This window comes from Oncorhynchus tshawytscha, linkage group LG19 (assembly GCF_018296145.1).
Source record: "Oncorhynchus tshawytscha isolate Ot180627B linkage group LG19, Otsh_v2.0, whole genome shotgun sequence".
Classification (NCBI taxonomy): domain Eukaryota; kingdom Metazoa; phylum Chordata; class Actinopteri; order Salmoniformes; family Salmonidae; genus Oncorhynchus; species Oncorhynchus tshawytscha.
The window spans coordinates 18,045,224-18,189,402 of record NC_056447.1 but is presented as its reverse complement, the minus strand read 5'-3'; the positions used below and the strand labels follow the sequence as shown (position 1 = coordinate 18,189,402).

The following is a 144,179-nucleotide window of genomic DNA, read 5'->3' as shown; positions in this document are numbered from 1 at the left end:
CCGTTTTTTTCGATTGTTAAACGACAGTGGGCACAACTGGAGTCACATGTGCAAAACTCTAACTACAGTCTGCACTACCAACAGTCACCTGAGCTAAACAGTTCACATCACCTGCAAAACTCATTCCAAGCAACACAACTCTTAACACATGGCTCAAAACACGCTCAGTGCAGCCAAACACTATGCACAACCCTCACTGAGATAACACACACTGTCACTCAGAACACACTGAGAGTAAAAACACTAGCATCAAACACCAATACAGAAAATACAAACTTTTCATCTTTACAGTTTGAACAATTTCAGTGACTTCATACAAAGTAATATTTTCTTCAAAGAAAAGAGTGACATTCTTTCACATGATTTATTAAAATTTTTAGAACATAACAATTCTTTAAGGTAAATGAAAATTAGCAGTTTGCTTCAATAGTCTGTAGTAATTTATGGAATTACAGTAATGAGAAAAAAGGTAGAAACTAAAAGTACATACTGTAATTCGAACAAATAATTGAGGGGCTAATCCTGCCTCTCTCTAGCATCAGGCCACAGGTTTTCTTCAACATCACATCTAATGTTTTCTCTTGCCATGCACCTGGGGAAGAACCTTCTGGAGTGCCTTATCCATCCCTGGCAGTCCTCTGGACTCGTGTCCTCACATCCGGCACGCATGGCTTCCAAAAGAGACATTTGGTCATGTGGGTGGTGACCAAACACTTTCCACCTCCAGGCAGAGAAAACTCCTCTATTGGGTTGAGGAAGGGTGAATATGCAGGCAGGTACAAAACCATAAATCTGTGATGTGCTGCAAACCAATCTGTGACAGCTGCAGAGTGGTGAAAAGCAACGTTATCGCAAACTATGACAAAAACTTGGGGGTTTCTTACTGGCTCCCCCTGTTCTGCTGGCACTAGCTGAGCATAGAGCTGTTCTAGGAAAGCTATAAGCCTTTCTGTGTTGTATGGGCCAATGAGTGGTGTGTTGAGAAGCAAACCATCATTGGCCATTGCAGCACACATGGTGATATTTCCCCCCCTTTGGCCTGGAACCTCCACAGTGGCCCTTTGACCTATAACATTCCTTCCTCTGCGCCGTGTTTTGGCAAGGTTAAATCCAGCTTCATCGATAAATACAAATGAATGTGGTCTTTCCAGTAGTTCCACCTCCATTACTCTCTGAAAAACAGTAAGTGCACAGTTTTACTGTAGAAGTGCTAGTGTTTTTTTTTACTGTAAATATTTTGTATAGCTGTGTACGTAACCTCAGACGTCTTACATATTGGTATCTTTGCTCTTTTACCCGTTCACTGTTTCTCTCGAACGGTACAGTGTATAACTGTTTCATTGTAACTTGGTGTTTCTTTAGGACTCGAGCAATAGTTGTTGTGCTGACAGAATTAACATTTTCAAATATATCATTATCAGCCAGCACTCTATCTTGAATCTCCCGCAGTTTTATTGCATTGTTGACAACAACCATGTCAACAATAGCATTTTCCTGCGCATCTGAAAATATTTTTCCTCTTCCCCCTGTTGGGGGCAGCCTTTGGGTCCTGTTGTAAAAATATATTTTACAGTCAAACTTACTGTAATATATATCTGTGTAACAGTAAGTGCACATTATATTCTATAATTGCAATACAAAATAGATTCCTGTAATGTTTTCATTTACTGTAAGGATGTAACTCTCACCTGTTTGCATGATGGAAAATTCGCATTACAGATGCCACTGTGGATCTTTGCAGATTGGGTTGCACCCTCAACCCTGCCTCTCTCAATGAGAGACCATGGTTCACGACATGGTCTATAAGTGTAGACCTTATTTCATCTGAAATAACAGCTCTTTGTCTTCTTTGTCTTCCTCCACGCATCCGCCCTCTCCCTGCCACCCTTCTCCCTCCACAAACCCATCTTCCTTGTTCCATTTCCAAAATGAGTCTTTCTGAGCTCTACCTATAAATACTGTAATATGTGTGTGTGTTCACTAACAAGTCTAAAACAAGACACCTGCTTAGCCTTTCAGCTGAAATTGCAATCAGCAGTGTTTGAAAGGCACAAGGCTGAAATCTATTCCGTTTTGAATGTGTGGTTCACAGTTTTGACAGCAGTGTGTTAGCATTTGAACAAAGTGCTGTAAATCCACAGTGTTGTGCAGGTTGTGGTTAAAGTCATGGGATAAGTGTGTAGAGTTTTGAAAACTGTGTTCAAGCAATGAAAAACGAACTAAAGTTTGGTCCACATGAACTGCTGCTGTGCAGACTGTAGTTAGAGTTTTGCACATGTGACTCCAGTTGTGTCCACTGTCGTTTAGCAATCGAAAAAAACTGTAACTTAACTGATGTCTTGATGTTGGTTCAATATATCCACAGAATGTTCCTGCCTCATGATGACATCTATTTTGTGAAGTGCACCAGTCCCTCCTGCAGCAAAATACCCCACACATGATGCTGCCACCACCCGTGCTTCATGGTTGGGATCGTGTTCTTCGGTTTGCAAGCCTCCCCTTTTCCCACCAAACATAACGATGGTCATTATGGCCAAACAGTTATATTTTTGTTTCATCAGACCAGAGGACATTTCTCCAAAAAGTATGATCTTTGTCCCCATGTGTAGTTGCAAACCGTAGTCTGGCTTTTTATGGCGGTTTGGAGCAGTGGCTTCTTCCTTGCTGAGCGGCCTTTCAGGTTATGTCGATATAGGACTCGTTTTACTGTGGATAGAGATATTTTTGTACCCGTTTCCTCCAGCATCTTCACAAGGTCCTTTGCTGTTGTTCTGGGATTGATTTGCACTTTTCGCACCAAAGTACGTTCATCGCTAGGAGACCGAAAGCGTCTCCTTCCTGAATGGTATGACAGCTGCGTGGTTCCATGGTTATAAAATACTTGCGTACTATTGTTTGTACAGATGAACGTGGTACCTTCAGCCATTTGGAAATTGCTCCCAAGAATGAACCAGACTTGTGGAGGTCTACAATTTTTTTTCTGAGGTCTTGGCTGATTTCTTTTGATTTTCCCATGATTTCAAGCAAAGAGGCACTGAGTTTGAAGGTATGTCTTGAAATACATCCACAGGTACACCTCAAATTGACTAAAACAATATCAATTAGCCTATCAGAAGCTTCTAAAGACATGAGAACATTTTCTGGAATTTTCCAAGCTGTTTATTAAAGGCACATTCAACTTAGTGTATGTAAACTTCTGCATGGACCTCACTTTGTTTCTGTATGGACCTCACTTTGTTTCTGTATGGACCTCACTTTGTTTCTGTATGGACCTCACTTTGTTTCTGTATGGACCTCACTTTGTTTCTGTATGGACCTCACTTTGTTTCTGTATGGACCTCGCTTTGTTTCTGTATGGACCTCGCTTTGTTTCTGTATGGACCTCACTTTGTTTCTGTATGGACCTCACTTTGTTTCTGTATGGACCTCGCTTTGTTTCTGTATGGACCTCACTTTGTTTCTGCATGGACCTCACTTTGTTTCTGTATGGACCTCACTTTGTTTCTGTATGGACCTCGCTTTGTGCACTGGGGCATTGTCATGCTGAAACAGCAAAATCTGCACCTTTAGAACTAGGATTTCAAACTATTATTAAACAAGTAGCCATGTAATTGTGATAATGATCAAAAATATTCTAAGAATAGCGTAATTAACAAATAAATTGCTGTGCATAGATCTCCCCCAAAGCAAGAATAGTTGAACATTGTATATAAACTTGTCTAGTTAGTTACAAATATTGTACAATCCAGGTGTGCAAAGATCTTAGAGACTTACCCAGAAAGACTCACAGCTGTAATGACTGCCAAAGGTGATTCTGACATGTATTGACTCACGGGTGTGAATACGTATGTAAATGAGATTTACAAAATGTTTTAAAAACTTTGTCATTATAGGGTATTGTGTGTAGATGGGTGAGAAAATACATTACCATTCAAAAGTTTGGGGTTACTTAGAAATGTCCTTTTTTTAAAGAAAAGCAATTTTTTTTGTCCATTAAAATAACATAAAATTGATCAGAAATACAGCGTAGACATTGTTAATGTTGTAAATGACTATTGTAGCTGGAAACGGCAGATTTTTTTGTGGAATATCTACGTAGAGTCTCATTATCAGCAACCATCACTCCTGTGTTCCAGACTATCACAGTGCAGGTGCATATATACGGAGACTTGATTACACACAGGTGGATTGTATTTATCAACATTAGTCATTTAGGTCAACATTGGATCATTCAGAGATCCTCACTGAACTTCTGGAGAGAGTTTGCTGCACTGAAAGTAAAGGGGCTGAATAATTTTGCACGCCCAATTTTTCAGTTTTTGATTTGTTAAAAAAGTTTGAAATATCCAATAAATGTCGTTCCACTTCATGATTGTGTCCCACTTGTTGATTCTTCACAAAAAAATACAGTTTTATATCTTTATGTTTGAAGCCTGAAATGTGGCAAAAGGTCGCAAAGTTCAAGGGGGCCGAATACTTTCGCAAGGCACTGTATCCTGGATGGCAGGAAGCTTCGCCCCAGGGATGTATTGGGCCATTCGCACTACCCTCTGTAGCGCCTTATGGTCAGATGCCGATCAGTTGCCATACCAGGCGGTGATGCAACCGGTCAGGATGCTCTCGATTGTGCAGCTGTAGAACCTTTTGAGGATCTGGGGACCCATGCCAAATCTTTTCAGTCTCCTGGGGGGAAAAGGTTTTGTCATGCCCTCTTCACAACTGTCTTGGTATGTTTGGACCATGATAGTTCATGGTGATGTGGACACCAAGGAATTTGAAACTCTCGACCCGCCCCACTACAGCCCCATCGACGTTAATGGGGGCCTGTTTGGCCCACCTTTTCCTGTAAGTCCATGATCAGCTCCTTTGCCTTACTCACATTGAGGGACAGGTTGTTGTCCTGGCACCACACTGCCAGTTCTCTGACCTCCTCCCTATAGGCCGTCTCATCGTTGTCGGTGATCAGGCCTACCACTGTTGTGTCGTCAGAAAACTTAATGATGGTCAGCCATTTCTTGTTCTGAGAAATGAAGGCTATTCCATGTGAGAAATTGCCAAGAATCTGAAGATCTCGTAGTTCCTCTGTCCAGTGTCTGTGTTATTTTGCCCATCTTAATATTTTATTTTTATTAGCCAGTGTGAGATATGGCTTTTTCTTTCCTACTCTGCTTAGAAGGCCAGCATCCATGAATCACCTCTTCACTGTTGACGTTGAGACTGATGTTTTGAGGATACTATTTAATGAAGCTGCCAGTTGAGGACTTGTGAGGCGTCTGTTTCTCAAACTAGACACTCTAATGTACTTGTCCTCTTGCTCATTTGTGCCCCCAAGGCCTCCCACTCCTCTTTCTATTCGGATTAGAGCCAGTTTGCGCTGGTCTGTGAAGGGAGAAGTACACAGTGTTGTACGAGATCTTCAGTTTCTTGGCAATGTCACACATGGAATAGCCTCCATTTCTCAGAACAAGAATAGACTGACGAGTTTCAGAAGAAAGTTGTTTATTTCTGACCATTTGAGCCTGTCATCGAACTCACAAATGCTGATGCTCCAGATACTCAACTAGTCTAAGGCCAGTTTTATTGCTTCTTTAATAAGCATAACAGATTTCAGCTGTGCTAACAGAATTGCAAAATAGTTTTCCAATGATCAATTAGCCTTTTAAAATTATACACTTGGATTAGCTAACACATTGGAATACAGGAGTGATGGTTGCTGATAATGGGACTCTGTACGCCTATGTAAATATTCCATTAAAAAATCTGTTGTTTCCAGCTACAATAGTCATTTACAACATTAACAATGTCTACGCTGTATTTCTGATCAATTTCATGTTATTTCAATGGACTAAAAATGTGCTTTTCGTTCAAAAACAAGGACATTTCTAGGTGACCCCAAACTTTTGAATGGTAGTGTATATATAATCAATTTTGAATTCATTCTGAAAAATGGGATTTGATTGATTGAAGGTGCTGTTTTGCATCATGTTTTAGTGTAGTTTATTAGGATCCCCATTAGCTATTGCACATGATGCAGCTACTCTTCCTGGTGTACCACATGATGATACTGTATACAGTGTGTGTGTGTGTGTGTGTGTGTGTGTGTGTGTGTGTGTGTGTGTGTGTGTGTGTGTGTGTGTGTGTGTGTGTGTGTGTGTGTGTGTGTGTGTGTGTGTGTGTGTGTGTGTGTGTGTGTGTGTGTGTGTAATGGGTGACGTGTTGTAACCGTAACCAGTAGAGGTGCGTGGGTAAAATCGTCTGAGGAAGCCAAGCCAGTAAAACAGCCACACTACAACCTCTGTTGTGATAATTGCTTTGTTTGCTCTGTAACCCAATCGTTCCTACTCCACCGTGACATACAATAAGGCCGTGACAACAAAAAGTCAACCGTCACACAGTGGAAGAATAAATTAAAATAGACGTATGTTTCATCACAAAATCAGAGAGCATCATCTGTCCGGTGAACTCCACAAAGCAAATATTCAGTTATATCACCTGCAACATGATCAAGCAAGTTAATGTTTTCCACAGTTTACGAAATAACTACTGACTTAGAACCACAGAGTTACAGCAAGTCAACACAAAGACAACAGAAGCACTGCCTCCACTATTCCAGCACCATTTCAACTTAAACAGTTACACATCATCAAATCAACAAGCCTATATATGCTTAGTTTCACAAAAACAATTTAGTCCAATCAATGTTGCTAAATGTCATGTGGTTGTCCATGATACTGATTTCTGTGTGTGTTTCTGTGTGGCCATAGATATGATATGCACTACAAATACGTAACTCATGTGAACATAATCCATTTCTAAATGTTCTTAACTGTCTTAATGAATTATCACATTAACTACAATCACATGAATATCACCACATTTCTCCCTTTCAAACCAATCGGTGTATTGTGTTATGTGGCATATGACTTGGCTAGATTGAAGAGTCGTCCCTGTCCCAAATGCTCTAATCCCTGCTCCTGTCCCCTAAACTTTTGAAAGTAGAATAAACATGTCAGCCACCTCAGTGTGTGTGTGTGTGTGCGTGTGTGTGTGTGTGTGTGTGTGTGTGTGTGTGTGTGTGTGTGTGTGAGTGAGTGAGTGAGTGAGTGAGTGAGTGAGTGAGTGTGTGTGAGTAAATTGGACAGTAACATCCCAAATTCATACAACCAAAAGGCCTAGGCTACATAAAAGAACAGCCTGGTCTCATAGACTAGACGTGACATAGTTATCCGGGATACTCAAATTTGTATGACACTGTATGTTACATTTGGTATGGTTACATAAAACACCATGGTTACTTAAGGCAAAAATTAAAGTAGGGTGGTTGGTCGGGGTGGATGGATGGATGGATGAATTGGTGTGCATATAATGCCTAGCAATGTCTAGCAACCAAAAGGTTTTGAGTTACATCACGGACAACTTTAGCAGTTTAGCTAATTAGCAACTTTTTAACTACTTAATACATTTTAGCTACTTTGCAACTACTTAGCATGTTTTCTAACCCTTCCGCTAACCTCAACCATTTTAGCTAACCCTTCCCCTAACCATAACACTTTTAGCTAACCCTTCCCCTAACCCTAATCTTAACCGTTTAACCTAACTCATAAAACTTAACCCTAACCTTAACCGTAACACCTATCCTAGCTAAAGTTAGTCAGCTAGCTAACATTAGCCACCTCGCCAGAATTTGTAACATATCATACATTTTTTACATTTGTAACATATTGTTAATTTAGCAAATTCATAACATATTGTACATTTTGCAAATTCGTAACATATAATACGAATTATAATTTGTAACATCCAGAAATGAATACATACCATACTAAATGGAGTCTCGGATTTACCTTCAGAATAATAAAACATTTACTGAGACTATGTTGCAGCTAAAAATAAATGCTAAAAAGCAACGAATCAGATGCAACAGATCCAAACGTTGATTAAACACTGCAGCAATAATGAACTAAAGTTGAAAACCAATAGAACATGAGAAAAGTAAACTACTGGTTTTAATGGCACATGGAAGTCTTTAGAAAATAATTGCCATGGATATTGTCAGATGCCTTAGGCTACTTTGAAGCAAGGTAAAATATGCCTCATAATATGTAGTAAAATATTCAGGTTTCAAACAATGAAGTATCTACAGTACATATTTTCTAAATGCATACAGCCTCCAGCTCAAGTGGTGTGTGACGCATTGATGAAGCCTGTCTTCCGTTGCTTATACATTTGAATGGCGAATAGGAAGTGAGCCTCAATTACCAGTTGAGAAATAAAAATAGTAGCTCTTTTTAATCGTGGCCCAAATTTTTTTTTTTTAACACACAATTGAATTTAGAATTGTTGTGCAATGATTGGGTTTATAAAAGCGCTGTCTGATAGATTTTCCACTCAAAGATTCTATCTGTACGCTGTGCATGTGTGATAAAATACGTTTGAAGGGCGCAAGAGAGGATGTGTGGTGTGCATCCGGAGTGGATGCAGTGCAAAGATTTGGAGATGTGTAGAAACCTCCTTTGGGTGCTCTGTGTGTTCTGTGCTACTTTGCAGGATGGGGGCATGCTTCAAGAAGTTCCATGTTATATCATAGGCAAAATGCAAATGCTAAAGTAACAGTGTGAAGTATTCATTTGTCCTACAAAACTTTAGGGGAAACTGTGTACTTTTTTAAATAGTCTCTGAACAGTTGTTGTGTTTTGGATCTCCTCTTGTTGTCAAAGTAGGCTACTATTTCTCCACTTTGTCAGGCCTAGTCTGTACTAAATTTTAATGAGAGGTTATCTACATTTTGAAATAGTCTCTGAATAGTTCTTTGCAATTTTACATTGTTACATAAGTAAGAATGTTTGTCAGTCCAGTAACTTACTTTGCGTGGGTTTTGAAATACTTTCTGAATATTGTCCTAAATAATATGTATGAGTGTAATATATTATACTTGGTACATTTTGAGTGAGCAATTTAGCCAAATTTACTCAATTTTAAATACCCAAGGGTTTTTTGCTGTGTTGAGTGTTACTAGTTTTTTGATAGTGTCTTGACAAAATGACTGTTATTCCTATTGACATTAATGTGGTGTCATATTAAAGAAGAGGTTCTGCTCTTTAAAACTAAGCTAACTTGTAATTGTCATTCGAAAAAAAATTGCTACATCTGTTTATTTTAAATGTGTGCAACAATGTGCTTTATCTTGAAAATTCTCAGTAACCTACAACAGCAATTCTACTGGGGTGTAAAGGGTTAATTGTATATTAAAATATGTAATGTGAAAAACTATTGAAGAGCAATTTAAACCTGGGGTAAACAAACATAACATGATATTTACTTTCACGGGTGGCAAAAAATACCTTCCTGGAAGACATGTCCCAACAGGCCACACCTACTGAAAATAACCAGTAAATTACATAAAAAAACCCATGTTAGTGTAATCCAAAGGTGTGGCCTACCGGGGACGTAGCTTTCAGTTAATTATTTTTGGCCACCCATGAGTGTCACGTTCTGACCATCGTTCGTATGTGTTTTCCTTGTTTTAGTGTTGGTCAGGACGTGAGCTGGGTGGGCATTCTACGTTGTGTGTCTGGTTTGTCTATTTCCATGTTTGGTCTGATATGGTTCTCAATCAGAGGCAGGTGTTAGTCATTGTCTCTGATTGGGAACCATATTTAGGTAGCCTGTTTTGTGTTGGGTTTTGTGGGTGATTGTTCCTGTTTCTGTGTTTGCACCAGATAGGACTGTTTAGGTTTTCACTTTTCTTGTTTTGTTTAGTCTGTTCATGTATAGTCGTCTTTCTAAATTAAACATGAATAACCACCACGCTGCATTTTGGTCCGCCTCTCTTTCACCACAGGAAAACCCTTACAATGAGGGCAAATGTCATTCATTTTTGTCAAGTTAATTGTTGTACAACACTAATTTTATTTTACTACACATTACATATTTTTTTTCTATAAAATTAATAACATTATTATTTAAATATAACAAAGTGCTAAATATCCCAACATTGGGATATGAATAGGCACTTAAGGAACTCATACTTTTGTCTTAGCCTTATTAAGCTTCGGAAGTGTCAGTGCTCAACCTTAACTGGAGTAACATTTACTCACTTGTGGTCAAAAAGCCATGCCCCTACTAAGCCACGCCTACCATCTTCTGAGCTGACAATGACCCAGCATCAACAACCTCAATAACCCAGCATCAACAACCACACTTAAAGAAAACATAGGGTTGTTTGTGACCCAACTGGCTGTGTCAAAATAACTCAATGTGTGTTCTATCCAATACTTACCTCGATTGGGTTGTTTGTAACCCAGCATTTTTTTTGAGTGTACAATAGAAGACTGCAAAGGACAAACAGTTTTTAGACATTTTTGCAAAGGTTTTAAAAAAGACTCAAAATGGAGCTCACGTGCATCCTGCTTCCATTGATCATCCGTGTTTCTACAACTTGATTGGAGTCCATCTGTGGTAAATGAAATTGATTGGATATGACTTGGAAAGGCACACACCTGTCTAGGGTCCCAAAGTTGGCAGTACATGTCAGAGCAAAAACCAAGCCGGGAGGTTGAAGTAATTGTCCGTAGAGCTCTGAGACAGCATTGTGTAGAGGCACAGATCTGGGGAAGGGTACCATAACATTTCTGCAGCATTGAAGGTTCCCAGGAACACAGTGGCCTCAATCATTCTTACATGGAAGAAGTTTGGAACCACCAAGACTGTTCCTAGAGCTGGCCGCCCGGCCAAACTGAGCAGTCCGGGGCGAAGGACCTTGGTCAGGGAGGTGACCAAGAACTCGATGGTCACTATGACAGAGCTCTATAGTTCCTCTGTGGAGATGGGAGAAACTTCCAGGAGGACAACCATCTCTGCAGCACTCCACTAATCAGGACTTTATGGTAGAGTGTCCAGACTGAAGCCACCTCTCAGTAAAAGACACATGACAGCATGCTTGGAGTTTGCCAAAATGGAGGTAAATACCCTCAGACTATGAGAAACAAGATTCTCTGGACTGATGAAACCAAGATTGAACTCCTTTGGCCTGAATGCCAAGCGACACGTCTGGAGGAAACCTGGGACCATCCCTACAGTGAAGCATGGGGGTGGCAGCTTCATGCTGCGGGGATGTTCTTCAGTGGCAGGGACTGGGAGACTAGTCAGGATCAAGGCAAAGATGAACAGTCAAAGTACACAGAGATCCTTGATGAAAACCTGGTCCAGAGTGCTCAGGAACCAGGACTGGGGAGAAGGTTCACCTTCCAACAGGACAACAACCCTAAGCACACAGCCAAGACAACGCAGGAGTGGCTTTGAGACAAGTCCCTGAATGTCCTTGAGTAGCCCAGCCAGAGGCCGGACTTGAATCCAATTGAACATCTCTGGAGAGACCTAAAAATAGCTGTGCAGTGACGTTCCCCATCCAACCTGACAGAGCTTGAGATGATCTGCAGAGAAGACTGGGAATAACTCCCCAAATACAGGTGTATCAAGCTTGTAGCGTCATACCCAAGAATACTCGAGGCTGTAATCGCTGCCAAAGGTGCTTCAACAAAGTACTGAGTAAAGGGTTTGAATACTTATGTAAATGTGATAGTTCTGTTTTTAATTTTTAAGAACTGTTTTTTTTAATCCATTTTAAGAATAATGCTGTAACATAACAAAATGTGGAAAAAGTCAAGGGACTGTATCCATTCAACACCAAGACGGTATAGTCTAAGTAAAGACAAACGTGTATAATTTTCTAAAACCTCCCACACATTCCTGACTAACCCCCCTTACGGTCTTCTTCTGTGAGCGTGTTGCAATAACCTCAGTGGTGACCCCTTTGCTTAAATCAAATCAGAGATCAAAAATGCAGAAGAACAAAATGGTGGTACTGTACAAGTGTTTTGAACGAGGAGGAGGAGGATGATAACGTAAAATAATATCCCGAAGGCCATTGCTGTGTGTGGCACGCAGTGTCATGACAGACAAGTAACTTTACTTCACTATTCCACGGTCTCTCTTCCCTCTGTGAATTGTGTAACCTTTTTAGGAAAGGAGGAAGGGGGTTTCTCACTTGCTTATTTTTAGTCTGATAAGAAAAGAGCTTTCCCAATGAGAGAAGGAAAGAAAGAGAGGAGAAAGGATCTGAGGTGAGTTTGGCAGCTTTCCATAGAAACCATTAAAGGTCCAGTGTGTGTGTAGGACGTGGTGCACTCCTCTCCTCCCTTTCCCAGGTTACTACTTTAGTTACGTCCCAAATGGCACCCTACCCCCTATATAGCGCACTACATTTGACCAGAGCCCATAAAAGCTCTGGTCAAAAGTAATACACTCTATAAGGAATAGGAAATAAGACCTGTGCATTATGCCGTGACTGCCTTCCACTTGAAATTTTAAAACATATCACATGCCCCTGGCTCCCCTCCCGCGGTATAACACTCCTGGTCCACTACTGGCTCCATCTGACCCCAATGACTGGGTCATCATCATCATCATCATCATCATACTGGACATTGACATGTTAATGTGATAATAAGTGCAGTGGAGTGTGACCAGGTTTTTCAACTTGCACAGTAGTACATATAGTAGTACATATTCCTCATGGGGCTGAAAGCAAGGATGAATGAAAGCAATGAAGACAATGATATACTGGCTGAAGAGGAAACCACAGAAAAGTACACAATGGTACCATGACCTTAATAAGAAAAGGGTTGTGACTTAATCGAGAGGCTGAGAGTGAGTCGGGAACATTCTGGAGCATTATCAGTGACGCTGGTTGGGGTGCATATGATGGGGAAGGTGATGCTTATTCTATGAGTAGTGCTCTTGTTAGCATGTGTCGTCATGCTAACTCAGCCACCCAGTCGGCCGGTGGTCGCTGTGGGCTGAAGTGCGACAGGGTGATTAGCTGCAGTAGGAGCTAATACTCCCATTACTCTGTTGTCTTGCAGCCCAGAGGTGTAATGAAACATGGCCCAGAGGCCAGAATCCTTAGAAACACTCAACTCTCTTAGATTATGGAACCCAGATTCCCTCGTATTCACTCTGGCCTCCAATGTTTCCATGGTGACTGTAGTAATACCACTGGTGTATTTGTTGCAAATCAACACAAGGGTTTCAAGTAACTGGGCTATGAAAGCAACATGAATGTGAAATAGAGAGACTGTGTAAACATCAGATATGGTTTTATAACTTTTGCAACTACAGATTTATTCTAAAAGGCTACGCCAAGCCTTTGTGTTTTGTGTATTGCTATAATTTCCATCCACCTCTGTAACGGTTTTCTAGTGGTGATGAAGGAGAGTCGGACCAAACTGCAGCGTGTCGATTGCGATCCATATTTATTAAACAAAACGTAAACACGACTAAACACTAAACACGACTAAACACTAAACACTACAAAACAAATAACGTAATGAAAACCGAAAACAGCCTATCTAGTGCAAACTAACAGAGAGTACAAGACACTAAGGACAATCACCCACGACAAACTCAAAGAATATGGCTGCCTAAATATGGTTCCCAATCAGAGACAACGATAAGCACCTGCCTCTGATTGAGAACCACTCCAGACAGCCATAGACCTTGCTAGACAACCCACTAAGCTACAATCCCAATACCACCACCAAAACCCCAAGACAAACACACCACAATTACAAAAACCCCATGCCACACCCTGGCCTGACCAAATACATAAAGATAAACACAAAATACTTTGACCAGGGCGTGACAGAACCCCCCCCCTAAGGTGCGGACTCCCGAACGCACCTCAAAACAATAGGGAGGGTCCGGGTGGGCGTCTGTCCATGGTGGCGGCTCCGGCGCGGGACGTGGACCCCACTCCTTTAATGTCTTAGTCCCCTCTCCCTTCGTCCCTGGATAGTCCACCCTCGCCGCCGACCATGGCCTAGTAGTCCCCACCCAGAACCCCACTGGACTGAGGAGCAGATCGGGACTGAAGGACAGCTCGGGACCGAGGCAGCTCGGGAGTGAGAGAAAGCTCAGGAGTGAGAGGAAGCTCAGGAGTGAGAGGAAGCTCAGGAGTGAGAGGAAGCTCAGGAGTGAGAGGAAGCTCAGGAGTGAGAGGAAGCTCAGGAGTGAGAGGAAGCTCAGGAGTGAGAGGAAGCTCAGGCAGGTAGATAGATCTACCAGCTCCTGGCTGGCTGGTGGTTTCAGCAGATCCTGGCTGACTGGCAGATCCTGGCTGACTGGCAGATCCTGGCTGACTGGCAGATCTGGAAGAGTCTGGTTGACTGGCAGATCTGGAAGAGTCTGGTTGACTGGCAGATCTGGAAGAGTCTGGTTGACTGGCAGATCTGGAAGAGTCTGGTTGACTGGCAGATCTGGAAGAGTCTGGTTGACTGGCAGATCTGGAAGAGTCTGGTTGACTGGCAGATCTAGAAGAGTCTGGTTGACTGGCAGATCTGGAAGAGTCTGGCTGACTGGCAGATCTGGAAGAGTCTGGCTGACTGGCAGATCTGGAAGAGTCTGGCTGACTGGCAGATCTGGCGGCGCTGGGCAGACTGGCGGCGCTGGGCAGACTGGCGGCGCTGGGCAGACTAGCGGCGCTGGGCAGACTGGCGATGCTGGGCAGACTGGCGGCGCTGGGCAGACTGGCGGCGCTGGGCAGACTGGCGGCGCTGGGCAGACTGGCGGCGCTGGGCAGACTGGCGGTGCTGGGCAGAGACGACGCTGGGCAGACTGACGACGCTGGGCAGACTGGCGATGCTGGGCAGACTGGCGATGCTGGGCAGACTGTCGGCGCTGGGCAGACTGGCGACGCTGGGCAGACTGGGGGCACTGGCGGCGCTGGGCAGACTGGCGGCACTAGCTGCTCCATATAGGCTGACAGCTCTGGCGGCTTCTTACAGACTGACCGCTCTGGCGGCTCCGTGCTGACTGGCAGCTCCTTGCAGACTGGCAGCTCCTTACAGACTGACAGCTCCGTGCAGACTGACAGCTCCGTGCAGACTGACAGCTCCTTGCAGACTGGCAGCTCCATGCAGACTGGCTGCTCCATGCAGACTGGCAGCTCCATGCAGACTGGCTGCTCTATGCAGACTGACAGCTCTGGCTGCTTCATGCAGACTGACATCTCTGGCTGCTCCATGTAGACTGGCTGCTTCATGCAGACTGGCAGCTCGGGCTGCTTCATGTAGACTGACAGCTCTGGCTGCTCCATGCGGACTGACAGCTCTGGCTGCTCCATGTAGACTGACTGCTTCATGCAGACTGGCAGCTCGGGCTGCTTCATGTAGACTGACAGCTCTGACTGCTCCATGCAGACTGACAGCTCTGGCTGCTTCATGCAGACTGGCAGCTCTGGCTGCTCCATGTAGACTGGCTGCTTCATGCAGACTGGCAGCTTGGGCTGCTTCATGTAGACTGACAGCTCTGGCTGCTCCTGCAGACTGGCAGCTCCATGCAGACTGGCAGCTCTGGCTGCTCCATGCAGACTGACAGCTCTGGCTGCTTCATGCAGACTGGCAGCTCTGGCTGCTCCATGCAGACTGGCAGCTCTGGCTGCTCCATGCAGACTGGCAGCTCTGGCTGCTCCATGCAGACTGGCTGCTTCATGCAGACTGGCAGCTCTGGCTGCTCCATGCAGACTGACAGCTCTGGCTGCTCCATGCAGACTGACAGCTCTGGCTGCTCCTTGCAGACTGGCAGCTCTGGCTGCTCCATGCAGACTGACAGCTCTGGCTGCTCCATGCAGACTGACATCTCTGGCTGCTCCTTGCAGACTGGCAGCTCGGGCTGCTTCATGTAGACTGACAGCTCTGACTGCTCCATGCAGACTGACAGCTCTGGCTGCTTCATGCAAACTGACATCTCTGGCTGCTCCATGTAGACTGGCTGCTTCATGCAGACTGGCAGCTTGGGCTGCTTCATGTAGACTGACAGCTCTGGCTGCTCCTTGCAGACTGGCAGCTCCATGCAGACTGGCAGCTCTGGCTGCTCCATGCAGACTGACAGCTCTGGCTGCTTCATGCAGACTGGCAGCTCTGGCTGCTCCATGCAGACTGGCAGCTCTGGCTGCTCCATGCAGACTGGCAGCTCTGGCTGCTCCATGCAGACTGGCTGCTTCATGCAGACTGGCAGCTCTGGCTGCTCCATGCAGACTGACAGCTCTGGCTGCTCCATGCAGACTGACAGCTCTGGCTGCTCCTTGCAGACTGGCAGCTCTGGCTGCTCCATGCAGACTGACAGCTCTGGCTGCTCCATGCAGACTGACATCTCTGGCTGCTCCATGCAGACTGACAGCTCTGGCTGCTCCATGCAGACTGACAGCTCTGGCTGCTCCATGCAGACTGACAGCTCTGGCTGCTCTATGCGGACTGACAGCTCTGGCTGCTCCATGCAGGCTGGCAGCTCTGGCTTCTCCATGCAGGCTGGCAGCTCTGGCTGCGCTGAACAGGCGGGAGACTCCGGCAGCGTAGGAGAGGAGAAAGGCTCTGGCTGCGCTAAACAGGCGGGAGGCTCCGGCAGCGCTGTAGAGGAGGAAGGCTCTGGCTGCGCTGAACAGGCGGGAGGATCCGGCAGCGCTGTAGAGGAGAAAGGCTCTGGCTGCGCTAAACAGGCGGGAGACTCCAGCAGCGCAGGAGAGGAGAAAAGCGCTGGCTGCGCTGAACAGGCGAGGCACACTGAAGGCCTGGTGCGTGGTGCTGGAACTGGTGGTACTGGATCGAGGACACGCACAGGAAGCCTGGAGCGGGGAGCTGCTACCGGAGGACTGGAGTGTGGAGGTGGCACAGGATGGGCTAGACCGTGAAGGCGTACTGGAGATCTTGAGAGCAGTGTTGGCACAGGATGTGCAAGGCTAGGGATGTGCACAGGAGGCCTGGTGCGTGAGGCTGGCACCAACTTCACCAGCCGACTAACACGCACCTCAGGACGAGTATGGAGCGCTAACCCAGGTGCCATCAAATCCCCAACACGTTCCGTCGGGCGAATTCCATGCAAAAAGCACCAACACAGCAACTCCCTCATTTCTCTCTCCTCCAATTTCCCCATTAACTCCTTCACAGTCTCTGGTTCTGGTCTCCTCCTTGGCTCCTCACGATAAACAGGGAGAGTTGGCTCAGGTCTGACTCCTGACTCTGCCACACTCTCCCTGAGCCCCCCAAGAAATTTTTGGGGCTTCCATCCGCTACGCCGTGCTGCCTCCTCATATCTGCGCCTCTCAGCTTTCGCCGCCTCCAGTTCTTCCTTGGGGCGGCGATATTCTCCAGGCTGAGCCCAGGGTCCTTTACCGTCCAGTTCTTCCTCCCATGTCCATTTCTCCAGGTGGTGCAGCCTCTCCCACTGCAGCTGCTGCTGCTCCTGCTGCTGCTGCCTCTGTTGCCTCTCCTGTGGTTCCTGCCTGTTAACACGCTGCTTGGTCCGTTGGTGGTGGGTGATTCTGTAACGGTTTTCTAGTGGTGATGAAGGAGAGTCGGACCAAACTGCAGCGTGTCGATTGCGATCCATATTTATTAAACAAAACGTAAACACGACTAAACACTAAACACGACTAAACACTAAACACTACAAAACAAATAACGTAATGAAAACCGAAAACAGCCTATCTAGTGCAAACTAACAGAGAGTACAAGTAAGACACTAAGGACAATCACCCACGACAAACTCAAAGAATATGGCTGCCTAAATATGGTTCCCAATCAGAGACAACGATAAGCACCTGCCTCTGATTGAGAACCACTCCAGACAGCCATAGACCTTGCTAGACAACCCACTAAGCTACAATCCCAATACCACCACCAAAACCCCAAGACAAACACACCACAATTACAAAAACCCCATGCCACACCCTGGCCTGACCAAATACATAAAGATAAACACAAAATACTTTGACCAGGGCGTGACAACCTCATACTTTAAATTTGTACGTAATATTAATTTAGCACAATAGAAGCTACTAAGATATTGGATCAGATGGGTGAGTGCCGTAGAAAGCAGGCTCTACGCCAAGAAATTATAACTAATCCCTCTACGCTCACTGAATACGAAGTAAAGTGTGTGTGAGTGTGTGTGTGCGCGCGCGTGTGTTTTGCCAGTTCAACATAACCCCTCTTCGCCTTTGACCAGCCTTACATCAAAAAGAGTCACAATGGCTAGTTTAACATTACAAGAGAGCGCTGAAGGAGCATGAACCACCTGGCACTAGTGGAACAACATAGCCAGTGTTTCTCAATACCAACAACATTTATAACTTAAACCTGCTTCAATGGACATTGACACTAATACAATCAAGCAAATACTGAGGTGGGTTAACAGGTTCATAGTGTCTTTAAGTATTAATTGTTGATAAAGTTTAAAATCAGATTCCAAAAACATAATAAAACCCACATTTTAGGTCGGCCAACTTATATCTACTTACTAACTGAGTTGTTTATGCATCGTGGATTTATTTATTGCTTACTTTACAGCTGTTAGTACTTTTATTGCGGCTGCAAATATGCTTTGACCTCAAATTGGGTATTATGCATAAATATCTTTCCTCTTTTTCTATGTGCTCCCAGTGACAAACCGTAAAAAGTATTCTCAAAACAAGGCTGTTTTTCTAATTAAATGTTGGCTGAAGGTGAAGTCCTCACTGAACTGAACTCCCGTCCTCTGACTCTCCTCCACCCCGTCCGTCCGGAGAACCAACCACCAAAATAAAAACTCCGCAGCCATGAACAAACACACACAGTCAGGCCGCGACAAAGCCTTCCCATGCAAGGGTGGATGACAGCCTCCAATATCCCCACGGAAACCACAGAGAGATGAATTAACCCACACACATCTCTTAGCGGAGGGAGAGGAAGGAAAGGGAGGACCGAGCCAGACTAGGCCCAGGATGGTGTGTTACTCACGGCATGCCACGCCAAGTTCACAGGTCACGACTGGACTGGGCCGTGGCTCACCAGATTCTCCAGTCCCTATATCTACTGGAATTCATGTGTATCAATCTACTCAACACGTTTAGTTGTACTGCTTCACATAAAGTCTTAACAGGCTCATAAAGGATTTATAAGCAGCCCTTGATTACATAATTTTGAAGAGGAGAGGAGAGAGGAGAGAGTAGTCCTTAAATCAAACTGTTAGTCTAAAATAAATACTAGAACGCTTGATAGATCCTTCAATTAACGTTTTTTTCCCTTCAGTTTTTCAGTACGTGAGTCTGAGAAACGCTGTGGTTAGTAAAAGGACTTTCCGACATGCCAGTTTAACACTCCTTTCACTGTCTTTTGTTCTCTATTGGGTTTCTCTATCTATTCAACTATACCATTTTGTTCCGGAAATAAACTCGCAGTCACAGAAAGCTCCTGATGGATATTTTCTGAGGAAACCACTAACACTTGAACTGTCTGCCAAGAGCAAAGCATTTGCTCATTTGCTAATCACATATCCAAAACAAAATACAAAGAACATGTTAAGCTCATGGAATCGACCACAAGCATGACACAAACATTAATTCCCAAAACATCGTAAAAATGAGCCTCAGCAAAGGCAAACACAAATAAAATGTCGTGCGAGTCTTTTCTTCCCCCTGCTGCTGGGAGCTATCAAGGCAGAAAACCACCGCTCGCAGAATGAACTCAACAGTAAAAACATCCTGAGGGCCTGCCAAGGGAAAACACCAACACTAAATACAGGGACACCTCACTGTCACATCTGGCTTGCTGGCCCAACCCAGACCAACCGATCAACACACAGTCAGTCTCTGGTTCATTTGGCTGCAGACACTGTCAACACCTGTTTCAGTAATATCATCACTATTTGAAGCCTTGTTTGAATAAAAAAATAGTCTTGACTTCTGCGCACACACCACACACACACACAAACCATGTATCTCATTAACCGTGCCACTTAGTGTACACTTAACTGTCCAAAACCTTTTAGATGTCTCCATTTATCACAGTCTCCCAGTCAGACGGCCAAGGATTCATCTGTGCAGGTAGACATAGGAAGCAGCCTCGACCGGCCCTGCTGGTGCCCCCACCCCATCTCTCTGATGCCTGACACTTCAAATGGAGCCATTGTTCACACACACACACACACACACACACACACACACACACACACACACACACACACACACACACACACACACACACACACACACACACACACACACACACACACACACACACACACACACACACACACACACACACACACAGCGCCAGTCGGTCCAACCCAGCAGCACCCTCCTTAGGGCCCCAGAGCCCCTCCAAAATACCCATCCCTCAGAGGGAGCGAGAGCTCAAACAGTTCCCCTGCCAACCAGGTCATGCCACAGTGACAAGGAAGCACAATAGATGATCAGCCAATGAAGGGAGAAGGGCCCATCTATCCCAATCGCCCCTACTGTAGTAGACAGCGATTCCTCCAGGTTGTTGAGTGACTTTCCCTCCCTGAGACATGTGCCTGACCTGACTGGCTAAGAGGCATGGGGGGAGGTGGGGGAGGTTGGGGGGAGATGGGGTAGGAGGTGCTCAGGGGACGTGATGAGAGAGAAAGCTAGCGCGGCTGCAGGTGAATCTCCCAATCAGGGAGATTTGACATGCTTCACTGTCAACAGTCAGACCAGGCCAGTAACTCATAGGGGTACCATACTCATTCACAGGTACTGTACGGTGATGGATATATACTGTTTAGTGCTCATGTATAGGGGAGGTGGTTGGGTGAACTATAGACTCGCATGATGAGCAACAGTCTCTGAGGCCTGAAGATGTTAGCGCCCAGAAGATGTGTTAGCGCCCAGATCTAATGCCTAGGCTTTAACTCAGTGGGATAATGCGATAGTGAGCCGCACAGACAATCTGAGTTTGATACCCGGTTTGGTCACACTCACACCTTCTCTGATTAGCATAACAAAGCTCTAGTTGCCGTTGGAATTTGCTAGATGGGAAAGTATCATGAAAAGCCACTGCTGATTACTTTGGGTGTCTAATCCTTTCTCAGTGCCATTGGGTGGTCTATTTGCATAAGCCAAATGCCCCTCTCAAGGAATTACAAGCCTTAGCTGGTAGCCCCTTTTTAGGGTTTCATGTCGATACGTCCATCTTGTCAGATTAACTGAGGCTCAGAGTGAGAGCGTTTAAGCAGTAGAACAGGCCAATGCTAAAATGGATTAGAGGTGAAACATGGCCCAACTCAACACAGTTATCTCCCGGGGTAACGGACATTTTCAACAGACTCACCAACAGTGCAAAACTCTTTACTCCTTAGCACACCCTATAACTAAAGATTGCGTGCACTCTGTACGGAATAGGATACCATTTTCGGAAGCAGCCAATAACATTGTACTTTACCTCAGCCCCTGATTCCTCCTCCTCTCCTAACCACACAGCTCCCCTGTGCTACCTTCTCTCCCCCTGTGTGGCAGGCAGGCTGGCCTGCATGTGCACCGTTCAGACAATGAGCCTAGAGCCAAGGTTTGAGCCGTGCAGTGAGTCATGGTTTCACCCAGAGCAAAGCAGAGCAGAGCATGGCATGCTGCTACAGCTGGATGTAAAACAGACCCGTTGCTTCCTGCTGAGTCAAACCCACAGCTCTCATTAAGTCATTATGCAGTAATTAGCCTGTGTGTTATATAGTTGATAGGTAGAGCAGGAGGAGGAGGAGGAGGAGGAGGAGGAAAGAGATACTTCAGCACACTGCAGGACACACACCCTGGTCACAGATCGCAACTGCATGGGTCTGGTTGTTTTGTGATTCAATTTAATGTCAACACTTAGGCAACTTATGGCCATGTTCTGTAGCTGATTTTGTTACTCATGTTTGTTTTAAGAGTGGACTGTGAAATGCAGGTGTCTTATACACTGCCTAGGTGAGTTTGTGGTTAGCTTGTGGTCCAGGCCAGGCTCTGCGAGTACATCCCGGTCACTGTCTCTGACAAGGACACGCTGGGCGCATCCGTAACCTAGCAACAGAGCGGAGGGCTCATAAATCTGAGTGGAGAGGGAAAAAGAAACAGAGCCGTCCGGGCCGAGAGAGTGAGAGACAGGGCGCTGAGAGTTAGAGGGCTTCTCAAACAAACTGCTCCTCTCCACTCTACAGGGCAAACACTGCAGCCATTCTCTGCATGCAGAACAAACAGCAATTAAACAGTGTGCCAGGCCTGCGGAGCATGGAGAGGAGCGGCTTGCAGTGCAGAAAGAGACATGCCGAGAGAGGGGGTCCTTACTGACGCACATATGTCCCTTTGTCCCTTCCCTGTACCCCTGCTCTGTCCTGCCTCACTGCCCCTACCCCACAGCCAGGGGCCGACACATTCCAACACTGGGCTTCTGTCAAACTGTAGTGTTGGTTTCTACTATGGCCAAGGAGTGGTGTTGGGGCTGGAGATAGGGTTATTGCTGAGGTTAGGGTAAGGGTTATGGCTAGGTTTAGGGTTGAGCCGCGGTGTGGACATGAAGCTAACATGCTGACAAGACCGACGCACTAGCTTGCCGTTTAGCTAGCTATTTTGTCCTGGTATATAAACATGGGTTTACCTGAAACGCACAAGGTCCTCTACTCCAACAATTAATCCTCAGATAAAAGGGTCAACTGAGTTTTTTCCACTAATCTCACCTCCTTCAGGCTTCTTCTTCTTTGGAATTTACATGGCAGTTGGCAACCAACTTTAAGGTGCATTACCAACACTAACTGGACTGGAGTGTGGACGTCAGTTTATCTTTCAATCACTCACATGGGTATAAGCTCCTAAAAACCATTGAGGGGATGGGAGGCACTTGCAGTGAGTCAAGCTTCGCAAATAGAAACAAGTTCTATTTTAATGCCTGGCTACGCAGACGCTCGTTGACTCGCACGAGCAGTTTGGATGCAATGATTGAATAACATGGATGTTTTCCAAAGCAAGAGCATGTAATGCGAGCGGTGTGGTCAGCATGTAAGGGTTAGGATTATGACTAGGGTTAGGGTTGAATGTGTGGACATGAAGCTAGAGCTAGGTCATATTGTAATGAATCCCCAAGGTTGATCCGATGCCTTCCAGCTGTGCGGAGACCGCTGCTGGACAGCAGCCCCCGGGGGTCTGGGCACAACCAGCCCAGGACTTAGGGATAGGTATTTGGTTGCAGCCAGGGTGGTTCAGCCCATGTTACGCTTGGTCCACCTGCCACCAGTACCCATCCGCACCTATTTGGTTATGAGGTACTATGGTAGAGTGAAGATGTAGGTTACCGTTGAGGTGTAGGTTCTGTCCGTTGGTCAGGGTTAGGACAAGGGTACAGTTAGGGTAAGGGTAGGGTTAGGTTAGGGTTGAGCTAGCCTCGTTGAGAACCAGGCTTTCCTATTACTGGAAAAGGGTTGGGGACTCGGTGCAAATCAAATCAATCAAATGCCTTGCTCGGGCGGGGTTTAACATGCAGCTCCAATCAAACACTTCAAATCAATGAAATGCCTTGTTTGGGTAGCTTAGCATGCAGCACTCCTTAAATGGGCATGTGGGGGAGGGTTCTTGAAATGTAACATCAAATAAAAATGTAGCCGCAGGAATTACAAAATTCTCCAAAAGTATTTCCAAAAGTATTTATGGCTATGCGAGACTAGGGTTCAGCCAAGTTGTGGACATGAAGCTAGGGTTAGGGTCATGGCTAGGTTTAGGGTTGAGCCAAGGTGTGGACATGAAGCTAGGGTTAGGGTCATGGCTAGGTTTAGGGTTGAGCCAAGGTGTGGACATGAAGGTAGGGTTAGGGTCATGGCTAGGTTTAGGGTTGAGCCAAGGTGTGGACATGAAGCTAGGGTTAGGGTCATGGCTAGGTTTAGGGTTGAGCCAAGGTGTGGACATGAAGCTAGGGTTAGGGTCATGGCTAGGTTTAGGGTTGAGCCAAGGTGTAGACATGAAGGTAGGGTTAGGGTCATGGCTAGGTTTAGGGTTGAGCCAAGGTGTGGACATGAAGCTAGGGTTAGGGCTGGGGCTGAGGGCTGGGGCGGCATGCAGCAAAGGCCTGGCTGGAATGAGGGGCCGTGGCCTGGAGGGCTGTTTGTCACCAGTCTGCTACCGTTTCTCCCAGTGAGTGGTGATGGTAGAGGTCCGCGGGGCATGGAGCAGACCCAGCACACCCAGCCAAGGCACCAGCTGCTCCCAACACATGAGGAGCTGATGGCAGGTACAGCAGGTGCTCTGCCCTAAAACCACAACCATTGCTTTTATCAGCCGTTAAATGAATGACATCATGATGGGCTGGTTCAGGAATAACTTCAGTTTAATAAATGATTTAATTGAAACGCTAATCCCGATGGAGAGCCAAGGGGCAAGGCGAGGAAAGGAAAAGAGAAAGAGAGAAAAACAACTTTGATTAAGTAGAGCCCAGCTATTGATCTCAGATCAAAGGTGGAATGTTAATTTCACGCAGGGGGATTTTTTTTTTACCCCAAGGCTACTGTACCTCAGAATACCTTGTTTTAATTCAACTTCCAAAAGATATCACTGCATACAGGATAGTGGTGTAAGACGAAATTGCTTAATGTTAATGTCCCAGTCTTTTGAAAATGGTAGCAAAAATGCCTTAAAAGGTATGGTGTGACTATGATTCATCTATGTATCATCAGTTATTATGAATCGTGTGATTCATATTGGCATCATTCTAAAGAAGACAACAGAGATATATATGCAACAATGTCCCTCCCCTGTCTTCCACACAATCACAGTAATAATCACATACATCACGGAACGACCACAGATTACAGGCCACTTCTCTGGTAATGACTAGTGCCCCAAACCAGGGCAAAACCAAGCAATTTCCGCTATGACGAGTTACCATTCCAAAAGTATCGGGTTCTGCATGGATTCAGGATTCCCCCCCTTTTTTCTCTCTTGTTTATATATACCTTTCTTACACTCGCTTGTGAATCTTCAGATAAGAGAACAGCCATTACTTTGTGTGCTACTGTGTTCATGTCCTATCGCCGTGGTAACACAGCACCCAGCCTTCCTCCTCACCGGCTGTGAGTCCCACACCTCACTGAACTACTGCGGAACACTCAGGAACACAGGCTGAACTAGCTGACCTCACACTGACAGATACGTATTGCAGGAAACACGAGGAATGATACTCCATGCCCAACATTTCCAAATAAACTACACAGCAAATTCTCCAGTGTTAAATCAACACTGACAGTGTTCAATTTAACACTGATCCAGTGTCTATATGGATACACACTTTTCAGTGTCAAATTAACACACTGCTTAGTGTACAGCCTTATTTGCATATTTCCCAAAGTGCCCTGCCTTTCTGGTGAATTGTAGAGTTACCACCCATGACTGAATCTGTTAGTAATAGAGACATGGTTGTTGCAGTATTTGTCTAACCAAGTTGGAATTTAATGAATACGTTATCTTTCAAATTAAGTTCTTTAACACAGCAAGCCCTTATTTTGAGGGTGTAGTTTTAACTAATATAGTGTTCTGAAAACATATTTAGCTTTAAATCAGTATCCAAATAAATTGGATGTGGTGATCACGTTATAAGGAAAACCAAAGTTCCAAATGCTGGGCCTACTATAGTGTATAAGAGGTCATACAATACGTTTTGTAGTGATTCCTATGTTGTTGATGTAAAGAATATTTGTTGATCCGTGGTGTGTAATAAAGAGCAACCGATGCTGCACTTGACACATTTATGAAATTGCTTTTCCCCAGTTACGAATAAGCATGCACCCATTAAGAAAATGACTGTAAAAATCTGACTGATGAGGAATTAAAAATGTGTATGGCTCACATGGATGAGGCAAAAGGAATGGCAAATAGTCTGGATGCACAACCGATTGGTAAACATACTACAAATTCAGAAATCATGTGACTAAACTGAATAAAAAGAATAAGAAGCTACACTATGAAACAAAGATAAATGACATAAAAAAAAATTGAGCAAAAAGCTTTTGAGCATCTTAAATGAAATTCTGGGCAAAAAGGCAAACTCTGCCCCAAAATTAATTGAACCCAATGGCTCATTCATCACAAAAACAACTGTCTAGATTTTTTCATTGGCAAAATTAGGCATGACAGCAAAAAAACGCTGATGCTACACATCCAAGTACTGTATATCTGATCAAATTATGAGAGACAAGCGTTGCAATTTTTAATTCCATAAAGTGAGTGTGGAAGAGGTGGAAAAAAGTGTTGTCTATCAACACTGACAAGTGACCGGGGTCTGACAACGTGGATGGAAAATTACTGAGGATAATAGCGGAAATTATTGAGACTACTATTTGCTATATGTTCAATTTAAGCCTACTAGAAAGTGTGTGCCCTCAGGCCTGGAGGGAAGCAAAAGTCATTCTACTACCTAAGAATAGTAAAGCCCACTTTATTGGCTCAAATAGCTGACCAATCAGCCTGTTACCAACCCTTAGTAAACTTTTGGAAAAATTGTGTTTGGCCAGATACAATGCTATTTTACAGTAAATAAATTGACAACAGACTTTCAGCACGCTTATAGGGAAGGACATTCATAAAGCACAGCACTTACACAAATGACTGATGATTGGCTGAGACAAATTGATGTTAAAAAATATTGTGGGAGCTGTTTTGTTAGACTTCAGTGCGGCTTTTGACATTATCAATCATAGTCTGCTGCTGGAAAAACATATAGGTTATGGCTTTACACCCCATGCTATATTGTGGATAAAGAGTTCTAACAGTTCTAACAAGAACACAGGGGGTGTTCTTTAACGGAAGCTTCTCCAAGATAATCCAGGTAGCATCAGGAATTCCTCAGGGCAGCTGTCTTGGCCCATTACTTGACGACATGCCAGTAAACGAGTAAAGCCATGTATGTGGATGACTCCACACTATACACGTCAGCTGCTACAGCGACTGAAATGACTGCAACACTTAACAAAGAGCTACAGTTAGTTTCAGAATGGGTAGCAAGGAATAAGTTAGTCCTAAATATTGCAAAAACTAAAGCATTGTATTTGGGACAAATCATTCACTGAACCTTAAACCTCAACTAAATCGTGTAATGAATAATGTGAAAATTGAGAAAGTTGAGGTGACTGCTTGGAGTAACCCTGGATTGTAAACTGTCATGGTCAAAACATAACGTACAACAGAAGCTAAGATGTGGAGAAGTCTGTCCATAGTAAAGTGCTCTGCGTTCTTCATAACAACAATATCAACAAGGCAGGTCCTACAGGCTCTAGTTTTGTCGCACCTTGACTACTGTTCAGTAATGTGGTCAGATGCCAGAAAGAGGGACTTAGGAAAATTGCAATTGGCTCAGAACAGGGCAGCACGACTGGCCCTTGGATGTGAACAGAAAGCTAACATTAATAATATGCATGTCAATCTATCTAAACAAAGAACAACCATTGCAGTAATGGGTGCAATGTGTCCAAGTAACAGATTGGATTAGTTTAGAAGAATGTATGTTATGTATATTTCAGTAACATAACATTAATTAATCAAGCAATGTACATGCAACAACATGGTTATTGAGACAAACATTTATAAAATCCACCTGTAATAGAGCATGCTGGAAAACATGATAATAATGGGCATGGTTTCGGTTAAAAACTGGTTATTACGGTGTTTCCCAAAATCTGTCCTCGGGACCCCAAGGGGTGCACGTTTTGGTTTTTGCCCTTACACTACACAGCTGATTCAAATGATCAAAGCTGGATGATTAGTTGATTATTTGGATCAGCTGTGTAGTGCTAAGGCAAAAACCAAAATGTGCACACCTCGAGGTCCTGAGGACTGAGTTTGGGTAACCCTGGGAACCAGCACTTGGGTCCACAGAGGGCAGAGTGTCTGCAGGTTTTAGTTTTCTTCCTTTTAATTAAGACCTAGACAACCAGGTGAGGTAGGTTCCTTACCAATTAGTGCCCTTAATTCATCCATCAAGTACAAGGGTGGAGCAAAAACTTGCAGACACTCAGCCCTTCGTAGAAATGATACACTGAAAAATCAGCACTAGGTAACACTGGCCAATTTGCTGAATATATAGAACACTTTGAGAGTGCCTAATTCACACAAGATCTGTTGTGTTAGATGCAGGTGATGTTCCTGGGCTAAAAGTACAGTTGAAGTTGGAGGTTTACATACACTTAGGTTGGAGTCATTAAAACTCGTTTTTCAACCACTCCACAAATTTCTTGTTGACAAACTATAGTTTTGGCAAGTTGGTTAGGACATCTATTTTGTGCATGACACAAGTCATTTTTCCAACAATTGTTTACAGACAGATTATTTCACTTGTAATTCACTGTATCACAATTCCAGTGGGTCAGAAGATTACATACACTAAGTTGACTGTGCCTTTAAAAAGCTTGGAAAATTCCAGAAAAGGATGTCATGGCTTTAGCAGCTTCTGATAGGCTAACTGACAACCTTTGTGTCAATTGGAGGTGTACCTGTGGATGTATTTCAAGGCTTACCTTCAACCTCAGTGCCTCTTTGCTTGACATCATGGGAAAAGAAATCAGCCAAGCCTCCACAAGTCTGGTTCATACTTGGGAGCAATTTCCAAACGCCTGAAGGTATCACGTTCATCTGTACAAACAATAGTACGCAAGTATAAACAACATGGTACCACGGAGCCGTCATCCCGCTCAGGAAGGAGACACGTTCTGTCTCCTAGAGATGAACGTACTTTAGTGCAAAAAGTGCAAATCAATCCCAGAACAACAGCAAAGGACCTTGTGAAGATGCTGGTGCAAACAACTACAAAGTATCTACCGTAATTTCCTGACATTTTTTGCCGCTACTTTTTTCCCACGCTTTGAACCTCGCGGTTTATACAATGACGAGGCTAATTTATGGATTTTTCCTGCTTTCACAAGATTCATGCCGCCAAAAAACTGAGCACCGTCACATAATGTGACTTAAATCGAGCGCGCTCAAACTTCCCATTATTCTGATTACGGTAGTCATTTTGTCACCCTCATCATGGCAAAGACACAGAGAAATGCATATGATGCAGCTTTCAAGTTGAATGCGATCGATCTGGCTGTTGGAAAAGGAAATAGAGCTGCTGACAGCGTGGAGCATTGTCAAAAAATCCACTATCATCAACGGGTTTCGAAAGGCTGGACTGCTGCGTGTTGAAGAGGGCAGCGATCCAACATCGGGTGAAGCAATTCTGAGGCTATTCAACTCTGACACCGAAGGAGATGACTTCAATGGTTTCAGTGCACAGGAGGAGGAAGATAGTGACCAATAACTTTCTTGGTAGGCTAGGTAGGTATTTTTTGTTATTTTTGTTACAAGCCGTGTTTCGTTAAAGCCTATTTATTTTTTGTTACAAGCCGTGTTTCGTTTAAAAACCTATTTATTTTTGTTACAAGCCGTGTTTCATTTAAAGGCTGTGTAAAGTTCATTTGTTTCAATGTACCGGTAGGCACCTGCGGCTTATAGACATGTGCGGCTTATTTATGTACAAAATACATTTTTTTTTTAAAATTCAGTTGGTGCGGTTTATATTCAGGTGCGCTTAATAGTCCAGAAATTACGGTATATCCAGAGTAAAACGAGTCCTATATCGACAAAGCTGAAAGGCCGCTCAGCAAGGAAGAAGCCACTTCTCCAAAACCTTCATAAAAAAGCCAGACTACCGTTTGCAACTGCACATGGGGACAAATATCTCGAGTGCGTGTGTTTACTCTGGTAGCTATGGTGGTGTGAGATTTTTGCAACTGCACATGGGGACAGATCGTACTTTTTGGAGAAATGTCCTCTGGTCTGAAGAAACAAAAATAGAACGTTTAGACCATAGTGACCAACGTTATGTTTGGAGGAAAAAGGGGCATGCTTGCATGCTGAAGAACACCATCCCAAACGTGAAGCACAGGGGTGGCAGCATCATGTTGTGGGGGTGCTTTGCTGCAGGAGGGACTGGTGCACTTCACAAAATAGATGGCTCATGAGGGAGGAAAATTATCTGGATATATTGAAGGAACATCTCAACATCAGTTAAAACTTGGTCGCAAATGGGTCTTCCAAATGAACAATGACCCCAAGCATACTTCCAAAATGGCTTATGGACAACAAATTAAAGGTATTGGAGTGGCCATCACAAAGCCCTGACCTCAATCCTATAGAACATTTGTGGGCAGAACTGAAAAGGTGTGTGCGAGCAAGGATGCCTACAAACCTGACTCAGTTACACCAGCTCTGTCAGAAGCAATAGGCCAAAATTCACCCAACTTATTGTGGGAAGCTTGTGGAAGGCTACAAAAAACATTTGACTCAAGTTAAACAATTTAAAGCAATGCTTCCAAATACTAATTGAGTGTATGTAAATGTCTGACCCACTGGGAATGTGATGAAATAAATAAAAGATGAAATAAATCATTCTCTCTACTATTATTCTGACATTTCACATTCTTAAAATAAAGTGGTGATCCTAACTGACCTAAGACAGGGAATTTTTACTAGGATTAAACATCAGGAATTGTGAGAAACTGAGTTTAAATGTATTTGGCTAATGTGTAAGGAAACTTCAGACTTCAACTGTATATATTTTGACAAACCTCTCTTTTTTTTCTCGCTATCCCCCATTTTTTGGATTGTCCCTCCACACACATAACCACACCTACACCACTGCACTAAGGAAAACCACAGCGAGAAACCTTTTCTGAGGGCACAAAACTACCAGTGCGAAAGAATTAGGTACTTTTACATATGCAAATGAAATGCAGCACTTAATAAAAGCGAGATAGCCGGGATACACAGAGCCAGGTTGTGTCAGGAAAACTCACAAACTAACCCCATTCCCCTGACATCTTTTTTTTCTTCCCCAAAATGTGCAAAAGAGGGTAGAGAGGAGGAAAGAGAGAACAGAGCGAGCGGGCCACTATGGACAGACGTGGGGGGTCAGAAGTATATTCTCTCCCCGATCTGAGTGAAGAGGAAGAAAGGAGGAAGAAAAAGAAAGGAAAGAAGTGTTAATATAGAGATTAGATTCCTGACATTCTGCAGGTCACCTAGAGCTGATCTCTCCTCCCTGTGACGAAGACATGACGGAGTCACCATCCGCCCTTATCACTGCACAGGGGTCCTGCCAAGAGGTATAGCCGTGAGGCTGCTGATGAAATACAGGAGCTAGCGTTGTCTCTTTACTTTCTGACAAAGCTTGTGTCTATGTTCTGTGTGAAACCACATGCAAAACATGCGTTAGGAAGTAACCTGGATAGTACTGGTAGTGCTTCTTTCTTTTTTGAAATTTAAATGTAGGTGATGTGTTAAGATAAGCACTTCCTATCTAATATTTTTTCCAAAGTGGTGATTTACAGCACAATACCAAATTAACACTTTTTATTTTAAGCTATGCTATAGATTCTAAGAGGGACAAATGGGTCCACTGTTTATATGAATGTATAAATTAGATTTAATTGTATGATGGGGTTTTAAGACGTGTGTGTCCTTTTTATTGGGTGGTTCATAAAATCAGAGACAGAAAAGGGTGCCGGGTGGGTTAACTGATAAATTAATATGGTAACACCAAACTTCAAAAGCATCTAGGACCATGTATCTTTTATTGCATGATCTTGGATTTCACAACTTATACACTGAGCTATGTGTCAACACAAGCTAAAGTGCTTTGTATAGGACTGCGGAAAATGCATAGGGAATTAGAGTGGCATTTGTAAGACCCATTCATGGAGGGTACACCAGTGTAAAGTGAAGGTGGATGGGCTGGCTGTGGCCACGTGAGCCAGAAACGACACTGACATCTAGTGTTTAATTGAGCCACGCAAAAATCAGCTTATCAAGTCACTAAGAACTAAAGGGGGTGAAAAAAGCGGAGAAAAAAAAGGCCAAAATGTATATCAGCAACGTTTATCAATAAAAAGGAAGATCTACGAAGGATCAGTAGTTACTGTATCTGTTGCAGTCGTTGGAGATGCTATGTGTGATTACATCTTCTGTCACTGACAATAATTCCACCTCTAGAATAATCAAAACAAACAAAACTGATGTCCAGACATCATGTTAAAGTAGTGTGGAGGTGAGTGAGACGGTGTTAAAGTCCTTTCTGCTGCTGCCGCCGCTCCCCAAACCACACACAGCACTCAGGCTCTAATCCCAGATTCTCTTCAGGGTAGGAGAAAACAGGGAGATAATTAGGCGTGTAAATTCCAGCAATCCGCTCAACGGGCTGGTGTTGAGAGGTGTGAACGCCTCGCTCTCGTAATGTTGAGAGAGAAAGAGAGAGTGAGAGAGAGAGCGCGAGCGCGAGCGAGAGACACACACACAATAGGCTTTAACTGCGTGTACCGACAGAGAGAGGGGGGACATGGTGATATTTTTAGACATACACCCATCCCCACCCTCCCCTGAAACTGTTGAATCACCTATGGCACACCATGCTCCATCATGCCTGGGCATATCACAGGTTAGCAGCTAAACCCAATCGTTGAGCAAGAAGAGAAAAATCTGATTGGATGGGAGAAGATAATTAACCACACAACGAGGCAACGGATAAGTAGACCTTCAGTCAAGTCGTGGTAAACGTTGCCGATGTTGGCTCAGGCATGAATTACCTTTAAAGGTCAAGTGCAGTGTGCTTGTCATCAATAAGCCTTTGATTGAATCCCTGACCTTACCCTCTCCACTGGGAATTCACTATACCGGCTTTACTGGCAGACGTTCTAATGCTTGCCTGTTGTGCTTCCTGCCTGCGAGTGCGTGTGTTTACTCTGGTAGCCATGGTGGTGTGAGATCTGGAGAGTAATGAGCCAAGACTGGCCTGTACGTCTACCTTACTGACGAATGCAACTCATGTTGGGTAATGTTGACTTCTTTTGGACCTATAGGTACAGCACACCGCTGGGGCACGCCTCCCACTGGGGAAAAAAAACTGGTTGAATCAACGTTGTTTCCATGTCATTTCAACAACAACAAAAAATCTATGCGTTGACATTGAATCAACGTAGGAAACTGATTGGATTTACAAAAAGTCATCAACGTAGGGAATGTAGTCTTTTTTTCACCCAACATTTAACCTACATCCAATGACATTGTGCCTTTTTTGTTGATTTCACTTTTGAATTCACGTTAGTTGACATCCCAACCAAATGTAAATAAAAATAGATGTTGAAATGACTACTGTGTCCAGTGGGTTATTCCTTCAAGAACTGGCACATCTGACTAAGTTAAATGCGGTGGTGAAATGTCAAGTAGTTCACATCTGCATCTGGAGAAATTGAAGGTAGGTGGTGAAAGGAAGAACACAATTTATTGAACACAGCTCATGTCTGTCTGGGGCTGGGCAGATGAGAAAACGATCACTTGGACTATTTTAGCATCTGGGTACCGACCTTGCATCCGATTCAGCTGGTTTAGTCTGGGGCTGACTAACAAACCTAAGAGGAGTAGTTGTGCAGCTCTGCTCTCGGCAGGCTGGCCTGGCTGTCCTTCAGCAGGGACAGATTGGAGTAGCAGGGTAGCAGGGGAGGGGATCTGATTCCTGTTACATCATACTCTCCTGCCTGCCTGCCTGCCTGCCTGTGGACCACACCAAATGACACTGACTGGCTGGCTGCACCACCAGACTTATCTGTCTGTGGTCTCGGATGACATTAGTCTGGACCAACAGCCATGAGTCACACTTTCTGTTTACCCTGACACAGCCCCATCCCTGAGGCTGGAGGCTGAGAGGGAGGTGGTTGAGAGCGAGGTGGTTGAGAGCGAGGTGGGAGTAGGCTGGGGCAGGAAGGCTTGGCTTCACTTCCCATCACATCCCATCCCATCCCTTCCTCTCCTCTCCCCTTTCCTCCCAACGGCTGGGTTGGGGTTGGCACACACTGCCTACCAGGAATGTGCTCTGCCCGCACCTCAGCGACGCGTAACACCTTTCCTGTGGTATGAGGCTGAATCCTCCCACAATGGGCTGCCATGCAGGCTATAAGAGTAAATATACATTCCTACAGTACACACTCACTACAGTCTTTATAAAAAAGGGTTCCAAAATGGTTATTCGGCTGTCCCCATATTATACCTTAATTAAAAGGAGAACCATTTTTGGTTCCAGGTAAAACCCTTTATGGTTCCAGGTAGAACTATTTTGGGTTCCATGTAGAACCCTCTGTGGAAAGAGTTCTACATGGAACCGAAAGGGTTCTACCTGGAACCAAAAAGGGTTCTTCAAAGGGTTCTCCTATGGGGACAGGCGAAGAACCGTTTTAGGTTCTAGATACTTTTTTTCTGAGAGGAGAGGACAGGAGGTTTACCCAAATGGTCTGGGTTGCCCAAAATCTGTTAGGGGAGTGGAGGAGACTCTGCAACATTCAAACTACATACAAGCTTTGGCAAAATCACAACTTTAAAAAAATAGTTACAATGACTGGTAGCGTAGAAGTTAGAGTGTAATTTAGGTATCAAATAACTTTCGATAACTTTCCTGCTTTTCCCCAACCCATCACTGCTACCCCCTTTCCACGACTACCTTCCCACTACACCACACACCCCCACCCCAACAGCTTAGCAAAACGCTCATGTGACCACTATGAGGCAAGTTCAAAATTTACCAATGATAACAACATCATCAACTGGTCAGGAAGACCCCTTAGAGGGACACAAACTGAAATTAGTGTCTCATCCCTGGTGAAAAGACACCCTGGCACCGTGCCCCAGCTCTGCTCCGTAATCTAAACCAGCAGCTAGAGCTCTTGTTCTCTCTCTCGTGAGAATGGGAGTGCTTGGACCGTCTGCCATGGCCCCCACCGCTGTGTTAGTTAGATCCTCATCTTTATCTGCCAAGCAACTGTTGGTTTTCTCTTTCCTCAGTGCAGAGAAAGACCGTATTTTAGCAGTTCCTCCTCTTACATCACTGTTTACACCGTTTTTTTTTTTGCACACAGAGGTAATCAGAGAGGGACAAGCTAACTACAGTAACATGACAGGGATACATGCCTAGTTGCATCCCAAATAGCACCTATTCCCTATATAATGCTCTACTTTTGATCGGGGCCTGTATGGTTCTGGTCAAAAGTAGAGTACTATATAGGGTGTCTTTGATATGCACCCATGGCCAATCAAGACAACAAGACAGCATTGATTAGGAAAGTGGGAAAAAAAATAGTTATAGTCATGCTGGGAGATGATGCCACACTTCCAGTGGAGCAGGACTAATTAGGAATGCAAATAAACACAATTAAAGCAAAAGCTGGCATGAGAGAGAGAGGGATGTGCAACTACTCTGTCCTTCTGTAATCTTCTGGGGTCTGGACTTGGCACATCGGAGTATGTTAAATATACCATTGTGAGAAAGACTGAAATATGCAAACGCTTGCCACCGCCACAGTGATGTTTTTCCACCAACTGACACACACACACACACACACACACACACACACACACACACACACACACACTGCACTTTTACAGATATCAGATAAATCATGATTATACTATACATACAGTACAACTATGTGATTGCCTATCAGATTGCCCAGCTAGGACATTTTGTTCCTTCGAGGTTTTGGAATCGTATGTTTTTGGTATCACATTGGTTGTAGGAATGAAGCCATATGTTTCCTGACTGGTAGAACTGAACGTTTTTTAAACATTCTGAGAACAGAAGTGAAAATGTTGCTTGTTCCGAAACATGTATATTTGGGTTGCAGGGAGAACCCAAATATACATGTTTTCGGAACAAGCAACATTCTCACTTCTGTTCTCAGAATGTTTAAAAAACGTTCAGTTTTACCAGTTCTGAGAACACTCCACTCTGGTTCCTTGAAAGTTTTCTTGGGAGGTTTAATTAACGCTCTGAGAACTGAAATTATAGGTTATTTGGAGGTTTTTGAATAACTTCCTTAAAACACTGAATGTTTCAATAAGGCTTTTAGTAACACTGCTAGCTTATTTTGGGTTAACTGTTTTGAACTCAAATCATTCAAAGACATGTATTTTTTATTGTGACACAGCATCAATGAGATTCAAACTTAATATTTTCTGTTAGCTATTGTCATGACTTTGACCTGGGGGTAGGTTTATGACAGTCATATATACCTCTTCCCCCCTTTTTCCTCTCTCTACCCTACTCGTTTTACATTTGCAAACACCTTGGTTAACATAGAGATTCTGGGAACATCAGAAGGTGGGGGGAAATTAGCTATATTCTGGTAATCCGACCAATTGAACATACAGTGCCTTGCGAAAGTATTCGGCCCCCTTGAACTTTGCGACCTTTTGCCACATTTCAGGCTTCAAACATAAAGATATAAAACTGTATTTTTTTGTGAAGAATCAACAACAAGTGGGACACAATCATGAAGTGGAACGACATTTATTGGATATTTCAAACTTTTTTAACAAATCAAAAACTGAAAAATTGGGCGTGCAAAATTATTCAGCCCCCTTAAGTTAATACTTTGTAGCGCCACCTTTTGCTGCGATTACAGCTGTAAGTCGCTTGGGGTATGTCTCTATCAGTTTTGCACATCGAGAGACTGACATTTTTTCCCATTCCTCCTTGCAAAACAGCTCGAGCTCAGTGAGGTTGGATGGAGAGCATTTGTGAACAGCAGTTTTCAGTTCTTTCCACAGATTCTTGATTGGATTCAGGTCTGGACTTTGACTTGGCCATTCTAACACCTGGATATGTTTATTTTTGAACCATTCCATTGTAGATTTTGCTTTATGTTTTGGATCATTGTCTTGTTGGAAGACAAATCTCCGTCCCAGTCTCAGGTCTTTTGCAGACTCCATCAGGTTTTCTTCCAGAATGGTCCTGTATTTGGCTCCATCCATCTTCCCATCAATTTTAACCATCTTCCCTGTCCCTGCTGAAGAAAAGCAGGCCCAAACCATGATGCTGCCACCACCATGTTTGACAGTGGGGATGGTGCGTTCAGGGTGATGGGCTGTGTTGCTTTTACGCCAAACATAACATTTTGCATTGTTGCCAAAAAGTTCAATTTTGGTTTCATCTGACCAGAGCACCTTCTTCCACATGTTTGGTGTGTCTCCCAGGTGGCCTGTGGCAAACTTTAAACAACACTTTTTATGGATATCTTTAAGAAATGGCTTTCTTCTTGCCACTCTTCCATAAAGGCCAGATTTGTGCAATATACGACTGATTGTTGTCCTATGGACAGAGTCTCCCACCTCAGCTGTAGATCTCTGCAGTTCATCCAGAGTGATCATGGGCCTCTTGGCTGCATCTCTGATCAGTCTTCTCCTTGTATGAGCTGAAAGTTTAGAGGGACGGCCAGGTCTTGGTAGATTTGCAGTGGTCTGATACTCCTTCCATTTCAATATTATCGCTTGCACAGTGCTCCTTGGGATGTTTAAAGCTTGGGAAATCTTTTTGTATCCAAATCCGGCTTTAAACTTCTTCACAACAGTATCTCGGACCTGCCTGGTGTGTTCCTTGTTCTTCATGATGCTCTCTGCGCTTTTAACGGACCTCTGAGACTATCACAGTGCAGGTGCATTTATACGGAGACCTGATTACACACAGGTGGATTGTATTTATCATCATTAGTCATTTAGGTCAACATTGGATCATTCAGAGATCCTCACTGAACTTCTGGAGAGAGTTTGCTGCACTGAAAGTAAAGGGGCTAAATAATTTTGCACGCCCAATTTTTCAGTTTTTGATTTGTTAAAAAAGTTTGAAATATCCAATAAATGTTGTTCCACTTCATGATTGTGTCCCACTTGTTGTTGATTCTTCACAAAAAAATACAGTTTTATATCTTTATGTTTGAAGCCTGAAATGTGGCAAAAGGTCGCAAAGTTCAAGGGGGCCGAATACTTTCGCAAGGCACTGTATGTGGTGGTACTTAATGAATATGATGTCAGTTCGGTTGTCATCTGAGACATCCTCATCAATGATAAGATGACATAAACTCTACAGTGGAAAGTCTACACATCAGAGTTATTGGATTCACATGGAATTGTTGTTCAATTTAAATGTTTGAATATGAAATTATTCGTGATGGGATGAAATGGGATTTTAGCTTCTAAAATGTGAGATTTGGGTTTTCATAAGGTTAGGGCCCTGCTCAATCAGTGGCCCGCCCCTGTGAAGGGACATGGGCTATAAAACTTTTCAAACACGCCCTCCTCTCCCTTCCTATATAAAGCCTTGGCGACAATATAACCTCCTGTTCCGAGGATGTGAGGACGACAGTCTGATGTCAGAATGGTTCCAATAATAACTACAGAACGAAGCCAACATCAGCGTGAGCTTTGGTTGCGAATAGTATGAACTTTGAACTCTTATTCAGTACAGAAGTGATACCTCCTAGCGGTTGAGGTAGCAACAGCAGCTGCAAACGCAGGTTAGGAAGGAACAGACAGAGTATGCCGTCTACCACACAACGACGTTACTACAACGTACCCAATTTACCAGCAGAGACATTCTTCAAAGGACAAAGGACTCGGTTGGACAACACGGCCTTCCATCTACCACCAACCTACCGAAGCGCAGCTCAGAGTAAATATTTATTGCATTTTCCTTTTCCAAATGGGCAGTAATTTAGAATGCATAACATACTGTATTTACGATAGCACAGCTTCGCCCTTTGTTCCTCAGTCTTCCCGCTCTTTCACTCAAACCCAGCCCTTTTCTTTTGTGTAACAAGCTGTCGTATCTGTTCCGCACGTAATTTTTAATCAAGTTATGATTAATTATGTGTATGTGTAATTCTGTGTGATTAGTTAGGTATTTAATAAATAATTAAACCCAATTTTGTATTGCTGATTCAACTTGTTAGCCAGGGTTTGTGCAGATAACAAAGAATTTACAACTTTCAGATGAGACTGAATTAAGGTGATGATTAATATTGACTGCTATTGATGTAAAATATTATTAGGTCTTTAAGAGTTTATTCGGAAGATAACAGCTCTATAAATATTATTTTGTGGTGCCCCAACTCTCTAGTTAATTACATTTACATAATTAGCTCAATCAGGTAATATTAATTACGGATATTTTTTTTGGGGGGGGGGGGTTTACCCCTTTTTCTCCCCAATTTCGTGGTATCCAATTGTCCAGTAGTAGCTACTATCTTGTCTCATCGCTACAACTCCCGTACGGGCTCGGGAGAGACAAAGGTTGAAAGTCATGCGTCCTCTGATACACAACCCAACCAAGCCGCACTGCTTCTTAACACAGAGCGCATCCAACCCGGAAGCCAGCCGCACCAATGCACCGGAGGAAACACCGTGCACCTGGCCACCTTGGTTAGCGCACACTGCGCCCAGCCCGCCACAGGAGTCGCTGGTGCGCGATGAGACAAGGACACCCCTACCGACCAAGCCCTCCCTAACCCGGGCGATGCTAGGCAAATTGTGCGTCACCCCACGGACCTCCCGGTCGCGGCCGGTTACGACAGAGCCTGGGCGCAAACCCAGGGACTCTGATGGCACAGCTGGCGCTGCAGTACAGCGCCCTTAACCACTGCGCAACCCGGGAGGCCCTTTGGAGAAATTATTTTATAGAATAGCATGTCATATCACTTAATCCGGCATAGCCAAAGACACGACACTATCCATGGAATTAGTACATAGAGCCATCAGAATGGTATAGTAGCATGCCATGTTTTTTACACATACAAAGCTGTTCATTTTAGTCTATTCAAACAGACTCCATTTAAAGGAAACAAGAACTCATTAATATCAGGTGTCCTGGTAGGGGGTGTGGCCAACACACCTGATCACACTCAACAAGATAGACGATGGAGTTTTGTTGATGCTGAGAACAGAATGTACACTGTACGTTTTTAAATAACATTTCTAGAACGTTCTCTGAACGTTACAAAAAAAATATTGTTGTTTTTTTGAGAACGGGACTTTAAATAGAACCATATAGAACCTTGAGGAAACCTGTAGGAAATGTTATGCTGAGTACTACAATTCCCACAGAAGAATGTTGTTTCTTAATGTTTTCTGATTCATTTGAGAACATTCTCAACGTCAAACCAGTTGGAGAACGTTCCTAGAACATTCTCAAAATTGAAATGTAACCATGTTTTAACTTTTAGGAACATTCTGTTATTAAAGTAATGAAATAACTTACATTCTGAAATCTTGCTCTGATTTGTCATCCAAAGAGTCCCAGAGATCACATGAAGTGTCGTTTTGTCAGATAAAATCCTTTTTCATATCCTGAAAAGGTCCATATAGCATGCACGATCAATTTTTTATTTTCACTCGTTCAATTTGCAAAGAAATGAATCTGTGAAAATCGAACCCTAAACATTGTTTCAACCAGTCAAATCATGTTTGTATGTATTCCTCAGAGATCCTAGAATGTAACCAGACTTCACTATACCATTAGGGGTGTAATATATCCTATAGGACACCATATTTGGTCAGAGAGCGACGCCTTCATGGCACGCTGATGACGCGGGCGGTCTTCACTTGAACGACTCTAACTCTGTCAAATAAGCAAACAAAGCTAGCTAGATAGCCAATGAGCTTGGCTTTATGGGAGTATCCGGAAACCCTGTGTCTGTTGCAAAATGTAGCTACTAACCTTGTGCGACAGCATGCCATTTCCTTTTGGACAAAAATTATACGAATATTCAGAGTTATGAAGTAATGAAAACTGGTTGTTTTGCAAATGTTGAACTTATAATATGGCTACTAATATTGGAAAAGCTAAATCGAAGTCCAAGTATACAGATTTGACGATACATTTTTTTGCCCCACTGTATATAAGCTGTATACAGTATTGTGCTATAGGATGGTGTTGGTGATCTTTAACACAACACATCTCAGAGACGACTGGGCAGTCAGGGACAAATCTTTCTCCGTTATGTGACAGGTTAATTGGGATTGATCATGTTTGAGTTGTGTGGTGAAACCTCCAGAGGGGTATCACTGACTGCAGTCTGGCAGCCAAATACAGATGGCTTCATCTCAACTTGAGCTCTGAGCTGGGCTCTCCTCATTGTCATCGGAGTATCACATCTACCACAGACACAGCGAGAAGCGACCTACTGTAGACACAACAACAACAAGAGGAGTTTTCACACAGCAGGCACACAAGACACAACACGTGTTTGAGAGATCCACAGACACAACAAGAGTTTGAGAGGTGCACAGACACAACAAGAGCTTGAGAGGTCCACAGACACAACAAGAGTTCCACAGATAGAACACAAGATCCACAGACATAATCGAGATGGTTGTAGGCGCAACAAGAGACACGCAGACAAAATATGGTTACATCTTAGTTTTTTGATTGATTAGCTCCAGAAAAGTCAGACAGAAATGCTCCTCAGCACCCCCTCACCTTCAGACGACCTCCCCCCCCTTCAGACGATTCTGCAGGTGAAGAAGTCAGATGTAGTGTTCATGGGCTGGCGTAGTTACACGTGGTGTGCGGTTGTGAGGCCAGTTGTAAGTACTGCCAATTTCTCTAAAATAACATTGGAGGCGGGTTATGGTAGAGAAATGAACATTACATTCTCTGGCAACAGATCTGGTGGACATTCCTGCAGTCAGCATGCCAATTGCATGCTTCCTCAAAACTTGACACATCTGTGGCATTGTGTGGTTTGACAAAACTGCACATTTTAGAGTGTCCTTTAATTGTCCCCAGCACAAGGTGCATCTGTGTTACGATCATGCTTTTTAATCAGCTTCTTGATATGCCACACCTGTCATGTAGATGTATTATCTTGTTAAGGGATAAATGCTCACTTACAGGGATGTAAACAAATTTGAGCACAACATTTTAGAAAAATAAACTTTTTGTGTGTTAACAAATATTTCTGGCATCTTTTATTTCAGCTCATGAAACGTGGGACCGACATGTTGCGTTTATATTTTTGTTCAGTATATGTTATGTCTAGTCTATGAGACCAGACTGAGTTCCCATTGAAACATGCAGTAAGTAAATACTCAATGAATGTGAAGCATGCTTCCAGGAAAAGCTTCACCGAACAGAGCCCAGTAGAGATAGCTGCTAATCTGAGCATGGAGCAGAAACCCAAACAGTAGAGGACCGCAGGCAGGGCAGGCCACCCGGGCGTGACGGCCAAACGCATCAGACACCTTTGGGTGACACCAAACCACAGGAGGCAAAGAAGCCTGGGATCCACAGAGGGAGCAGCAGAGGGAGCAGCTGTAACTCGCTGTTGAAATAACCCTGACCACACTGAGGCACAGTCTGCGTCCCGAATGGCACCCTATTCCCTATTTAGTGTGCTATTTTCAACCAGAGCCCTTTTGGGCCGTGGTCGAAAGTAATGCAGTATTTAGGGAACAGGGCGCCATTTGGGACACAACCTGATGCACTCAGCTCTGCACAGCACACACCATCTCCATATCCCCATGGCCTGCAGGGAGCAACTCTATACATCACACTTTAAATACAGATCACAAGACATATAAAATACTCTCAGAGCTCCACTGATGCCGAAAGTTTCACAATGGATCCACATCCAGACCATATTTCAATATCAACAGGGTCTTAACTGGCATTAAAATGCCCAAATTCCCACACAGAGAGAGATGGGAAAAACAGACAATATTAATTGTCACTCTGCCAAAAGAGTGACTCTTCATAAGAAATGGAAGCCACCATATTATTGTGTAAGGATTTCTTTTAACATCAGTTTGCCACAGTATTCCCTTGGACATAACTTAATTAAGGTATATGAGGAAACTGCCACTTGCGATCGGTTAATAATTATAGCGTCTCACTTTAAAGCCAGGTTTTATAGCATTTTACAATGTTATTCCAATAAATATTTGCTTTTTAACTTGTCTGTTTCATAATCAAAACCATACCACCATCAATATTTTTTTAAACCTAAATCAGTGACCCGCATGAATCGGTTCTTTTAAGATTTTTTTAATGTAAGAGTATATTATCAAAATACAAAAGCCACGTGCTGCAGGTAATAGAAGACTTGATGGGATAAGCAAAAAGCCTGAGGACTCATAGTGGGAACTTTATTTTAGGCCCCAACCTCTCCAAGTTCAAATCAGTCTTGATCCCAAAACCCTTGGAAACTGAGCTTGGATGCCTGAGTCTCCATCTATTTAAATGATCATGTGCTGGAGTTTAAAACATGAGGTTTAATATGGGCCTCTGATCTCTTGGAGTTGTCACTTGCTTGTCCTTCTGGTCCAAATTGTTTTGCCTTTTTCCAAGCTGAACAAGACTCAGTGACAATTCCAAATGTCCTTAAAGTGACAAGTCTGCCAACTGTGAAGACCTTTTTTCCCCCCGAAAGATGTTTCGTGTTTAGATGCAGAGACAAGATATGAATAACTGTAAAGTTATACGCTACTGTGGTTAGTGAAATTAATGTCCTGGCGGCTTGTATCACGTATCACCCATTGATCCTTAACTAGCGGTCCAGCCACATCTTTCAATTTAGAACCAGACCTCTAAAATTGTCATCATTCAGGTACAGTACATAGCAATGTATCATACATAATTGAAACAAAGCTGAATTACCATTTGCAAACAAGATGATTATGGAAAGGATAAGCTACTCTGTCAGCTACCCCCTCAGCCAGAACTGGGTTTAAATAGTATTTGTTATCTGGAATATACTATAGCTATGGTGTATTAAGCTTGTTTGGAGCAATGGAACCAATGTATTAGTCCCAAAAGCAAAAACACCATCTATCTGGCACCAGACAGGCTGAACCAAACTGAACCAAATGTTAATGATTTCAAATACTATTTGAACCCAGGTCTGTCCTGAATAAGCATACACCCACTCTCAAGGGATGTCCAAGGATTCCTTTTTCAGAATAGAAAGATGGGCAATTATGGAGAAGGAAAAAAGCTTCCTCTCAAACGACCACAACTTATATCGACAGAAAAACAATAACAGTGTGGTTGCTTCACAAACAAGTGGAAATCACCATATTTTGGTTTGTGGAAAAGCCTGTTTGTCTTCAATATGTCACATCCTTACCATCAGTGGCACTGCACATCACGTCCCTGCTGTTGTGGTGTTGCCAGTAGGAATGTTCATGCACATTTTACAATGGAGAAACTATTTGTGTCTCACAAGAGTCTCAGCTCATCATTTCCTTTAAAAACGAATAGTCTGACTAGAGAAATACAACTTTTATCTATCAAATTAACCTCATAATAACACCAGACACAAACTGTCAAGCAAGACTTTAGACAGAAGGTCTGATCAGTGGTGAGGATGGTGTCTATTGCGTATCAGTATCGGCACACGCAGCACGCATACGCACACACACACGCACACACACAAACACACTTTGACACTGACACAAGTGCAGAGCACCAAATGAGAAAATGATACAGTAAACAGGAAACATGGGCGTAAGGACTCCAAATATATTCTGCCTTTTCAGCTCCAGTCTGGCGTATGTCTGGGAGAATTGTCTTCTGTGCAATGGCGTCTATTCTGGGAAAGACTTAAAAGTAGGCCAGAACTTTATCGCAGCACAACAACATCAGAGTAAGATTTGAAGAAGAAAAAACACTCTATAAAATATGTCAAATAGGACGATGGAGGAGAAGGTCAGCTAAAAGCCCGTACAACAGGACAGCTTCACACTACATTTTCATGTGCTGCCTAGTTTGGTGGAAAGAGGCAGCCTGATGGTTGGGAGGCATTTGCCTCTTGTAAAAGTGGGCTGCCTGCCAGATTTTGGTCTGCTTCATTAACTGTGCTTTGTGTCTTAGTGATGGCTTCTACAAGTCATGAATAGCAACTCTTTTCCATTAAAATAATACCCTCATCAAGAGGGCTCATGACCACACAGTCCTCTATGTGCCAGGCCAAGTTATTAGCATAAAGGCAGCCTGCGGAGCGCTCACCAAAGAGTAGAATTCTAATTGTTTTTGGGATCAACTAGTTAGCCATTCAAATAGGATGGCTCAGGACAGCTTTCCGATTAAAGATAAGGCAAGGATACAGGAGGGAGGGGATTCAGGAGAGTTTATTGTAAATGAAACCACTCCAAAAAACAGCTTTGAAAAATGTAGCCTTCTTGACAAATGTAGGAGGAGAAAAAACAACAGAGAAACATACTCCTTGAGGAGGTGGGAACCTTGTGAAGTGAACTAAGGGGGAGATGGATCCTTTCAGGTCTCAGGGAGATTACATATTTTAACTGACACAACACCATATTAGCCTCTCCATGACCTTTGGGGATTGACCTTTGACTTTTGGCCTGACACTGCTGTGCTTTACCCCCCTTTGTGAGACACTGTCATGAGTATTTTCAAGACTACCAATGGCCAAAAACACCAAAAGGTTGGGATGCCTCTCTTTCTCTCACTCTGTGTGTGTGTGCTTGCGCCCATGGGGGGATGACGGAGGGATGAGAGAGAGAGAAGAGTTTAATTAGAGACACAGCACCTCCGGGAAATCCACTCTCAGCCCATTCATGAAAATAATGGGGGGAGAGGTCAGAGAAACTTTGGCCAGGAACACCGGCCCTTATCAAATCCACTGGTAAATCCGCAGATTATTCCATTCCATTGTTTTCAGGAAGTCCGCTCCCACTGGCCCGTAAGGCAGGAGGTGGATTTAGGAACTGAGTGAGGGCTCCAAGCCACTGGGCTGGAGGGCTGTGTGTGTGTGTGTGTGTGTGTGTGTGTGTGTGTGTGTGTGTGTGTGTGTGTGTGTGTGTGTGTGTGTGTGTGTGTGTGTGTGTGTGTGTGTGTGTGTGTGTGTGTGTGTGAGGGGGCTGACACACTGAGGAAGAGGGTGTCAAACAGGCTCAGGCTCATACACGGGGCGCCAACCAGCACATTCCAATGGTCACTTCTGACTCTCTGGCCACCAGGCTTCCCACTATGACCCCTCCATGGATAATATGTATCTTGGACACTGTCATCCCTCATGGTTTCATTAAACCCCTCTTTTTAATATATATTTACATGCCCTGCTGATTTTTTTCCCTATACAAAGTAAATTTGGTAAAAATATGAAATCCTCCCCTCTTAAATAAACATCTTACTCTTCTTCCCTCTGGACACAGAATGTACCAAAACCAAAGGCATCATCGTTGGCGTTTGATTTACATGCAATGGTCAAAATGAGTTGTGGACATAAACTTAAAATCAACATTTGCTTCACAATTTGTTGTACAGCATGTTCTAGTGACCTAAACTATTAGTCTCAGAGTTGAAAAGCCATAGAACCAAAAAAAACTCTGTTTAGCCCTGGGCAGACCCGAGCTGGCTGTACCTGCTCCCTGTGTGTCCCCGGCACTTTGCTTTCCATCCAGACAAGGGAAATGGGGGCATTGGGGCGACCACAGGGTGTGAGAATTACTGAACAGTCCTGAAACTGGCCTGGTCCACTCCATTCTCACTAAGAGTACACTTATGTCAACTCCAGAATGAGCTCAGAGGAGAGACAACACATTAGCAACAGGGACACAAAAGCCCAATGATTTATTATAGCTTTCAGCAAAAATACCTGCCTTCAGGTGTTTCTCTATCTGAGGAGGAGCAGAATGAGAGTGTTGGTGCTGAGAGACATGTTGGTATGAGGAGACTCAGCCGGTGCCCGTTGCAGTAGTGCACGTACTGCAGGTGGGGAGGTAGGAGGGGGATGGGGAGAGAGAGATGGGGAGCGAGAGAGTAAAGCTACTGGAAGGGGGGTAATACATCTCTCTCTTGTTTTCATAAACATCTCACATTTACAGCTCACCTCCTCACATGCTGGTGGGTTTTCACCCCTGTTTGTCCTTCCTGATTTCTATCTCAAGCAAAACATGACGACTTTTCAAACTTCTCTGAATAAGGGATTAAAAACACGGAAAGAAACATTGTTTTCATGTCAGGCAGTGAAATAATTGTGGTCACATAACCAGTCTGACATTTTTGTCTGGCAAAATTGACAGATATGCGCTGTAATTTGCTCAAGCAGAAGATTGTGTACTCACCGAGACAACGAGTGAGAAGAAGAATCATTTCCAGCATTTACTGATTAACATTCCTGCAAATAGCATTCCTGCATCTTTCACCATAGAGACACCATCACTGGTCTGCTCCTAAATGTGGGCCCCGACTCGGTTTCATACGGTGTATATAAATTCCCAGACGCACCTCTTTCTCCCATTACACTATCCATTGCATAAAGGAACTTAAACCATTAATTATGAACTGGCCTCTGTTGGACCTTAACGAGCCATTCTCTTCCCACCATGCAATGTGTTGAGGAAATTCCTAACCATGTGACGATGCCAATCCCAGCTCTGCTGCCTCTAACAGAAATAGCCCCCGGTTGTGGTCAACTCGCTGTGTTCTGTTTACCAACTAATCTCAAGCCATTAGAGTCAGAGAATCATACATTTGAACTTCTGTTGCCACATGGAGGAACCACCATTTTTTTCATTTCCTCCTGTATGTGAATAAGGAAGGAGGCTTCAAGTCATGATGACAGAGAAACAGACAGAAACCATACTGCATACTGCATACTGGGATTTACCTCTGTTGATTGGTCAACCCTGCACGCCATGTGGTGTATCTCCTCCTTAAGCAGCATGGAAGACTGTGAGCCTTGTGTGATTATGAAACCCAGCCACACAGAACAAATAGCCGCAATACAATGTGTTGGGCAGGGAGGTTTACTAAACAGACCTGAGATTTGTTTGGATTTGGCTCTAACAGCATGTGACTAATTTGTTTTGTCTGCATCTGTGTCTGTGTGTTTGTCAGGGGTGATTTTGGAGAGTGGGGGATTTAAATTCTTATTTACCAAAAATAGACTTTGGGGATTTTAGCTCAATTTAGTGCTTCTTCAAGAGAAAGTACAGGTCCGTTATAAAACTAACAATAAAATAGAATAAAATGTTTTAGGACTCGCTATGCCAAAGCAAACCTGCGATTTGTCTGTGAGAAAAAGCCCCCAATTCTTTATTCAACTTGGGATTTCATGTTAAATTAACTTCCTCTAAAGTTACTTCAACCTAGTGAAGTAAGTGGAACTGACAAATGTGGATTTAATAACTTGTTGACTGAACTTGATGCTTTAAGTCAAAAGTTAAATTGTTGTAAAAAATGTTTTTACTGTGGAGCACAGTTGGGACTCAACCTCATTTGAACTCACAACCTCTTTCATGCCAGTGACCTAAATGTCTTGCTACACCACCAGGTCTATTGGCAAGAATTACATTCCTGCACATATTTCTTACCAGGAACATACACTCAGTGGCCAGTTCATTATGTACACCTAATACGAAATTGGTTTGCCATTACAGACAGTGAGTCATGTGGCTCTGGCTTGCTATATAAAGCAGGCAGATTGGCATCAACCTTAACTGAAAAAAATACATGAATTTCACATGTGAACATGTTATCTCATTTAATGTGATAAAGTGTTTTTGGAATATTTCAAATGTGACATTTCACAAGTCAAATCGTGTGAAATGTGTTTTTGGAACACTTCACGTGACATTTCACATGTGAAAACGTGTTTTTGGAACACTTCACGTGACATTTCAAATGTGAAAACGTGTTTTTTTAACACTTCACATTGAACATTTCACATTTGAAAACATTCATTTTTTGGAACACTTCGCATGATATTTCACATGTGAAAACGTGCTTTTGAAATACTTAATGTGACATACATGTGAAAATATGTGGGGGGGGGTTTAACTTCACATGTGACATTCCATGTTTTTCACATGTGCAATTTCATGTGTTATCACTGTTCAGCTAAAGTATGATCCCACCTGGGATTTGAATTCACATCTTCTGGATTTGAGGAACGCTGACCTTTCTGCTGTGTCACAAAGTCTGTATCATTCCCATACACATTCAATCCCTACAGTGTAATACAGTACATCTCTGCCCTTAGCAAAAGTGTGCCATTTTATTTGCCAGTTATTCTGACTGTTCTCTCATCATGGATTACATTTACTCAGGGTTTTCTGTATACTGTAGTTGTCTAATGTTGGTGGAGCATATTACAGTATTCTGTTTTAATGTTACACCTGAATTACTACGATAAATATAACAATTTTTCTTGAGTGTATTTTTAACAAATCTGAGATGTACTTTGAAGTCCAGAGTAAAAATTCTACTCCACATGTTGTTATATATAATGGTTATACGATCACATGTGAAAATCCACGTGACACTTCATCTGAAATATCATATGTAAAGTATTCCAATAACACATGATTTCACATGTGAAAATCCCCATCATTATATGTGAATATATCCCAAAACACATGGTTTCCCAAAACTTCTGGAAATGTCACGTTAAAAAATGTGCTTTTTCAGTTACTTTTTGATTGAACATTAGAACGGGCAAAACGAGTGACCTAAGCGACATTAAGCATGGTATGATCGTCGGTGCCAGGCACACCGGTTCCTCAGAAACGTCCGGCCTCCTGTGCCGTGTCAGTCCTGTGGGAGAAAACAGCTTGTTGATGAGAGGTCGAAGGAGAAGGAAAAGAATCATGCAAGCTAACAGGCGGGCAGTGGTGTAATGGTGTGGGGAATGTTTTCCTGACAAACGTTAGGTCCCATGATACTGATTGAGCAATGTTTCCATACCCCAAATAATTAAGGCTGTTCTGGAGGCAAAAGTGGGTCCGACCCGGTACTAAATTAGTGAACCTAATAAACTGGCCGCTGAGTATATATCCACACACTCTCAAAATAGCGGTACGGTTAGGATACAGTGTTGTTCACTGTAAAAAATATTTTGCCTTTTAGTTGTTTCAGCTCATTTTCCAAAGCCAACTCAACTCAACTGAAACTGGAAAAAAAGATTTGTTTATTCAACTTTTAAAAAGTGTTTTACTGTGCTGCCAATTTTAAATCAAATCCAATCCAGATTTCATTTTGAGTAAACCTAATCTAAAGTTACAACCTAGTAAAAGAAGTAGAACCGACTAATTTGGATCTGTTGAGTGAACTTGATTCTTTAAGTCAAATCAATGTGCTTCATCTGAACTATTTAGTTGTGCCAACAAAGTTACATTGCTAAACATGTCATGTAATTTCATGGTACACTACCAGCTACTGGTTGCAGTGAAAATATAGTAAATATACAACAAGTTACTATATTTTTTACAGCTGAATTAAAATGTTATTGCTGTAAAATGACAGTATGCTGCTACATTCTGATTACTTGGGACTCAATCTGACATTGGATTTGAACTCACTTGGTTGCCAGCAAACTGAATTTCCTGCTACACCACCAGGTCTGTGGGTATGACAGAGATTGGCCACATATTTACTGGCAAGGACCTTCTACGTATTCACAGGACCTCCTACGTGTTCACAGGACCTCCTACATGTTCACAGGACCTCCTACGTGTTCACAGGACCTCCTACGTGTTCACAGGACCTTCTACGTGTTCACAGGACCTTCTACGTGTTTACAGGACCTCCTACGTGTTCACAGGACCTCCTACGTGTTTACAGGACCTCCTACGTGTTCACAGGACCTCCTACGTGTTCACAGGACCTTCTACGTGTTCACAGGACCTTCTACGTGTTTACAGGACCTCCTACGTGTTCACAGGACCTCCTACGTGTTCAAAAATGCAACAAATCTAAAAGTTCAAATTAAATTAATGCGAGAGAACCAGCCTCTGCCATATTGACACATTGATACACTGTGATCCATTGGCAGCTAAATAAATGAGAACATAGAACTCAGAGACAGCCTATATGCCAAAGCAGCAGTAGGCCTATTAACTTCCATCGTCAACTAAGTAAAATGCATAGGCCTAAATCTGACAAATAAAAACAGTAGAAAATAACCAGTTGAAAATGCAGGTTATTTCAATCACATTAATCTCTCTAATGCGCCTGTCTGCCTCCCTTTCTATCTGTCTTGACTTGAGCTTTAGTGAAGTGCACAACTGTATAAAAGCAATGAACTGGGTCTGTCCCGAAACTGTCGCTAGCGAACTTGCAACATAGTTTCAACTAGCCTATTCCGGTCCCTCAGAGTTTCCTGTGAACTCGGGACAGACAGCTGTTTTTTAAAAACATTTCCACTGGTTATATTGAACATCAGATCATGATATGTTGCTCTTTCCCGACGAGACTTGGTGATTATCAAGGCCGAGAGAGTGTTGGCAAGATTTTTCAAATACGGTGAGGAACTATTATCAATAGCAATGGACGTAAAAAAAAAACAGACTTTGTTGGCTTACTATGTTAGGTGAAGAAAAAATGACTGCGAAGCTCAGCTAATTAGTGGTGGACGTGGTGAGTAAAGACAATCCGAAATCAGACAACCCCGAATGGGCACTTTCCTACATTTGCGCGCAGTAGGCCAGGTACCTCTATGCGTGCTCAGGCGCGAGCGCTCCCTCAACATTATCAGAACTCTCTCAACATTATCAGAACTCTCTCACCATTATCAGAACTCTCTCACCATTATCAGAACTCCCTCGACATTATCAGAACTCCCTCAACATTGATAATAGTTCCAGAACTCTCTCAACAGTATCAGAACTCCCTCAACATTATCAGAACTCCCTCAACATTATCAGAACTCTCTCACCATTATCAGAACTCCCTCAACATTGATAATAGTTCCAGAACTCCCTCAACATTATCAGAACTCCCTCAACATTATCAGAACTCTCTCACCATTATCAGAACTCTCTCACCATTATCAGAACTCCCTCAATATTATCAGAACTCCCTCAATATTATCAGAACTCCCTCAACATTATCAGAACTCCCTCAACATTATCAGAACTCTCTCAATATTATCAGGACAAAGAAACCAGACAAATGCTCATTGCTCACATGGAGCATTCCAAACAAAAGACAATGAACATCTTTACAAAACTCGTAAATGAAGGTTATGAAATAAACCAAAACTTGTGTGTACAATAAGTATCCTAACTGTAATAACTGCATAACTGTAATTGCAGGTGAGGCATGCTGAGATAATTTACAGGGCATCCAAAAAGTACACAAGTGCGATTTACAGTAAATATACAGCAAAATAGTAATACAGCAGTTGTTTCAGTTGAAGCACATTGATTTGACTAAGGTGACACAACAAGTTATGAAATCCAAATGTGTCACTTTCCACTTACCTCAATAAATTAAAGGATTATTTTTTTTAAACAGGTAACAAAACACAAAACACAAAACACTGATAGACATATACAAAGATACAAAAGAATACAAACAATACAACAACAAAAATAATGTGTGTTCGAGTGTGTCTGTGTGTGCCCTCACAGTCCCACCATTCCATGGGTTGCTGTTTAATAAAATAATTGAAAGGTCATTTTGCTGTTTGTTTAAGTATTTGGAGATGGAAGGGAGATTTTTGAGATCATTGCTCTGTATAAAACTGTGCATTTCCGTGAATTTCTTTTGGACTTGGGGACTGTGAAGAGACCCCTGGTGGCATGTCGTGCATTGGTGACTGAGCTGAACGTTATTTGATTACGCAGATCTTTCTTTTTTTTAAACAAATCTTTTACCGGGAACAACTTCAGTATTTTTCCGTTAAATTGACAAACGAAACCGTGACGCCAACGTAGTACTCACAGGCAACTATACATGGACAACTACCCACAAATACAGGTGGGAAAAAGGCTACCTAAGCGTGGTCAATCATCAAGTTTGCGGACGACACAACAGTGGTAGGCTTGATTACCAACAACGACGAGACGGCCTACAGGGAGGAGGTGAGGGCCCTCGGAGTGTGGTGTCAGGAAAATAACCTCACACTCAACGTCAACAAAACTAAGGAGATGATTGTGGACTTCAGGAAACAGCAGAGGGAACACCCCCATCCACATCGATGGAACAGTAGTGGAAAGGGTAGCAAGTTTTAAGTTCCTCGGCATACACATCACAGACAAACTGAATTGGTCCACTCACACAGACAGCATCGTGAGGAAGGCGCAGCAGCGCCTCTTCAACCTCAGGAGGCTGAAGAAATTCGGCTTGACACCAAAAGCACTCACAAACTTCTACAGATGCACAATCGAGAGCATCCTGGCGGGCTGTATCACCGCCTGGTATGGCAACTGCACCGCCCTCAACCGTAAGGCTCTCCAGAGGGTAGTGAGGTCTGCACAACGCATCACCGGGGGCAAACTACCTGCCCTCCAGGACACCTACACCACCCGATGCTACAGGAAGGCCATAAAGATCATCAAGGACATCAACCACCCGAGCCACTGCCTGTTCACCCCGCTGCCATCCAGAAGGCGAGGTCAGTACAGGTGCATCAAAGCTGGGACCGAGAGACTGAAAAACAGCTTCTATCTCAAGGCCATCAGACTGTTAAACAGCCACCACTAACATTGAGTGGCTACTGACAACACACTGTCAATGACACTGACTCTACTCCAGCCACTTTAATCATGGGAATTGATGGGAAATGATGTAAATATATCACTAGCCACTTTAAACAATGCTACCTTATATAATGTTACTTACCCTACATTGTTCATCTCATATGCATACGTTGATACTGTACTCTATATCATCGACTGCATCCTTATGTAATACATGTATCACTAGCCACTTTAACTATGCCACTTGGTTTACATACTTATCTCATATGTATATACTGTACTCGATATCATCTACTGTATCTTGCCTATGCTGCTCTGTACCATCACTCATTCATATATCCTTATGTACATATTCTTTATCCCCTTACACTGTGTATGACAGTAGTTTTTTTTGGAATTGTTAGTTAGATTACTTGCTCGTTATTACTGCATTGTCGGAACTAGAAGCACAAGCATTTCGCTACACTCGCATTAACATCTGCTAACCATGTGTATGTGACAAATAAAATTTGATTTGATTTGATTTGATTTGGTTCTCAATCAGAGACAACGATAGACAGCTGCCTCTGATTGAGAACCACACCCGGCCAACCACACAGAAATACAAATCATAGAAAAAGAGACATAGAATGCCCACCCAAATCACACCCTGACCAAACCAAAATAGAGACATATAAAGCTCTCTATGGTCAGGGCGTGACATCTACTCCCCCACCTGCTTCTGAAGTGGGATAGGTTAGTCTCGTGACATGATATTACACATGCTCATCCACTTTTGGTTTTCATTTCACACAATTCCCACCAGCGTCATGACATGTTTTAACCTTTCTCACTAAAAATGTAATTGGCAACCCAAAGGAAAAGCAAATATTGAACAAAAACCCTAAAATAAAAATCATTTTCCACTCCACTAACAGGACCACACACATTCACTCTCACTCTGTCTGTCTCTCACTGACTGTGCACACACACACACACACACACACACACACACACACACACACACACACACACACACACACACACACACACACACACACACACACACACACACACACACACACACACACACACACACACACACAGAGACTGTACAGAGACACACACACACACACACACACACACACACACACACACACACACACACACACACACACACACACACACACACACACACACACACACACACAGTGCATATATTGTATTTGCCCCAGTCTCTCCATTGCATTGTGCTCTCCTCTCCACTCTCCACTTTCCTTACCTTTGTCAAAAATGACTGACTTCAAAGGCAAGTTGCTTTAGGAAAATAAGTGTTTTCAAGTCATACATAATCCTACTGCAAAAATATACAATTCACCATAGTGTGGCCTAAGGCAGAGGTTCCAAAATTTTTTCACTCAGGGCCCCCCTTCCAGCATTGGAACATCCCATGCCCCCCCGTGCCACGTCCATTTCTATGGGCACAAGCACTGTTCATGACACAAACTATTCACACCTCTCTTGTTGGTGGGGCGAATTGCAGTTTCTTTCCTGCAATTCCACATATTTTGTTATGGGGTGCAAAGAAAATGTTGCAGTTCTAAAGCACATTTTGTCATCTCTCATGTGTATTCATGTGATATTTGAGTGACAAAAAAATGACAAAATCTATGGGCTAAAAAAACTGACATGAGCTAGCTGAGCTGGACATTTCTGCCAAGATATAAATAGCTCTCTAAAGGACGCAATGACAAATATGACAAGAGGAACTGATGATGCGCTACCCAATTTCAAAGTTGCACTTTGTGCCCCCCTGCCGACCCCTCGCCCCCACACACAGTTTGGGAAACACTGGGCCTAAGGAATCTCTGAGTCTGCATTACCCGGAGGTCACGAGTGCATCTCCATCAACCCTCTTCAAGATGAACAGAGAGACATAACAACCGCAATGGAGAGGGACATTTAGAAGAGGTATAGCTTCAGCAGATTAGCCCTAGGTCCATTTCTATACATTCTTTGGTTGGGGTCCATGGGGACTGAGGTGGAGGTTAGGGCCAGGAGGTATGCTTCACGAGGCCATCCCAAGGCCAGCCAAGGCCAGAGTATTGAGGGGCTGTGGAGGGGGTAACCCCAGAGCTGGCCTGGCATGGGATCCAGGTAAATGATACTCTCCCTCTCCATCATTATGGCTGAAATCAGCTGAGCGAGCAGAAACGTACCACTTTAAACTAAGAGAGCACTTAGCGAGAGAGTAATCTCTCATGTTGGCGTTCCATCCCACTCCATGTCTTTAGTTAATTTGCGAAGCAAAGAAAATCCATCCGTATTAATGGATGGTAAGCGGTCACTTTAACTGTTTCGAGATAAATTGTGCATCCAGTTCAAGGAGGCCTCTATGAAGGGATAACAATATAAACTGAAAATAAAGATGTGCAAAGAGGCCTGAAATGCATGTCATGAAATAGTATGTTAACACATTTGACTATTTTAATAGGATTGGAAGGCAATGACCACCACCCACCTTTCCCAGTAGCCAGCAAACTGTACTGTGGCTAGAACTGAATCAGATTACACATAATCGCCATGCATTCCTGAAGCCCAGTGCAAAGGTGTGGTTTATTGCCGAATAGCACACTCTTCCAGATGAATTGATGTACTGCAATACCTTGAAGTATTATATCAGTATCATACGTATCAAACGTGCAATAAAAATGAGAATGTCCATTCGGAAGTACGAGGTGTATTTCTGTCTCCTCCTCACAGGAGAACCTCCATTGGAGAACCTGCTATTCTAGTCCTGTACTGCTGGACTCCGCCCAGTGAATACTTTAATAAAGGTACTGCAGCGGGCTTCATTTAGGGTCACACAGAGTGTCTTTTGGTAGTCTTAAAAAATCTACTTTGAAACTAAAGAATACACCTCACACACATGGCTATGGTCTTAAAGAGTTTAAAATTATTTATTTTTTAAAATATTGTTTGTTAATTATGAAACTATGAAACATTTTAATAATGTTCCACCCATGAGGCCACTAGAGGGATATTTGGTAATTTGACTGAAGGAAAGGGTTTTAATGAAACAAGATTAGATTTGCCAGTGGTCGTAAACATAAACACAACAGAGAGATGTGGAAAACTAGGCTTCCAGATGTCATCTTTAGCAAAGCAGGTTTCCAACAGCAAGGTTTCCAGAGAACAGGATCCCACAGTGTAGGGCTGGACAACACAGTGGAAACAAAAAACATGATTTAGTCTGTGGCATTTCTGTCAAGAAGGAGATAAAATCAGTACATTGTCTGACGGAGAGGTATGCAAGGCACGCTCTCTTGTGGAAATGAATAGCAAAGTGCACACAAACCTGTTGCTAGAATAAAAGCCTCCATATTCAGGCAACTGGTCATAAATGAGGAACCAAGTCCATAATCAAGCTGATTATATATACAGTGCCTTGCGAAAGTATTCGGCCCCCTTGAACTTTGCGACCTTTTGCCACATTTCAGGCTTCAAACATAAAGATATAAAACTGTATTTTTTTGTGAAGAATCAACAACAAGTGGGACACAATCATGAAGTGGAACGACATTTATTGGATATTTCAAACTTTTTTAACAAATCAAAAACTGAAAAATTGGGCGTGCAAAATTATTCAGCCCCTTTACTTTCAGTGCAGCAAACTCTCTCCAGAAGTTCAGTGAGGATCTCTGAATGATCCAATGTTGACCTAAATGACAAATGATGATCAATACAATCCACCTGTGTGTAATCAAGTCTCCGTATAAATGCACCTGCACTGTGATAGTCTCAGAGGTCCGTTAAAAGCGCAGAGAGCATCATGAAGAACAAGGAACACACCAGGCAGGTCCGAGATACTGTTGTGAAGAAGTTTAAAGCTGGATTTGGATACAAAAAGATTTCCCAAGCTTTAAACATCCCAAGGAGCACTGTGCAAGCGATAATATTGAAACGGAAGGAGTATCAGACCACTGAAAATCTACCAAGACCTGGCCGTCCCTCTAAACTTTCAGCTCATACAAGGAGAAGACTGATCAGAGATGCAGCCAAGAGGCCCATGATCACTCTGGATGAACTGCAGAGATCTACAGCTGAGGTGGGAGACTCTGTCCATAGGACAACAATCAGTCCTAATCAGTATATTGCACAAATCTGGCCTTTATGGAAGAGTGGCAAGAAGAAAGCCATTTCTTAAAGATATCCATAAAAAGTGTTGTTTAAAGTTTGCCACAAGCCACCTGGGAGACACACCAAACATGTGGAAGAAGGTGCTCTGGTCAGATGAAACCAAAATTGAACTTTTTGGCAACAATGCAAAACGTTATGTTTGGCGTAAAAGCAACACAGCTCATCACCCTGAACACACCATCCCCACTGTCAAACATGGTGGTGGCAGCATCATGGTTTGGGCCTGCTTTTCTTCAGCAGGGACAGGGAAGATGGTTAACATTGATGGGAAGATGGATGGAGCCAAATACAGGACCATTCTGGAAGAAAACCTGATGGAGTCTGCAAAAGACCTGAGACTGAGACGGAGATTTGTCTTCCAACAAGACAATGATCCAAAACATAAAGCAAAATCTACAATGGAATGGTTCAAAAATAAACATATCCAGGTGTTAGACTGGCCAAGTCAAAGTCCAGACCTGAATCCAATCGAGAATCTGTGGAAAGAACTGAAAACTGCTGTTCACAAATGCTCTCCATCCAACCTCACTGAGCTCGAGCTGTTTTGCAAGGAGGAATGGGAAAAAATGGCAGTCTCTCGATATGCAAAACTGATAGAGACATACCCCAAGCGACTTACAGCTATAATCGCAGCAAAAGGTGGCGCTACAAAGTATTAACTTAAGGGGGCTGAATAATTTTGCACGCCCAATTTTTCAGTTTTTGATTTGTTAAAAAAGTTTGAAATATCCAATAAATGTCGTTCCACTTCATGATTGTGTCCCACTTGTTGTTGATTCTTCACAAAAAAATACAGTTTTATATCTTTATGTTTGAAGCCTGAAATGTGGCAAAAGGTCGCAAAGTTCAAGGGAGCCGAATACTTTCGCAAGGCACTGTATATATATATATATATAAAATCAGAATTCATAAGAATGTATACTCTCATATTGTACTGTACTGTACTGTACAGTATAGCTTGATCTGTAATCAGTGGTATAAGGTACTTAAGTAAAAATACTTTAAAGTACTACCTAAGAAGTTTTTTTGTGTATCTATACTTTACTTTGCTATTTATACTTTTGAGAACTTTTACTTTTACTCCATTACATTCCTAAAGAAAATAATGTACTTTTTACTCCATACATTTTCCCTGACACCCAAAAGTACTCATTACACTCATTAAGTGCTTAGCAGGACAGAAAAATTGTCCAATTCATGCACGTATCAAGAGAACATCCCTGATCATCCCTGCTGCCTCTGATCTGGCAGATTCACTAAACATAAATGCTTAGTTTGTAAATTATGTTTGAGGGCTGGGACGTGCCCCTAGCTGTCGGTATATAAAAAAACACAAGAAGATCGTGCCGTCTGGTTTGCTTAATATAAGGATTTGAAATGATGTATCCTTTTACTTTTAATGTCAATTACATTTACTTTTGATACTTAAGTATATATAAATCAAATACTTTTAGACTTTTACTCGACAAGTATTTTACTCAACTAGTATTTCACTTTTACCTGAGTCAATTTCTATTAAGGTATCTTTACTTTTACTCAAGTACGACACATGGATACTTTTTCCACCACTATCTGTAATGTAATGTGTTATATGAGTGTTATAGAGTAAACTAGTAAGAGACGCAGTATAATGGCTCTAATAGTTAAAATCACCCATCCAGTACTTTGGTTACAACAACAGCACTACACAACTTTCTATCGTAAGAAACTTAACTGTGGTAGGCCTATATCATAGCCATCAACAGCTAAACCAAGCCCCTGCATGTGAGACATACAAAATACCAGTGTGCCAATAAGAAGTCACCATTTAAGCCAATGATCAGAGTGTTTACTCAAAGTGGAGCGAGTCGAATTACGTTCCAGGGGCCGATGTTTGCTGGGCTGGGGCCACACTGGAGTCTGGACCTGTAGACCCTGGACATGTCACACATCTCCCAGTCCGTGTCCAATGTCCAACATCCAATGACACTTCAGGGGCTGGTGGTTGCTGGGCTGTGGCTGGGGTCTGTGGAAACACTGCAGTATGGCCCTCAGGCTGGCGATACACTGCAGTCAGTCTGGCCCTCTGGTCACACATCTCTACAGCTGGGTCCCTGCTGGAGGAGGAACAGTGAGTCCAGAACCTGGCCTGAAAGGGAAACTTTGTGAGGTCAGGCACTATGATGCACTGACTGGCCTGGTCCTCCAGAAACTAGCTGTGTTTGTTTTCACTGAGGAAACTGTGGCTTTTGGGGCTCTATGTAGCTCACTGTCCCACCGCCACCCACTCCTCTCGTTTTTATTACAACGACAGTCCAGCCACGGTGTGTGTGTGTGTGTGTGCAGTGCATGACGCCAGTTTGCATTCAACAGCAAGTGGTGAACGACAGAAAACCTTTCATCGTGTGCTAGCGATTAGGTTTGGCCCACACAGATGTCAACTGGGTAGCTAGGCCATAGCCATCTATGGTGGTGGATGGAAGATCTTCTGACTCACAACCATGGCTTTGATATTCTAAGACATAGTACCATTGCCAAAGAGGGTCAATGTTTGTGGACCAAATAATGGAACTAAGGGGATAATCTCCACACTGACACTGAGTGTCTAGACAAACGAATGATACAAAGGGTGTTATAACCTGTCTGTAAGTCACTGTTTCAATGTGTTCCTCGATGACATAATGTTCACGAATGAACAATTCCGACAGAGCGTTTACTGTGTAAATTGAACATTTTCAGAAAACACTACGATTCTGAGAAAAGGGTCAGTGTTCTTCACCTTACAACCAATGGCAAGCAAATGCAGCGCAGTAATCGTCAACCACCGAAAAAGAATGAATATAACTGTTTTCATCCTTCATAAACGATATAATGAAAAGGAAGTCAGACGAACCCCTGCAGCTACAAGCAGGGATTGTTAGCGAGAAGACTCAATTCATGAGGTCATAAAAGGAGAAACTTCGGGTTTGTTTTTCCAGGCTATTTCAAAGTCAGTTGCTTGCAACAGAGAGCTCATAAAAACAACATAAAATGCAATGACAGTACAACGTAATTCATTCGACTGTCAGAAAATACTTTGACTTGATCGTCTCCATTAACAGAGAATTCCCTATGTGCTGGTCGTGACCTAATAGGACAGAAGACTGATCCAGAAGAATGAATGGCCATTGGCTGTAATGGTCAGTAATGGCTGGTGGTTTGGCTGAATCTATTCGTCGTTACCCAGCTCTTCCTGTCCAAACACACTCTGTATAGTGAAGGCTTCCTTACTGCGCTGAAAACAGCTCACCCTTCACCTCACTGCTATGTGAGGTTTCTCTCTCACTCTACCGCTCTCTCTTTCCCCCTCTCTCTCTACTCTGACCTTCCCAAGCCGTCCTAGCTGTGTCTTTATATTTGAGGCATTGAGGCTACATCTGCAACAAAAGCAAAATTATGGGTCTGGCTTGGCTCTTGGAGAGCGCAGTGACCCCGAAGTGTGGTTTGCTCAGGCCAGACCAGAGAGAGGTGAGGTGGGGAGAAGAATTTGTGTGAATCCAACTGTGTATTTAAAGAAACCCTAACCGCAGCTAATTTGAATGTGTCATTAGCAGGAGGGGGAGATCTAAACTTGGGCTGGTGGACGACGTAGCAAAAGCCACATATTCCTGAAGACACCACTTGTTTTCCCTGGGTTGTTGAGAGATTCTAGGGGTGAGCAGCATGGGGCCGACTGCCTCAGGGTTACGCACTGTACTTATCACCTCATCAATCACAACCGTCCCCATCTTACATCCAAGGCATGAAGCTCTTGTGTTCTAACCCACTGTGTTGGAGCTCACATAACCACTGTCACTTCTGGCTTAGAGGCCTCTGCACTGATGGACTGCGTCATTCATACTATCTGGTGCCCTTTGGACCTCAGCAAAAGGACATGTTTGAATTTCAGAAAAACATATTGGTCAATTTCGGGAACCCCCCCCCCCCAAAACATTTTTGGGGGGTAGAATTCCTCACCACAGTTAGGTGCATAATATTAACAGGGTGGAACCTAACCGGGTGGATATTTGGAGCCTAAATTAGCCATAGCTCTGTGGGTGATTGAGATTGAGCTAGCATGATGGTTAACACTTGAAGAGGACTTTAACTGCTATATCAAACATATTTGATACATTTTCTCAATAATTTAGCCTCACAGTGTGGGAATGTATGAGTGAGACAAACAGACTAACATCATGAAACATGGAAAATAGATACAACCAAGTGTTTATTTTTACTTTTATTTTTCACCGTTGTTTTCCCACCTAAAACAAATATGTCACTTGCTGAACGTGATGTGGGAAGAGGCTGTTTTTAAAGGGGAATTACCACAAATGAACAGGGCGGAAAGTGAAATCAGGAACACAATAAATACAATTATAATGAATACAATAATTGATAAACGAGATAGGACTATAAAATAATGAAGAAATATGTGTAATATTTTATGGCTTATATTTGTCGTAGATGTCTATAAATAACACCTGGGACATGGCAAAAACTCCCACATCCACTGAAAATAAGTATTCAAAATGCATCAAATTCCCATCAATATTATGTATGTTTTTAAAGGGAAAGAAGACGACCTTCAGAGTGGTGCACTGCATCGCAGTACTAGAGGCATCACTACAGACCCGGGTTCGATCCCAGGCTGTGTCACTGCCGGCCACGACCGGGAGACCCATGAGTCAGTGCACAATTGGCCCAGCATCGTCCGGGTTAGGGGAGGGTTTGGCCGGCCAGGATGTCCTTGTCCGGGTTGGGCACATGCACATTGACTTCGGTCGCCAGTTGTACGGTGTTTCCTCCAACACATTGGTGCGGCTGGCTTCCGGGTTAAGTGAGCAGTGTGGCTTGGCAGGGTCGTGTTACGGAGGACGCATGGCTCCCAACCTTCGCCTGTCCCGAGTCTGTACGGGAGTTGCAGCGATGGGACAATACTGTAACTACCAATTGGGGAGAAAAAGGGGTCCAACAAAAAAAGTAAAGGAGACATCAAATTTAAAACCTTTTGGAATCAACATTTTACACTATTTTACGCCAAATAAATAACAAATATTTCCTGTGGATAGAAAAGGAACCGCACTGTAGGAATGACACGGCTAGACTATAGCCAGGCAAAACACCATCTCAAGCCAAACTGAGGTGAATGTCTTTTGTCTGAGGCACACAAGACAACAAGTCAATCAAACCAAGTCATGTCTTAATTAAATTGTATAACACAGATTAGCTGCTAATATTCAGGTCATTGTCAATGTCAATGTCATCCTGACAAACGTTATACTTTGCTTGACAACAGTTTTGGCTGACAGTCAGGGGACTGTTCTGTGTCAACACTGTCACCACAAGGGCACATACTGTATGCTTCAATGTGCATGAGATGACATCCCTTTTATTGGACTAAATACATAGAGACACAGCGAGAAAGGGAAGCAGAGTCACAGAGAAATAAACGAAGAAAGACATGGATATGACCAAAAAAGATGGATGACTCCAAAGTAAAACAATCAGTAAAGAAGGCTCAGTAGTGTCTTCCTGTGTCTCTGAGCGTTTCCTCCTGTTGGGTTGTCCTACTGTGTGGTCTCCTCCTCTATTTAGACCTGGTGGGTGACCACTGTACAATTAGGTTACACTACGTATCACTGCTGCAGCAGAGAGTGTTTATGTCACAAATGGCACCCTACTCCCGACATAGTGCACTACTTTTGACCAGAGCCCTATGAGCACTGGTCAAAAGTAGTGCACCATATAGGAACAGGGTGCCATTTGCGAGGCAAAGAGTGAAATTCCTGTCAGAGGACCAGCCCTCCGCATGTTTACCTCTCACATAGTCTCCTCACCAGCCATGGCACAGCACCCAGCCCCAGCTTATGGTGATTGTATGATGCAGTATGAAATAACACAATTATAACCCCATATAAGACAACCATGTTTATGGACAAATGTTGAAAGTTTAGATCCTCCAAGGGAAAGACTTACAGCATGCTAAATTGAAAATCCCAGAACATTTTCAGAATACAGACCTCACCAGTGGTACATGCCTTCTGGTTAGGACTTGTTTGATCCAGTGAGAACTCGAGCCTGTAATGTAACAATTTGTCTGTTTGCTTCGCAGCCGACAGTTACCCTCCAGTACGGTATTAGGCCCTGTAGTACATGTACAGTACATGACTGTGAGCTGATGTGGATTGTATTCCTGTGTCTATTGTCAATGCCTTTCTGGTTTTGATCACAGTTCTAAACAGGCCTGGTTCTTCTGACGACAATGTAAGATAACTCAATTTCTACCCTTCATATTTCAATGACACTTTCACACAACGTTGCGTGAGCCTCTGGCTTAAAAATCTATCTTAAGACAATACACTTAATCCTCTTTCTTTCGTCATAGGGGCGGGTATCGCTCAGTAAATTCCATAAAATGTCACGGTACTTGTCCCTGGAGCATCATGGTGCCGTAGCTCATTCAAAATCTGGGAAAGCAGACACACAAACATCTAAGGGCAAGACATGTTCTTAGATCTTACATCCACGTCTTGGTCAAGGGGAACCAGCAAAAAGCCACAACTCTACTGGAATCACATGTTTAAGCCATTACAATTACACAATGAAGACCCTCACTGCTCCTAGCTGGTGTTGTCAGGGAAATCTATTATTGTAGTTCTGAGTAAGTGCTGATGGTGGGCGGGCTGAGTGAAGGCTGTGTGACATAGTCCTAAGTGTTGTGCTGCTATTGCCTCATCTGCCGGCCTGCAGATGAATGGTATATCCTTGAGACTAAGCTGTAGAAACCGCCATGGCCGCTTAAAAGCTGGCCAACCAATGGCATTGCTTTCTCAGAATCCACAATGTGCCTTAGACCAGGCCACCTCTCCCTCTCCTACAATTACCAGTACCACACACAGTCCATTTGAAAATACAGCCACTCTTCCATACAGTCCTGAGACCATCCACTGGTAGATCCATTGGTAAACCAGTCATGATTGGCAAAATGCACTTTTTCAAATGATGGGTTTGGTTAAATCTACTACCTACTTCTGCTATAAAGTGACCAATGTTCGTTCCCCAGCTGAAATCCATGTTTGACCAGTGGAAAGGTTGCAGGATGCTGTGATTTCTGTCTTGTAAAACATGGCTGTACGAGCACCTTACTTTAATGACCTCCATAGGTTTTTATGAGCCACAGGATCTGTAACCTGTAACCACAGTGCATGAGGTTCCACAGGCTGAACTGTCTGTATGGTTAGGAAGACAACTAGAGAGTGACCAGTGGCCAGTTAAAGCTTTATAGGGAACCAGTGGGCATTTAAGACCGTGTGACCAGTAGCCACTCTTAGCACCAGCATCTTCCCACACTCAGTGCTCTGGTGAGCAGGCACTGTCCAGAACGTGCCTGGGGCAAAGTGCTGTGTGTGGTCCTTTGGTGCTCCCAGGACAGTGCAGTTGTCCAATAGAAACCAGTGACCAAATCCACAATGTACTCAGAAACATAATAACACCTTCTCAAGTTCAGAAATCATATTTTGAGGAATATGGAGACAGACATCTGACCACACACTACAATACATCAAGATTTTAATTTAATTTCAAGTTTGTACCTGTTTCCATGTCCTTGTCAGAACAGTTCTACTTCTACTAGTCTTATGTGACAACACCAACGCACACTATTTACAACATTGCTAGTTAGTTGCTAATAGTTAGGATATGACACATTTGGTAGATAGCCATTGAGTAGATACTCAATTACTGTCTTTCGCCGATGTTAAATATGGTCTTATACACGTTTCTATTACCAGTTGTACTGTAACAATGAAGAATGAGAAATAACGGAGCACTCGATGTTATGGATGGTTTTGTTGTTTTCTAGTCTGAAACCCTAGAGAGTTTGTCAGGGGATCTGCCTCTAGTCATTGTCTCAGTAGAGAAAAGGGCACAGTACAGGCAGCTTCTTCTTGTGCGTTCTCCAACCCTGCGACGCATAGCGAGTCTGTTCTTAATTGTGGCAAAGAGAACATCAGCGAGACTCATTCTATTCTTCATTTCTTCCCCACAGACTGACAAAAAAATGGGTACAGTAGTTTGTGCAGGCTGCAAGATGAGGCCACAAGACGAAAAAAGCTATGCACAATGTCATCACACAGGCATCTGAGAAATACCAGAAAGTCTGAGTTTTTATACAAAAAATAATCTGTGTGCACATACAAATATGGAGCACAAACATGCCTTTTAATTGACATGGCAGATGTCCCCGGTCGGTCGTTCAGTCGCCCCAGCCAGACTCAGCCAGGAGACCAAGGAGTGGGACTGCAGTGGAAAACAAAACTGTGTCTGGAGCGACCACGACCCACCCCTCTCTTGCTAGGACTCACAGACTAGGTCTGGGGTTGGAACCCACAAGACTGAAACACAAATCACCATTGTTGCCTAAACAGGACAGACAGACAGACCAATTCACAGGAACAAGTTGTCTTGGGTTTTTGGGGGGATGTTTTTTACCCAGTTCATCATGGTTGTTGTGTTTGTCTGCTACTGTCTGAGTAGAAGAGTAATTCCCGACAATGGCTCACCACTCATCCTACTGGGCGACTTTAACTTCTCGACGCCTGACTTCAATTAATTTATTTCCACCTCTTTCTTTCCACTCCTTTCCTCTTTTGACTTCACCCCTTCTCAGTCACCTCCCACTCACAAGGCAGGCAATACACTTGACCGCATCTTCACTAGAGGCTGTTCGCCCTCTATTCTCACTGCAACACCCTCCATGTATCTGATCACTACTTCGTTTAATTTTCTCTCCATTTCTCCTCCAACCCTACCCACTAAGCCCCTACCCTGCTACTCTCTCCTCTTCTATCCTATCGTTCTTCTGCTAAATCCATTCCCCCCGTCTCCGGACTCTTCGACCCTACACTCCTCCCTTTCAGCATCCTTTGACTCTCACTGTCCCCTTTCTTCACGGCCGGCCAGACCTTGCCCTCCCGCTGTTTGGCTGAGTGACTCACTGCGTGCTAATAGAACAGGGCTGCGGGTAGCTGAGTGGAAATGGAAGAAAGGACCTAACATCCTTCCACACCCTCCTCTCTACCTTCTCTTCCTCTGTATCCACTGCTAAAGCCATTTCTATCACTCTAAATGTCAAGCTTTTGCCTCCAACCCTGGGAAACTCTTCTTCACTTTCTCCTCCCACCTTAATCCTGCAACTCCCCCCCTCCCTCGCTGCGGACGACTTTGTCAACCTCTTTGAAAAAAAGGTGGACAACATCCTCATTCGCTCAGCCTACTGAGCCAACTGATCCCACCCCCACAGAATGACCATACTACACCTTGACCTCTTTCTCCCCTCTCTCTCCAGATGAAATCCTGCAACTATTGATGTCCGGCCGCACAACAACCTGCCCATTTGACCCTGTCCCCTCCTCCCTTCTCCAGACCATCTCTGGATACCTTCTCCAATTCCTCACTTCCCTCAATCCACTCATACCTGACCACTGGCTGCCTGCGTTCCTTCTGAATTCAAGATGGCCAGAGTCTCTCCCTCCTCAAGAAACCAACACTCTAACCCTCTGACATCAAAACATGTAGATTGGTATCCCTAAATTATTTTCTGTGCTGTCTCTGACCAACTCTCTCATTACCTCTGTCAGGACGATCTTCTTCACCCTAACCAGTCAGGCTTCAAGGCAGCTCACTCAACTGAGACCGGTCTCTTCTGTGCCACAGAGGATCTCTGCTCTGCCAGAGCGGACTCTCTCTCCTTTGCTCTCATCAACCAAGATCTATCATCTGCCTTCGACACCATGAACCATCAGATCCTACTCTCCACCCTTTCAGGATTGGCCGTCTCTGGCTCTGCACACTTCTCTATTGCATCCTACTTGGCAGTTCATCCCCGACCCCCCCTCTGGATAAGAGAGTCTGCTAAATGACTAAAATGTCAAATGTAAAACCCAAGGAGTGGTTACTGGTAACTTTGAAAGTGAGGCCCCTGGAGAACTCAACCTGTAATCCTAAATGACTTGAAACTAACCAAGAGTAGATGGGAAAGTGCATTCATGAGGAGGAATTAACAAGGAAAACAACTTCAGGAAGTGACTTCATCATGAACTAGGCCGAGCAGCTTAAAGAACTTCAGTGGCTTGAGGAATTTCCTTGGGCGAAATGTATGCAATGGATACAGACAATAAGTAAGAAAATGAATAGCAGTCAGTTGGTTTCAGACTGTTGTGCTTAATTCAGCCAGAGGGGTAAGAGAAAGGATCCAAGTCTGCCTTGAAATTCTGGGCTCGACATGGTAATGGGATCTCCTGTTTAATAGTTTACTGCAGTGGGAGAACTGAGCAAGTGGTTTCCATTCTGAGCACTGCTGGTAAACGTATTTCCTAGTGGCCACAACAAAGGGAAAGACAAGTAGGGTGGGGGGCCCGGTCCAGTGTTCGCCCCCAGTGTGACTATGGATGAGGTCCCAGAGTTTACCCAGTCTGACAATGGATGGTGGCCCAGAGTTCTCCTAGTCTATGATGGGGATCTCAGGGGATGATGGTCCATTGGGTTACACTAAACCCTTGCTACCCTCAACTAGTCCTGCATGGCTATACCTCCAGAATCACGTTGTTGTCACCCCTCCCCTGGAAGTCTTGTTCTCTACAAGGCTACCCACACCGCTTCACCTATACACACTTAGAAAAAGGGAACCCTTTGAAGAACTTGTTTTGGTTCCTTGTAAAACCCTTTCCACAGAGGGTTCTACATGGAATCCAAAAGAGTTCTACCTGAAACCAAAAAGGGTTCAACCTGGAACCAAAAATTGTTCTACTATGGGGACAGCCAAATAAACGATTTGGAACCATTTTTTCTAAGAGTGTATCAATAACTCCTATTGCGCATTTCCACTGAGGATTTAACCCAGTGTTTTACCCAAATGCTCTAATTTTTCTGTTACCATCTATGTGGCCCGGCACCAATGTCTGACTAGGCCATGGCTCTGGCGGATTTAGAGCCAAGGCAAAGACTTGGGTACTTCTCAGCCTGCATTTACATAACAATGGCTAACTGTAAACTTTCACACCTTCTCAAAAAGCAACAATTGATTCTGCTCCCCACAAGTCTTTAGTGTCGCACTCCTGATGACAGCACAATAACAGTAGAGCTTACATTCAAATCAAATCAAATCTGTCACATACACATAGTTCGCAGATGTTAATGCAAGTGTAGCAAAATGCTTGTGCTTCTAGTTCCGACAGTGCAGTAATATCTAACAAGTAATCTAACAAATTCACAACAACTACCTTATACAAACAAATGTAAAGGCCGAGTGGGATAGGCAAGATGCAATAGATGGTATGAAATACAGTATATCCATATGAGATGAGTAATGTAGGATATGTAAACATTATTAAAGTGGTATTATTTTAAGTGACTAGTGAAACCTTTGATAGATCCATTTATTAAAGGGGCCAGTGATTTGTGTCTGTATGTTAGCTGCAGCATCTCTATGTTAGTGATGGATGTTTAACAGTGATGGCCTTGAGATAGAAGCTGTTTTTCAGTCTCTCGGTCCCAGATTTGATGCACATGTACTGACCTCACCTGGATGATAGCAGGGTCAACAGGCAGTGGCTTGGGTGGTTGTTGTCCTTGATGATCTTTTTGGCCTTCCTGTGACATCGGGTGCTGTAGGTGTCCTGGAGGGCAGGTAGTTTGTCCCCTGTGATGTGTTGTGCAGACCGCACTACCCTCTGGAGAGCCTTGCAGTTGACGGCAGTGCAGTTGCCGTACCAGGTGGTGATACAGCCTGACAGGATGCTCTCGATTGTGCATCTGTAACATTTTGTGGGGGGTTTAGGTGACAAGCCAAATTTCTTCAACCCTCTGAGGTTGAGGAGGCGCTGTTGTGCCTTCTTCACCACGCTGACTGTGTGGGTGAACCATTTCAGTTTGTCCTTGATGTGTATGTCAAGGAACTTAATACTTTCCACCTTCTCCACTAATGTTCCGTCGATGTGGATAGGGAGGTGCTCCCTCTGCTAATTCCTGTTGTCCATGATCATAAGGTGAAGGTGGAGGTGATATGATCCTTGACTAGTCTCTCAATGCACTTCATGATGACAGACGTGAGTATTACGGGGCAATAGTCATTTAGTTCAGTTACCTTTTCCTTCTTTGGTACAGGAACAATGGTGGCAATCTTGAAGCACATGGGTACAGCAGACTGGGATAGAGAGCGATTGAATATGTCCTTAAACACACCAGCCAGCTGGTCTGTGCACGCTCTGAGGACACAGCTAGGGATGCCGTCTGGGTCAGCAGCCTTGCGAGAGTTAACACATTTAAATGTCTTACTCACATTGGCCACGGAGAATGAGGGGGGGGCCCGCAGTCCTTGCTAGCGGGTCACGTCGTTGGCACTGTATTATCCTCAAAGCGGGCATAGAAGGTGGTTAGCTTGTCTGGAAGAAAGACGTTGGTGTCCATGGCGTGGCTGTTTTCCTTCTGTAGTCCGTAATTGCCTGTAGACCCTACCACATATGTCTCGTGTCTGGGCCATTAAATTGCAACTCCATTTTGTTCCTATACCGACATTTTGCTTGTTTGATGAGAATAACTACACGGTTTATATTCTGCCATATTTCCCAACCTCTTTCCATGGTTGAATGTGGTGGTTCGTGCTTTCAGCTTTGAACGAATGCTGCCGTCTATCCACGGTTTCTGGTTGGGGTAAGTTTTAATAGTCACAGTGGGTACAACATCTCCAATGCACTTCCTAAATAAACTTACTCACCGAGTCAACGTACAAATCAATGTTATTGTCTGAGGATTCCTGGAACATTTTCCAGTCCACGTGATCAAAACAATCTTGAAGCGTGGATTCCGATTGGTCAGACCAGTATTGAATGGTTCTAGTTTCTGCCTATAGGACGGTATGAGCAAGATGGAGTTGTGGTCGGATTTGCCGAAGGGAGGGCGGGGAGGGCCTTGAATGCATCACGGAAGTTAGAGTAGCAGTGGTCCAGTGTTTTGCTCGAGCACTACAGGCAATGTGCTGGTAGAATTTAGGTTGCCTTGTTCTCAAATTAGCTTTGTTAAAATCCCCAGCTACAAGAAATACAGCCTCAGAATATATGGTTTCCAGTTTACATAGAGTCCAGTGAAGTTCTTTCAGGGTATCTGCTTGGGGGGGATATACGCGGCTGTGACTATAATCAAAGAGAATTCCCTTGCGGTCGGCATTTGATTGTAAGGAATTCTAGGTCAGGTGAACAAAAGGACTTGAGTTCCTGTATGTTGTTATTGTTATAGCATAAGTCATTAATCATGAGGCATACACTTCCGCCCTTCTTGTTTCTGTCGGTGCAACGCATGAAGAAACCCGGTGGCTGTACCGGCTCTGACAACATAGCCCGAGAGAGCCATGTTTCCGTGAAACAGAGAGTGTTACAATCTCTGATGTCTCTCTGGAAGGCAACTCGTGCCCTAATTTCGTCCACCTTGATGTCTAGAGACTGGAAATTGGCGACTAATATGCTCGGAAGCAGTGGGTGTTGTGCTCGCCTTCTGATTCTGACCAGGAGGTCGCTCCATCTGCCTCTCCTGCGGCGATGTGGTTGTTTTGGGTCGGCCTCTGGGATTAGATGTCCAGGGTGGTCCAAACAAAGGATCCTCTTCGGGACAGTGGTATTCCTGCTTGTAATGTTGGTAAGTTGATGTTGCTCTTATATCCAATAGTTCTTCCTGGGTGTATGTAATAACACTTATGGGCTAAAAATGTAAGAAATAATACATTAAAAAAAAATTACTGCATAGTTTCCTAAGGACTTGGAGTGAGGCGACCATCTCTGTCACATAAAACACTGGCGATGCCCTGGTGTGGGGGTAAGTCTAGATGGAAAAGCACCAAAAGTGCAGACTAGCCATCCCCCGGCCCTGCTACAAAAAAACCCTGGCCTCTGGGTAGTGTTCTGTCATGCTAGTAGTCAGGTGGCTATAGTGTCTAAGCACTTCCCAGGTTTGACGAAGTTTACAGGCTACAGCTAAGGCTAAATTATTAGCTATCTTGATGGTCAGATTGACCTCAACAGTTATTCCACACAATTAATGGCGGTGTCTCTAAAACAAGGATGAAATTGTGGTGTACATATTGGGGAGGGCGAACTTAAACTTTCACTCACATTGAAATGAATTATAGGTCATATATCATAGAAATCTGGAAACACTGGATAGTTACTTTAAAGGTCGACTTTGGGAGAGAAAAAAACTCACAAATAACGGCTTTAAACTGCATAACTGATCAATGCACCATCATACAACGTTATTTATTGCTTAAAAAAGTGGATGAATAAGATATTTGGCTACAGAAGTGTAATTTCTTACCAAGTCCTACAGCTTCCATTCAAAACCAGATCCTGTGAAATAATATCAACACATACTGGAGGAGTTACTGGCTAGCTACAAGTGGCTAGCTTAGCTAACAAACTAGCGACGTCGGTCATGACGTGCAGGACCAAAATGACTCACCGATGATCCACCAAAGGCACACCCCATTCCTGTTTGAACATTTTTAAAGAAGAGGAATTGGACTGTTATTGTGCCCAAAGTAGAAAAAGTTCAAGCAGATTTCCTGCACTACATTTTTTGTTGCCATTGTTTATGCTATCTAGGGGGCCCCCAACCTCCAGGAGTCAGGGGTCTCCTTTCCCATATATTTATTATTGGGGGGGACGAATCGGCCTGTTCTGAATATTGTGGGGGACATGTCCCCCCATCTCCGTGGCAAATACACCAATGCTCTAAAACATAGCCTTATATTGTTGAAAGATGTCTTGTGTCTTGTTTATGATGGAAAGCAAAGAGAAAAAAGGGACCAGTACATTCAATCACACTGGCAGCATAGATTATAAGAGCCATTTCCTTCCCTTTTTTCTCACTATGAACAAACAGCTCAGCTCCACACACTGCACACTTGAGGTAGGAAACTTTGTTCCTTTGTTGAAAGGTGGTGTGTTGGGTGTGGCAGCTCAAAAAATAGATCCTAAGTCATGGGTGATTGAGTAGCATGGACTGCTCCTTTCCCTGGCCGGTGGCAACCTCTTGACTCTTAACGATTAACCACGCTCACTTTGTGCAAAAACAAAAACATATTGACGGATTTTCCTAGCTACGATTATGAACAAAGAACAGACAGGCATGCTTTTCAAAAGCAAATGTGACACACTAATTATTATGCAGCAATAGTGGGCCAAGTTGTTGTTTCGAGTTTTTGTGCTGATATTCCTCATGCCTATTTGACAACTTCAAAGTTCATTAATATCAGAAACGACCATTGTTTTATGGTTAACAAGGGCTGTCTCTGTGTGGTTGCTGGAGAGAGCTAAACAAAGACATTCGCAGAGTGATGCAGAAAGTGAAACTGAACGTTGGGCAGTCAAAGCTCTAACAATGGCAACAGAAGAGATAGAGCGAGGGGAACACTCTGACTGTCGTTAATTCTAAATGTTCTGTTTCTGCCGGCCTAAATTCTTCCCCCAGGGATATTACTGTTGATTCCTGTGAACTATTGAATAATCCTTTGTGTCTTAATCCCGAAAATGAGGGTGTAGTAGGGTGTACCGTATACCGAGACAGTGGTTTGGAACGAACATGCAGATGTCTTGTTATGCAGAAGCGTCCACTTAGGATCCATCCCTAGTCAGTAGATATAGTCAATAAATGTGTCCATGTTGCTTTCCTGCATATAATATATTACATTGTTAGAAATAGCAGATTATGACGCATGTGTAACACCTACAACCTGACCGTGGATGGATTGTCTCTCCTATGCACTGGTAGGATCCTGCTTCATTAGGCTATCTATGCAAAGCTGAGACTCTCACACACGGAGCACGTTTTGCTCTATGAGGCGCACAAGCTACACAAGAGTCGTTAGAAGGTATGGGGTTCTTCTACATAGAAGATTGTAGGAAATCCCAGGGTATAGTGTCTGTAATACTGGACTAAGCTCACATAGTTGCTGTCACAAACTAATGTCACTGACTAGTTGGATATTAATTTCCCAGTGAGCAAACATTTTCTGTACATACAGTGTTCATCATTTTGAACAGGTTTTTGCATTAGTGGACATTGATTATTTTTATTGACGTTTGTCAATAACGCTCATGAATGCAACTATTTATGTCTATTGTTTTGTGTTCTACTTGTAGCTCTGGTTGTCCTGAAAATGAAATGGTGTAACACTTCATTGTGGGGCTAAATATAAGGGCTGGACATGAGATAAATGAAAAGCCCATTTTTGCTGGGAGCTCGGGACTGATATGGTTCATTTAAAGGTACTATGTCTCACTTTGCTTTCCCCTTGATGAAGCTATGCAAATTGTAACAACACTTAGGCTGGATATATAAACAACTCTCTCCCCTTCCCCGCATCCAATTTCCCCGCAACATGGTGGAGACTCACTTTCAGTTTGGTCCACCATCTTCAAACAGCTGAAAATGTATTTTTTGTTATGGAAAATATATTTCACAGCGATTTAGATGGTACAATTATTCTCTACACTCAAATGCTTGTTTTCTCACATAAACTGAAATTGAGCGAACAGTGTAGAATTTCACCAAACAGGAAACGGCCATATTGAACTCAAGCCCCTGTCATTATTGGTTGTGCTCGAGGAGGAGATTGCCACGCCTCTCAGTGACATTGATGGAAGAGAGGGAGGGTGCAACTTTCCCATTTGACAACAGAAGCGGACCGTCTTTTGTTGTCAAATAGAAAGGCCGCATTTTCAGAATGCGATTTTGTTTGGGCACAAAATATTTTTTTGTGTGAATAACATTATGGGAAACACTATCATTTAACTATTATGGAGATACATTATGGACATTTTCTGAAATATATTACATAATGCTCCTTTATGGTTAGGGTAAGCCATAAGGTTAGCAGTGTGGTTAAGGTTAGGTTTAAAATACACATTTTGAAAGACAGATTGCAGAAATGGGCAGGATTCATGACTTTGTGGATATGGAAGCTAGTGACAATACTCCGGGGACCGTAAAACCCTTGCTATTATAAGGCAATATAATAGCCTCGACTAACCAATCTAATCTCCAAGGTGGAGATTGACATTTGTCTTCCTGCCCCAGCTACTTGAATGAGAGCCAGGGGGAGGGCTGTGGCATGGAGGGCACTTAGGGGTAGAGTGAGCTCCCTCCGTCTTCCCTGTGAGCAGATATGAACCACTGCACGAGGGGCAAGGTTGTAGGAGAACAGATGTGCCTCTCCCCCACTGTGCTCAACCAAGAGCGGACAGGACACAATGTGGACTGTTGACTGCCCCTCTCTGCCACTGGGGATGTACCCTTAGGTCAGTTGGGTTAGATGCGGCTGCAGCGAAGGGCCACTTCCCCCACTGCAGGCCTCTGTTATAGGAGGCTTCACAGTGCAGAAAACCCTGGTGTCAGCATGTAGCCTTCTTCCTGCCATGAAGCCTTGGCTCGTGGAGGTGTAGACCGGGTTGCCATGGTTCCTGGGTCTACGGGGCACCCTCTATCTGTCAAAGTTCGCACTTCTGCAGTATGGCAACAATCTCCCCAAACAGATCCTTCGGCTCAACAGGAAAGTCAAGGAATTTGGCTTTCTCCTTGTCCGAGTGTTTGTACAAGTTGAGCCACAAGGCTCTCTCTCCCACCACAGCAAGGCTGATGGAACACCCACAGCCTTGAATGGCACCTATGAATGCCCAGAGTTTAAGATCTGTAATGACACAGATCTCCTCCCAAAGGGCCTAGCTGGCTGGCTGTGCCAATCACTAGTTGATTACCCATCTCGGCCTGGTACTACAGCAGGGACGTTACTGAATGTGTCGCAGACACGTAGACTTTCTTGAAGATGGATGTGGAAAAGTGCTCCTTCTCCCCAGGGAGAGAAGTGCCGGTCAGTTACGTGGCATTGGTGTTGAGGTGGTTGGCCAGGGATGGCTCAGGGGTTTGCTGAAGCCCAACTCTTCCATGTCCTTAACATCCATGTTAGCAAAATGTCTGGTTTAGACTTTGAGTGACAAAGGTTTGTCCCAGTTGCTTTTAGATTCTGCAAGCTAAGACTGCTGGGAGGAATTACTTTCCCAGGACGGTGTGAAAGGGGATTCTGCTCCCGTCGAACCAGTCTCTTTTGGCGCTGCCACCCGCTATGGGTGCAGGCCACTCAATACTGAGCCTGACCGCTGCCCCCTTTGCAGACATCGATTTGCCTGCATTTCTCATTGGGCACTGATGCTCCGCTGAGGGCGGAAGAGGGCCTTGAGCAGTCTGCCTGAGACTCCTCTTCCTCCTTTTCCTCCTCTTCTTGGTGGAAAAGGTTAGGCATGCCCTTGTCATCTTCCTCATCGATGACAAGGTCCCCACCCTGCTCCCCAGCTACTAGATCTTGAAACAGCAGGTGGAAGTTCTCGGGATTCCCACTCATCCCCTCAGCCCAGGTGGGTTGGGGTTTTGGGGGTTAACCTCGGCTGAAGGCTGTGAGGAAGATGAGCCTTGTGGAGGGGCTGCTCTAGGCAGTCTCAGTTTGAGGGTGTTCAAAAGAAAATCCCTACAGTGCACCCAGGACTCAGGGTTAGCGAGTGCTGCCTTAGCATACTCAAGCCACAAGCAGGCAACACACAGAGAGTGTGTATCCTTCCCTGCTATAGTGGCCCCGCATGGACATGGGTGTGCCGGTGCTGCGGCAGGAGTCCTGCTCGGTTCTCCCTGTGCAGCGGCAGCAGCCTCCATGGTTACAAGAATAGTATTCCTTGTAGTAGGAAGGAATGCATGTGTGGTGAGCTTGCTTTCCAGCGAGCTAGCCAGGTCAGCCTAAGCCTTGCAGCGTGGGCGTACCAAGTGTCAATAGTTAGCCGTAAGCTAGCACTATCAGGAGAAAGCGTGTGTCAATAGTTAGCCGTAAGCTAGCACTATCAGGAGAAAGCGTGTGTCAATAGTTAGCCGTAAGCTAGCACTATCAGGAGAAAGTGTGTGCTTTGATCCTGTCCTTCAACGAGAGGAGAATCTAGAAAGAGAACCTAGGCTGGTTGACTTTGTTCTTCCCCACAACAATTAGGCCTAATATGTTAACCCCTCTATAAAGAGAACTCACAACAGTTCATCATAGCATTACAAAACCTTGATAGATGTGATAAATGTAATAAAACCATGAATCATCAAATTATCAATCGTGACAATGTCTTTACTCACGACCACTGGTGTGAAGTTCAGCATGTCCACCGGTGACCATCAACCTTTGTTGTTCTCTCTCTCTGTGTAGGAACATGCAAGGGAGCAGCATGGTCCTCGCCCCCAGGCTAGCGCTAGTGAACTGAAACTCAATAGCGAGATAAACGTGGTAAAGTTTTACACGGGGATCTTTCTCCTTCGTTGCCAGAGGAACTCAAGCCTTTGCCGGTCACAAGAGTGCTGGTTTCCTTGTGGGATCGTCCCTGATGAGGTAGATTATTTACACAGCGGTGATGCTTTCAACATACTTCACTGATTGTAGCTAGTAAAACATGGTCGAAACAAAAACTAGTGTCCATGGTTGGTATTTCCACTGGAAGCCCAGTGACTGGCAGTGGGAGAGTACGGAGCAAGATGGAACTGGCCGACATTCTGCAAATTTTCTCATTGATGAAACATTTGATCTCAGTACAGTTTTATGTTCCCAAAACAAGAATCATATACAAACAGAGTGGACTAAGTTTGTAGATTTTATCCTTTGCCAAAGTTTGAAAAAATGACATTGTTTAGGCGTGCAAGGGCGATTTGAGTTATTGCATATGCACACTTCACAGAGTAGGTGTTCCCTAATGTATATATGCAAATACATGCTAGAACGAACCAATAGGATCTCGCTAGTCAGTTCTTGACTCTGCCCACCTCCTTGCTTGTTCTGGCCACTATGCTTCCCTTTGCTCCCTTTGGAAATGACAGGTTATGGTGTTTCTTGGGTTAGTTATACAAATCATTGCCTATACCTCTTTAAAAAATCCGGTGCAAATTTCTCTGACATATGGAGAGCGATAAATTAAGTATTGTGTGTAGACGCAGCTCCAAACACTAGCAATGTCTCCACACACTAACACACAGTTAGCTACAATTTATTTCAAGACATTTTGCTAGATTATATTGCCTTAAAAGACATCCAGTAATTGTAGCTCAAGCAAGCTTCTCAGCTAGATGTCTGGTTAAGTAGCTGGGTAGCCATCTGGCATAGCTAGCAGCCTACAAGTGAGCGATGAAGCTAGCTAAGAAAGCCTGCTGAGTGAAGAAAAATACACTAAAACAGAGGACATGTGCAAGAGGCACAGAGGTAGGTCAATTGGCACTTGGTAGCTAGTTATTGGATGTTGTTGTGGGCATAACTTTGCCTGCTATGATTTTCAGGAAACCATTTCCTCCTATTTTATATGTGTATTGTGTGTGTATTGTGTGTGTGTGTGTGTGTGTGTGTGTGTGTGTGTGTGTGTGTGTGTGTGTGTGTGTGTGTGTGTGTGTGTGAGGTCATTCTGCCACTCCCTATTTTTAGCTGAGATAACACCCCTGCTGGGTGAACTTGTGCATAAGCAGAGTATGTGGATAAGTTTGGAGCTTGGCTGAAAGGAAGTCTTCCCTCTTATTTCGTACTCCCTCATCAGTCATTATTACCATAGGTTAAGTGAGTGATTTGATAATTCATTACTGGGTGTGATTCCAGTCAGTCAGTGTAAAGTGCTGATTGCCAGTGTCAGGTTCTGTGGGCAGGTGGCCTAAACTGTACAAGTTCAAAACAATTACACAGCTGACAACACTTATCAAAACATACAGTGTACTGGTTTCCTTGTAACCAGATGTCAAAACAGCATGGTGACTCCCGGGTTATGTCCGAAATGGCACCCTTCTCCCTGTATTGTCCACTACTTTTGACCAGACAGCTCAGTGGGTCTGCAGTGGGAGGACAGTGGGGTGTGTGTACGCAGCCACAGAAAAAGCAACACACTCTCACACAGACACAGCAAACTCTCAAGTTGTTTTCACTACAAGAAAGACTCAAACGTTTCGGGTCAAATGGTTGGTGATGTCAGAGGAGTCTTAGTAGAGGCATGGCGGGGCTGTCGCTCAACGCGGCAGGTTTTATAAACCCTTTTCTCATAGGATTCCTTAACGGGTGCAAAAGTGCAAAAACGTACAAAGTAATCTGCTGTAATGGAGCAACTGTGGTTTCCTCTCCAAAAATTAAAGTTGATCAAGACCTATTCCATATATTGATCCTTGACCTTTAACTCAGCAGACTTGTAAGGTGACGCCTTGTGGTAACTCCACAGTTGTCAAATTGTGAGTTGTTTCTGTGTCACAGATCAATTGGACCAAAGACCGATAGTCGATTTAATTTATATTCATAATTACAAGTATACAATGTGGCCTGTCTGATTGTCAACCTCAGAATGGGCCTCCATGCTGCTTGCCTAGACACACACACAAAAAAGCCTTTCACATTGTAAGAGCTCTGGCTACAGAGAAAAAAATACTTTTGAATTCCCATTATTGCCTATTTACAAACCTCGCAGCCAGTATGTCATTTGGCACATGGCTATTTTCTTCAATAAACAATGTGCTATTATTCTTATGAAGAACACATTTGTTTTAAATGTCACCCCGAGCAATGAAATAGAAAAAATATGTGTCTGTAATGAATAGAGTCATGCTAAAGCCATCCATCCTCTCATCCCATCAACCCATATGAAAAGGGCCACTTTACAACCTGATGTCACTATCTATTTTAGGGCCGTTTGCAACACTATGAGGTACTCAGACCGTCTCCTATCCATCCTTCCCTCCATATGATATGCATCTAGTTAAGCTCTGCGGACGTCACCGTGCGTCTCTCCTCCCAAAATAAGGAGTGGCGGTATGGTGTTCTTTTCAGGAGCTACAACAACAGAAAGACTGTGCTCTGAATTTTCATGAGTACGGCCCGACTCCCTACTCCCCGATGTGATTGATCCAGTGTGTACTCTGGCATCAGGGTGAGTTCAGCACTGGTCATAGGGTGGTTAAGTCTGGAGCAGTAAGTTATGGAGGGTCACAACTCGGGTGTTTTATGTTGTTCTTTGGGGTCAAGGTGGAGCCCGCTGGGTAATTGGTCCACTGTCTCTGCCTCAAAACCACAGAGAGTTTCATTGATCATATGAGAGGGGATATTGCCATGGCCAGGTTCCATGAAGGCCTAAAGAAAGGAATTAGCACAATTTGTGTTGGGTTGGTTTTCCACCATGGTGAAGCAGTTCAGTCCTTGTTAAAGCAGTTGCAGTGGACAGAGAGTTGGGTAAAGGAGAGTTGTGTTGTATGTGTCTGCCATCTATTGGACTACTGTGAAACACCAAGTAGAAAACCAAAGAGAAGATGGGTGTCGCACTGTACTGACATTTTAGTTGAGAATGTCAGTGAAGTGGATGTGTTGGATGATTTTTTACTACACTCAGGTCTAATATTTACTGTATGTTACATACATTATTGCAGGTTTACATACATTTCTGAGTCAATACAACTACAGTGAATGAGGGGATCATATCACTCGGTGTCAGTCACTACCACAAAAGTTGCGAGGAATAAACATGAATAAGTGTCCACCAATTTTTTAAAATTAACCTATCATCTTCAGAATGGATGAAAAATGACTGTAAGGTCATGTAAATGAAATATATACTACATGACCAAAAGTATGTGGACACCTGCTCGTTGAACATCTCGTTCCAAAATCATGGGCATTAATATGGAGTTGGTCTACCCCATTACTGCTATAACAGCCTCCACTCTTCTGCGAAGGCTTTCCACTAGATGTTGGAACAGTACTGCGGGGACTTGGTTCCATTTAGCCACAAGAGCATTAGTGAGGTCAGGCACTGATGTTGGGCGATTAGGCCTGGCTCGCAGTCGGCGTTCCAATTCATCCCAAAGGTGTTCGATGGTTTGGGGTCAGGGCTCTGTGCATGCCAGTCCAGTACTTCCACATCAATCTCGACAAACCATTTCTGTATGGACCTCGCTTTGTGAATGGGGGAATTGTCATGCTGAAACAGGAAAGGGCCTTCCCCAAACTGTTGCCACAAAGTTGGAAGCACAGAATCATCTAGAATGCCATTGTATGCTGTAGCGTTAAGATTTCCCCTCACTGGAACTAAGGGGCCTACCCTGAACCATGAAAAACAGCCCCAGATCATTATTCCTCATCCACCAAACTTTACAGTTGGCACTATGCATTCTGGCAAGTAGCGTTCTCCTGCCATCCGCCAAACCCAGATTCATCCGTTGGACTGCCAGATGGTGAAACGTGATTCATCACTCCAGAGAACCACTCCAGCTGACGCTTGGCATTGCGCATGGTGATTTTAGGCTGATGTGTGGCTGCTTAAACATGGAAACCCATTTCATGAAGCTCCCGACAGAACAGGTCTTGTGCTGACGTTGCTTCCAGAGGTAGTTTGGAACTCGATAGTCAGTGTTGCAATCGAGGACAGGCAATTTTTACGCCTTACACGCTTCAGCACTCAGTGGTCCCATTCTGTGAGCTTGTGTGGCCTACCGCTTCGCAGCTGAGTCATTGTTGCTCTTAGATGTTTCCATTTTACAATCACAGCACTTACAGTTGACCGGGCTAGCTCTAGCAGGCCCGAAATTTGATGAACTGACATGTTGGATGGGTGTCATCCTATGACATTGCCACACTGAAAGTCACTGAGCTATTCAGTAAGGCCATTCTACTGCCAATGTTTGTCTATGGAGATTGCATGGCTGCATGCTCGATTTTATACACCTGTAAGCAACGGGTGTGGCTGAAATAGCCAAATCTACTCATTTGAAGAGATGTCCAAATACTTTTGTATCTATAGTGCAGATGAGGGTAGGACATTGGCATTCTAGTAGTATCCATCTAACAGCAACATTTTTGTGTTTTCTGTAATGAGAAACAGTGGTTTGTAACCTTAAAAAAATACCCCAACCTTTATTAAAAGAACTCACTTATATCCTATAACATATGTTGCGGTGGTAGCCAGGGTTGGCCGCCAGGAAAAAGCGGGATCAGGCGAGTGCAGGAGTCAGCCCCAGCACGTGCCTCCATGGGCCCTGGTGTCTGTCCTGGCTCCTGCCACAGCCTCTCCTCCTCCACTGAGCCCTCCAGGCTGGGGATCAGGTCACCTCAGTCCCCATACCCCTTTCCTTCTTCCCCCAGAGCCAGACACCACCATGACAACTCACACAGAGAGCCCTAACCACCACAGTGCCACAGTAGAGTACATAAACAAACAGGCCAAACCAGTCCAGTCCACACAGGTCTTCTCTGCTGCTCTGCCATTATGTCGACTCATCAGACCCACGCTAGCTGGTTAGTCATAGGAGCTTCCAGTGTAAGGCAAGCAGCTCGTCTTGGCTTTGCAGAGGGAATCTGGCAAGAGATGTTTGCTCATTTGTCCCCACACATGTATGTGGTTTTGTAGTGCAGCAGCGCAGGGAGTAGGGACTGCTGCTCCAGCCTTTCTTGACTGTCCATATTATTCAGCTTGTTGGAATCTGTGCTGTCCTCCTACACACTCTACTCTGCCCAGTACAGTCTGTACACGCTGTCCCATTGTCCAGCTATACTTAGCTACTCTCACACATCTACCCAATGTGTCTGTCCTATGGTCCTTCAAATAATCCCCCACGTCAGACAGTTTGTAATGTCCTTCCAGATTGGCTAATTGCCTTTACCTCTGTGGGTATGTCTTTACAGATGCTGGTCTAACCATCATATTATTGTCATCTGTTTTCTTGTTTGCGCACGCACGCACACACACATTCCAAATATTCCTCCTTTCCTTTTCACATCTGACCACAGGTCTGACCTCTTGGCCTCTATTTTATCAAATCAAAGTTTTTTGGTCTCGTACACGAAATGCTTGTGTTTCTAGCTCCAACAGTGCAGTAATTCCTAATAAATACAAAAAAAGAACAATAATCCAGGGAATTATCTCCTCAGTACCTTTAGAGCCGTCCGTGTAGACAGGCTGGGCTCCTGATGAATGTCCCTCCTTCCTCCATTGTCTGAAGCATTGGAAAGCTCTGCCTGGGCCTCAACCACGGGGATGATTACAGCCCCATCGTTAGAACATTGCTGTCATCTGCTCCACCAACAGCGTCTCATATCCACTAGGCTGACTTAGTGAGAGTAGAGAGAACCGTTCTGGTTCAGTGACTAACCTAATTAGGGCTGTGGTTCCTGGTTCCTAGTGCCTATGTACCCTTTCTCTCTCCTCTGACTCACCCTTTTTCTTTCTGCACTCTCAATCACTGTACCAGAAATGACTTCTGTCCCACTTTTCCTCCAAATGAACACAAGTTAAATTCATCAACCAACCTGAAGCTTTCACTCGCCCGCACACAAAGAAAAGGCTTCATAAGTAAAAACAAGATGGTTTATTTAGTACCGTAACACCTTTCGCAGTCTATAAAGTAAGAAAAGGAAATGTAATACACACCATGAACCTATGGGTAAGTGTTACATTCAACTGTTAAATCCTTCAATGGTTTTTCACCTCTCCATGTCTACGCATGCCCTTTCAATTCACAATCACATTCTATTGTCTTTCAGCATGACAGCATGCTTACATTACACAATACAGTATGTGAGTCTTCACATCAAGCTCTGTGTGCCAGATGCATGCATCCACTCATGGCTTGGCTTGTTACATCAATTTCTATTACATGTAAACTGACTGGGAAGTGTGCCTTAGTTTCATACAATAAAAAAGTGATTAAGCAGCTTGTGGTCTGTTCATCTTAATGGAAACGGAACGAACAATGAACAAAAGTTAGTTACAATGTGTTGCGTTGGGTTTATCAGGAATGACTTGTATTATACCTCCCAATGCTGTGCATGCACATCCTTGTAGTTATACACCTAAATAATCTTCCTTTTCTCCTCCATGCACTCAGAATTCGAATTTCTCTTCATGTTAGGACGGTAAGTTATAGTACGGTGGTAGTACTGTGTGGTAGTAATGTGTAATTGGTAGTACTTTGTGGCTATTATGTGACGGTGCTGGTAGTACTGTGGTAGAACTGTGTGGCTATGTGTGGTGGTGGTGGTGGCATGTCCTAAACTCAGAACCAGAACTCAGAAACAAAGATGTGGACATTGACGATGTTCCGATGAGACACTACCCCAGAGGTGACATAGTTCATAGCCAGCTTCAACACCATGTTTAGCGAGCCAATCAGGGGCTTCACCTGTCGGACGACACCTAAGGGAGACACAGAGGGATAGTCAGAGAGTGAAGGGTACCAAACGTACTGGGTAAGGGGGGGGGGTTATGACTGACCATCAAGTTAGCTTAATTAAAACAGTTTTATTTAGTTTGCAGTCATCCTTACAGGGGATAGGAAGCCTTTCTCTACATTTTTTGCATTCCTACTCGTAACATACTGTATGGAAGTAATAGGCCCATTCTAGTTCTATCTCCGGACATTCTAGAATGAAAAGTGGCAGCAGGGATGGATCGATGTTGTTTTCTTCTCATCACGTGCAGCAATACTATTACTGGAGCCTGGTGACGTGCTGACCTCATACGATGAGAGGAATGTCAAACCTATTGATGTGAATCAGGCTTTTATTTCTCTCCTTCATCCCTCCCTCCCTCCCTCCATCCCTCCATCCACCCGTCCCTCACCTTCCTCCCTCCAACCGCCAACCTCCCTTGGAGGACAAGCAAAAGAGACACTCTCCTATCACGGTAACAACGTGGGGAAAACACCACTGCTTTAGACCGAGACCCAAGAATGACCGAATGCACATGGAATTTGTTGGAAGCTCTTTTTAAGTGAACATGCGATTACAGGGTGAAAGAACGACCGTGTTTATCCAGGCTGTCAGCAGGCCCTTTCTCTGCGGAGGGCTGGTGACATTTCAGCTCAGTCCTGTTTGAACAGCCATCGCCCAGCGTGCAGCCAGGCAGCACAATCACTGCACTGTCCATTCACTGTTGTCTTTCTCTCTATCTATCCATCTCTCTTGTTCTCTCTCAACGGTTTCTCACACAGAGAGACAGGTATTAGATGAAGTAGGTATTGGTCTCATAATTCAAAAATGTATTGAATTCCATGCGGTAAAGTCTATCAAAAGTACAGCCTGATGAATTATCTTAAATCAAATCAACAAGATGTCCCGCCATCACTCAATGTGACTCATGAAAAGCCTTTGTACCACAATTGTCATAAACCAGTGAGAGACATTTGGTCATGGGTATTTCCATGTTAAAAGCCCCATGAGCACTAACATATGAAGTTCAAGGCTTTTATTCATTTTTCTACGGTTTCCATCCTAAAAATTAGGAATATGCGAAGGCTTTGACTTCTGGTCAAACAGATGGAAAAGGGGTCTTAGAAAACAGAAAAAGTCATAAAAGGTATTTGAAATATATCAAAACACAATAATGTTGGAGTAAAGACCCCTACCAACTAATATCAACATTTTATATTTAGTTTTGCAGAAATTATTTGGCATACGTTGACTAAATATTGCCTATTGTCTTGTCATTACAAAATCAGTAACATAATGACTGCAACTGAATTGGCTACAGTGGGAATTCATTGTAGTAACAAACCACAGTTGGGTCACCTACTACTGTCCTCCCTTCCGCTGGCATTCTGTTATGACCGGTCCGGACTAACCAAATGTGGTCTTGTTTGGAGGTGGAGCTCATTCAAATAATAGCCCTTGTGTATAATAATACCCAAACATGGAAAGAAAGATGTAAACATTTTTCTACCATGAAGAGAAGGACATTCATAATTATGCATTTCTGTATAGTACAGATCAAAGACCCATGATTTCATTCTGTTACCATCAGTCTGTTAATGGGTGTTAATCCACTTCACTTACAGATGTAGAATCTTAATTTGAGCACTCTTTCGTTGCTGAGAATTTTCCTGCACAGAAGGAAATGCAAACTTGTAGTGTATTTGAGGTTTAAAAATGTTTCTAACGTTTGTAATTTCTACATTGACATTTCAGACTTGATTTGCCCCTTAATTATAATCCACATAATTCACATTTCCTGTTGCTGCAGGATTATTTTCCTGCTGTAGCAAACTGGCTCATATTAAGAACCTACATCTGTATTATAGTTCAATAACCAAAACATGTTTTTTTTTTCAAACTTAAGGTGTTATATCATAGCTGGCACCCCCTTTTTCTGCAGATATTTAAGAGTTTTTGTAAAACATGGTCACATAAAAAACAGGGAGATTTTACCATCCATCTGTTACCAAACTTTATATCTGCACTGTTCTTCGAGTAAATGTGATTTTGGAAACTGTTCTGTGGAAATAAAAATGATTCCTTGTGCATAGAGTTGCATGGTTTGTTTAACTTTGCAATCAATGGTTTTTGTTTGGCATACTTTTAAAGTGAAAAATCAGAGTCTCAGCATCATCCTGTTTCTGTGGAATTGCCCTCATTCTCACCATAGGGCAAACGATGAAGATCAAGGGTGAGCTGGTTGCTGCAAATGTCCTCTGGGGTGGACACTGGCATGGTGTGGGGTTAGAATCTAGACCCTCTCTAAAACGCTAACATTATTTTCTCTTCTCCTCTCTTGCCTTCTCCCTGTCTCATCTTCTCCTCTTCCTAAGGGCGCCTGCCTGATGTTTGTGGCACCATCATTGAGGCCCGCGAGGGTAAATGAGTCCCATGTGTTGGACGACGGGAAGCGGACTGGTCTGTCACGCGATACAGCCATGAAGGCAGGCAGGCATTCCTTCAGGGATCCATCTTTAGGCGGCAGCAAGAGAAGCTCATCCAGAGTCAGTCTTACTGAGCCTACCCTCTCGTCCCCTCTCCCCTCATCCTTCTCCCAGTCAGTCTGGATCCCTGCGGCCACACAGAAGATTCCAGCAATAAGCGCCTGAAGAGTGTGGAATAGGGTCCTTCTTACCAGGGTTGCCCCCTTGTTTTGGTGTTTTGGGACTCTGTTGCGTAGTGACACAGGGCTGAGGGGCTGAGGGGAGCGGGACGGGGGTTTTATTGTTTCCAAACCGTCAGCTTCATCAGAGAGAAGGAACCTCTGTGTGAACTCAAAAACAGTGCTGCAGCACAAATGTTCAGAAAAATAAAGGACATGGAAAAACAGATTGGGGCTTTGCGTATATGAAACAATTATTATCATCACCAGCAAATGGAGGTGGCGTGCTGTTCAGTTATACAAGTGCCAAATATTCACTCAATACGGAGAGATAATGTAGACATACAGTTGACTGAGTTTGGGAATTGATCCACTGCATGTGAGTCGTTGACGTACAACAAGATATACTACCAATGCAACATGTGCACTGTGTGCAATGCATGAGAAGAAACAGAGTTCATGAAGTTCAAATTTGCCCATGTAACTTCGAAGTTAGTCAGTTCACAGGGTTCAATATTGGATGAACTGGAAGACCCAATCAAGACGAGCGAGAACGAGACGAGCACAATGAAACATATCATTCATTATAAATACAGTACGGAGCACCACAATACGGCATGGGTATCACTTTCACAATAGCCCTGTTTTATTGGGAGTAGAGCAATGGTTTCAGATCATAAATGTGACCCGAATCCAATGGAGGCTCTAAATGTTTTTTATTACAGGGGTCAGCTGGGGCCAAGTTTGCTGCTGCCGCAAACAAAATATCTCAAGGACAAATGAAAATCAGAGGGACAAACAAGCGAAACGTTACATTATTTTAAATTTACACAATATAAAAAAAATACACTAGACAATGTAGGATTCAACTAAATGTTGCCATGAGCATCCACAGTCAAAACTCCTCAATATCTAAATGGCATTGCACAACTCTGTTACGCCTGTAGGCGTCTCACGGCTTTCTCAGGTGCGGTGCTCAGTTCTACTGTCAGCAGCTTTACATGTCGTCACTGATCAGTGAGGTGCAGCAGATGAGTCCCTTGATTGGCTCAACATAGCTCAGCAAGCGGCAGAGTGATGTAGTGCATGCAGTGCGTGTTCCTCTTAATCATCCCAAGTTTTAATTGCGCAGTTAGACCAGCCAGATGTTACACCTGAAGAGGCTCGTATGAAGCCTTATAAGGGCTCTGTGCTTCAGCATGTTTCACATCCACAGCACACAGAGTGCCGTATCCTCCACGAAGACAAGGCATCTACAGTGACAGCTGGAGCTCAACATACTAGCTATGAATCTGAGGTGAAACCAAACCACCACAACCACATAATCATTGCAAACATTTCACTCGGTCACGAGCTGTGGTGAGGTGAAAACCTCAAAGCTACCAGGTTTTACTTTGATGCAATCATATTGTCAGTACCTGAGGTGTAGGCCATTACACATAAACAATAAAAAAGACCAGATCTCTCACTGATATCATCTCTCCTCTACTTTGTGTATCTAGTACATTCCAGGAAATGATTGTACGCCTACAGTACGTCTGAAAGTGCTCTGCTCTGCTATCCCTGGGAGTGCGTTGAGGTAGTATATCTGGGAGTCCGTTGAGGTAGTATATCTGCCGCAGGGTGCAGAGGTGACCCCGCCATGTTCCAACCTCCATCAAACACACAGCTGCACAAACCCCCTGTTTCCCAGAACATTCCGGCACACCATAACATAGCCTGTAAGTAGAAAAAAGCATTAACACTAGAGGCGCAGAGGCAGTCATTTTGACTGCATATGAATTTAAAATTGAAATATCTCTTACATTTTTTTAAAGTCGTGCTGCCCTCCTTCCTTGAATTTTCCTAAATAAGTATATTTAACACACATATGTTGTTAGAATTTAGATATCACCATTGGTGATTTTAGCATGTAAATCTTGGTAGGACAAACTAAAGCCACTACACCACACAACACTAAACAACACATTAACAATGAAAGCTCATACAATATTCAATGATTACTTTCCTCTAAAAATAGGTTATAGGCTACACCACCAAGTCAGAACAGTAAGCGAAATTAAGAGGGGAAAATATACCAAATTATTAGGGTGAAGCACATGAGCTACTAACAGCTTACTACACAACATACACTTAGTATTACTTTCTTAGCTACAGTATACATATCTCCCTGGCATATTACATCATCTATGCAGCAGCATACAATACATTTTTGGACTCACCTTGTTGTGCTGTGCTCACTTGAATTGGAAGGTGGCGCGGCGGTCCTTCGTGGACAGATTTTGTCATTAAACTTTGTCATCAAAGTCTGGCATTCTCTGGATTTATGGTGCTATCAAGACCACTGAGAACTCGGAAAAAACAAGGTTGAATCATGATGACGTCAGTGATCTTCAGGTCGTAGCTCTTGAGCACTGACACGTTTCATCTATAATTTATTTTCATTATTTCTCTTCATATGACAAGGATTAAAGAAGATTTTCCAGTAGATTGTCGACTTGATGATGACTGCTAGCTAAGATTCAGTCCAATCAAAGCTGCTGTAGATATAACATGATGTAACGTAATTATATCTGTGGCCAATGACCTTGAGCCTTCTTGGATGGGCACTTCTAATGTATCTCTATGGCAGCACCCAAGAGGCTTGAATTTTCAGAGCTCTACCCTTAGATTTGGCGGTGACGTAGTGTCCCCACGAGTGACAGAACACGGAGTCGATCACGGTGCAACTAGAGAACATTACCAACTCCTACACTCCATATTTTCCAATTGGCTGCCCCACCACCAGAGAAAGCACTGAGGTAGTCTGAAACACCTGCATTTTGGAGCGGCCTTACTCAAGAAAGCAAAAAAAGATAACAATTATTAACTCAATAATTATTATTTAAAACAATTACATTGTTTGCAAACAAATATTAATAACAAAATAACATGCAAAACAGGCAACCCTGATTTTTTTAAGCTAAAAATGTGGGGCTCAAAACAGGTGGTGCTCTGCCCTGAATGACTGGTCGCCACTGGATATCACAAACGGAATTTGTGTTATAAGAAGTTTTAGGAGGACAAGTCATTTCTTTCCTGGATTGCCAAGAAGTGACTTTTTCTAATCATCCTACAGAGTCACATGCAGGCAAGACGTTTTGATTTCTATCAGAGGAGCATGGTGGGAGGAGCTATAGGATGACAGGCTCATTGTAATAGCTGGAATGGAATCAATGGAACGGAGTCAAACGTGGTTTCCATGTTTGATGTGTTTGATACATTCCATTTATTCCATTCCAGCCATTACAATGAACCCGTTCTCATATAGCCCCTCCCACCAGCCTCCTCTGAGTTCTATATAGTATCAGATAGAGCAGATGCTGAGGTTTCCAAAACACTTACCCTTGCTAAATACATTTCAAAATGTACATTTTTCCATGAATAACCGCTGTTCTTTTGCGCTCCACACGTGAGATCCCCTACAGTAACATAAACTAATAAAAATGTTATGGTGTTCTTTGATTGTTACCCAAGACCTTCATGAACACAACCAAAGGATACTTTTTCTGATAGGATATGGGAAATGTACTTACACTGCTCAAAAAAATAAAGGGAACACTAAAATAACACATCCTAGATCTGAATGAATTAAATATTCTTATTAAATAATTTTTTCTTTACATAGTTGAATGTGCTGACAACAAAATCACACACAAATTATCAATGGAAATCAAATTTATCAACCCATGGAGGTCTGGATTTGGAGTCACACTCAAAATTAAAGTGGAAAACCACACTACAGGCTGATTCAACTTTGATGTTGTTCCTTAAAACAAGTCAAAATGAGGCTCAGTAGTGTGTGTGTGGCCTCCATGTGCCTGTATGACCTCCCTACAACGCCTGGGCATGCTCCTGATGAGGTGGCGGATGGTCTCCTGAGGGATCTCCTCCCAGACCTGGACTAAAGCATCCGCCAACTCCTGGACAGTCTGTGGTGCAACGTGGTTGGTGGATGGAGCGAGACATGATGTCCCAGATGTGCTCAATTGGATTCAGGTCTGGGGAACGGGCAGGCCAGTCCATAGCATCAATGCCTTCCTCTTGTAGGAACTGCTGACACACTCCAGCCACATGAGGTCTAGCATTGTCTTGCATTAGGAGGAACCCAGGGCCAACCTCACCAGCATATGGTCTCACAAGGTGTCTGAGGATCTCATCTCGGTACCTATTGGCAGTCAGGCTACCTCTGGTGAGCACATGGAGGGCTGTGTGGCCCCCCAAAGAAATGCCACCCCACACCATGACTGACCCACTGCCAAACCGGTCATGCTGGAGGATGTTGCAGGCAGCAGAACGTTCTCCACGGCGTCTCCAGACTGTCACGTCTGTCACATGTGTTCAGTGTGAACCTGCTTTCATCTGTGAAGAGCACAGGGCGCCAGTGGCAAATTTGTCAATCTTGGTGTTCTCTGGCAAATGCCAAACGTCCTGCCAGATGCCAAACGTCGGGCCCTCATACCACCCTCATGGAGTCTTTTTCTGACCGTTTGAGCAGACACATGCACATTTGTGGCCTCCTGGAGGTTATTTTGCAGGGCTCTGGCAGTGCTCCTCCTGCTTCTCCTTGCACAAAGGCGGAGGTAGCGGCCCTGCTGCTGGGTTGTTGCCCTCCTACGGCCTCCTCCACGTCTCCTGATGTACTGGCCTGTCTCCTGGTAGCGCCTCCATGCTCTAGACACTACGCTGACAGACACAGCAAACCTTCTTGCCACATCTCGCATTGATGTGCCATCCTGGATGAGCTGCACTACCTGAGCCACTTGTGTGGGTTGTAGACTCCGTCTCATGCTACCACTAGAGTGAAAGCACCGCCAGCATTCAAAAGTGACCAAAACATCAGCCAGGAAGCAAAGGAACTGAGATGTGGTCTGTGGTCACCACCTGCAGAACCACTCCTTTATTGGGGGTGTCTTGCTAAATGCCTATAATTTCCACCTGTTGTCTATTCCATTTGCACAACAGCATTTGAAATTTATTGTCAATCAGTGTTGCTTCCTAAGTGGACAGTTTGATTTCACAAGTGTGATTGACTTGGAGTTACATTGTGTTGCTTAAGTGTTCCCTTTATTTTTTTGAGCAGTGTATTAGACAGTTAGAATGTTGCAGTCAAAATGGCTGCTCATTGGCATAGTAAGGGGGGGTATTTTAAGTGTTAAATACATGGTAGCAGAGGAGACACTGCCACAAAACAAAGTGAAGCAAATGTCAGGAGGCTGCGAAGGATACAATATTAAAGGGTTACATGTAAACAGTACAATTTCGGGGTTTTCTGGTTTCTACAACTCGGCGAGGAAGTGTATGACAAAATCCAAAATGAACGGGTTTAACACCAGAAACAAATGAAAAGCATGCGTCGGCCTTACCACAGTATTGTATAATGACACGCTGGCCGTGGTGCGATGCATACTCCGTGCTGTAAAACCATTGGACAAAGGCCAGGGAGAGCACACTACGGCCCAGGCCCAGTCCGCTCTGAGAGAGGCATAGGATTAGCATGAAACCCCTTGGGGACCGGACCATAGGGCACGGGCCTGACTGGCCTTTCTTGTGTGTTTGGTATAGCTCCTGATCACAACCAACTGACCGACGGTTGGGCAGTCCAGCCAGGCTGTCTAAACAGTCCCTTGACCACTCCAAAGGAGACGTGAGCACTGAACACCCCCAGTCTGAAAGGCCAGCTCGTGTGGTTTGGTATTTCAAGGTCATTTAGCAATGAGTCACAGTTACAGATCAAATGAACCGTTGGACGCATGCAATCATGCTCCACTGCTTGTGACATCATTGAAAAAGTAGCTACAGTAGCTGGAAGGAAAAGATTGCTGCTTTTCTTGGACTTTCTATGTTCAGTGGTTGTTTAATGGATGAGTAGCATTGATGATATAGTAACACATTAGCTTTATTGTGACCTTCACATCGTAGTAAAAGTGACCTTGCACAGTAACCTAAACTACCGCTGAGGAGTATAGGACAAATTAGACAAAAGCACTCTATAACTAGAAACATGACATTAAAACCTACAACAGAAGTTGATGCTGGATTTGGTGGACTTCCTGGAAACATTAATTTATCAACATGCGCATTTCCTGAATGTCTTTTGGATCCATATTTGATAAACGAATACAGTATGTCAGTATCCCTGGATACCTTTCATTACATTATCTGTATTGGCCAAAAATATATACATAAAGCAGTGGCGGTCGGTGCCATTTAAGATGAGGGAGGACGACTTTTTTTCATGAGACTGGCCTTATTTCTATAACATCATTCATATTCCATTCACCTAGTTCAATGTAACAGCGATACAGTGCCTTGCGAAAGTATTCGGCCCCCTTGAACTTTGCGACCTTTTGCCACATTTCAGGCTTCAAACATAAAGATATAAAACTGTATTTTTTTGTGAAGAATCAACAACCAGTGGGACACAATCATGAAGTGGAACGACATTTATTGGATATTTCAAACTTTTTTAACAAATCAAAAACTGAAAAATTGTGCGTGCAAAATTATTCAGCCCCCTTAAGTTAATACTTTGTAGCGCCACCTTTTGCTGCGATTACAGCTGTAAGTCGCTTGGGGTATGTCTCTATCAGTTTTGCATATCGAGAGACTGACATTTTTTCCCATTCCTCCTTGCAAAACAGCTCGAGCTCAGTGAGGTTGGATGGAGAGCATTTGTGAACAGCAGTTTTCAGTTCTTTCCACAGATTCTCGATTGGATTCAGGTCTGGACTTTGACTTGGCCATTCTAACACCTGGATATGTTTATTTTTGAACCATTCCATTGTAGATTTTGCTTTATGTTTTGGATCATTGTCTTGTTGGAAGACAAATCTCTGTCCCAGTCTCAGGTCTTTTGCAGACTCCATCAGGTTTTCTTCCATAATGGTCCTGTATTTGGCTCCATCCATCTTCCCATCAATTTTAACCATCTTCCCTGTCCCTGCTGAAGAAAAGCAGGCCCAAACCATGATGCTGCCACCACCATGTTTGACAGTGGGGATGGAGTGTTCAGGGTGATGAGCTGTGTTGCTTTTATGTTTTTCAACAGAATTTGCGATCACACATAAACACAGTTCACTTTCATAGCAGCCACGTTGTATTGCTTCTCGCATCTATGCACTCTCCTCCTCTCACCTCTTCCCTTCGCTTGTTGACTTCAATGCACAACACATCAGCTATATGTGACCAGGCGAAAAAAAAAAACTTTCCAAGCCAAAGTTATACACACAGCCAACATCGTTCTCACCATATTCGCTAATGTAACGTCATAGTCAGCATAGCTAATAGAACTAACACGTTACTAAACCCACTACAATCATGCAGTAACATTACAATGTACAGTCAGTAATCAGTTACACCGGTGGGCCCCAGTGGCAATAAATTAGCAATACCAAAAGCTTACCTTGACTTGGAACATTTCCAGTGTTGTATTGGAAAGTCATAGCCAGCTAGCTAACATAGCATCCCTCAGTTTGAGCAGGGTGTTTGAGTAGGCTAAACTAGCTAGCTGCATTTGATAGCTAAGTAAGTGTAACTAGAAGTGAAAACAAATGAGGAGATCTCTATCACTATTCCTCTTTTGCTTCTCCTTCATTTTAGAAGATATTAATTTGTTCAAAACTATTGTCTTTCTCTCTCTTTGAGTCAACTACTCACAACATTTTATACACTGCAGTGCCAGATAGATGTAGGTTATGCTTTCAATACTAGATTCGTTCTCTGATCATTTTATTGGGTGGACAACATGTCTGTTGATACTGCAATAGTTCTATTAGACTGGAGGGTGCCCTCTGGAAGTTGTGTAAGTCTAAAGAAGGCGGTGAGGACCATGAGCCTACTAGGTTTCGTATTGAAGTCAATGTACCCAGAGGAGCATGGAAGCTAGCTGTCCTCCGGCTACACCATGGTGCTACCCTACAGAGTGCTGTTTGTATATGTATTTATTATGGATTATGGATCCCCATTAGCTGCTGGCAAAGCATTACATTACATTACATTACAATACATTCACCGATTTCACAACATACTGTGTGCCCTCAGGCCCCTACTCTACCACTAGCACATAACTATAGTACTAAATCTGTGAGTGTGTGTGTGTGTGTGTGTGTGTGTGTGTGTGTGTGTGTGTGTGTGTGTGTGCGCATGTGTCTGTGCCAATATTTGTATTGCTTCACTGTCCCCGCTGTTCCATAAGGTGCTTTTTTTAATCTGTTTTTTTAAATCTAATTTTACTGCTTGCTTCACTTACTTGATGTGGAATAGAGTTCCATGTAGTCATGGCTCTATGTAGTACTGTGTGCCTCCCATAGTCTGTTCTGGACTTGGGGACTGTAAAGGGACCTCTTGTGGCATGTCTTGTAGGGTATGCATGGGTGTCCAAGCTGTGTGCCAGTAGTTTAGGCAGACAGCTTGGTGCATTCAGCATGTCAATACCTCTCACATATAAAAGTAGTGATGAAGTCAAATCTCTCCTCCACTTTCAGCCAGGAGAGATTGACATGCATATTATTAATATCTGTAACGGCAGATTTCATCCTCTTCGTCTGAAGAGGTGTAGCAAGGATCGGACCAATACGCAGCGTGGTAAGTGCCCATGACGATTTTAATAAGAAAAGCCTGAACACTATGAAATACAAAACAATAAACGATAACGTGAAATAACCAAACCGAAACAGTACCGTGTGGCGACAAACACTCACACGGAAACAAACACCCACAAGCCAACAGTGAAACCTAGGCTACCTAAATATGGTTCTCAATCAGGGACAACGATAAACAGCTGCCTCTGATTGAGAACCATATCAGGCCAAACACAGAAATAGAAAAAACATAGAAACACAAACCTAGACTGCCCACCCAAACTCACGCCCTGACCATACTAAATAAAGACAAAACAAAGGAAATAAAGGTCAGAACGTGACAATATCAGCTCTCTGTGTACATCCAAGGGCCAGCCGTGCTGCCCTGTTCTGAGCCAATTGTAATTTTCTGAAGTCCTTTTTTGTAGCATCTGACCACATGACTGAGCAGTAGTCAAGGTGCGACAAAACTAAGGCCTGTAGGACCTGCCTTGTTGATAGTGTTGTTAAGAAGGCAGGGCATCGCTTTATTAAAGACAGACTTCTCCCCATCTTAGCTAATACTGCATCAATATGTTTTGACCATGACAGTTTCCAATCTAGGGTTACTCCAAGCAGTTTAGTCATCTCAACTTGCTCAATTTCCACCTTATTATTACAAGATTTAGTTGAGGTTTAGGGATTAGTGAGTGTTTTGTTCCAAATACAATACTTTAAGTTTTAGAAATATTTAGGGCCAACTTATTCCTTGCCACCCACTCTGAAACTAACTGCAGCTCTTTTTTGAGTGTTGCATTGATTTCAGTCGTTGTAGTAGCTGACGTGTATAGTGTTGAGTCATCCACATACATAGACACTCTGGCTTTACTCAAAGTCAGTGGCATGTCGTTAGTAAAAAATTTAAAAAGCAAGGGGCCTAAACAGCTACCCTGGGGAATTCCTGATTCTAACTGGATTATATTTGAGAGACTTCCATTAAAGAACAGCCTCTGTGTTCTGTAAGACAAGTAACTCTTTATTCACATTATTGCAGAGGGTGTAAAGCCATAACACATATGTTTTTCCAGCAGCAGACTATAATTGTTAATGTCAAAAGCTGCACTGAAGTCTAACAAGACAGCCCCCACAATAATTTTATCATCAATTTCTGTTGAGGCTACTGTCGACCTTCTTTGCAAAATAATGTGTTTTAATCAATTATTTGGTGATGTGATTATATTTAGTATTTATATACACTGCTCAAAAAAATAAAGGGAACACTTAAACAACACAATGTAACTCCAAGTCAATCACACTTCTGTGAAATCAAACTGTCCACTTAGGAAGCAACACTGATTGACAATAAATTTCACATGCTGTTGTGCAAATTGAATAGACAACAGGTGGAAATTATAGGCAATTAGCAAGACACCCCCAATAAAAGGAGTGGTTCTGCAGGTGGTGACCACAGACCACTTCTCAGTTCCTATGCTTCCTGGCTGATGTTTTGGTCACTTTTGAATGCTGGCGGTGCTTTCACTCTAGTGGTAGCATAAGACGGAGTCTACAACCCACACAAGTGGCTCAGGTAGTGCAGCTCATCCAGGATGGCACATCAATGCGAGCTGTGGTAAGAAGGTTTGCTGTGTCTGTCAGTGTGGTGTCCAGAGCATGGAGGCGCTACCAGGAGACAGGCCAGTACATCAGGAGACGTGGAGGAGGCCGTAGGAGGGCAACAACCCAGCAGCAGGACCACTACCTCCGCCTTTGTGCAAGGAGGAGCAGGAGGAGCACTGCCAGAGCCCTGCAAAATGACCTCCAGCAGGCCACAAATGTGCATGTGTCTGCTCAAACGGTCAGAAACAGACTCCATGAGGGTGGTATGAGGGCCCGGCGTCCACAGATGGGGGTTGTGCTTACAGGACAGGACGTTTGGCATTTGCCAGAGAACACCAAGATTGGCAAATTCACCACTGGCACCCTGTGCTCTTCACAGATGAAAGCAGGTTCGGACTGAGCACATGTGACAGACGTGACAGAGTCTGGAGACGCCATGGAGAACGTTCTGCTGCCTGCAACATCCTCCAGCATGACCGGTTTGGCAGTGGGTCAGTCATGGTGTGGGGTGGCATTTCTTTGGGGGGCCGCACAGCCCTCCATGTGCTCACCAGAGGTAGCCTGACTGCCATTAGGTACCGAGATGAGATCCTCAGACACCTTGTGAGACCATATGCTGGTGAGGTTGGCCCTGGGTTCCTCCTAATGCAAGACAATGCTAGACCTCATGTGGCTGGAGTGTGTCAGCAGTTCCTGCAAGAGGAAGGCATTGATGCTATGGACTGGCCCGCCCGTTCCCCAGACCTGAATCCAATTGAGCACATCTGGGACATCATGTCTCGCTCCATCCACCAACGCCACGTTGCACCACAGACTGTCCAGGAGTTGGCGGATGCTTTAGTCCAGGTCTGGGAGGAGATCCCTCAGGAGACCATCCGCCACCTCATCAGGAGCATGTCCAGGCGTTGTAGGGAGGTCATACAGGCACGTGGAGGCCACACACACACTACTGAGCCTCATTTTGACTTGTTTTAAGGACATTACATCAAAGTTGGATCAGCCTGTAGTGTGGTTTTCCACTTTAATTTTGAGTGGGACTCCAAATCCAGACTTCCATGGGTTGATAAATTTGATTTCCATCTTTAATTTTTGTTTGATTTTGTTGTCAGCACATTCAACTACGTAAAGAAAAAAGTATTTAATAAGAATATTTAATTCATTCAGATCTAGGATGTGTTAGTGTTCCCTTTATTTTTTGAGCAGTGTATATATATATATATATATATATATATATATATATAGCTTTATCAAAAAAATGATAACTTTTTAAATGTTTTACAATTTCAATTTTTATGAAATTCACTGAGGATGGTGGTCTTCCCCTTCCTCCTCTGAGAAGCCTCCACTGACATAATGTGGAAATAAATTAGTAAAATATAAATAATCAAAATAAAGCTGAAATAAACAGCTGCGTGGCTGTGGAGATACTAGTAGGGAGTGATGATGAACAACTGTATACAAATCAAGTGGAGCGCAGAGGAGAGTGAGACAAGTACTTAGTTAGCTATGTCTGGCAAATTATTGTAATACACTTAGAGTAAGAATCCATGGTGTCTCAATGTGTGTGGGTATAGTATGTGTGTGAGGATGTGTGTAGGCATATTGTATGTGCAGGCGTATGCAGAAGAGTGCAATATTGCATGCAAGCTTACATACATTCTGTGGGCGCATGTGTGTGTGACAATATCTAGCATCGGTGTAGACCAACCCGGGGAAGAGAAGGCGTTGTGTGTTTGGCTGTGCTGTGGGGTTGTCGGGTGGAGAAGACACTGTTTTGATTAGCTGTACTAATCCCCTCAGTGACAGGCAGGCAAGCAGGCAGAGATTCTTCACGGCTTGGCCCGCTCTGGTGGGGCCTGCTGATGCCATGTCATGATTCATGATCATCCCCTGACAAGACAGCCTCTCTCTCTTTCTCTTTATCTCCCTCTTTCTCTTGCTCTCCTTTCCCGCTCTCTGCTTATCACCCTACCCTTCACAGTTCTGCCGTCAGCTCCACACGAACCACACAAAGACAACACATAAACTAGATTGCACCTGAAATGGCAACCTATTGCCTAGTATGATTCCTCTTGAAACTAGAAGAACAAAAAAATATCATGATCTTGGGGGGAATTGTATCCTTAGAAGGGTCCTTTGGAGGAAGGATTGTTGATATGTGTATCTTAAAGCATAATTGAGAAATAATTAATTGGTTTTGGAATATTTGTGATATTTTGGTCTTACCCAGGCCTCCTTTAAGACTCCATAACGTTTCATCTGTAGTTGCTTTTCTGCTTGTTCTGTAATATGAGTAGTATTTCAATTTCAATAAAAATCTTACATCTATGAATTTTGAAAAATATAAACATGAATATTGAAAACATTTTATTTGGCCAATTTTTCTATATACTCTATGGGAATATCAAAGTTCCACAGTGGGATCTATGGTACTTTATGATCCATTACCAACAGAGTGAATGTCAAAATGGATTCAAAATGGTCGATGATGGATGTGCAATGATACAAATAAAAGGAGAGCTGTGATTTGTTACATTGCCTACTATGTCAATTTCTCTGTATAAAATGGGCCATAACTTTAAAACTAGCATAGATCCCACTTGGGAACTTTGATATACATGTAGATTATATTTATTTCAAACACTATATTGAAAAATTTGCCAAATCTGAAATTGTATATTTTCAATATTCATGTTATATTTTTCAATATCCATAAATGTACGTAAGAAATGTGTGGTTGAAATAAAAAATAATACTCATATTACATAGCAAGCGCTAAGGTGTCATATGACACCAACAGCTTTGTGCACCTACCGATGAAACATTATGGAGTTTTAAAGCAGGCCTGGGTAAGGCCAAAATGTCAAAAATATTCAAACTTCAATTAACTATTTCTCAATTATGCTTTAAGATACAAATGTCATATCAATGTGAACAATCCTTCCTCCAAAGGACTTTGTGAAAATTCAGAAAATCATGGTCTTTTTTTTGTTCTAGTTTCGTGAGGAATCACCCTAGTGCACTATACAGTATAATGTGCCATTTCAGACACATTCCTAGACTTAAGCCTCAAGCCCCACTCTTCCACAGTAACACTCTGCTAATATTTTATACACCACGGCCAAATTACACCAGCTACTGTGGAAGACACAGACACAGACAGGTTACTTACTCCATGGTTCCCTTCACAGCCCGCCATCTCCATGCCAATAACATCAAAAAATAGGCATTCCAAATTGTTTGGGAAGAATTGTACCACAAGCATTTTTTCTACCTGCTCTCTACAATGGTTGGAATCAAGCTGTGGCTTCTGGGCCCTCTGATCAGACCAGGGAAGCTTTATATGGACCATTGTTTGTGGTTTTGACTTACTGTCGGATGATACTAGCGTCACCAAAGGATGAGGTTGAGGAACTACCCTGCGATGGTTGGCTCACTTCCCCACTCATGGTGGCCAGAAGGAAAGCTTCGAACCCTTCTGTGGAGAATCTGGAGATGCCACTCCCACCCTCTTTCTTCTCTAATATAGATCACATGTTGCTACTCCAGCTCAGCCCCATCCCTATTCTCATCTTCATTCCCACCCTCAGTACCAGCCCCAGCCAAGCCATGGCTACCTTTGCCTGCTAACATGAGCATGACGTGAGCTCAGTCCATCCACACCATGCATTCACTGGGAGTGGTGTTAAAACAATATTAGTCCCACTGGGAAAGCATGGCCTGGGAGAGGAAGTCAAACAGGGGGAACCACCAACACCACTGGCGAGACCACCATCAATCTGTAGAACACCACACACGCACACATATACAGACATCACTACCATCACAACAAGCTGCAGCAGAGGAAAGCCCCCGATTCTGGACCACCACCTGCTTCCTGTGCTGCAGACCACAGAACCACAAAACCCTTGTTTTTAAATGGAGTAGCTCTGCAGTCCACCTGCTGGCTTCCAGAATCAATCATCCTATCCTGTCCCTTCAAACAGACGTTGTCCTCAATCTGACCAAATCAGAAGTGCACGTGTGATAGTGCAAGATCGTCTCAGTAATGCATACCTCTTCCTTCACCGTTTGTCTTTCCGAATATGCGTCATCTGATGTGCCAGTGATGATGTCCCAGTCATGACACACCATCAAGCTGGATCTACTTTATCTCTACCTGTAGTGCCGTAAGACACCATGTACTGCCACAGCGTCCGTTGTGCGGTAGTGGCAGTACGTGGTGCTGGGCTAGGTCCTGGGCTCCAGGACATTGGATTCGGTGAGTGTTTTATTGGTTGTGATCATGTTTTCTCGAGTGTTGGGGGGGTTGTTGTGTTAGCACAGATGCGGCTGGCTGTCAAGGCTGTCACCCAGACGTGACAGAGCTGGGAAAACCTCTCCTATGACACTGATGGATGACTACAGAAGAGTGGTGCGGCTCTCTCGCAGTGTGTGGCTCGTTGTATAGCCAGTGTGAGAGTGGGTGAGACTGTGCGTCACTGTGTGAAACAGAGCCCCAACTCAGAATCATTTTCCCAAAGTAGCAGTGTACCAAACTTAAACGGTTTACGCTGGTCAAAGTGGTCAGTCTATTAAAAGCGGTATTGGTGAATACAAAGGACTTTCCTCTCACTCACAAAGTAGATTTATACGCAACTCGTACGGATAGTTTACACGTCAGCTAGCTACAGAGCTAAGCCACAGTCAGTAGCCAAACAAATCAGAGCAGAGCACCACCACTGAGCAGAATAAACCAAACTCCATAGCTAATCACGGACACGGACATTTCAAAGCAGACAGTCACTGACCGAAGCCTTTGTCAGCAGAGCACGTCAACATGGCCGACTAAGGCTAACACGTGAGAACTGCATCCAATAAGCATCCTAGGGTTTGGGAGAGAAGTGGCTCCTCACAAACAGGGCAGCGAGACCTTTCATGTGGTAGTCAGTTAAAGAACTCTAATGTTCCGCGAGACACTGAGGGCTAGTGGGGGAAATGGAACAATACATTTAACCACATGAATCACAAGGGCCTAAGATTACTTCTGCACACATTGGGCACGCACGCACATACACACACACACATTAATTCTCACATACGCAAGTCACACACATTCTCTCGCATACATGCACCCGGTTTAACTTCTGAGGAGTGGTGAAGTAAGTACCAAATACCAAAGGATAGTTCATTTATACCCCCAAAAGCAATGACACGATAACCACTGAACTCAACAGATATTATCTGTACTCTATTGCCTGGTTGTTAGAGTTATGTTTGTGTACGCTTGTGTGTGGGCACCTGTGTGTCTGTGTGACTATACACATATGTATGTGTGCAATGTGAGACCTTGCGTGCGCCCATAGCCTATGAGCTGATGACTGCTTGGCACACTCTCTCCATTTTTTCCCTGCTCAGTTCTGGGAAGAGACAGATGTACGTAGTGACAGGCCATGCTTTCATCCATCAGCACAGTGTGCATCTCTCACTCTCTCTCCCACTGTCCCCATCCCGCCATCCTCCCATCGCAGAGCCAAAACATCCAAGAGGGCCAAACTATGTGTCACCGGTACACCACCGTCCTCTTGGGGCCAGGCTTCGGTTCATCTCCCCCAGAGACCGTGAGCAGCGCTGGATCTTCACCAGACCAGTGGAGGCCACAATAGAGGGATGGGCTCCTAAACTACAGAGGCTCCACATGCAGTCACACCCATTAGGGCTCCTCTCCTCTCTGTTTTACATGAACAGACTTAGATCTGAGCCTTGATTGCCGCTAGTGTCCATGACTGTCTCAAGGCCTGTATAAGGACTGATATTAGTCATAGACATGTACACACGCACATGGAAAGATATTATGCACATCCAGACTGCTTGATATGCAAAAGTATAAGGCCATCTCTGTACATCGTAGCCACAATAATCTGTCAGGGAGAAGAAGGGCTTTGTTGCTTAAGAGGAGTGAAAAAAACATGGCGGTCAATAAGTTCATTAAACGGTGCTTTCCCACAAGTGTGGGACAAACTGTCGCCAAATGTTTGGTGGATAAAGAAGAGAAAGCCGTCCTTCATTGGTCTCCGAGGACAACCCAAAGGACAGCTCTCTAGAGGGAGACATAAAGGGCCACAGAAGACGCTGACAGCTCCCAAATGCCACCAGAGTGCAAATGTTATTAGAAGTGCGTGTCAGATGTACTTATGTCACAGGAGCATCCTTATGACGGAGAATTTCATGCTTTTCAATCCAAGGCTTCTCTTTCTTCTCCTCCCCACTCTGCTCTCACATGGAGACACATGCATTTGGTTAATAAAAAAAAAGAAGAAAAAAGCCTTTTCGTAATGCGAAATTAGGTCAGAAAACCACTATTTTTTTGGGTCTCAGAGCAAATTAAATATCCATCCATCCAGGCCTCGGGACTAGGGAGAACCCATAGTGGTCTCCTGCTATTGTTATTTGTCCCTAGTCATTTGAGGAGTTACTTATACCTTAATAACCAAGTCAAGCGACGTATGGCCTAGCTAGCTGCATCCCTTCGCTCCACTCACCCACCATCTGTTCCTAGCCACCTTCCCTCCTCCTTTCTTTCCACTTACCCACAATCATGCCATGCTCCTGTCGCTTGACGATGTCGAAGGAGTTCTGGACGTTTCCCTCCAGAATGTCGAAGACAATGTCAGAGCTGAGTTGGGGGGAGGAGTGCGCCGGCGACATGGTTCTCAGGAAAACGATCTCTGTTGGAAGAAGATAACAATTAGAGACAAAAGAGCTTTACAGAGCTTTAAACCCTCATAATCAGGCTGGGATTGAAACAGCCAGGCTCGTGCCAACTTCTCCTCGGGGGAAGACAATTAAATGGGAGGCGGCTGAGCTCTGGGTTTATTGTGTGCAGAGGGGGTTATGACGGGGCAAATGGGTGTTCAGTGCTGTTGTTCAGTTGGAGGCCTGCAATTCCTAAACACCCAGATGAGGAGCTCATGAGAAACAACAAGGATTTAACTTCCCATGAAGTTGAGGATGAGTGTGTCTGAAACATGCACCACATGTAGGACCAAGTTTGTCTCGGTTTGTCTGTGTGTGATTACAGTGGTCAGTCAGTCAGATCCATCCTAAGTGACACTTAGTCATTGGTTTTGGGCTAGCGGCTAGCCAATACTTGATAGTGTTACCAGTACATTAACCTCATCCCCAGGCTTTGGATGAACACAGCTCAAATATATACTGAGTTTGGGAGGACATGTCTGGTGGACGACATTACAAGTACACTGTCAACAACACTCTTAAGCATTGGCTGCTTTGGGGCAAGAGGTAACATAAAAAGGACTACACTTGCAATAATTTTTTTATATAACATGCAGTGGAAAAAAAACACTGGGTCTGAAAACAAGAAAGTTAGCTGTAATCCAAATAAGTGTCTGAGATTGCGCCCCTACCTTCTGGCTTGGTGAACTCCCTGAAGGTGGGCAGGGAGATGACGGTATGGGAGATGGAGTGTACGGGGTCCAGGACACAGCCGATGTCGTTGGGCTGGCATGACTTCACACAGCGGATGGTGTCTGAGCGCTCAACCCTCGCCCTGCTAAGAGAAGAAAAACATGCACACACAGCCTCTGACCTTTAGGGGTGAGACTATAAAAAGCCTTTAGGCACCAACCGCCTTCAGTTCCTCCCCTGGTGGTCACAATGACAGGGCATCCTCTTCAAAGGGAGAAGTACAACCGCACAATCAAGAACTCAGCAGGGCCTGTGAAAAGACCGCTACACAAACACGATCTGTCCGACGACAGCGGGGGATGCTGGGTATAATGTTCGACATTAAAAAAATAATAAAAATGGTACTGAATGTGGCTAGCAAGAATAATAAAACAATGACGGCCAAAGATCACATAGCAGGCAGATTATGCCTGCTGGAGGCTTTGGTAGACGTGGATGGTTCAGTTTCTGATATAGTTCTGTTTCTGATGCACCGGTTGTGGGGGGGGTTTTCGGAGAGAAGAGGAGTGAAATATGAAATACTAAGAGGAGATGGGAGAATGATGCACGACCTGCTCGCGGGAAAATATTTTGGATTTGTTGAGCGTGTGTCCCCGGCTTCGTATCTGATAATCTCCTGAGGAGAATTTATGGGACGAGGGGGGTTCTAAAAGTCTCCTAAATTGTGAAGAACATGACTAGACAACTCCCAAGCGCTCCAAGCTGCTCTCATCCCATTATTTAAGACGGTTTATTTCACAGTCTAATCAGTGGCAGCTCAAGGGGAGACCCCGCTGAAACAAACGCCACCCACCAGCATACCTACAACTACAGGGCCGATACGCTGCCAGGAACCTGTACTGGAATCTGAGAGGAACTGCTTCTTCACCACCAAGCACCAGGGACAGAGCCCCATCTTTAAATCATCAAGGCCCTGGGGATGACGAGAGAGGTCCTGGTTACAAAACATATCAAAACAAATTCTACAACTCAACGTCAGCTGTTATCTCCTCAGCTTGGTGGAGTGTAAGGATGTATCATGCTCTTCCCAATGAACTCAGCTTCTCTATGAACCTAGTCCAAACAGCCAAAATACCCTATATGCCGCTTAAATAGTCTTGTGTGGATGGGCTTCAAACAGAAATTTATGCAATGTGCGTCACCCTGTAAGTAGCTGGCCAGTGCCTACATGATTTGGCTCTGGTTTCCAAGAGTAACATGTATAGATCCAGTCAACGTCCACCACTGCTCCAGTATAATATATAATGTAGCTACATAGTGGTTCATTATCTCTCCTCGTGGGACCTATAGGCAGCAGCTCAACCCCAGGCCAGAACCTGGCTCGGGTTGCACGGCTCCTTACATGGAGAGAGGGGAGAAGCCCCTGACAAAAAGTAAAGCCGCCACTGGGTAGGGGCTTGTAATTAGCAATTAGCGGCTGGGTCCAAGTTTTGCTTTGGTCCAGGCCAAAGCCACAAAATGTTCTCCAAGTTTATAATACTTCGGCCTGCAGCAGCGAGAGGAGAGAGCAGGCCCTGGAGGACAGGGCGAATGCTCTGCTCCGCTGGGCCACAGAGTAAATTGACGAGATTATAATGACCCAGGGTGAACTGCCCCTCGCCCAGAGCGGGGTACATCAAAGACAAGACAGCAAGTGGAGAAGAGTGCTAATTATGGCCTCTGTGTGTGTGTGTGTGTGTGTGTGTGTGTGTGTGTGTGTGTGTGTGTGTGTGTGTGTGTGTGTGTGTGTGTGTGTGTGTGTGTGTGTGTGTGTGTGTGTGTGTGTGTGTGTGTGTGTGTGTGGTGTGTGTGTGTGCCACAGGAAGGCCCTTGCATCCCAGTCCTCTCATCTCTCTCCAGCTCACGTGGCCCGGAGAGACCCAGCCCTACAGAAAAAACCCCAATACTTCAAGACCAGAAAGGAAAACAGACTGTTGGATGGGATGGAAGTCCTCTGGTCAAGCGCTGCAAAGTTTTCTGGGTAATTATTATTTATAGTCTGCTCATTGATAACGCCCCAACACAAATACAGCAGGGCATCATTCATTCTCCGAGCGGTGATGTTGCTCCGCCACAAATTGTTCAGACCACCGGCCAGAACCTAGATCCCAATAACTCAGTGTCAGAGTAGAGAGGAAAACCTAGTGTTCTGTAGCTGTGTCCCGACCGCCATGTTTTTTTTATTTTAAGGATATCCCCAATAGAGAGGTGCATCCTTACTGCTCTGACAGGTCAGGAGGAACCTGGTACCCACACATGAATTTACAGTTATTTTAAGCCACAGCCCAGGCAGGCTCTGACTAGTGGCCTAACGGCACGTCAGGCTATTTATACTGTGTGCTAGACATATTTCCCTGTCTTCCACGACTGCATCCCATCACCTGTCACTTGCCCTGCCTTGTATTTGATTCACTGTGTGCTTGGTTTTATACACGCAGTATACAGTAGAATCTATCTGTGCATTTCACATTATTCCTAAAATATCAAGAGGCTGGTGCAGGATGTGAGACCGGTTTAGAAGTATGTACATCCAACAATTAACTGCTTCCACCAAATCAACCATGACTTGACAGTGCTAATACGCCATATAAAACATTGATAATCACCTACGGGAATATCACAGTTCTATTAAACAGATGTGCCACTGAAAATATGTTTTTACAAATCACATACTCTTGCCCCATACATTAACTGCATACTTAGGTTACAGGTCATAGTGCCCCCAGCTATGTAATTCTCCTATTCAAAATGAGATATCTGATGGTGTCCACAAAACATACTGTATGTTAGAAAGTAGATCCGGATTGAACGTCTGATTCAATTTATTCAACAAATCAACACTAAGATATTAGGAATACACCATGTAAATGATCATTCACAATACTGTACAGTAATCAATAGGCATCCCCAGGCAACTACCTCAATACCCTGCCCTAGAGTGCCACCTAGTGGCCATTCAAACGCCATACCTCCAACAGAGGACATTACATTTGGCCTGTCTTGCTGGGGAATACATGGAATAAGCTACAGTAATCACAAAAACAAAACAGGAACAAAAACAATGAGACAAATGACAGCTATGCGGCTTTAGGTCTATGTCAGCTGTGTTAGTGTTTGCTTATTGTGGCAGTGTTTGCTCTTTTTTTGCTGTTGTCGTTACAGACCTATTTTTGTTGCTATGCTAATACTCTCTACTCTGGAACGGCATTATAGGGTGCTCCTGGACAACAAACACAAGGACTTTGGCTAGGTAGGTGCTGGTGGTGCCGTAACGCAGCAGTCTCATCTCCAGAGACAGCTCAAAGTCCTGTGGCTTGGTGATGGGCTGCACCACAGCCATCACGCCACCAGAGGGTACTCTCTGAGCGCTGAAGAAGCTGCCTTCGTTGCCGCCGACGATGGCAATCTGGACATGGTCTCCGGGCACGGTGTTGGACGGGCCCATGCGAAAGACGTTAGTTGGCACAGGGATGTTGGTGGGAAAGGTGAGGTGGTAGTAGGTTATTCTCAGAGGCGAGGCCAGGCACTCGCCAGTCTGATTGCAAAGCAAGCGTTCACAACAACTGTAAGGAAGGACAAGGGCCAGGGACAGAACAAGACAAGACAAAGACGGACAGATAGAACAAACAGAGAAACAGAGAAAATAGAGAGGTATAAGTTTGATTTGCCGTGCATGGCATGCTGCTAGCTGGGTGGGGCTAGGTTGGTAGGGACAAAGTCACATCAGAATCAGCAGCCTCATGTGTTTCTGTGGAACGGCAAGTGTCACTCTGCCCCCTGTAGGGTCATGCAAGAACATATCAAAGCAAAGTATTACATTTCGTCACTCAACTGCCTGCATTAACACGGAATATAACAGAACATGCTTTAACTGAATCCTAACTGATTGTGCATCAACATTGGGCATGCACAGCATCCATACAGAGGTAGGAGTTGGAGATGGGGTTTAGGTTGTGTATACACTATAGAGCAGTGGCCATAAAATAACTGGTGCCTGATCCACACTATACCGACCCGACCATGCCGTGCTGGCTCTGATATTTTTATTTTCAAATTATCCTTTCCATCCACACCCTGGATGTGTAACCAGGCCAGCCCAGTAATGCTTGACTCAGCTCAGTAGAGTGAAAAGGCTTATGTTCTCTTGACCAACAAGGAGTTCCCTGAAATCATGAGAATTTAAGTGAGAACTCCTTACCTGACAAGCGTGTGACGTTGGCCATACTAACATACTGCATACTTCAACTGCATACGACACAGTAAATCAAGTAAAGTTGAAATGACAAAGTAAAAACATTTAGAGTTAAATTCACTCTACTGGATTTAACCCTGAACAGAGTGATACGCTTCCGGGAGTTAGTGTTGATAACTGGAGTTAATTGGGACTGAGTACTTTGAACTCCATTAACAGTAACCAGAGACAGGGAGTTAAAACTAGTGATGCAGAACAAAGCTTCTTGAAGCATTGAGGTTTTCCAGACAATTCTGTCGAAAATAGGTTGTTTACTCAAGGCATTGATCAACACAGTGTACACTAGTGGCACCTGCTGGTCAAAATAATTTAGAGCAGCCAAATTATTATAAATGACATCCCACACACTGTAGTGCATACACAGCATAACCTTTTTGTCTTCTACCAAACCAATACCGAACCAATCAGGTGGTTAAACTAGTGATGTTACATTTAATACCGGAGCTCCGAGGCATGTGTCAAAATCGCTAAGCAGTGTACTTCGAAGCAGTGTGCCGATGCCTATCACATTACCAGAAGCACGTGATCAATGACGTCCAAAACGTTGTTTTGTCGGACAACCACCTGATTGGCTTGATAGAAGACAAAAAGGTTATGCTGTGTATGCACTACAGTGTGTGAGACGTCATCTATAATCACTTGGCTGCTCTAAATTCTTTTGACCAGCAGGTGCCACTAGTGATCAATAATAAACCTATTTTCGACACAATTGGCTGGAAAACCTCAATACTTCAGAAAGCTTTGTTTCCCCATCACCTGATAAAACTATGGAGTTATCCACAAATCTGGGAGTTATTGTCATATTTCTCAGCATGCTCTGTTGCAGGTACATTTTTTGAATTGTTTGTTTCAATATCTGTGTTTTCACCATAATTATTTCTGATCCACACAATGTTATATGTAACATACATTTTCCTAAACTAATCTAATCTGTAAGTGGTTGGATTTATTGCAACTCTTACTGAGAAGGCTTCTCCAGTTTACTTTATGTAGGTAGTCTCTAACAACAGTGCTCTTCTCCCTGCTCTGACATGCATTCTGAATGCAAGCCAAATCAAATCAAATGTTATTTGTCACATGCGCCGAATACAACAGGTAGTAAAACGCTGTTTTTTATTGTTTAAAAAAATAAGAAGTTGTGGGTGATGTAAAATTGCTGGACAATCCTCACTTTAAAATCTATACCAACAAAGATTGGATGTCACATTGCAAGCTACCTTTATATGACACATTAATATCACACCCAGAAATGTGCCCATGTAAACCTCCAAATAGTGTTGAGTTTGACGACACAGGAGTTGAAATAACTCTAAATAATGAACTCTAGAATAACGAACACCCCTGCAGAGAGTTATAAAAGTAACTGATTTATTTTCAATTAATACTGTACAAAGTGAAACGCAATGGCGTAGAGTTAAATATCAACGTTAACTTCAGCATATACAACTGTGAAAAAATAACTGTTGCCAGAGTACATTTTACTCTTTTAGAGCAGTACCAAATGTTATGTGGCAGAGTAAAATTTTCCTTCAATTACAGTTAACTTTACTCTGTCATTTAAACTGTGTATGTACTCATCGTAACATACTATTTAGCACATACCGTTTAGTAAAAAGTATGCAAAAGGACTAAAGACAGAAACCGATAATTTGGTTTCATGTCAACATATTTATTAGTGAAACCAAAGTGCTGTAACACATATAAAGGAAATTAAACAGCCTAGAACACACCCTAAAACGTTTCATATGATCAAATCAAAAGGCTATTGGACCGAAAAACGTGGACAGTCAGTCGGGTGCATTGCAAATTCAGAACCGCTGGACAGCAACATAATAATCTGAAGCACTGATCATTGGGAACGAGATCTGAATGACTGCTAAAGGCTTGAATAATTAAATAGGTAGCCTACAAAAACAAAAAACAATCCAGACGTTCAAATCAAAAGGCCTGATTAACATGACATCAGTACTGCAGCCACATCCCGAGTCCCGGTGCAGACACATTCAGAAATAAAATAAAATGCAATTGTATTGGTCACATGCGTCAAATACAACAGGTAGAACGCTTACTTTACAAGCCCTTAACCAACAATGCAATTCAAGAAATAGAGTTTCACTAAATAAAATTAAAAACTTACAATAAAATTACAATAACGAGGCTATAAACAGGGGGTGCCGGTACCGAGTCAATGTGCGGGGGTACAGGTTAGTCGAATTCATTTGTACATGTAGGTAGCGGGAAAGTGATAATTCATAGATAATAAACAGCGAGTAGCAGCAGTGTAAAAACAAAGGGAGGGGGGTGTCAATATGTAAATAGTCCTGGTGGCCATTTGATTAATTGTTCAGCAGTAATATGGCTTGGGGGTACAAGCTGGTAAGGGGCCCTTTGTACCTAGACTTGGCGCTCTGGTACCGCTTGCCTTGCGGTAGCAGAGAGAACAGTCTATAACTTGGGTGGCTGGAGTCTTTGACATTATTTTGGGCCCTTTGACACCGCCTAATATATAGGTCCAGGATGGCAGGAAGCTTGGACCCAGTGATGTACTGGGCCGTACGCACTACGCTCTGTAGCGCAGTACGGTCGGATGTCGAGCAGTTACCATACCAGGTGGTGATGCAACCTGTCAGGATGCTCTCGTCGGTGCAGCTGTAGAACTTTTTGAGGATCTGGGGACCCATGCAAAATCTTTTCAGCCACCGGTGTGCCCTCTTCACAACTGTCTTGGTGTGTTTGGACCAGGATAGTTTGTTGGTGATGTGGACACCAAGGAACTTGAAACTCTCGACCCGCTCCATTACAGCCCCGTCGATGTTAATGGGGACCTGTTCGGCCCTCCATTTCCTGTAATCCACGATCAACTCCTTTGTCTTGCTCACATTCAGGGAGAGGTTGTTGTCCTGGTACCACACTGCCAGTTCTCTGACCTCCTCCCTATAGGCTGTCTCATCGTTGTCGGTGATCAGGCCTGCCACTATTGTGTTGTCAGCAAACTTAATGATTGTGTTGGAATCGTGCTTGGCCACACAGTTGTGGATGAACAGGGAGTACAGGAGGGGCCCCAGTGTTGAGGATCAGCGTGGCAGATGTGTTGTTGCCTACCCTTACCACCTGGAGGCGGCCCGTCAAGAAGTACAGGATCGAGTTGCAGAGTGAGGTGTTTAGTCCCAGGGTCCTTAGCTTAGTGATGAGCTTTGTGTGCACATGGTGTTGAACGCTGAGCTGTATTCAATGAACAGCATTCTCACATAGGTGTTCCTTTTGTCCAGGTGGGAAAGGGCAGTGTGGAGTGCGATTGAGAGTGCATCATCTGTGGATCTATTGGGGTGGTATTCGAATTGGAGTCGGGAAGATGGTCTTGATGTGAGCCATGACCAGCCTTTTAAAGCACTTCAAGGCTACTGACGTAAGAGGTAGTGGTAGTCATTTAGTCAGGTTACCTTCACCTTCTTAGGCACAGGGACTATGGGGCGTATGCCTTATGGCCAACGTGACATGGTGTGATGAAAGAAACATACAGGAACTCAAATCCTTCTGTTCACCTGATTTAGAATTCCTCACAATCAAATGTAGACCGCATTATCTACCAAGAGAATTCTCTTCGATTATAATCACAGCCGTATATATCCCCCCCCCCAAGCAGACACATCGATGGCTCTGAACGAACTTTATTTAACTCTCTGCAAACTGGAAACGATTTATCCGGAGGCTGCATTCATTGTAGCTGAGGCTGCATTCATTGTAGCTGGGGATTTTAACAAGGCTAATCTGAAAACAAGACTCCCTAAATTTTATCAGCATATCGATTGCGCAACCAGGGGTGGAAAGACCCTGGATCATTGTTACTCAAACTTCCGCGACGCATATAAGGCCCTGCCCCGCCCCCCTTTCGGAAAAGCTGACCACGACTCCATTTTGTTGATCCTGCCTACAGACAGAAACTAAAACAAGAAGCTCCCACGCTGAGGTCTGTCCAACGCTGGTCCGACCAAGCTGACTCCACACTCCAAGACTGCTTCCATCACGTGGACTGGGAGATGTTTCGTATTGCGTCAGACAACAACATTGACGAATACGCTGATACGGTGTGCGAGTTCATTAGAACGTGCGTTGAAGATGTCGTTCCCATAGCAACGATTAAAACATTCCCTAACCAGAAACCGTGGATTGATGGCAGCATTCGCGTGAAACTGAAGGCACGAACCACTGCTTTTAATCAGGGCAAGGTGTCTGGTAACATGACTGAATACAAACAGTGCAGCTATTCCCTCCGCAAGGCTATCAAACAAGCTAAGCGCCAGTACAGAGACAAAGTAGAATCTCAATTCAACGGCTCAGACACAAGAGGTATGTGGCAGGGTCTACAGTCAATCACGGACTACAGGAAGAAACCCAGCCCAGTCACGGACCAGGATGTCTTGCTCCCAGGCAGACTAAATAACTTTTTGCCCGCTTTGAGGACAATACAGTGCCACTGACACGGCCTGCAACGGAAACATGCGGTCTCTCCTTCACTGCAGCCGAAGTGAGTAAGACATTTAAACGTGTTAACCCTCGCAAGGCTGCAGGCCCAGACGGCATCCCCAGCCGCGCCCTCAGAGCATGCGCAGACCAGCTGGCCGGTGTGTTTACGGACATATTCAATCAATCCCTATACCAGTCTGCTGTTCCCACATGCTTCAAGAGGGCCACCATTGTTCCTGTTCCCAGGAAAGCTAAGGTAACTGAGCTAAACGACTACCGCCCCCGTAGCACTCACATCCGTCATCATGAAGTGCTTTGAGAGACTAGTCAAGGACCATATCACCTCCACCCTACCTGACACCCTTGACCCACTCCAATTTGCTTACCGCCCAAATAGGTCCACAGACGATGCAATCTCAACCACACTGCACACTGCCCTAACCCATCTGGACAAGAGGAATACCTATGTGAGAATGCTGTTCATCGACTACAGCTCGGCATTCAACACCATAGTACCCTCCAAGCTCGTCATCAAGCTCGAGACCCTGGGTCTCGACCCCGCCCTGTGCAACTGGGTACTGGACTTCCTGACGGGCCGCCCCAGGTGGTGAGGGTAGGCAACAACATCTCCTCCCCGCTGATCCTCAACACTGGGGCCCCACAAGGGTGCGTTCTGAGCCCTCTCCTGTACTCCCTGTTCACCCACGACTGCGTGGCCATGCACGCCTCCAACTCAATCATCAAGTTTGCGGACGACACAACAGTGGTAGGCTTGATTACCAACAACGACGAGACGGCCTACAGGGAGGAGGTGAGGGCCCTCGGAGTGTGGTGTCAGGAAAATAACCTCACACTCAACGTCAACAAAACTAAGGAGATGATTGTGGACTTCAGGAAACAGCAGAGGGAACACCCCCATCCACATCGATGGAACAGTAGTGGAGAGGGTAGCAAGTTTTAAGTTCCTCGGCATACACATCACAGACAAACTGAATTGGTCCACTCACACAGACAGCATCGTGAGGAAGGCGCAGCAGCGCCTCTTCAACCTCAGGAGGCTTCTACAGCTTGTCACCAAAAGCACTACAAACTTCTACAGATGCACAATCGAGAGCATCCTGGCGGGCTGTATCACCGCCTGGTATGGCAACTGCACCGCCCTCAACCGTAAGGCTCTCCAGAGGGTAGTGAGGTCTGCACAACGCATCAACGCAAACTACCTGCCCTCCAGGACACCTACACCACCCGATGCTACAGGAAGGCCATAGAGATCATCAAGGACATCAACCACCCGAGCCACTGCCTGTTCACCCCGCTGTCATCCAGAAGGCGAGGTCAGTACAGGTGCATCAAAGCTGGGACCGAGAGACTGAAAAACAGCTTCTATCTCAAGGCCATCAGACTGTTAAACAGCCACCACTAACATTGAGTGGCTACTGCCAACACACTGTCAATGACACTGACTCTACTCCAGCCACTTTAATCATGGGAATTGATGGGAAATGATGTAAATATATCACTAGCCACTTTAAACAATGCTACCTTATATAATGTTACTTACCCTACATTGTTCATCTCATATGCATACGTTGATACTGTACTCTATATCATCGACTGCATCCTTATGTAATACATGTATCACTAGCCACTTTAACTATGCCACTTGGTTTACATACTTATCTCATATGTATATACTGTACTCAATATCATCTACTGTATCTTGCCTATGCTGCTCTGTACCATCACTCATTCATATATCCTTATGTACATATTCTTTATCCCCTTACACTGTGTATAAGACAGTAGTTTTTTTTGGAATTGTTAGTTAGATTACTTGCTCGTTATTACTGCATTGTCGGAACTAGAAGCACAAGCATTTCGCTACACTCGCATTAACATCTGCTAACCATGTGTATGTGACAAATAAAATTTGATTTGATTTTGATTTGATTTGGTGGTCTGCTTGAAACATGTAAGTATTACAGACTCAGTAAGGAAAAGGTTGAAAATATCAGTGAAGACACTTGCCAGTTGGTCCGCGCATGCTCTGAGTACATGTCCTGGTAATCCGTCTGGCCCGCAGCCTTGTGAATGTTGACCTGCTCACATCGGCTATGGAGAGTGTGATAACACAGTCATCAGGAACAGCTGATGCTCTCATGTATGCTTCAGTGTTGCTTGCCTCGAAATGAGAAAAAAATGCATTTAGCTCATCTGCTAGGCTTGCATCACTGTGCAATCAGCGGCTGGGTTTACCTTTGTAGTCGGTAATAGTTTCCAAGCCCTACCACATCCGATGAGCGTCAGAACCGGGGTAGTAGGATTCCATCTTAGTCCTGTATTGATGCTTTGCCTGTTTGATGGTTAGTCTGAGGGCATAGCGCAATTTATTCTAAGCGTCTGGATTAGTGTCCCGCTCCTTGAAAGCGGCAGTCCTAACCTTTAGCTCAGCGCGGATGTTGCCTGTAATCTATGGCTTCTGGTTTGGATATGTACGTACGGTCACTGTGGGGACGACATCGTCGATGCACTTATTGATGAAGCCGGTGGCTGAGGTGGGATACTGCTCAATGCCAATGGATGAATCCCGGAAAATAATCCAGTCTGTGCTAATCGAAACAGTCCTGTAGTGTAGCATCCGTGTCATCTGACCACTTCCGTATTGAGCGAGTCACTGGTACTTCCTGCTTTAGTTTTTGCTTGTAAGCAGGAATCAGGAGGATAGAATTATGGTCAGATTTGACAAATTGAGGGCGTGGGAGAGCTTTGTATGCGTCTCTGTGTGTGGAGTAAAGGTGGTCTAGAGTTTTTTTCCCTCTGGTTGCACATGTGACATGCTGGTTGAAATTTGGTAAAACTGATTTAAGTTAGCCTGCATTAAAGTCCTTGGCCACTAGGAGCGCCACCTCTAGATGAGCATTTTCTTGTTTGCTTATGACCTTATGACCTTGTTGAGTGTGGTCTTAGTGCCAGCATCGGTTTGTGGTAACAAATAGATGGCTACGAATAATATAGATGAAAACTCTCTTGGTAGATAGTGTAGTCTACAGCTCGTCATGAGGTACTCTACTTCAGGTGAGGAATACCTCGAGACTTCTTAAACATTAGACATCGCGCACCAGCTATGATTGACAGATAGGCACACACCCCACCCCTCGTCTAACCAGACGTAGCTGCTTTGTCCTCCCGATGCACGGAAAACCCAGCCAGCTCTATATTATCTGTGTCATCGTTCAGCCACAACTCAGTGAAACATAAGATATTCCCATTTTTAATGTTCTGTTGGTAGGATAGTCTCGATCGTAGATCATCCAGTTTATTTTCCAGTGATTGCACGTTTGCCAATAGAACGGATGGTAGAAGTGGTTTACCCACTCGCCAACGAATTCTCAAAAGGCACCCCAACCTCCACACTCTGTCTTTTCTTCACGCGAATGACAAGGATTTGGGCCTGGTCTCAGGGAAGTGGTATATCCTTAGAGTCGGACTCATTAAAGAAGAAATCTTCATCCAGTTCGAGGTGAGTAATCGCTGTTCTGATATCTAGAAGCTATGTTCGGTCATAAGAGATGGTAGCAGCAACATTATGTACAAAATAACTTACAAAGAATGCGAAAAAAACTTAACAAAATAGCACAGTTGGTTAGGAGCCCCTAAAAAGGCAGCCATCCACTCCAGAACTGCTGGACAGCAAAAGATGATTTAGTATTTAGTTTAAAAGCTCTGACGAAGGCCAAGAGAACAAAACAAATGTTCAATTAGGAAACAGAAATCCACTTTAAAAAAAAAGAAAAATACTTCTGTTTTCAAAGATGTAGCTTACAATGCAATACGCATTATCATTTTAAAGAAAACAAAAACTACTTTTCCTACATTTGAACACCACCACAGAAGCTTCGCTATTCGGCATCTTCCCAATTATGTAGCCTAGTTTTGTTGTCTGGCTACTTCAAGAGAACTACGGCCTATCACTCGCAGCCCACCTCTTCATTGTGGAAAAGAGTGCATTGAATTTTACTAGACGAAGAGCCAAAATTAGTATAACATCCTGGCATTTAAACGTACCAATTTTCGCACACTGAGAATGCATCATGCGCGATTGCTTTGTTTCCCGCTATTAGTTGATTTCGGTAGCACATCCCCATATCTAATTGATCAGCTGTTGTCAAAGTCAAAATGAGCCTACTATTTAGGACGCAAGTACGAGTATGTGAACTTAAAACAGATATATACCCCCATTATTTGAGAGACCTCAGGTAGGTAGGTACTCACATCTCCCCTGCTTGGCGGTAGTTGGGCGGACACTCGAATGACAGGCATCTGAATCCACCCTGCACGTTGAAGCAGCTCTCTGTCACAGAGCATGTGTGTGTTCCTGTCACACATTCATCAACATCTGGACAGGAAGAGAAACAAATAAACTCAGAACCACAAAAATGGAAAATCCTTTATATCAAACATAAAACCCTGGGTTCAAACCTTGAATGTGTAGACCGCTAATCTAAAGCCTAGGCATTAGCTCAGAGAGCTAGCATACATTTTCAGGTCTCAGGCGAGGTTACTCATGTACCCTGAATCATCACTGTTACAATATGTCTTCTGATCTGAAGTATGACCATGACCCCATGCTGTGGACTCCTGCACCCCCCCTGAGGAGTGAGGCCTTACCCTGGCAGCTGCGCCCATTGGGAGCCAGAGTGTAGCCGGTGGCGGGGCAGGTGCAGTAGAAACTCCCAGGGGTGTTGTTGCAGCGGTAGGAGCAGATGTGACCCCCGGTGGGCAGGGCACACTCATCAATGTCTGGAAAGGTCAGAGGTTAAAGATCAGAGGTCAAACATGGTGGATGTAAAGGGTACAGGAAGTAAAGATAAGAAATACCTCAGTTATGGGGCTCCTGATTGGGTTTGACAGTAGGCTATGGCTCATCGGATACCGTTTTAGCATCTCCTACCTTCACAGTTGATGCCATCTATGTCACTGAGCTGGTAGCCACGGCGACAGTAGCACTGGTAGGAGCCATACACGTTGGCACACTCTTGACTGCAGGGGCTGCTCTCACATTCATTTAGATCTACACCCAACAATATAACTCAGTTAGAGATAACACTAGTGACACAATGTATCTGATGATTTATGCATATGTGCAGTCGCTAGTGAAAGTCTACACACACTCCTTACACAGACTTCACATTTGCTGCCTTAAAAGGGAATTAATTTGATTATTTTGCTACTGATCTACACAACCTACTCCAAAATAAAGAAATGACGATGTCTTAATTGCGTATGTCTTCACACCCCAGAGTTAATAGTTGGTGGAAGCATGTTTGGCAGCAATTATAGTTGTGAATAATTTTGAATACGATTGTACCAACATTGTACAACTCTTAGGGCAACATATACCAATTGTTTTTTATCAAAATTGCACAAGCTCAGTACATTTGTTTTGGGGTCATTGATGGACAGCAATATTCAAAGCTTGTCTCTGATTTCCAAGCAAATATATGTCAAGGTTGAGACTGGACCACTCAGGAACACTCAACACCTCTTGGAAAGCCATTATGGTGTGCCTTTGGCATACACTTTCTTGTAATTGTCCTGCTGAAAAATACAACTTTATCAAATGGTTTGGTTTTCAGAAGACTGAGATGGGTTTTCCTCTAACTTTATACCTGGGCTTTGCTCCTTTCATATTTATTTTGATCCTGACAAACTCAATAGTCCCTGCTGGTGACAAGCATACCCATAACAAAATGCTGCTACAGCAATACTTGAAAATACAGGGTTTCACTCTCTGTTTTGCTGTTTTGGATTTGACCCAAGCCTGTAGTTTTTAATTTAGGCAAAAAAAGTGTATTTATTTGCTGTGTTGTCTTGCAGTATTACTAATTTTTTACACAAATGTTAATTCCAAAGACACACCTATTTCCAATAGGTGTTGAGTGTTCCTGAGTGGTCCAGTCTTAGTCCGGACTTAAATCTGCTTGAAAATGAGAGACGAGGTTTGAATATTGTTGTTCATCAATTACTCCCAACAAAATGTATTGTGCTTGAGCAATTTTGACCCCCCAAAAAATGGATATACGTTGCCCGAAAAGTTGTGCAAAGTTAGTAGAGTCTTATTCAAAATGATTCACAACTGTAATGGGTGCCAAAGGTGTTTCCACAGAGTATTAACTCTGGGGTGTGAAGATGTATGCAATCAAGACATCTTTATGTTGTATTTGTTATTCATTTGGAAAATGTTCAGAAAAAGTTCTTGCACTTCGAAAATGTGAAGTATGTTGTGTACACCAATAGAAAATGTGAAGTATGTTGTGTACACCGATAGAAAATGTGAAGTATGTTGTGTACACCGATAGAAAATGTGAAGTATGTTGTGTACACTGATAGAAAATGTGAAGTATGTTGTGTACACCGATAGAAAATGTGAAGTATGTCGTGTACACCGATAGAAAATGTGAAGTATGTTGTGTACACCGATAGAAAATGTGAAGTATGTTGTGTACACCGATAGAAAATGTGAAGTATGTTGTGTACACCGATAGAAAATTTGAAGTATGTTGTGTACACCGATAGAAAATGTGAAGTATGTCGTGTACACCGATAGAAAATGTATCAATTTTGGAATTTTATTTTAGGACAGCAAAATGTGAAAACTGTGCTGCCACTGTATTGAAGACATTGGACGTAGTTTATCATGGCGCACTATGCTTTATTAAGGGCGACAAGTTCAGTACACCTCACTGCCTTCAGACTCAGAAAGTAGGCTGGCCCTCAGAGGTCTCGTAGATCGATGCATTGCACTCTTTCTGTTTATACAGCCCTCTTACACAAACTTCCGCCGTACCTTACTTCATTATTAACCTACAGACGTACGAGCTACCAGACCCGGTCTCAGGGATGGCTACCTTTGGAGATCCCTTCCATTTCCACTAAATTATGTCAATCTGCTTTTAGTTTTTTCGCACCTTACTTGTGGAATAATCTCAAAACTCTCTAAAATGTGATGTTTTAGTGCCTCCAGATTTCCATATCTATACAGTTCCTGTACAATAACGGTTATACGGTATTACCAGCAGTGCACACAGGAGGTGCTATTTCCTTCCAAGTGTTAAAATAAATGCTGACAAATGCTAACAAAGTGTTCATACTGTATTGATGTGTATATCTTCTTTTTTTTAAAGATACTGCACATGATCTTGAGAAAAAGACATGACCACAAACTTCAGTAAGGCAAAACAAGAGATGGCCAATGAGAGAAGCCCAGATTTGAACACCTCTTATCTTTTGAAGGTTGCCTTACCGTCACAGTTCCTGCCGTCGCTGGCCAGCTTGAAGCCTTGGGTGCAGCTGCACTTATAGGACCCCAGGACATTCTCACACTTGTGGGCACAGAGGCGCCCAGGGTAGTGCCTGCACTCGTTGATATCTAAGACACAGAAGAAAACGACACTAACTTGAACATCTACAGTTCAAGCACAGATGACTGTATCCAGTATCCTAGTCCTGTATGACACATCTACAGACCCAAGCACAGAGGACAGTATCCTGGTCTTGTATGACTCAGTTGACCGAGTATGGAGCTTGCAATGCCAGGATTGTGGGTTCGATTCCCGAAGCCACCAATACATAAAAGAATATATGCATGATTGTCAGTCGCTTTGGATAGAAGCATCTGCTAAATGGCATATATTCAATTATTTTATAAACTGCTGGTTTGAGAACTGCTCTAATTACATTGGTAACCAGTTTATAATAGCAATAAGGCACCTCAGAGGTTTGTGGTATATGGCCAATATGCCACGGCTAAGGGCTGTATCCAGGCACACCAAGTTGCGTCGTGCATACAAACATCCCTCAGCTGTGGTATATTGGCCGTATATCACAACCCCTCGTGCCTTATTTTTAAAATAACATTATTGTATAACAGCCACCCAGTCTTGGGTGACCCTTAACTTGAACCCTTTGTCATAAGACCTACATAACACTGTGATAATACTGACATGACAGATGCCTTAAACAGTCATGACTGTTGGCGTCCTGCTTACGTCAACTGACATCACACTGCCATGTAACTACTAGGAGGATTAAGTCAGTGCGTACCTTCGCAGATGCGGCTGATGCTGTTGAAGATGAAGCCAGCCTTACACTCACAACGGAACGATCCTACCAGGTTGATACAGCCGTGGCCTGCACACGCTCCGTCAGGACCCTTACACTCATCGATATCTGCACCAGGGGGGAGCGAGACCACAAGATATTACAGGAAGAAACAAGCACATTCTTAAGCAAAAGAATGCATTCCAAAGGATAGCGAGGCCACAGGAAATACATGGAAATGTAGGCTACAGTATCCGGTTGCTGATGCTAATCAATGGAGGTGAACATGGCAGAGATCCATTCTAGCAGTGCTGCATTGTACACCGGGCATGTTGAGGCTCCCTTGGACAGAGGTGTCCAATATAGCCCAGGAGCGGGGCCTTATGGAGGCCTTATCCCCAACTGGCACGATGAGGTCTAAGTATGCAAGTGAGGCAGCTGTACGTACCCACGCAGCGGTTGCCGCCGTCGTTGAGGTGGTATCCCCGGCCACAGTTGATAGAGTTCCTCTGGCAGGTGAAGGAGCCCATCGTGTTCATACATAACTGGCCAGGGCGGCACGGCTCTGTCTGGGCCAGACACTCATTGATGTCTGGGATAGAGGTCAGAGGTTATACTGTACAGACGGGCAAAGATTATCTATATATTGACAAGATATTGGACTGTCTGCTCTAACAATGGGAATGAATGTTCGCAAATGCGGAAGGCAGGCGGGAGGAGGAGGAGCTTGTGGGAACATTCTAGCCAATGAGAGGGCAGATACTCATGTGAACAACATGCCCAACTCTGATATAGAATTGTTTTTGCAAAGTTGCCGGGATACCACGTGAGTCCACTTAAATCAGTACATTCGTAACAACCTAAACATTATGAAACTTCTATTTGATCAAATAAGCCTCACTTAGAAAATGTGCAATTAAATTTGGTGTTGACCGAATTCGACACTCTCTCATTGACATTCATACAAAAAAATCCCACTTGGTCTGCTTTATGCTTATTTCTCGCAAGGACAGATTTTGGGGCGCAGTCAGACCTCTCGCTTCGCCTCTTCAACTCTGATATGGTTCACATAGGACACGACCGGGTCATATCACTGAACCCCTTGTGTCCCTTCCTCCCCGCCACCACTACGATGATGAGTTCCTAAAATATGCCATGTATGTCAGAGAACACTGTGAACTGTACTTTGAAGATACTGGGTTTGGGGGTACATGTGGGATGGATGGGGTTATGTGTTGCCTTGATGATAGGTTGCCATGGTAACGTCTGTCAGGGTCCTGATGCTCACCGATGCAGCTGCCCATGGCGTCCTGGATGTATCCATCGCCACACTGGTTCTTGGGCAGACAGCGGAACGACCCCTGAGTGTTCTGACACTCAAAGTCCGGGGAGCAGTTGTGGGTGCCCGACTCACACTCGTCAATGTCTGGGGAAAGAAGGCATGTTGTACGAGGAAAATCAAACTGTATGTGATTCAAATCTATTCTCATAAATATTCAACAATAGTTTCATTGCAAGTCAAATTCTACCAGCAAATTCTACCAGCTGGGAATAGATAGAAAGAGACAGACAGACGGACAGATGGACAGACAGACGGACAGACAAATAGATCCAGTTTATCATGGATGTATGAATCATGAATCATACATATTGATCCTTCCTTATTCCCTTTCCCCCTGTAGGAGGCATTGTGTTGTGACCTCTGACCTTTGCAGTTGTTGCTGTCCGTGAGCTCGTAGCCAGTACCACAGCTGACCTCTCTCTGGCAACGGAATGACCCCACTGTGTTGATGCAGTGCTCGCCTCCTCTGCAGTTACTGGCCCCCAGCAGGCACTCGTTTATATCTGGGAGATGGAGGGAGGAAGAGGGGCGGATAGTATCGAAGCCGTATCTAAGAGGTGAGAAATCCTAGTCCTGGGGAGCTACTAGATGTTTTATTCCAGCTCACTAACTTTTCAACAAGATATGGCTGGTACTGTACCTCCAGTCTACTCACCCTCACAGTTCTTCCCATCTGGTTTGAGTTTGTAACCTTTGAAGCAGGCACAGGTGCTGTTTCCCACACATTCCTGTGCACAATTGGCTAATCCTGTGCACATTATAAACAAACAGAAGATAAATGACTTGTGTTCCTGACTTTCTCTGTGAGGACACAGTCTATTACTAACATGTGAAGGTCATGTGTGGAGGGGTTGTTACCGCTGCTGCACATGTTATTCGGTAAGGGATTCTCCTTCTCAGTGAGGGTCTCGTTGACTTTGTCAGAAACTGTGGGGAAAGAAAGGAGAAGATTGACCAGTATTGGCCAAAACTAAGTTCGCAAACAAAGAGTGTTGAAACCAATGAATGCATCAGGACAATGGAGTTCTTTACTAAAACGACAGTAAGACCCCTGTCTCCTAATGACCACCAGAGGGCAGAGTAGCATTGGACATACACTAGAAAGAATAACGTTCCAAACATCCTTCCACTCTCCACTCTCTCCACCTCTCTACTCCAGCGTTCACCTCCTCCCACCGCTCCACTCGCTTGACTTCTCCACCTCTCTTCCCTCGATCCCTCCACCGTCTCTTCACCCTCTACCATTAGTCCTTCCCTCATCTTAGAGTTGATTCTCTTACCCAGGGAGTTTCTGGTCTCCACATCAGGGGCTCCGTCATCGCAGCAGGCCCGGGACACCAGGCCACACTGATAGCCCAGAGACAGGCTGTGGTCACAGGTCAGACCATGCTCGCGAGCAGCCCGGCCCAGCAGACAACAGTCACAGCACATCTGGAGGGGTCAGACCAGAGATATACGATTACTCAATGTGTTTATATGCATAATTTGGCCAGAATGACAGACAGACGGATGGACGGGGGGAAATTACATCATCATCACCACCACTTTACAACTTCCCCACCATCATCTATCACCATTTTCTGAAGGGGATCCATCCGGGCTTGTCAAGCGGGAGGAATCTAGTTTGAGTGTGTCTGTCTGGTCTGTCTAACATCTCTGTCCATGTCTGTCCTTGAGTGGTGCGGTTGTGGCAGGCAGCCTAGTGGTTACGAGCGTTGCCCCAGTAACCGAACGGTCGCCGGTTCGAATAACCGAGCTGACTCTTTAAAAAAAAAAAAAAAACTATGTGCCCTTGAGCAAGGCACTAACCCGTAATTGCTCCTGTAAGTCGCTCCGGATAAGAGCGTCTGCTAAATTACAAAGAAAATAAAGTGGTAGTGTACTGGGAGCTTTTAGGGGGAGCTTTTAGGGGGAGCTTAAAAATGACCATGGTATGCTATGGTTCTTCCCCCACTCTAAACTCCCATTCATCAAACGCAGCACACCCCAATGCAATCAGCCGACACCTGCAATTCGGGGGCGGATCAAGTAAAGGCGTGTTGCTGCCTGCACTAACAACAACCGCATTCTCCTGGGCAAATGTACTGTGGCTCACTTGGCAAAATGCTTCAAGGACCTTGACTGATGCCATGGTGTGCAGCGGGATGGGGGCATAGAGGGTTGTGTAGGATCCCGAGGAAGAGGACAGCCAGGTGTAGAGAGCCCACCTTGGCAGAGAGTATCTGAGGGGAACTGATCATCTACCTGTCAGCAACAAGCTCCATTCCTCACTCCTCCCCAGAGTGACATGTTTCAACCTGCTCACCAGGCACACACACACGCTGACACTCAATCTCAATCTCATTCACTCTCCTGCAAAAATTGCACGTCCATTGGAGTGATGTACGGTGATCAGCGTGAGGTTCTTGAAGCGGTCAATGATTACTTCCCCCGACACACTTTTGATACACGCACATACACACGCATGTAAACACAAGTATTTGGCTATATGCAAATACACACGGACAGTCTTTCTCACACACACACACACACACACACACACACACACACACACACACACACACACACACACACACACACACACACACACACACACACACACACACACACACACACACACACACATACCTTGGCAGTCTTGGTCTCGCAGGTGCTTCCAGTGAACTGTGTGTCACAGACCCCCTGCTCTTTGGCCATGTTGATGCCACTGGTGCAGATATTGTCCTCCAGAACCGCAGCGCAGCACTGCTCCTGCACTATTCTGTCAGACAGGAACAGGAAAGACACAGGGAGCACAGTTTATTCTTAACTCCATCACTGTTCTCCTTAGTGGAATAGAGCTCTGTCTCAAAGTACTTCCTGTTAAAAAGAGCCCCGGGCATGCCTACTGGGGATCGGCTAATAGTCCTGGTTGGTGCAGCTGCTGTACGTGGGTTGAGTGAAGAAGGAAAGCTCTGTGTAAACTCAAGGTGGATTAAAACTTTGTTTTGTGTTCATAATCTTCACTTTACCAGAGTTGGGTCAATGCAGCACTGTTTCCAATTGGCTTACCACGCTAACTGTTATGGGTACAGTGAAGCTAACTTAAAAATCCATTATTTACTGTCACTGTTTTAACCCTCCTACCTCCCATTGGATGTCCCTCCTCTGATGGACACAGAGGGCTGTAGGGCGGCAACACTTCCTAGATAGAGTTGCAAAATTCCGGTAACCTTCCCAAAATTCCCAGGTTTTACCAGAAATCCTGCTTGGATTTTGTAACCCGAATTCCCGAACAACATTACTGGAATTACATCCCTCTCTGAGTCTGGACCGGCCAGTGAGAACTTCCTGACAGCAGGATGACCAGTGATTTCCAACTATCTGACCTGTCTCTCCAGCTGGAGTGGCTTCATGAATCTTTTACAGTAAAACCAGAAACCGTTACAGGACCGTAAGACTTCAAAGGAGAAAACGGAGGTAGACAAAGAGCTGTGTGAGTCTGTTGTAAATAATCAGATCTGAAGTGAGTGAGAGCAGGCAGAACACCTCTTTATCATACCATCAACTGAGACTGGGTTACAGTGCTCCAGCTGGAGAGATGGTTTGCTACTCTGAGGAAGGACAATAAGTTCAGGGGTGCTTGTATCTGTCTGTCAGTGTGTCTGCCTGTTTCTGCCTGTCTGTCTGAAGGGAGGGAGTGAAACCCATTGTCTGTTTTACGAGATTGGATACAGTGCAGCACTTAGATCTCCTCTCCACTCCTCTACCAACTAGCCTGTCTTTATCAACCCTCTTACCAGAAATTCTCTCTTTCCCTATAATCTAGATTCTGTCCCCATGACAACTGCACTCACGTCACCTCCGCAGAACCTTTAAAGGGCACAGCAGTGCTCCTGTCTGCCTTTTCTCTTCTTGTCTTTTTTTTGTGTGTCTGAAATAAGCTCTCTGATTTCCTGTTCTTCCCCCTCTCCAGTCCTTTCCAGTCCTCTCTCTATAGTTTCACCTCAGTGGTATTTCCTGGATTTGGCAATACCTCCTCTCTCTAAACCCTAAATCCAACACCCCCCTCAACCAAAAACCATCACACTTCCACCCTTACTCTATCATTTAAAAAAAATCTGGATCACTTGGGTAGCCAAGGTCAATACATTTGCCATCAGAGAGAAGATGAGGAGCGACAGATCTCCTCCTTATTGGCCTTGAACCAGTGGCAGAACACCTTCTACTCTTACTACCAGAGCTGTTATTACCCTGTTATTACACTGTTATTATCACTAGTGTAATGTCTCCTGCTCTCACGTCAATTCAAGAATGTGGCTGGGGATTTACGACCGGGGGTACGGTAAAGTCATCTCACACTATGGCCTACCACCATACCTATTGCACCATAGTCTATCTATACCGTTTACAGTCAACCCCATGGGACTAATACTGAGGTAAGCAGTCCCCCCTATGGGCACAGAAGTTAAGACCATAGAAATATAATCTATTTTCTATAGTCACTGTATTTCTCTGAGTAAGGCTGTTCAGTCAGAGAGTACATTAACTACTGTAAAAAAGGCCCCACTCACCTGCACGTGGTGGACTCAGAGATGAGAGGGATGGCTGTGCAGTCCTGGTTGTCAATGCCCCGAACCCGACCATCCTTACAGCACTCATCTATGGAGATCTGTTTTCCACCTGTGGATGGACACAACCACAAACAAACAGCGTGTGTTATTCATGGGCTTACGCTGAATGCCGTGGCTTGGCCTACTGAAGCGAGTGCAACAGTATCGGTGTGGGAGATCTAAAGACCCCAAATGGAGTGTGACTCATCAGTCCTCTAAAACAGTTAGAGACCCATGAGAGCTGTCAACATCTGCATCAGATCTCCCATGATAGGGGTGTTAGCCTGCTGAGCTAAAGCCCAGGCACTAGCACCGTGAGCTAACGCTAGCCTTCAGGGCTCAGGTTACTCATGATGCACAGAGCCACCTTCTATGTTACATAAGGTGACAGTCAACCCAAGGGATAAGAAACACTCTCACATGAATTAGAAACTAAACTGTTAGAACAGAATAAATCAAGGTTTCAAGCCATGTCTTGCATACGACGGAGTCTATTTTGCTGGGTGAGTAATACATGAGGATTGACATGTTTAGAACGATTATGCAAAGTATCTTTACAAAAAGTGCAACAAAAATAGTCCAAAACACAAGTATATTGTTGTCACCCAATGCCACTCACACTTTCACAGTATTAGCAATTTGTCTTCCAAATGATTGAAAAACTGTTTGGAATGTTTTTCTAAATGCCTGTAAGCCTTTTGCCAGCAATACTGAATGATGGATATGTTGTGTAGAAATAAGAGGTGACGACCGGAGTTGGACTAACTCTGTGGCGCTCCGTCTGCTTCTCCATGTGGATTAAAAGAGCTCAGAATGCCTCGACTCTAAACAATTCAGCCATCGCAATCAGATCAAATACATTCATTTCCTTGTGGTTAGTGTATTCTGCCAAACGTGAAATAGCTTTGGCAGGTTGGCTGGTCCTTTCTTGCTTTAGGCTTAAACAAAGGCCTGTCTGCCAAATTGGTTTTTATTAATATAAGTAATCCTAAAGGACTCCTAAAATTCCTCTGTTACTCAGTTGGTAGACCATGGTGCTTGCAATGCCAGGATAATGGGTTTGATTCCCAGGACCACTCATACATAAAAAATGTATGCATGCACGACTGAGTTGATAAAAGTGTCTGCTAAATGGCATATGTCATTATTAAAGAACACTCAAGAGTAAAATCATAGTTGTTCATCTAATAAACCAGTTGTTGGAACAAGGAACAATAGTGTATTCAACCACTGACTATAATAACACATATCATAGTGGATCAGGGGATGTCTAACTGCTAAATCTAGCTTGGCTAACGAAACAGGATCAGAGGTTTCAAGTAAAGGAGGACAAGTGCCTGGAGGTTTTATCTTAAATTTACAGTTCCATAAAAAAAGTATACAAATATATATTTTTAGTTCCAATTATTTCTGCCAGAGGAGGGAACTTGGTTTACGGTGCATTCAGAAAGTATTCAGACCTCTTGACTTTTTCCACATTTTGTTACGTTACAGCCTTAATCTAAAATGGATTAAATTAATGTTTTTTTCCATCAATGTACATACAATACCCCATAATGACAAAGTGAAAAACAGGTTTTTAGAAATTTGTGCAAGTGGATTACAAATAAAAAACAGAAAAATCTTATTTAGATAAGTATTCAGACCCTTTGCTATGAGACTCTAAATTTACCTCATGTGCATCCTGTTTCCATTGATCATGCTTGTGATCTTTCTACAACTTGATTGGAGTCCATCTGTGGAAAATTCAATTGTTTGGACATGATTTGGAAAGGCACACACCTTCCTATATAAGGTACCACCATTGTCCATAGAGCTCCAAGACAGGATTGTGTTGAGGCACAGATCTGGGGAAGGGCACTAAAACATTTCTGCAGCATTGAATGTCTCCAGGAACACAGTGGCCTCCATCATTCTTAAATGGAAGAAGTAGAGAACCACCTAGACTCTTCCTAGAGCTGTCAAACCTGAGCAATCGGGGGAGAAAGGACTTGGTCAGGGAGGTGACCGTCTTCATTGACCTTGCCAAGGCTTTCGACTCTGTCAATCACCATATTCTTATCGGCAGACTCAGTAGCCTCGGTTTTTCGGATGACTGCCTTGCCTGGTTCACCAATTACTTTGCAGACAGAGTTCAGTGTGTCAAATCGGAGGGCATGCTGTCCGGTCCTCTGGCAGTCTCTATGGGGGTGCCACAGGGTTCAATTCTCGGGCCGACTCTTTTCTCTGTATATATCAATGACGTTGCTCTTGCTGCGGGCGATTCCCTGATCCACCTCTACGCAGACGACACCATTCTATATACTTTCGGCCCGTCATTGGACACTGTGCTATCCAACCTCAAACAAGCTTCAATGCCATACAACACTCCTTCCGTGGCCTCCAACTGCTCTTAAACGCTAGTAAAACCAAATGCATGCTTTTCAACCGATCGCTGCCTGCACCCGCATGCCCGACTAGCATCACCACCCTGGATGGTTCCGACCTTGAATATGTGGACATCTATAAGTACCTAGGTGTCTGGCTAGACTGCAAACTCTCCTTCCAGACTCATATCAAACATCTCCAATCGAAAATCAAATCAAGAGTCGGCTTTCTATTCCGTACAAAGCCTCCTTCACTCACGCCGCCAAGCTTACCCTAGTAAAACTGACTATCCTTCCGATCCTCGACTTCGGCGATGTCATCTACAAAATGGCTTCCAACACTCTACTCAGCAAACTGGATGCAGTCTATCACAGTGCCATCCGTTTTGTCACTAAAGCACCTTATACCACCCACCACTGCGACCTGTATGCTCTAGTCGGCTGGCCCTCATTACATATTCGTCGCCAGACCCACTGGCTCCAGGTCATCTACAAGTCCATGCTAGGTAAAGCTCCGCCTTATCTCAGTTCACTGGTCACGATGGCAACACCCATCCGTAGCACGCGCTCCAGCAGGTGTATCTCACTGATCATCCCTAAAGCCAACACCTCATTTGGCCGCCTTTCGTTCCAGTACTCTGCTGCCTGTGACTGGAACAATTGCAAAAATCGCTGAAGTTGGAGACTTTTATCTCCCTCACCAACTTCAAACATCAGCTATCTGAGCAGCTAACCGATCGCTGCTGCTGTACATAGTCTATTGGTAAATAGCCCACCCATTTTCACCTACCTCATCCCCATACTGTTTTTATTTATTTACTTGCTCTTTTGCACACCAATATCTCTACCTGTACATGACCATCTGATCATTTATCACTCCAGTGTTAATCTGCAAAATTGTAATTATTCGCCTACCTCCTCATGCCTTTTGCACACATTGTATATAGACTCCCCCTTTGTTTTCTACTGTGTTATTGACTTGTTAATTGTTTATTCCATGTGTAACTCTGTGTTGTCTGCTCACACTGCTATGCTTTATCTTGGCCAGGTCGCAGTTGCAAATGAGAACTTGTTCTCAACTGGCCTACCTGGTTAAATAAAGGTGAAATAAAAAAAATAAAATAAAAAACTCAATGGTCACTCTGACAGAGCTCCAGAGTTACTCTGTGGAGATGAGAGAACCTTCCAGAAGGATAACAATTTCTGTAGCACTCCACCATTCAGGACTTTATGGTAGAGTGGCCAGATCAAAGCAACAGCTTGCTAATTCGGCCTGCTAACTGCTAGCTTGTCTAGCTCCGGTCCGCTAACTGCTACCTTGTTTAGCCCGGGCCTACGAACTGTTAGCTTGTTAGCACAGGCCTGCTAACCGTCTGAATCGCCGCGTCCCAAACACTCACTGGACCCATATTTACTTTCTATCTCTTTTTGATTTTTAATTTGTTTATACCTTTCAGGAAACCTGGCTCGCCTAATGTGATATGGAATCGCTATTATTTTTACTTTTTAGAACACACTCAAGAACCTCCAGAAGCTAACCAGCTAACTAGCTACAAGCTATTTAGTCATTGTTAGTTTTTTTTCAACCTGGATAACACTCGCCAGTCCAGCTTCCCTGCCCCATCCACCGCTGCCCCCTGGACACTGATCACTTGGCTACATAGCTGATGCACGCTGGACTGTCCATTAATCACGGTACTCCATTCTGCTTGTTTATGTTTTATCTGTCGGCCCCGTTGCCTAGTCAACGCCATTCTACCTGCTGTTGTTGTGCTAGCTGATTAGCTGTTGTCTCACCTACTGTTTTAGCTAGCTTTCCCAATTCAACACCTGTGATTACTGTATGCCTCGCTGTATGTCTCTCTCAAATGTCAATATGCCTTGTATACTGTTGTTCAGGTTAGTTATCATTGTTTTAGTTCACAATGGAGCCCCTAGTTCTACTCTTCATACCCCTGATAACTCCTTTGTCCCACCTCCCACACATGCGGTGACCTCACCCATTACAACCAGCATGTCCAGAGATACAACCTCTCTCATCATCACCCAGTGCCTGGGCTTACCTCCGCTGTACCCGCACCCCACCATACCCCTGTCTGCGCATTATGCCCTGAATATATTCTACCACGCCCAGAAACCTGCTCCTCTTATTCTCTGTCCCCAACGCTCTAGGCGACCAGTTTTGATAGCCTTTAGCCGCACCCTCATACTACTCCTTCTCTGTTCCGCGGGTGATGTGGAGGTAAACCCAGGCCCTGCATGTCCCCAGGCACCCTCATTTGTTGACTTCTGTGATCGAAAAAGCCTTGGTTTCATGCATGTCAACATCAGAAGCCTCCTCCCTAAGTTTGTTTTACTCACTGCTCTAGCACACTCTGCTAACCCTGATGTCCTTGCTGTGTCTGAATCCTGGCTCAGGAAGGCCACCAAAAATTCAGAGATTTCAATACCCAACTATAACATCTTCCGTCAAGATAGAACTGCCAAAGGGGGAGGAGTTGCAGTCTACTGCAGAGAGAGCCTGCAAAGTAATGTCATACTTTCCAGGTCCATACCCAAACAGTTTGAACTACTAATTTTGAAAATTACTCTCTCCAGAAATAAGTCTCTCACTGTTGCCGCCTGCTACCGACCCCCCTCAGCTCCCAGCTGTGCCCTGGACACCATTTGTGAATTGATCGCACCCCATCTAGCCTCAGAGTTTGTTCTGTTAGGTGACCTAAACTGGGATATGCTTAACACCCCGCCAGTCCTACAATCTAAGCTAGATGCCCTCAATCTCACACAAATCATCAAGGAACCCACCAGGTACAACCCTAACTCTGTAAACAAGGGCACCCTCATAGACGTCATCCTGACCAACTGGCCCTCCAAATACACCTCCGCTGTCTTCAACCAGGATCTCAGCGATCACTGCCTCATTGCCTGTATCCGCTACGGAGCCGCAGTCAAACGACCACCCCTCATCACTGTCAAACGCTCCCTAAAACACTTCTGTGAGCAGGCCTTTCTAATCGACCTGGCCCGGGTATCCTGGAAGGACATTGACCTCATCCCGTCAGTTGAGGATGCCTGGTCATTCTTTAAAAGTAACTTCCTCACCATTTTAGATAAGCATGCTCCGTTCAAAAAATGCAGAACTAAGAACAGATACAGCCCTTGGTTCACCCCAGACCTGACTGCCCTCGACCAGCACAAAAACATCCTGTGGCGGACTGCAATAGCATCGAATAGTCCCCGTGATATGCAACTGTTCAGGGAAGTCCGGAACCAATACACGCAGTCAGTCAGGAAAGCTAAGGCCAGCTTCTTCAGGCAGAAGTTTGCATCCTGTAGCTCCAACTCCAAAAAGTTCTGGGACACTGTGAAGTCCATGGAGAACAAGAGCACCTCCTCCCAGCTGCCCACTGCACTGAGGATAGGTAACACGGTCACCACCGATAAATCCATGATTATCGAAAACTTCAATAAGCATTTCTCAACGGCTGGCCATGCCTTCCGCCTGGCTACTCCAACCTCGGCCAACAGCTCCGCCCCCCCGGCAGCTCCTCGCCCAAGCCTCTCCAGGTTCTCCTTCCTCTCCCAAATCCAGATAGCAGATGTTCTGAAAGAGCTGCAAAACCTGGACCCGTACAAATCAGCTGGGCTTGACAATCTGGACCCCCTATTTCTGAAACTATCCGCCGCCATTGTCGCAACCCCTATTACCAGCCTGTTCAACCTCTCTTTCATATCGTCTGAGATCCCCAAGGATTGGAAAGCTGCCGCAGTCATCCCCCTCTTCAAAGGGGGAGACACCCTGGACCCAAACTGTTACAGACCTATATCCATCCTGCCCTGCCTATCTAAGGTCTTCGAAAGCCAAGTCAACAAACAGGTCACTGACCATCTCGAATCCCACCGTACCTTCTCCGCTGTGCAATCTGGTTTCCGAGCCGGTCACGGGTGCACCTCAGCCACGCTCAAGGTACTAAATGATATCATAACCGCCATCGATAAAAGACAGTACTGTGCAGCCATCTTCATCGACCTTGCCAAGGCTTTCGACTCTGTCAATCACCATATTCTTATCGGCAGACTCAGTAGCCTCGGTTTTCGGATGACTGCCTTGCCTGGTTCACCAATTACTTTGCAGACAGAGTTCAGTGTGTCAAATCGGAGGGCATGCTGTCCGGTCCTCTGGCAGTCTCTATGGGGGTGCCACAGGGTTCAATTCTCGGGCCGACTCTTTTCTCTGTATATATCAATGATGTTGCTCTTGCTGCGGGCGATTCCCTGATCCACCTCTACGCAGACGACACCATTCTATATACTTTCGGCCCGTCATTGGACACTGTGCTATCTAACCTCCAAACAAGCTTCAATGCCATACAACACTCCTTCCGTGGCCTCCAACTGCTCTTAAACGCTAGTAAAACCGAATGCATGCTTTTCAACCGATCGCTGCCTGCACCCGCATGCCCGACTAGCATCACCACCCTGGATGGTTCCGACCTTGAATATGTGGACATCTATAAGTACCTAGGTGTCTGGCTAGACTGCAAACTCTCCTTCCAGACTCATATCAAACATCTCCAATCGAAAATCAAATCAAGAGTCGGCTTTCTATTCCGCAACAAAGCCTCCTTCACTCACGCCGCCAAGCTTACCTAGTAAAACTGACTATCCTACCGATCCTCGACTTCGGCGATGTCATCTACAAAATGGCTTCCAACACTCTACTCAGCAAACTGGATGCAGTCTATCACAGTGCCATCCGTTTTGTCACTAAAGCACCTTATACCACCCACCACTGCGACTTGTATGCTCTGGTCGGCTGGCCCTCGCTACATATTCGTCGCCAGACCCACTGGCTCCAGGTCATCTACAAGTCCATGCTAGGTAAAGCTCCGCCTTATCTCAGTTCACTGGTCACGATGGCAACACCCATCCGTAGCACGCGCTCCAGCAGGTGTATCTCACTGATCATCCCTAAAGCCAACACCTCATTTGGCCGCCTTTCGTTCCAGTACTCTGCTGCCTGTGACTGGAACGAATTGTAAAAATCGCTGAAGTTGGAGACTTTTATCTCCCTCACCAACTTCAAACATCAGCTATCTGAGCAGCTAACCGATCGCTGCAGCTGTACATAGTCTATTGGTAAATAGCCCACCCATTTTCACCTACCTCATCCCCATACTGTTTTTATTTATTTACTTTTCTGCTCTTTTGCACACCAATATCTCTACCTGTACATGACCATCTGATCATTTATCACTCCAGTGTTAATCTGCAAAATTGTAATTATTCGCCTACCTCCTCATGCCTTTTGCACACATTGTATATAGACTCCCCCTTTGTTTTCTACTGTGTTATTGACTTGTTAATTGTTTATTCCATGTGTAACTCTGTGTTGTCTGCTCACACTGCTATGCTTTATCTTGGCCAGGTCGCAGTTGCAAATGAGAACTTGTTCTCAACTAGCCTACCTGGTTAAATAAAGGTGAAATAAAAAAAATAAAAAAAAAAATAAAAAAAAACTCCTCAGCAAAAGACACGACAGCCCACTTGGAATTGTCCTTGAGTGACCCAGCCAGAGGCCGGACTTGAACCCGATCGAACAGCTCTGTAGAGACCTGAAATTAGCTCTACAGCGACGCTCCCCATCCAACCTGACAGAGCTTGAGAGGATCTGCAGAGAAGAATGGGAGAAACTCCCCAAATACAGGAGTGCCAGGCTTGTAAGCATCATACCCAAGAAGACTCAAGGCTGTAATCGCTGCCAAAGGTGCTTCAACATAGTACTGAGTAAAGGGTCTGAATACTTGTGTAAATGTGATATTGCCGTTGTATTTTTATACACTTGCAAAAAAATCCCCCAAAACGTTTTGCTTTGTCATTGTGGGTTATTGTGTGCAAATTGATGAGGGAAAAAAAACAATTGAATCCATTTTACAATAAGGCTGGAATGTAACAAAATGTGGAAAAAGTCAAGGAGTCTGAATACTTTCCAAATGCACTGAACAGTATATCCTTGAATATGGTAACTGCAGGCAGGGGCCAAAGGTGTGAACAAATGAACTTAATATAAAAAATTATATGGTAATTTATCCAAAGCAAATTAGAGAACTGTCAACATTAACTGTGGGAAATAGCAATGAAAAGATGTGGACAGATTAATAAAAAGCAGTGTCGTTATACAACAACCATGCTAACTTTTCCTGCAAGTGAAAGTCATTCTTATTGTAAAATAAACAGCAGAGTGTATAATCAAACAACAACGTAATAGTTAGTATAATAGATGCATTACCAAGCCAAGAAACACTATTTTGCTGACTCACTGAACAAGCCTGTTGAGGCCAGCCAGACTAACAACTGCAACAGTCGAGCTCCTTGTCCTGCCGTGAACTGAGTAATAAAGCTCTTAGCAACAGGGGGAGATGAGAGGACATTTTAACAGGCCCCATATCCAGCCTTCATTGGGCCTCAGTCTGACTAGAGCCACAATCTTCAACATTGATAAGGTCTAACTCTGCTTTCATCTGGGGGCAGGAACCAACACCAGGATGCTCTTGGAAAGGGTCAAAAGTGTTGCTCAGAGAGAGAACAGTTACACACGTAAAAAAGTAAAGAAAATACATCTGCTGGAAGAGTAGGGATTGGTCGGAAATTGTTAACACCTCCTGTGGGGAACAATTCTCCTTGCTTGGCTTCCCCCCAGGCCAGTTTTTGCCAGTCTGGACATTTTATTTTTCTTGACCATTACCACTGCCATTAACTGACATCCCCTTGCCAAAACACCCTAGAATCTGGAAGCCTCCGTATGTCTTTAGAAACATCAGACAAACCCCCAGGGCACAACTACCATGAAGCACAAAGCTCTAGAATGTTCCCTTCCAAGCTCAGAGGAGGCATAGAATGAGAATGTCATACAATGTCTCACTTTCAGTCTCAACTGACGGAAAGAGGTGGTCACATGACTCACTCCCTGGTGTGTTCTGGTGTTTTCACACTACTCTCTCTCAACATTACGAGAGCGAGGCGTTCACACCTCTCAGCGGATTGCTGGCATTTACACGCCTAATTATCACCCTCTTTTCTCCTACCCTAAAGAGAATCTGGGATTAGAGCCTGAGTGATGTGTGTGGTTTGGGGATTGTTCTAGAGGTAGTTGTAGTATGAATAGTGGGGGAAGATAAAACATTTTTTTAAAGATATTCAGTACCAGTTAAAAGTTTGGACAAACCTACTCATTCAAGGGCTTTTCTTTATTTTGACTATTTTCCACATTGTAGAATAATAGTGAAGGCATCAAAACTAGGAAATAGCACATATGGAATCATTTAATAACCAAAAAAGTGTTGAACAAATCAAAATATATTTTATATTTGTGAGTCTTCAAAGTAGCCTTGATGACCGCTTTGCACACTCTTGGCATTCCCTCAACCAGCTTCATGAGGAATGCATTTCAATTAACAGGTGTGCCTTGTTAAAAGTTAACTTGTGGAATCTTCTTGTTGCGTTTGAGCCAATCATTTGTGTCATGACAAGGTATATTTATTAAACCAGGCAAGTCAGTTAAGAACCAATTCTTATTTACAATGATGGCCTCGGAACTGTGGGTTAACTGACTTGTTCAGGGACAGAACAGCAGATTTTTACCTTGTCAGCTCAGGGATTTGATCTAGCAACTTTTCAGTTACAGGCCCAACGCTCCAACCACTAGGCTACCTGCCGCCCCAAAGGTAGGGTGGTATACAGAAGATAGCCCTATTTGGTAAAAGAACAGCTCAAATAAGCAAAGAGAAACGACAGTCTATCATTACGTTAAGACATACAGAAAATGTCAAGAACTTTGAAAGATTCTTCAAGAGCAGTCAGCAAAAAAAATAAAGCGCTATGATGAAACTGTCTCTCATGAGGACCGCCACAGGAAAGGAAGACTCAGAGTTACCTCTGCTGCAGAAGATAAGTTCAATAGAGTTAATTGCACCTCAGATTGCAGCCCAAATAAATGCTTCACAGTGTTCAAGTAACAGACACATCTCAGCATCAACTGTTCAGAGGAGAGTGTGAATCAGGCCCTCAACTCAATTGAGATGGTTTGGGATGAGTTGGACTGCAGAGTGAAGGAAAAGCAGCCAACAAGTGCTGAGCATATGTGGGAACTCCTTCAAGACTGTTGGAAAAGCATTCCTCGTGAAGCTGGTTGAGAGAATGACAAGAGTGTGCAATGCTGTCATCAAGGCAAAGGGTGGCTATGTCAAAAAATATTTTGATGCCATCACTATCATTCTACAATGTAATAAATATAAGGAAATATAGAAAAACCCTGGAATGTGTAGGTGTGTCCAAACTTTTGACTGGCACTGTATATACAATATGTTTATTCATATTGTTTATTTCACTTGCTTTGACAATGTAAACATATGTTTCCCATGCCAATAAAGCCCCACTGAATGAGAGAGAGAAATACAGAGCGAGAGAGAAAGACAGAGCGAGAGAGAGAAAGACAGAGCGAGAGAGAGAAAGACAGAGAGAGAAAGACAGACAGAGAAAGACAGAAAGACAGACAGAGACAGAGAGACAGAGAGAGAGAGAGAAAAAAAACATGGCTGGCCCATGTCTAGACTTCTCATGTAAACACTGCTTAATGAGCCCAGTGGAGCTCTAGTCCCTCAGCCTAAGCCCACAGCAAAGGCCTCTCGGAGACAGACCCAGACATCACAGCAGCACAGTCCACTTCCATGGGTCACATCCTTTATCTAACACGCTTCAGTCAGTTTACCCTACTGTCATCATCATGACACAAATGACCTTATAATGTAAATGCTTAAAATCTTTATCATTTGTAATTTGACTAACTGTCTGAATAGCCTGTAGCAATGCATTTGTTGGCCGTATTATAACATTCGATTTACAGGTACGTATTTGTCTGACTGAGTCTAGTAAGTTTGAGTTCATACAAAAATATGTGAATAAGTGATTCAAGTACATGAACGGTTTATATCCGGATTCTATGGGACCATCTTCAGATCTTCGATCCACCCTGACACCATACCTAATGGAAGTGATACACCACCCTGACCCTTGACTCTCTCCCGTGTAGCATTGAAGCTGAGAAGAGGAGCAAGGGGCGCTGATAGGTGTTGGAAGGAGGGTATGGCCCCAGTGAGACATGCCCAATAAAATTGAATTCAACGGAGGAGGGGTGATGTCAAATTCTTACATTAAAGTCAATGGGCCAGAATTCCTAAGCACACCACCGACACGAGCCCCACAGACTGTGAAATCGGCACCATGTGTGTCCAGGGGACCCTGATCTGTGGTATATACAGTGCATTCGGGAGGTATTCAGACTCCTTTACTTTTCCACATTTTGTAACGTTACAGTCTTATTCTAAAATCTATTAAATTGTTTGTTTCCCTCATCAATCTACACACAATACCCCATATTGACAAAGTAAAAACAGGCTTTTGATTTTTTTGCTAATTTATTACAATTAAAACACGGAAATATTACATTTAGATAAGTATTCAGACCGTATACTCAGAACTTTGTTGAAGAACCTTTGGCAGCGATCACAGCCTTGAGTCTTCTAGGGTATGATGCTACAAGCTTGGCACAACTGTATTTGGGGAGTTTCTCCCAGTCTTCTCTGCAGATCCTCTCAAGCTCTGTCAGGTTGGATGGGGAGCGTCGCTGCGCAGCTATTTTCAGGTCTCTCCAGAGATGTTCGATCGGGTTCAAGTCCGGGCTCTGGCTGGGCCACTCAAGGACATTCAGAGAGTTGTCCCGAAGCCACTCCTGCATTGTCTTGGCTGTGAGCTTAGGGTTATTGTCCTGTTTGAAGTTGAATCTTCACCCCATTCTGAGGTCCTGAGCACTCTGGAGCAGGTTTTCATCGGGGATCTCTCTGTACTTTGCTCCGTTCATCTTTCTATTGATCCGGAAAGATCAAGGGAAAGACTGAAAAACATCCCCACAACATGATGCTGCCACCACCATGCTTCACCGTAGGGATGGTGCCATGTTTCCTCCAGAAGTGATGCTTGGCATTCAGGCCAAAGAGTTCAATCTTGGTTTCATCAGACCAGAGAATCTTGTTTCTCATGGTCTGAGAGTCTTTAGGCGCCTTTTGGCAAACTCCAAGTGGACTGTCATGTGCCTTTTACTCAGGAGTGGCTTCAGTCTGGCCACCGTACCATAAAGGCTTGATTGGTGGAGTGCTGCAGAGATAGTTGTCTATCTGGAAGTTTCTCCCATCTCCACAGAGGAACTCTGGAGCTGTGTCAGAGTGACAATTGGGTTCTTGGTCACCTCCCTGACCAAGGCCCTTCTCCCCCGATTGCTCAGTTTGGCTGGGCGGACAACTCTAGAAAGAGTCTTGGTTGATTCAAACATCTTCCATTTAAGAATGATGGATGCCACTGTGTTCTTGGGGACCTTCAATTATACAACTTGATTGGAGTCCACCTCTGGTAAATTCAATTGATTCGCCATGATTTGGAGGCCATCATTCTTAAATGGAAGATGTTTGGATCCACCAAGACTGCTACCCTTCCCCAGATCTGTGCCTCGACACAATCCTGTCTCGGAGCTCTACGGACAATTTCTTTGACCTCATGGCTTGGTTTTTGCTTGAACATGCACTGTAAACTGTGGTACCTTATATAGACATGTGTGTGCCTTTTCAAATCATGTCGAATCAATGGAATTTACCATAGGTGGAGTTGTAAAATCATCTCAAGGATGAGTCTCATAGAAACAAGCCTAAATACTTATGTAAATGTTTATTTATTTAACTAGGCAAGTCAGTTAATTAAGAACAAATTCTTATTTTACAAATCCGGCCTACCCTGGCCAAACCCTTCCCTAACCCAGACGACGCTGGGCTAATTGTGCGCCGCCCGATCACAGCCGGTTGTGACACAGCCCGGGATCGAACCAGGATCTGTAGTGACGCCTCTAGCACTGATATGCAGTACCTTAGACCGCTGCACCACTCAGGAACCCCAAGGTATTTCTGATTTAAAAAATGTATAAATTTTGAAACATTTCTAAAAACCTTTTTCACTTTGTCATTATGGGGTATGTAGATTGATGAGGGGAAAACATTATTTAATACATTTTTTAATAAGCCTGTAACGTAACAAAATGTGGAAAACGGGAAGGGGTCTGAATACTTTCCGAATGCACTGTAGGTCATCCCATGCCTCTGTGACCCATGGATGGTCCCCCTCTTAAGGATCCACCCCTTTTTTTGTATTTTTTTCCCCTTCAATTTGCCAGCCCAGGCGCAGTTCGGATTTTGTCCACTAGATGGCAGCAGGTGTATGTGCAAAGTTTAAGACTGATCCAATTAACCATTGCATTTCTGTTAAAAATTGTGTATCAAGACTGCCCAAATGTGTCTAGTTGGTTTATTAATACATTTTCAAGTTCATAACTGTGCACTCTCCTCAAACAATAACATGGCATTATTTCACTGTAATAGCTACTGTAAATTGGACAGTGCAGTTAGATTAACAAGAATTTAAGCTTTCTGCCAAAATCCGATATGTCTATGTCCTGGAAAATGTTGTTGTTACTTACAACCTCATGCTAATCACATTAGCCTACGTTAGCTCAACCATCCCGTGGGGGACCCACCAATCCTGTAGAGGTTTAAATCAGGACCGTGCTCCCTTTCCAGACCAGCCACCGCTCAGTGTTTCCAGACTCATTTGACACACCCTCATAGTGAAAAGTATGAAACTGTACTTCTGATAAGTACTTATTATAGTGGGAGGCCGTTCCTTCTCTTGCTAGAACAAAAGCGATACCTGCTGCGTAGTGACGAACCTACCTATTCTACTTGTAGAATCGCAATGCTCACAAGTGGCCAATGACTTTGAGCCAGTCAGAGAGCACGAAAACCCCAAGTGGGGGAGCCAACAACAACAAAAAAGGGAAAGGGGAGCATTTGTTCAAACATCCACGGATGAGACAGTCACACTTCATATGCAATGTAGACTATGAGAGGTAGCTAGTTAAGTGCAGACACAATTCACACAACAATAAATACTACATCCAAACTAGTTAACCACTTTAACTAGTATTGACGTGATAATTAAATCACAATGGATTAGCTAGTTTGAAGAAGTTTCCATGAAACGGCTGCCTGTGTTAACTGCTGAGTTAGTGCAGTGTCCTTAACTAGCTAGCTAGATATGATAACATTACCTAGCTAGCTAAACATTGGGCTGTGGGCTAACACTGACAGTATGGTATGGAATAACTTGTTTCTTTGTCATTTTGCTAGCTAGTTGTAGGCACCTGGCTAGTATCAACAAGGGCTTTCTACAAAATAGCAACATTAGCGCAGATAGCTTGGAATCTAGACCATAAGCAATACGCACTGATATGCGCTGTCAAGCGCTACTGCCACCTTCTGGTTTGGAGTAGTTTAACAAGGTTGAGTGGCTGACGACATCCAAGTCTTTGCTGTGTGAGCACACAAGCAATTGACAATCCTACTGGTGTGTCTGAGTTTTAAGGAGAGACCTGCCCTGCATCTGGTTGGCTGGTTGAGCAGCAAACATTTTGGGCACATTGCCGTACTCTAAACTTTAAAACCTTGTTACTGTTTCAGCTTGGGAAATCATTTCCAGTAGTCTGAGAAATTTCTACTGGTGAAATTAGTCCATATTTTACACAACGCAAAATACATTTAATCCCTGTCAAATCACTTTAGGACAAATTGGGAATGTTGAAATCTTCCCTAAAACTGGTAATCATGGGCAGATGTTTTACTGGCAATAAGACACACACACACACACACACACACACACACACAAAATCAAAGCAAACCAAAATCCAAATGACACACACACTGAACAGCATGTAACACAGTAGGCTTCAAGTTACTACTGTAATATAACTGCCATAAAGTGTTCATGAAATCACATGTAAACACTTTATGGGAACTTTTTAACTCCAGTGCTACCCAACCGTATATCTGCCCATACAGTGATAGTGCAGTAGCCTGCTTAGGGTGATACGTTTGAAATATCTAACATGCCTGAGTGAATTTATATGGTATTCCAACCATATGCATCACGCATGGGCATGGATTGATTCTCATGGGAAGAATTCAATCTTGAAACAGTAGGTTAGTATCCTGAAGTAAAACGGTAACTGACCTTGTCCGTTGAGAACTCCGAACAGAGAGAAAAGTATAACTATCCCGGGACCCATTGGATAAACACCCAAAAAGTGTCAAACAGTCAGATCTGTAATATTCTGCACTAAGAGCGTGAACCAACAGTACAGTTTCTCACGGACACGCAGATTTTCAAGCGAAAGGTAGAAAAACGGTGCGCTCACGCTGGACAGGAGTAGTCTATACGAGTGTGTGTTTGTGCTTGTGATGGGGCTAGTGAATCGCAGCGTCATCGTGTCTGTCTCGGAACGCAACCTCGGAACGAGCGTCTATCTTGCTCCTAGGGGCGGGTGACGCTAAAAAAAAAATCTAAACTCCAGAAACCACAACTGTAGTGTATTGATTTCCACTTTACAGTAGTATACGTCCAATGTCTTATAGGACACACTCATTTAATTCACGCCGTTTCATTGACTTTCCATTATGACAGATAAATAAGTAGCCTAAAATATAAATGTATTAGTTTGACTGAAAATCTGTAATGATGACATTATTTGACAATGTCCCCCAACTTCAATTACTTTCATCCAGACATCTCTGTCTGTGACAGAATGATCCCACTGTTTTATCTGAATAACATCTGGACTCCACTATGGAGTGGTTCTGTGGTTATATAAAAACCTGTTGTGGCCATAGCCAGACTTCAATACATCAAATCCTTAGAATTTTGTCGGTTAAGGCAAATTTTTGAAAATGTAATGCATATTCCATATTTTGGAACATTTACGACCATCCTCCTCGGTAGAAAGACTTGTGTAATTATTCGCCACCACGGTATTTGAGGTTGACAAAATTGCCCTTCAGGAAAATGATTGATTTAATTGAAGCAAATGCTATTTGGTCTGTCTGTCTGGTTATTTCATCCTCTCAGACTGTGACAGAAAGACTTGGGGTTTCTTTTTCACCAAATGGTGAAACAAAGCACATTCCGATGTGGGAGAGATATATACCTATAAACCATTTCCTCTCAATTCGAACTGCCTGTGCGTAGATACACAACTACAGTGAATGCATGGATGTAGGCCTATCTACCTCACCGACAGCGTCATTGCGTTTTGGTACACCAGAAGCATGTTAATGAATGAATGCTGCGCTTGCTTTGCTTTGCAGCCTTGCGTTGCGGAGGCAGTTGCAGTGGGTTCAGTGTTCTGTGTGGCGCATAAAATGGATTTATCCAACCTATGCATCAAATTGTATGCATAGATTTGACAGAAATACTATCAAAAGTTGAATGTTCTACTTTTGTTGCACACATAGGGTGAGTATTGGTAAAGTGGGACACTTTCTGAAAATGTGCTTTCCTTACAGAATCATCCAATTGTCTTAACCCCAACATGATACCATTCTAAATAGCTTAAGAACTCTACTCAGTGGCGGCTCTAGGCCCCCATCGCCCCCAGCACCATTCTGCACTAAATGTAATTTGTATTCAGACATTTGGAACACAAATAAATAATCATAACATTTAAAACTATATAAAAAATCTATTCAAAAATTAGACTCAGAAATATCAAAAAGAAGTAACAAAGACAAATAGAAACAAATTTGTGTTGATTTGGCACTCAAAAGCACATTACCCATCCCCCAACACTGTCAACCAAGAGTCAAGACTAAACCAATTCATTTTGGGGGTGTGCAGACTGGATTTATATTATTCTTAATGATTTTGCACATACCAGAAAAAAATGCAACAATATGTCTGTGGAACTATGTATTCACAATATTATGAATGAATTGTGGTTTATTTGGTAGCATTTCGCAGTGTGACTGATTTGATTAATTGCATTAGCACTGTACAAAGTTAGAGGTTTGATAGATTCCCCCGCTCTCCATACCTCTGGCTTCCAGTGGAGAGACCTTAGGTCAACCCTCGCACCCCTCCCCAACTGTACTTCTGAATGGGAGACCTTCCCAGTCAGTAGCCTTCCTAGCTCACAAACTAGAATCAGGGCGCCCACTCCGACAAGGTTAATTG

General features: G+C 43.9%; 1 protein-coding gene across 3 annotated transcripts; it reads right to left on the bottom strand.

Moving 5' to 3' along the window:
* Nucleotides 1–82,741: 82,741 nt before the first annotated feature.
* On the bottom strand, nucleotides 82,742–142,437 carry LOC112218177 (fibulin-1). 3 transcript variants are annotated; one of them, XM_042301414.1, is made up of 17 exons: nucleotides 142,185–142,435; nucleotides 126,616–126,724; nucleotides 124,691–124,823; nucleotides 123,343–123,493; nucleotides 122,921–122,989; nucleotides 122,718–122,810; nucleotides 122,428–122,565; nucleotides 122,009–122,146; nucleotides 121,169–121,312; nucleotides 120,724–120,849; nucleotides 119,924–120,049; nucleotides 117,572–117,691; nucleotides 117,289–117,420; nucleotides 116,893–117,016; nucleotides 103,865–104,007; nucleotides 103,028–103,165; nucleotides 82,742–83,583 (listed from the first exon to the last, which is right to left on the bottom strand). In XM_042301414.1, exons 1-17 carry the CDS (start codon nucleotides 142,237–142,239, stop codon nucleotides 83,444–83,446), a joined length of 2,079 nt encoding a protein of 692 aa, XP_042157348.1. In that variant the 5' UTR covers nucleotides 142,240–142,435; the 3' UTR covers nucleotides 82,742–83,443. The 3 variants fall into 3 exon arrangements, with proteins under 3 accessions (XP_042157348.1, XP_042157347.1, XP_042157349.1); XM_042301413.1 differs by having other exon boundaries at nucleotides 103,865–104,010; nucleotides 142,185–142,434; XM_042301415.1 differs by lacking the exons at nucleotides 82,742–83,583; nucleotides 103,028–103,165; nucleotides 103,865–104,007 and adding an exon at nucleotides 106,699–107,467 and having other exon boundaries at nucleotides 142,185–142,437.
* Between the last annotated feature and the right edge of the window lie 1,742 nt (nucleotides 142,438–144,179).

Excerpts from the sequence above, each read along its gene's own strand:
- LOC112218177 (XM_042301413.1), bottom strand. The coding sequence starts at position 142,239 with ATGGGTCCCGGGATAGTTATACTTTTCTCTCTGTTCGGAGTTCTCAAC. Across the intron at positions 122,147-122,427 it reads GGACAGCAACAACTGCAAAG|ACATTGACGAGTGTGAGTCG; the intron begins GTCAGAGGTCAC and ends TTCTTTCCCCAG. Across the intron at positions 120,050-120,723 it reads CATCAGCCGCATCTGCGAAG|ATATCAACGAGTGCAGGCAC; the intron begins GTACGCACTGAC and ends TCTGTGTCTTAG.